This window comes from Harpia harpyja, chromosome 7 (genome assembly GCF_026419915.1).
Source record: "Harpia harpyja isolate bHarHar1 chromosome 7, bHarHar1 primary haplotype, whole genome shotgun sequence".
NCBI lineage: Eukaryota > Metazoa > Chordata > Aves > Accipitriformes > Accipitridae > Harpia > Harpia harpyja.
Window position 1 is genome coordinate 29,943,643 of NC_068946.1, and position 144,179 is coordinate 30,087,821.

A 144,179-nucleotide genomic window follows, 5' to 3' on the forward strand; every position below is an offset into this window, starting at 1 on the left:
GTGGCAAAGTAATAGGTGGAAATAAGCTGTACCATAGTGACTTTTAAAATGTGTCTTAAAACGGTCTTCTCAGCTACATAATTAGCAGCTTGGTACAGGTTTTTATGGAACTATAAAGGAAGGCAGCTTAACAGTTGTGAAATCATGTATCATCTCATGGACTCTCGGCTGGTTTGATTGCAGACAACCAGATTTCCTTACCTGTAACAGCATTTCTCTTCTAGGGAGACAAATGTCACAGGAATAGCCTTGGATATTTTGACATGCGGTTTGAACTGTAATACCAATCTGCAAAAGGCAATATTTTTCATTTACTGATTTATTTCTCAGAGGGACATTGTATATTTGTCTTATTACAGATGCTAAAGATAAAATTACTAAACTGCTCATTTAAAAATGTCCTTTTCACGCAATGCTAAGCCACCATGGCATTATACAACTCGGAACTAAAAAGCCCTTGCTGTTTTCCTTCAGGTTAAGCCCTTACAGGCTCAGGAGCGCCTTACAAACTGGAGTTGATGCCGGAGGCCTAATGTGATTGTCATCAGTGAATCTTACAGCACCTGTGAGTAAAGCTGTCACACCTCCAAAGAGTCAAATCTATCATTTACAGAGCAGGAGTAAAGAAGTGGTCTCCCGCCTCTGCATTTAAGCTTTGAGGGCGAGTGATGACTATGCAGCCTTCTGGGTGCGCTTTCTGCGCTGGCCCGCTTGATACAAAATCTAGTGTTGTACGAGTTCGTATCGGATTCTGAGTCATTGTGTTCCACAATTGTTACAAAGGGTATGTATAATTGTGATACCTCCACCTAGGTTTATGATAATGCTCTGTTTTGCAGCATGAATGTCAACGCGGTTTTTATCTTAAATCTAAGCCCCAGGCACAACCTGTGAAAGACTTGACCTTTTTAGTATGAAAGGGCTCTCCTAACTTCGTGTCACAGTTCTCTAAAGCGAAGTAACAGTCGTATTGTATTACGGTAGTAGAGAAGCAGAAGACATAGGGGACTCCGACAACGACAGTGAATTTCCTCAGCTGGAGCATTCCTTCGTTGCTCTCCTTGGGGAAGCGAGCACCGCTCAGGAGAGCACGCACCGTCAGGAGCCGGGGTGCCTTTTGACCGTCCTCCCTGCTGCCCTGTGAAGCACCGTACCTAACGCGGGGTCCCGCCTTTGTGCCGGTAGCCGGCGCGGGCGGGCCGCCAGCGGTAGTGCCACGGGGCCGTCTGCGCCCCGCCCGGTTTCAGGCGACCCGGGGGCGTCGCGTCGCGTCCCGTCCCGGCCCGCCCCGCCGACGGCAGCGAAGGGCTCCCCCTCAGCGGCGGGACAGACGTTTCCCCCCGGAGGGGCGCCGCCCGGACAGCCCGACCCGCTCCTCCCCCACCGCTGCCGGTGAGGGGGGCGGCCGGGCCCGCGGGCGGCGCCGGGCGAGGACGCGGCTCCCGGCCCGGGACGGGCGCCCTCCCGCCGGCCCCTGGGCGGCCGCGGCCGCGGCCCCGGCCCCGGCCCCGGCCCCGCCCGCGGGGCGGGGCGGGCGCTGCCTTGGCAGCAGCCGGGACGCCGCGAGCGGCCGGCGGTACCGCCGCCATGCTGGGCGCCGCGGCCCCCTTCCTCCGCCCGCAGAGAGGGGCCCGGCCCGAGCCCCCGGCCGGCGGCCGCCCGCCCCCGGGGGAGCAGCGCGGGCGGGCGGTGGCCGCTGGCGCCGCTCGCGCTCGCTCCGCAGCGGCGGCGCCCGGGGAGCGGCGGCGGAGGGTGGCCCCGCTGGCGGCGGCGGCCCCGCCGGCCGAGGCGGGCGAGGAGCCGCTCCTCAGGGGCATCTTCGAGATCAGCAAGAGGAGCTGCGACGTGGTGCTGAGCGCCCGGCGGCTCCGCTGGAGCCCCATCCTGCCCGAGAGCCCCACAGGTGGGACGGGGCGGGGCCGGGCCGGGCCGGGGGCGTCCGCCGCGGGGCCGGGGCCGGGGCCGGGACGCGGGCGCGGGGGCCGGGCTCCGGCCCAGGCCGCCTCCGGGAGCGGGCGGCGGGACCGGCCGGGGCCAGCTGGCCTTCCCGCGGCGCTGCGAGGGAAAGGCCAGCTGAGGCTGGGGCCTCTCCGGGCAGGGCGATGGGGAGTCGCCTTAAAACCGGATTACAGTAAACTGGTTAAAGTCGGTGCTGTCAGGCGTGTCTCCTCCCTTCAAGGTTATGCCGGTGATTAAAAAAAGAAAACCCAACAAATTGGTCATAACGCAACGAGCGTCTCGCGTCTGAACCAGCTCTTCCTCGGGAAGAGACTTTACTTCTTGGCGGGTGACACGAAAAGGATGAAATGTAAGAGGTGGTGTTTTTATGGCTTCTTAGCCCCAGGCAGAACAGTAAGAGGCTTTGATTTTGTTTCTGCTGCGTCAGCTTTTCTCGGCTTACTCTCTTTGACAGGTACATAAACTGGAGCGTGTACAGGTGGGCATGGTTTTGTGAGATGTGCCTGAGTTTTGTGATGAGGCTTCTGTGGCAGGTTGTCTTTGCCCTGGGCTTTTCCGATAAAGCAACATGCTTTATAAAGGATGTTTGTATGCTGTTATAAAGGATTTGATCAAGTGAAACAAACTATACATAAAAGTTTTAGAAGAAAAGGAATGCTCCTGAAACTTATCCAAATAGTCTTTTTTTCTCCGAGAAACTGTGGAAACGTAAACTTACTTTCAAAACTACACACACACTCTTAAAAGTGCTTGTTTACTGCTGTGACCTCCCACTGCTTATGTGAAGGAGAAATCAGTTGCGTTCAGGAATGCAGAGTTTCCACATAGCATGGTTGCCTTCTTGTACGGCACAGTTAGCTTGTCAAGGCCTAAAATACAAGGTTTATTTTAGTGTAACTTTGGACAGAACTTAAAACCTCATATCAGTAAGATCCAACAGCCATAAACTCAGCATACAGAGAAACAAAGTTTCTTCCACATACCAGTTTTTCGATGTTATGATCATCTGTTCCTCTTTAAGGTAGTCTGTATGCTGCAGAGGCTCGAGTGGTGTGGAAGCCTGTGATTCCAGCGCTGCTGCTGCTGCAGAGAAATACTCAGATGCTCACAGCTGAAGCTGTTATGCTTCATTTCATGTAACCATGTTGGGATACCAGAGCTATTGAAATCAAACTAATACGGTGCGATGCACAGCTATTGACTCTTATCCTCTGAATAGTGTAACTATGTTAATGCAGTGTTGTGCTTGGACTTAGATACCTGCTTTTCAGCAGGACCGTTTTCTGATGACGGCCGCACTGATGTGTGTATAGTCCTTCTTCTTGTGGAGCCAGTCCGAGTGCCTTAGTAATGCTGTTACACAATGCTGTAGCCTCTCTTCATTTGCTTTGGGGATTAACTACAGGTCTCTGTGTACGTGATCTGAAGTGTGTTTTAGTAATTAGTTCTGTGTGCAGTGCTCTAATTTGATTGTCACTTTATGTTCTGGCTACTTTAACTTAGCTTGAATTGCCGTATATCAGGAACTAGGGTCTATGATTGTCTTTTACTTGTCACCATTGAAGGATTTTAAGGTACACTCAGGAAGAATGAATTTTGCTGTGTATTGCTCCATGCTTCCAGGGATGGGAATATATTCTGGTTTTTTTTGTTTGGTTTGGTTTTTTTTTTTTTTTTTTCCCTAGGAAAAATCCACCCTCTTAAGTTGCTACTTTGTGTAAGATCTTTTCATCCTTAGATTACTCATGCAGACATTGGGAGCTTTTCTGTCTTAGTTCCTGAGAGGTAACGAAGTACACGGTGCTTAAAGTCAGGCATATTGCAGATGGCAGAACTTCAGGAGTCTTATGGAAAGCAGCACGGACAAGTTGGTGTCAATTATATCAGGATTTGGGCTTTTACTGCACATGTATTAAATATATGCCAGTACTTTGTCTCTGACAATTCAGCTTTGTACTATGTAGCACTGAGCTGCTAAATATTTTTGTTTCTGAGAAGCTCTTAATGTCCTACTTCTTTACTAGCTTCAGTGGAAAAGGAAGTGGTATCTTCCAGTCCTGAAGTCTGTGGTAGGCTATGAGTTTTTACTATAGGATTTCCAAATTCTTATATGTCGATTCCTCTGTTGGTATAGATGCCACCACTATGTCATCTGTGGCTGTTCCAGGCTGTCTTTGAGAATGAAATACTCTTAAAAGGAAAATTGTTAGGTTGTTTGTGAGACCATTCTATCCCTCTGGCCATGTTGTGATGCGAACGCAACTGTCTACCTGAGCAGTGTTCAGAAGAATGCTTGTGACTCCATCTGTTGGGCCAGTGTGGCTCTACGTGTGTCTGCCTGTGATTGCAGACAAGCTGAGCAGGAGCTGAAAATTTCACCATGTAGGGCTTGTTGCCCTTGCAGGGATGAATGCAACAAGTCTTGTCTGTTTTTCCTTCCATCTCAGATAGAGCGGGTCAGGATGGTTTTAACCTCTGCAGTTGCAGAGGTCAAATACAGATATTGGAGCTTGAATGTTTTTTCTCTCCCGCATTTGTGTATCCCAGTAGCAATTGCCCTGGGGTGTTGCAAAAGTGGGACCTGTACTGGTGCTGGGATGAGCTGTCTGTGTTACGGTCTCATTTGGTGTAACAGATGTACAGCAGTGCAGTGCTCGGGTCAAGCTGTCAGCAGGTACAGGAGATGGTCAATGGCTGTCTGGACAAGTCTATTCCACTGAGATTTGGCTTAAGCATACTTTTTCCATCTTTATAATGTAGTTTGCCTTAGGCTCTAAGAGGTCAGGTCAGGTCTTTGCAATTTGCCACTCATGCTAAATGTCTCCTGCTTGGACTTGTATGTAGTAATTCTTCCTATTTTAGGAAAAGACCTTTCTTCTATGGCAGTCACTCCAGTCTGTCAAGTCAGAGAACTAGCAGGTAGTTGATTTCTCCCCTTTTCCCTAACCTCCCATCCCCAATAGTTCCCTAAAAGTATTCCTGTCTTGTTGAAGTCGTCATTTGTCATCTGCATTTCTGCAGTTCCCATCATATGTTCTTAAATGTTGTAGCTCGTGCAGCCTTGTCTCCTTCAGCTTCTAAATAGAACTCAAGGCTCCAGCTTAAAGTTCCCAAGCAGGTAACATCTGCTGTGCCTGGACTTGATCAGGTCACACTCACGTATGCATAGTTCTGCACCATGGCACTGTTTCTGTGGAGCTTTTGGCAGTGTGATTATCAGGCAAACTTCCTTTTTTACTGTCTCTTTAATTTCTGCAGCTTCTGTCTCCTAGAGGTTTTTGGCTACCTGTGCTCGCTGAGGATTTTTGATGGCTTCCTTTGCTGTTCACTCTCCAGACCTTATAGTAAGCTCCCCAGCAACCTCTTCTCCCCTCTCAAATAAGCATGACCCATTATGAATTTTATGTGTTCTGTATTATAACAAAGCTTTGGGCAGAAGTAAGGCCTGGGCAGGCAACTGGATGTGGAGCCTGAGGGAGCGAATGTGTCAAGTGGGAACGTGGGTAGCACGAGGCGTGGCTCAGCTGCCCCCTCCGTAACACTGCAATTACAGCCTGGGTATGCAGCTCGGCTGAGCCTTTTCTTCTCACCAGAGCCAGATACCCTCTGACCCACAGCTGGTTGCTTGCTTTTAACAATGCAGTGGGCATTGCGATGAGAAGTAGAGCTCACAGTAGTTACTAGTTTTTTCTCCAACTTCTTTCTATGTGGCTTTCCTATGCTATAAATATAATCACAGAAACTAAGAAAAAACAAGACTTCTCTCTCTGTATTAATAACCCAGCTTTAAACTGTAGAGCTTCTCATTTTGGATGCTGCTTCAAAATCATAGCAGAAAAAGCTGCCTTAAGTACAGGTTTGAATATTATATGTGATTTTTGGATGTTCCCAGAAGATAATACAAATGACTGAATAGTGGAAAAAAATAATTACTTACATTTAAGAACAAATGCTCAGAATGGAATTTTTTTTTTTTTTTTTTGGTATGGCTAAACTTTAAAAGCTGATGAAATTTAGGGGAATAGCAGCAGTGTATGTGGGAATCATTTGCATATTAGAACAGTTCCAGTACAAATAGTGTCAGTTCAGCTGTCTTACGCTGTTCTTCCAATATGGCTTGTTTTTTCCTGCTGAATGAGAACGTTAATCCTGGTATTTCTTTGAAGCTTTCAGCATCTTTCTAAAGATTGCCACAGAATTTTCTGATTTACAACAATTGCAATTTTTCAGCAGATTTCTGTCAGATAGGAAATGGGACAAGACTGGCACTTGCTCAGTGTTTTACTGGTATGTGAATTCCAGAGGCTTTTGATCATTATGAAAAACTTTTGAAGTGTAGTTTCTCATGTGTGTGGTTTACTTGACGGAAGGGTATATGAAGTTGTTCTCTCAGGCTGACAGCAGGTAGCCTGGACTGAGTATTTGGATAATAATTTAGATAAAACTTGCTTTTTAGATATAAGTAATTGAACATAATATTCTACATTAATTGACCAATAAGAAAGTAAGATCTCTGGAACAATCCAGAGGCTAATGTATTATTGAATATCTATTTTTATAATGAAGTAAAAAAGATCAACATGTTGTTTAAGTATACTATACTTCCAGATAGTATACTATAGTTCTTGTTGATATTCTTCTAAAATGTAGATTTATAAATATTCTATATAAGTGCAGCAATAAGGAAAAAAAATCACTGATGTATTGCAACAGTGAAAGAGTTAGCAATAAAAGACTTAAAATTAATTCCGAGTGCATAGTGGCCTGCTGCCAAGGCTATTTAGGAACAGATGTGGCTGAAATAGATACCAATAGTCTGTTTGGGATCTCTAAAGTAAGACATCTGTCAGTCTATCGGTCAGTCAGGAATAATGGAAATGGGAACTGGCTGTTACAAAATGTGAATTACTGAAGTTCCATGTTGGTCAAATTCAAAGCTTTTCATGCTACTGCTGATGTGTAGAGAACATAATTTGTCTAAGTGGCTTATCTATTGTTCAAATAGGAAAACTATTTTTAAGGAAGAGACATAAAAAAAAATAACATGAAGTATAACTGAGAGTGAGAGGTACGTCTATCGCATTAATATATGGCATTAAGATGTAAATTGGAGGAAGAAAGCATTCAGTTTTAAACAATCCCATGGTGTCTGAACTTGTAAGACACTGAAATCTTTTTCAAGGAAGTCCATAGAATTAGTGTCTTTTAGGTAAATGCTGCATGAAACTGCAAAATAATTTATTAATTTATAACTTTTTGTGAAAAATTGAAAATATTTAATGAAATAAAGTATACTAATTAAAGGTCTCTTAAAATTTATTTATTTGAGGCAACTTCTAGACATAGTGTCTTGATCCTCTGCATGTCTTTTATCCTTTGTCAGCAGATTAGTTCGTGGCTACGTGTCTGTGGAACAATATATGTTGTTTCATGCTTTCTGGTGTTTTTCTTGTTTTTCACATGTTTATGCACCTCTCTGCTTATGTTGAAAGGGATTAACATACACTGGGCATCCAATAGCGGCTTTTGTATATACTTTAATTCTCTACCTCCAAAGAGAAAGATCAGATATTTAAATCTTTGTTCCAGAAAATAAGTTTCTATGCTAGGTCTTGTAAATTGTTTTTGTGTGTGTTTGGGTTCACATACATGTTAAGCTGCACGTGTGTTAGTGAGTTGGATTCTGATGGTACATGAATTTGAAATAGCAGGATTTATTTAGCTTTCACACAGAGCAATAACTCTTCTTCATGGCCTTTTCCTTTTAATGCAAAACTATTTCAATTGGTGATGTTGTGGTTTGTGTTTATCTTAAAGCTGTTGTACGCCATAAACCGGCAAGTTTTAGACTTTCCTAAAGGTGATGGGTTTTGCTTTTGTGGTTGTTTTGTTTGTTGTTTTTTCTTCGTTTCTCCTGTTGCACTATGTAATAATTAGGCCTTGCTGTATACTGTTATTATAGATAAGGTGATGTTCTGCTTTATTCATCTCCTCCGCCTGCCTGGTGAGCGAGGGACAGTGGCTGGCTGGGTACTTGGTGTATCATGCATCATCAGGCAGTTGGCACACCAGGAACAAGCCAGATGTAGCTGGTGCTGGTTTTTGGCTGCTGAGCAGGCCAGTTGAAGAAAGATAAGTTGGAATCAAGGAGGAATTGAGAATACTGTGGTGGGGGTGAGCGGATACATTAAGGGAGTGTAAGGGTTTTGGTGAAGTGCCATAGGGGCGTGAGAGGGATTTGTGGGTGCCGTGGAGAGGAATATTAGTGAACAGAGGGGAAACTGAAGCTGTTGCTGGGCAGACAGGAAGACATGTGGGGCAGTGCTATAGCGCATGAGGTACGCTTGATACAGGGTAGGGAAATCACTGGAAAGTCAGAGGAGACATAATAAGTTGGTGAGGTAAAGAGAGGTAGGATGCAAGTTCATTTAAAAAAAATTAAAGTTATCAAACTTCCATAACTTTCCTGTTCATAGAATAATTGCCAACTCTTTTGACTATGCTTTCTGTGCAAAGGTGTGTAAGAGTAAATGGATGGTCTTGCTTATATAGAATGATGGAAAGAATCCAAAAGTGTATATTAAAAATACAGTTGGTATACTAACCAATCTTTGATGTCCATGCTAGTGCTATTTTCATGTCCATGATAGTGTTGTAGGGCTGAGTCCCTTCCTCAGTGTAAATTAATGTTCTTTTTAAATAATTAAAAACAGTATGCAGTCAAATCCCTTATCTAAGCATAAATCTTGTATCTCAGTTTCTGAATTGTCCTGTTCTTCAGCCTTTGAGAAACACTATTTTTTTCTTTTGTTACCTCTCTTTTATATTCTAGATGCTGCTGTAATCTTTTCTTGGTTGTCATTTTACCATATCATCCCTGAATTTGTATCCTTCTACTACGCACCTTTACGTCTTTTCTGTTGCATCAAATGTTGCCAACTTGTTTGACTTTCGAGTGTTGTTTATTGAAAAACATGTGGTTTCCTTCAGGCAATCTCTTACGTTTAGAAGCAGTGCTCTGTAAATGTTCAAGAAGCTACACACTTCCTGAAATCCTTTCCTAATTTTTTTTTTTTGTAATGTCTACAGGAAACAAATACAAAATCTGATTAATAGCTTGGCCACTTAGTCTGAGACTGCTGCCTACTTTCTTTGTGGCTGTTTCTCTCCTTGGACTGTGCGTAGGATGTGGTTCTGTAGCACCTTGCATGGGATAGTTGTGGGGATCATGGTGCCTAATGGGGTCTTCTGCTGTAGTAAATCCATATAAGCTTGCTTCCATAGTTGTAACTGTTCATGGTAATAAATGGGTTAGAATTCAGAATATGATGTTCTTTTGCATTTTCTTATTTTGTATCTTGGCAAAAGACATGCTCAGATTAAGGCATTTCTATCTTTATTTTACAGTAATAAAATAGAAATAAAAATAAAGCAGGAAAGTCTGTCATCTGCTCTTATTGGAGTCAAAATAAACAAAACTTCGATAAACGATTTTCCTTTCATTGTAGATATCTGTTTTGTTAACTATGTATGTTACAAAAGCAGCAGGTAAATAGTAGATGTTGTTGCAATTATGCAAAACCCAAGCAAATAGGTATTGGATAGAAGGAATCCCTTTTTGTTTGCTGTTTCATTTAGGTATATCCAACTATATTATGCACTACCTTTAGAAGGAAGTTTTTACTTCAATACACGTAGTACTCTAAAAATACATTTATCCTTCTTATACAGTTTATGAAAAAGTCTAAATGGCTGAAAATCTGAGAACATAAACCTGAAGAATTGAGTAGTCTTTGTGTACCTTAACATTAGTGGGTCGTGGAACTAATGTTTTCCTTTCAAGGAAATCAGTGGTCCTGGTTTTTATGACTTACGCTGTAACAGCATGCACAGACAAAAAAACATAATGTGTTGAGTATCTGATACATGTATTACCATATTGCCATAAGGAACTGCTATTATGTTAGACACCAACTGATTTCGTGATAGTGTTGGATTTCGCTCACATATGCTTATGTTTTTGTACAGATGATCCTTTAGGAACATCTGCTAGTTTTGTGGTGGTATCTGCTGTTTCCTTTCAAAATTTGACCTTTTTGTCATTTGCTACTGGGACTGCTATAGAATTTCATTATACTAAGATCCTTTTCTAAATTGATTCCTGTCTCATAGACATTAACTGACAATTTTTTGAGTTAATTGTGTTTCGCCATTCTCTGACATACTATGGAGTTGAGTGCAAGTGTAAAGTTAATAAATTAACCTTTTAAAATACAATTTAATAATAATTTTTTTTTTAAACCACTAACTTGAAATAAGTGACCAGAACTTCATCCTTCCAACTGTTTAGGTGGTCTTAAAAATATTTGCGTCTGCAGACTAAGTGTAAGGATGGTATTTCTCAAAATATTTCACTAGGGAAGAAGTTTTGGAACTCCATTCTTGCCATTTAGGAACCTTCCCCCTTTAGTTGAAGTGTAGATAATATCCTTTGGACAGTGATACCAGTTTAGGATCACATCTTTAAGTGTAGTTGAATAAGTGAAAATGCAAGCACAACTGAATTTCAGTTGTGTGTGTGGCACCGCAGCCGGCAGGGAAGTCATGACCCTGTAAATGCAACCAAAAATGGGTTCTTAGTGTGTTGGAAAGTCCTCCTCTTGGGTGAATTACCAATACATATTATAATGTCTCTTTCGCATGTAGATGTTATCTGGGTAACTGGCTTTTATGTAGTTATGATGAAGAGTTGAAGACGTTGGTATTTCCTATTTCTGCACTCTGACTGAACACAGAAATCCTTTTTGTAAGACTTCAGGTTTTACTATCAAACTGTTTTGCTGTGGCCCTCTGCAGGAATAAATGTTGTGTTGATTTTTTGTAATTTGGAAAAGTGGCTAATTGTTTTGTTTCCAACATATGATGTATGCTTGTATAGAGATAGTAGTTACTTTCACGTAATACTGTTCATGGTTTTAAAAGTTAAATGTGTACTTAAGCATGCATCAGACTCAGTATTTTGAAAAATAATTAGGCTTCTGGTATTTCTTTAGCTTCATTTATTGATAGGCACTGACATCTGGTTATACCTTTTTACTACAAACTGTATTAATTCCAAAGGTGATTTTGAAGTTAAAAGTAATTGACTTCATATTCTTCAGTGACAATGCTGCTAAAGGAAAAAACCAGTTTATTAATTTAAAATGCATTTGTGGCTTTCTTGGTTGAACCTAAATTTCTTTATGAATATGTATTTTGTTATTATCAAAGTATGCAGATTAAAAATGCACTATTGAATGAGAACATTCTGCTTCCTGTAAGGTCTCAAGGTAACTGTTTTCCTATTGCATTTCCTCATGGAGTCATAATCCCCCCCCCAACGCAAACTCAGTGGAGCAACAAGAAATGTCGCACAAACCTGGAAGTTTTGTGATACTAGAATTACCAATATTACCAGCTCTTCTTCGGAAAAGAATCAATAAGCTGTGTTTTGCACAACATCCCAATCCCCATTGTTCAGGTACAGTTATCAGAAGTGGCTCGTTTATGGTGTAGAATAGTATAAGCAGAGTTTATCTTTTGGGAATGAGTTTGGTGCTCAGCAATGAGTGCATTTGTTTGAAGCTTTAAGTTGTATTTGCATCTTTATCATGCTCGTAAGTGGGAGTGTTTAAAAATGCTTATGTAGAGATTGAGAGGGTGCTTCTGATTTTATTCCTTCTCCAAATTTTCCTAGTTTGTTTCTTTTTAAGACTGAAGAATATTCTCAGTTTATTCTTTGATAGGTGGGTATTTGATTAAAAGAATTTTTTGTGTGTGTGATTTATATTTGTCATCCTAGCTGAATATTGTAAAATATTTCAGCATAGTGTCTATTGTAAATGCCAAATATTGACTGTTATTTTATGAATGTTAGAGATTAAAGAAAACAAAAACACAGCACAAAACTCACGTCAATCTCTTTATTTATATCTATTAATGACATCATAGCTCTTAGCAACTTTGAGATTGACGCAATAAATATGTAAGCCCTTAAGTTGCAAAACCAAGAGAATGCTTCAAGGCACACTTAATTTGGAGGTTTTGTAATATGATTGTAAGCCAAAGCATGTAGAATGAGTGTAAACCACAATGCTTGATTTTTGTAAAATTGGAGCTCAGAAGCCAGAGTGGATCACAAATTATTCAAAGGATCCCAGGATAACTTGTATAAGCATTAAAAATTGTTTTTCAGGCCTACCATTGGCTTTATTTTACAAGGAATGATTAGTTTTCCTTACTAGTAGTATGGAAGCTGCTGTTTTCTCTCATGGTCTGTCAGTGGTAATAGACACAGATAAATATATATATATTTTTTTTTTTTTAAAAGGAGATAAAAGGTGTTTAAAAAAAAAAATTGTAGGTCTGAGTTTTCATGTTAGCCTTGACATATGGTACCCTTTCTGTCAGAGATTTGATGAACGAAAATTCTACTTCTTATGTTTAAGATCTGGTGCAACTACCTCCCTCCCTGGCTTCTTATTTAATTGTAGATGTAGGAATGCATTAAAACTCTGACAAAAAAACCGTACAGTAACTTGGTTTACCTCACAGTTCTCTAATCTAGCATGTGGCTGTTTCTTGCCTGTGTGTTGCAATTTTAAACAAATGGTCAGTTCATGAACAGAATTCAATGCCGAACTCTGAATTTCCTGGCTTTTGTCTATTTAGGCTATGTAAGATGATAGTTACTTAGATGCTTTTCAGCGTGGAGTAGTTGCCGTAGTTGTCAGTTTATTTGAACTGTGACAATATATCTCTTCTGTCAGTCCATACACTCAAGTGAATATAGGAAAGGATGCTTTCCGAAGCTCAGAAAATGCAAAGCAACAGATGTTATGTACTGCACAATTATACGTATCCTGGAAACACATCTTTACACAGTGCAGACAGTCTTGGAAAAACAAAATTTGGCATACAAATGATCAAGTTAAGGGTAACAACGCTAAATTCTTGTGACTAAATGTAATGCTGTTTTGCAGATACTGTTCTGAGTTTGAGTAATTAAATGCTCATCGTTCTATTAAAATCCCCTATTTGACAGATGCTTAAAAATCATCTTTGTATTTATATTTTTCTTTATTGTTTTAGTACAGTATAGTAGAAATAGAATAAGTATTCTCACTTAAAAATAATGTTGTAGGAAAATGGCTTTTAAAAAAAAGCCTATGTTATTTAACTTAAGTGAAAATTCTTGTAAATAAATTGCTAAAAGGAAATAGGAAAAATTTCAAGACAACTTGCTGGCTTTCTGTGTGAAGACAGCACATCTTTGCCTGGCTGATCTGTTGACTGTTCTGAAGATGGTTCAAAATGAGATTGCTCCTGTCCAAGTCCTCTCCCTGGTACACTGTTTGTTGCAGGGCCTTTTGGAGACTCGCCAAACAGCTCTGTCAAGAAAGGTACTGAAAGATTTCATACTTGGATGGTTTTGGGCTTCCCAAAGGCCTGCTCTGTCACATCTACGTAGTGTAACTGGGGGTGAGGTAATTAGTTAGGGATCAAAATTATCATAGCACCAGTGAATAATACACTGTTAGATGGCTATAGATGGTGGTAACTCATGTTGACGTCAAACTTTGAACAAAGTTTGAATGGTTTCATTTAGTAAATTCTGCAGCTGACACATTCCAGGGTAAACCTAAATATATTGCTATGTTACAATAATAGGGAGAAGATCGTATACAGATGTCTATTTTTAACTTGGTATTATTTTTATTAAAGGAAAATGAATGCTTCGATTATTTCATGTGAAATGTAATGTTTCTTGGTCACTTGACTGCAACACACTCATTAAACAAGGCTGTGACTAAGAATATCCTCCAGATCCTTTTTTGTTCATAGATCTTTTGTGATGGAGGAGTAGTAATAACTATGGTTGCTTTAGAAAACAATGCTTAGCAGAAGAGAGTACCTGTTAAATGTTTGTAGTTTTCTTTTTTTCTTGTTTTTTACTGTAGTACAAACAAAAATGAAATAAGGGGGTTTTATTTTGCACTTACATTTGTTGAGGAGTTAATTATTTAAAATATGATGGAAACAAGCAGGTGGTGTTTTTGAAATTTCGTCCCTAGGTCTCACTTATTTTATGGAAAGCATTTGTGGAAAGTACACACAGAAATTCAGTACTGAACTTAAAATGTAATTTATACATATATGCTTCCTTGTTTTGCTTAAAGCAGCTACTTCTTTACATTTGCAAGTTTAACAGTTTAGCAATATTAGTTTGTATGCAGGAGCAGACCAATAAAATGAACTTCCAGGGAAAAGAAGGCTGTTCTTAAATATGTTTATCTTTGTTTTACGTTTCTAATGTTTGTTTTCTTTATCTAATTCATGGAGTGAAAGCTGGCTGAAAAGTTCATAGTGCCTTTGGTATATTAACAATGTGGTCTGGAAGGAGTATGGGAGAGAAAAAATGGCATGGGGTAAACACAGAAAAGCAGAAATGCTGAATTTGTTTGTTTGGGGACTGTTAAAATAGAAGTGGAAAAGCATTTTGAGATTGTCAGTTATGTCCTACAGCGCAGCTTCAGAGACATGTCCGTATTACGGATTTGACTAGGCAATGGGACAATGAGTCCAAGAGTTGATATAATTATGCATAGTGTAATGTATTGATCTTGTATTTGCATGCCATCAACTTGGGATCCTGATCAGGAGCTGTAGCTAGACCATTCCTAACGTATATGATCATAGGATTATTACGTGGAAAATGTCATCTGTCACTTAAATAGTTGTTGTGATTATTACGTTAAGGATCATTAGAACATAAATAGAGACTAAACCAGATGCTTGTATGATCTATAAACCAATGGTTATTTAACCATATCTTGACTACTGTGTGAAGTTCTGGTGTTCTCAGAAAAGATGATGTGGGAGTGGAGAAGGTTCAGGGGGTGACAATGATTAAAGGTAAGGAATGGCTCATGGATGAGAGTGATGGACTAGGCTGGCACTTTTTGGTCTGAAAGGGAGGCAGCTGAGATGGGGCCTGGAGAAAGTAGATGGCAATGGCTTTCTATCTTTCAACATAAGAAATATGGTGCATCTAATAAGGCTAAGAAGAGCCAGGCTCAAAACAAAAGGAATAATCATGCAGCAAGTAAGAGAACTGCAAAAATTACTTCCAAAGGATATTGTTAATGCTAAAAGATTTTGTGGATTCAGCTGGAGATGGAAGGCCTTGTGTGAGTGCTGTTAAATGTGTAGAAACTGCAGTCAGTTCAGGGTGTCCCAAATGAAAACAGGTGGGGAGTGGAAAAGTATTAGTGGAAAATAGAATAAATGCTTGCTTTATTCCTTCTCTTCTTTTAGCATCTGCTTAGGGCTATGGTTTGACATAAGATACTGGGACAGATGGACTTTTGCTCTGACCTGGTATTGCTGGTCTTATGTACCAGAAACCAGTTAAATTATATTTAAATGGTATTTTATGTAAAAGCACACACATCACTAGTCTCTAACTCCATTTGTATTTGCACTACTAAGCAAGCTTTCTTGGTAGAATTTGAACTTCAGTTTGCCTAGCTTTCCATTTGCAAGGTACTTATTTTTATTGGTGGATATAGTTTAAAGAATGTGTGTTTTTTGTTTCACAAAATATCAAGAGGCTAATTTTATTAAGTGTTGTTAAGAATTACAATACAGTAGCAGACTGTATAGGAAACCTGTATTTCTTAGCCATAAGTGCTTTGAAAATACTGCTCATGCGTATGTTTATAATTACTATAGTCTTGGGTTTTTTTATTTTTATTGCGGAGAAGGGAAGTTAAATTCCAAATACCATAGCTAAACTTGTATACGATACGAGTGTGAAACCATTACAAACCATTCCAGAAGAGTAACTGTTTTCATCAACCTCAAGATTAGGAAAAAGTGCAGCTTCAATATGCTTAGCTGGTATTTTTCCATAAATCTCTTTCAGAAGATTGCTGATGTTCACAGGGTAGAAGATGACCCTCAATGTAAAACATCCGTTCGTTATGTCAACAGCTTTAAGATGTGTGCCAAGGTATCTATAGTAATTAATCCTTGAACACAGGTGATGATAATTTTCTCTCATTGGTTCACTTTAAGGCTAAATGAAAGGTTATTGCCTGATTTGTAATATGTGGCTGGGCATGTGTAGAAACTCAGATTTGTTAAATTTACTTTTAAATGAGCAAGGTAAGTTTAATATTGTGACAGAGGAAAATTTAGGTAGAATAGCAACAATAATGCACATGCTGTGTGAGTGCCTGTTTGAGAGTCTGAAGATGCATCTCTGTTAGTTGCTGTATGGGTGCTTCGAATATGAAGTCCTGCCTGATCCTGCAACCATATGCAGGACCTTTATGCTGTGAGTAAAATTCTTAGGACCTGCAAGTAAAATATTTAATTCAACCTGATAGTGGTAATCCCTGTACACGTACGTCCATTTGGTGTAATGCTAGCATTTAAAAGTTTGGGGGAGTAAAAATTCGTATGTATTATGAGAGGTTTGAATTGTATCTTTGTTATCTGACATGCGTTTCTCCAACAGTGAAAACTCATTTGAAATTGGTTTTTTTTTTCATATGTTGATCAGTAGTCTTTCTGTTTGATTTTAGTACTTCTTTGTACTAGGATTAGGAATAGATATGTAAATGTGGTGTGTAGCTACAGTAACCATACTGGAGTTAAGAGGAGTAGATGGGAGATGTCAAGGAATTTGTTTAAAGTAGATAGAAGACTGCTTGTTTGAGCTTATTGGTGCATGCAAGGATGCAAAGCATACATCATGGAAAATTTGGGGTTGGTTTTTTTTGGTGGTGGCTTTTTGATGAGTGGCTCAGTTTTGAAGCAGTTGATATGCCTGTCAGAAAATAAGTAGGTTTCTGTATGTAACTTAGTATACCAATGTAGTTTGCTGTAAAAGTGAAAATTATTTCTATGCCAATAGTTAATTTTGAATTTCATGGTACTTAATGCTGAAATTTTATTCACAGAGCATTTTATGGATCCTGTATGTTCTTTAAAAGGCATTAACTAATTCTACTTTATGCACTAGTTATTACACAAATCAAAAACAAGATGGAGATTTTCAATTTTTGAGAATCTCATGAAAATTTCAAATAATGTGTTTTAAATGACTCATTAGCATTTGTTCTTGTAATTCCTGAACTGTATAACAACATAAAATATTAAAACAACTCAAAGTACTGGCTTTACCTGATAATTTTTGAGTATATTTTGATTTCCAAAATAGCATTATATATAAGTTTCTTATAGACTAATCAGATATTCCCCAGAATTTTTTTCTGGAAAATATACTGTAGAGCTGTTGATACACTTTATCACTATCTTATGTACATGGTTTGAAATTTAAATTAGAGACATTTATTATTTACAATTTTAGTTTTCTTTCAACGTAAGCGTATTGCCGTGTGTATTCAACAGTTCTGCTGCTAAATGAAGTAAGCATATACTTAGCTTGCTGCGCAGATACATGGGCACAGGTGGACATCTTGGTAGTATGCACCATGCAGTGAAACACATGGCACTACACAACATGGGGCAAAGAGCACACAGTTTGAATTAGAAGTCATTTTATGGATACCTTGTAAATTTGTGCTTGTTCATATACAGGCTGTAATTTCTAAAAAGGGTGTACATGGTTTTGTATTGAACATTTGTGATACATCACTCTAATGTAGTTGTCTTTACTTTGTGGATGGAGGCAGTATTGTATGAGCCTGTTTATGTCAATATTTTAATAATATAACTTTAACTGCTTTTGTCTATATTTATAGTAACATTGGCACCCTGTGTACAGAAGGTACAATCAGTGCTGAAAGGAAACTTGCATCCATCTGGAAGCAATAAACTTTTCTAAAAGACTGCACAGTGTTACTTAATCCTGTGATTTCTTACTGTGAGTGAAATTAAGGTTTGGTTCAGTTGTGTCACATCATATTGGTATCAAATCTTTTGTGAGAGCTTTTTCATAGTGTTAAGCTACAAACAAAATTTTAAAATTGATGAAAGTCTGGGAATGTAATTTCCTCAATCACAGGATTATGCATCACTGCAAATGTAGTCAATTCCATACAATAACAATAATTGTAATACCAGAAAGCTTCTGGAGTATTGCATTTTGTAAGCTTTCTCTTTATATGAAGGGCTAATTTGTATACTGCACAATTGACTAAGTATACCTTAAATTTTGCGTTGTGTTCTAAGTAATTTTTGTAGTATACATATATCATGTAGTATAAAGCATATTTTTAATATGCCGAAATATTTTACAAAGTTAGAAAAATATGAATAGTTCTCCGAAGAGGAACGGGGAAAAAACCCAGGTATATTATAGAGATCATCTAACAAAATTCTGTGGGGTTTTTTTTGTTGCTTTTAAGTCTGTTACAAGTGTGGTGTACATGAACAAAATAGGATTCATTCATCCCTGCAGGCAAAGTGGTATAGCTTACATTCTTCCTATTCCTATGTAGCAACTGAGCTGAAGAGCATTGGGGTGAGGGAGGGGTTTTATACTTGTCAGAGGACTTCGGTGGTGCTGTCATCATCTCTTACCCTTGGGTTAGTGTAGAAGGTGCAGATAGAATGATACAAAGGACGACTGAGTTTATGAAGAAAGCTCCTACAAAACCCAGACCAAAGGTCAATGAGGATAAAGCCAAACATGTAGCTGTTGATCAATGAGAAGTTCATGGATGAGCTTATCTAGCAGCTGATGGCTGTGCTTCAATACCTAAAAGCATGAATTACCAGTAGCTTATGGAAGGAAATTGTCCTGTGTTTAGAATGGGATGCGTCTGTTCTTTCTTCCTGAAGAAAATGCTTGAAAATATTTTCCAGAAAAGACCAAAATTCAGATATTTGAGGCATGTTGAGTTCCCTGAAAGTGAGACACTGATATTTAGCAGTATGGATGGTTTGTAAATCTGTACTTGAGGCTGAAGCAAATCTCCTGCCAGTAAGAGTCCAAGCAGAACTAATTATTAACTTGTAGTTAATCAAACTTGGTGATGTCATGTGGCCATAAGAGGCTATTTGATTCCTCACTTCCCCTTATTTTCTGAAATGACAGAAGTATGTCATAAATTAGTAGGTACAAAACAGTGTGTATGTGTGAGATTTTTTGGAAGGAATATAAAATTAAGCTCATGTTTCCTCTTTCAGGATTCTTTAGTATCTTTCAGGTCTGCTAGCCCATTGTATTAAATCATGTAAGCCATTAGATCCCAGCCTTCTGTTTTATTTCAGAAATCTCTGTCTTTAAATGAATTCTATTATATGATGGTTGTATTGTTGGTCTGTGTAAGACTAGTCATTTAATCTGATGCTTGTGTTCGCAGAGGTTTTACAAAATGATGGAAATCAGTGATGTTTGTTACCCTGTTGTTACCCTGAAGTTTGTTACATAATTCCTTCCCCTTACTACATGAAAAGCCCCAATGTTTCAGGCACTTAATAAAAGGTTTGCTGCTACTTTTCCAATCATATTATGAAATTAGGCAGTATGTGGGCCATGGTCTTAACATAAAATGTAGAGCTTTCTATAGTAAATTTATTTCAGTGACATCTTTCTTGGTGTGGTGTTAATGAGAAAATGTAACCATTAAAAAGCAAAGTCTCTGCTGCATGCATCCTCTCAAATGCTTCAGGCTCAGTCACTCGCTGTCTGCCTTGCTTCCTTTCAGCTAGCATTGTTGTTCTGTATAGCATTATTCCCAGTAGATCTTCTTGTTAGGTGGTTATTTTTGAATTTCATCATCTCCCTCAAATTCTTTCTTGGAGGAGGAAGAGGAAACTCTCCTTAAGGTGAAGCTTCTTGTTTGGAACAGCATTAGGCCTTGTGCTTAGCTTTAATCACACTTTTCCATGGAGGTATTTATTCAAGAATCTATTGGGCTTCTTTTCAAACCAGCAGTTTCCGTATGTTTTTCTGACAAGTTCTGCCATTAGGCTGTAATTAATAAGCAAGGTACTTCACTGCTCTAAAACAGAGATGGGACAAGACACTAATGAAAGCTTGATGGACAGATGTCTAATGAGCCTCATTACAAGAAGAAGGGCCTTGTCCATGGCCTGCTGGGCATCATGGAGACCCAGGATGCTGGGTGCAAGTGTTACTCCAGGGGGAGTCAGCTCCATCAAAGATGACCTCTGAACTGTACTAAACTCTGCCCTTATGGTATGGGATTAACCAAACTGTTCTCATGTTTGCTCTGCCAGTTGCCAGTGTCATTTTTCATTTTGGTTCAGCCAGATCTAGGCAGTTTGGCAGTGGTTGTCAGAAATTTGCCTATTGCCATCTTTTAAAGGTGTAGTGAAACTTAACCAAATTTTAAGTCCTTGAGTGTGGTCCAACTCAGGACTTAAAGGACTACACCAAATGTCTCCTGAAGCTGCTCTTCCTGCAGTTGCCGTGATGATATGATGCTGGGCACAGGGGCATGTATCTGCAACAGCCCTTGGTTTGATGAGAATGTTCAGAAGAATGAGGATTAGTTTTTAAAAGATATGGTGGAAAACAGGGATCGGAATCAGCTGGTCAAGGGGTCTTGGGGGAAAGAGCCATTTGAAACAAGGAGAGAAACGAGAGGGGCGGATGAAAGGTTGGAGGTTGCAGTTTTAGATGTGTTTACCCATGCTGTGAAGGTAGTAAAATTTTTAAGAAATACCCTGAGCAAAGAATGAAAAAACCTTTCACGTGTTATAGAATGTATTGAAACTTGCACAATGCCACTAAAGCCAAGTTTATATTGTTGTACTTATCACATTTTGTCTTTTTAAAGAATTCTTTATAAGAATTACTAAACAGAGAAATAAAATAATGTAATTTCTGTTATCTAATATAAGACTTTATCCCATGATCTGGGATTTGCATTGGAAAATTACTGGTTTGTTTGTTTGGTTTTTTTTTTTGTCTGGGACTGAGTTGAAAAATTGAAGCCTGAAGTACAGATTTGTTCAAGAATATTATTTTTTTAGTATCTCAATTATTCTTCATAATAATCTTATTTTTAGAGATAGCTATCTATGATACTATTTTAAAATAAGATGACTTCTCTAAGCCAGAATTGTGAGTAATGCCTTTTACTGCTGTATTAAAATAGTGTGTAACTTCCTACCCAGTGAAATGAACTTAATGTGCCATTATATGTTTGTAAAGTGGAGTTTTATTCTGAGACTTATAATTTTTTTTAACTGAGAAGATGTAAGTAGAGTTCTAAAAATTAAGAGAAACAATTGTGCATCTTTCCCAGTTGTCGCTGACTCTTGTTGCTTTGTGTTTGTGTGATCTTTTGGGAGTTAGAAATTGGAAGTGAAAATGCACAGCAGATTGGCTCAAACCGTGTTGACTTCCTGCTGATGAAAGGAGACAGTCCCAGTCCTTCCTTCTCCCCTGCTGTGTAGTTTCTTACCACTTTGAAGCAGCTCTAGTTTTGTAGGACTTGTGTTGAACTGATTATATTAAACAACTTGTCAGAAGACTAAGCCAGCAAAACAAAAAAATAAACAAACAAAGTGGATGATCTATGTTACTTTAGGGAGTTGAATTGACTCAGCTAGGTTTTGCCAAGTCCCAGACATAAGGAAAAGGGCAGGGCTATACACAGTCATGGCAGGTGAGTGAGGATAGGTGCCTGTATTGGTAGAGGGATTAGCAGCAATGTATTGCATTGGCTTGGCAAAATACGTTACTTTATCCTCAGATTCTCTGGAGAAGGAGAATGAAAATTGGTTGTTTTCCTGTCAGATGTTTTTAAGCTCAGTTTTCTGCCCTAAAGGAATACAGCTGTTGGTGCAAGTGAATAGCTGCCATTAAAACATGAAGTTAGTAGTTACACCCTGCTCTTACTCTCCAGCTCTGGAGGAACTGAGATACATCTCTTCAGTACTTTGTAGTACTTTCTGAACTCCTTGCTGTTCCCAAGGAGGTCATTGCGCACAGTCTGAGAAACGTTTTTCTAGACTAGGGCCTTGGTTGTGTTATGCTTCTCTTACAACACCACTTAAAAGGACTAGAGTAGTGTAAAGGTAATCTTCAAAGAAAAAACAGCCCCTCCCCAACCTGGCCCTTGCTGTACCTTCTTCTCCTCAGCTTACTGTTTGATACTCTTGGCAAGCAGAAAGTGCAATTCCGCTTGCTCTGCTTGCAGAAGAGAGTAAGAGGCATAGTATCAAATTTTGCCAAAGGTGTCGCATGACCTGTCTTCTTGAAATTAAAAAAAACTTGAAAATTCAGATGTTCTGAAAATAGCTTTTCTGTCTTGTGTTTAGAGTCTTTAAATTAATGTTAAATAGCCTGATGAGCTATACAGTGATTCTCAGCTCTTCTGGCAAGAATGAGCGTAGTTGCTCCTTTATATTTTTCATTGCCAGTCCTTCTTAATCAAAGCTGTAGCTGAAAACTGTAGAGGATTTATGAATCTGTTGCATACTACTTATTGTGCTTTGCAGACTACAGTAAGGGAAAAATGGGCTTAATAGTTAATGAGTTAATAGTTGCTGTTTTATATGCATTAGACTTTATCATATTAATTTTAAATATTCCTAAGCCTAGATTTGTAGACATATTGTCAATACTAATTTCATTTTTTTATTATATTTATTTCCTTTTTGGTTTTATATCAATAAAGTTATATTTTATTGTATATCTTGAATGGTTATTTTGAAAATAGTGTTCATACAGTGTAGGATGATCTGTAAACGTTCTGTGATAACTACTGTCGATCACTCTATTTTCCTTGGTATAGTCTTGATGATTTTTATTTCTAATTATTTCTGTTATGTTACACTGCAGTCAACTATAGCAGTCATCTATTAATGAGGTAAACTTTGAGAGCGTAATGGGACAGAGAACCTAAAATGGGAAAGAGATTTATCTATTAAATGTAGTTAAGTGGGGCTAGGTGTCTTGCCAAAGGTCATAGGAAGAATTTATGACCGAGGGAATATAGCACATTTTCCTTCATGTCCAATTCTCCTACTTGAATTATACAGTCACATTTCATGTGTATTTTCTACCGTTTTCCATGTACTCCAGATATTTGTTATGGAAATTAAGTCCTCAAATACCACTTCTAGATGTTGGGCCTCTATGGTAGGAAAACAGTCTAATAAGTGTTGTGTGTTGAAGTGTTGGTGTTTATATTTTAATAACACACTTCTCTTTACAAACTGTTCTATTTTTCAGTAGTACTGCTTTTATCTTTGTGTATGTTGTCATCAGTTTTGCTGTAAACATGAGATAATCTAGTTGTTTAAAGCCTAGTTTAACACTCTGAACTAATTAAAATTTGGTTTGCTATTTACAATTAAACTGTATATGAGTGTATTAGTCCCTCATCCTTTGATTTAGCTCAGTGTAGTATATTTAGACGTAAGTTTTTATTAAATAAGAGATTAGACTACCATAAATAGGAGAAACGTAGGATAGTCTCATTGCCTGAAGTCAGCAAGAGGATAAATAGGGGCATAAAACTTCCTAGAAATTCATATTTCCAGGCAGGCTTTTTTCATGCTGTATTTGGGGGGGGGGGGAAGTGGACATGTGCAGAAACTGTGAGTACAATTAGCGTCAAGCAGATAAATCCAACTCTAATCCTGTTTACGCTCTACATCAGACAGATGTGCTGAGATTGATTTAGACAAGCCCTTGGCTTATAGTAATTTTTTTTTTAAGTGCCATATATTCTGTTTTTGTTAGATCTTTGTTAAATGCTAAGTGCTGTTAGTTTTACTCTTCCCTAACAACTGTAACCTACTTTATACAGGTTCCCTCTCTGCTCTCACTATGTATGACAGGCCAGCCTGATAGAAGAGATTATCTTTATTCCTTGTAATTAAATTGACTTCCCCCCCCCCCCCCCCCCCCGAAAATACAACAATGGGAAGTGGGTACTGAGTTAAATAAATAGCATGATATCTAATAGATGTATACTTAAATCTCTTGCAAGAACAGATGGTACCCAATATCTTTCTAAGTAATGTGAGAGGACAGTTAATGTCCTGAAACAGCTAGCAATAACCAATATGATACTAACGAACCAATAGGTTTTTTGAAGTTTAAAAAAGTGTCTAATCCAATGTATACTGTATTTTTAAAGTAAACTTGGTTGTTATCACATACTAGAAATATTTTATAAATGTAGCTCATGACTTAAATTTTCTTTATCTGAATTGTTTTATAAAATTTTACTGCATTTGTAATGATCTTATTTTCAGTAAAAATAGAAGATGAAAATTATAGAATATTCCTAGGGACTTTTATGCAGATTTATTTTCAACTTTATTAAAAATTGGCTGTCCTAATCCTACTAGCTTGTTCAATATTTCCTCTGCAATTTAAAACTTGAGGATGATGCTTTTGTACAATTCAGTATTCCTACAGTTTATATGCTTCTCCAAGCCGTATATGGAAATGTATTCCAGTAGAACAACTAGAGTCAAATACTATTTTTGAAAGTGTGGTGCTGCCTAGTAAGAGTGGATTATTTTAATTTTCAAAAGTTTTGATGTGCATCTGAGCAACACATGAATTTGATAAATACAGAGTAAGAGGAAGATATAAAAGCAAATAAAAATCTATCTGGCTGCAATAGTGGCATGAAAAGAAAAGACAAAACAAGCCTTACCTGGCTTATGACTAAATGTTATTCTATGAAAGCTACTGGGGGAATAAAACTTATTTTAACAGGCCTTCATTTCACTTGCTTTGTGCAGGACAAATAAGCTAATGTTTGTAATTTATTTGTGTTGCATATGCATAACATTAGCATAACAGAATTTGTGATATTCTCAGCAAAGCTAATAGTTTAATCCAAAATGTTATTTGTTTAAAAATATTTAAAAAGCAAACCCATTTAGCATATTTGTATTGGTCTGGGGGAATAAATGCTGCAGCTCGGTTATTGCTGCAGAACAGTTGTTACATTTCACATCTCTTTATGTTTAACCATTTTCCTAAAACATTGAGGTTTGTGTGCTGAAATTTTCAGTATGTCTGACAGCGAGACTTTCTGGAAAAAGATAAGCAGACCCTATTAAAAATGCTATTTTTAAAATTAAAGAAAGTCTTAAATAAAGGTATTAAACTATGTAGTTCTAGGTAAGTGATTCAGGATATCACAAGTAAGCGTTTCATTTAAGGCCTACAAAGACTATTTACCCCCATATGTTTTAAAAGAGCAATACAAAGCTTGAAAAAATCAAGATCTCTGATTTGGTAACGTTAATATTAAGGTTGCTTGTACAATGTCCACTCACCCTTTGAATTTATGCAAAATTACAGTTCAAATGGAATCATACAAATTTTTTTTCCCTCCTCAGTCCCCTGGTTTCATTCAATGTATCTTATAGAAGATACTTTTACAGCGATCATTACAGTACTTTGAGCTTTGTTTTGTTTTCATTGTTTGGTGAGTTTCCTCCTGTTTGTGCTGCATACTTCAGAAAATCTGCACTACAGACAATTTCCTGTGTACTATCTCAGTGCACACACAGATTTACTTGTCACAGTATTCCTGCTAAGAATGGAATGATTTTAGACCCATTTTACACCTTAGTAGCTGACATACAGAGAAATTAAGATGGTAAAATGTAACAAGTTGGAAAAATATGTGGGAAGTATAATAACGTCATGGTTCTATCTACAGTAGGTTGTTTGGTATGGAACAGGAAAGAATGGGTTTGTTGAGAATTGTCAGGAGAGGTAATACTGACTTGAGCTTTAGTTGTGTTAGCATTGCTAAGGTGCAATCCTCCAGGATTTCTGGATAGAAGGATGACCACTGCATAGTCTGGTTCAAGAAATGATGTTGAGAAATGCTAGTGTCAAACTGTTACCAGAATTGATGCAGGCTGCTTCTTCCTGCTCTGAAAAAGTACGACTTTCTGACGCCCTCAGCTTCATGTGGTGTAATGAAGTAGGTGATAACTTGGTTTTTGCTGTCTAACCTGGAGTGCTGTCCATCTTTCCCAGGAAGACAGTTAAAATAGACTTTTGCAGCTTCTCCCTGGCACTTCAGTATAGCGTGCAGCAAATATTCATCGAACAGAATCTGTTATGGCTTTTGCTATTGAGAAACCACTTGACTGAGCTGTTGCTAGATTTGGAAAAGGTTTCTTGGTTTCTAGCTTTTCTTGCCTTGGGCTGCAAAGCGACCTTTATTGGTCTAATGTATCGGATCTGCTGTAATTACAAAGAAAGCAGGGAAACTTTTCTTTTCGTGTCCAGAGTATCTGACACCTACAGGAACGGTGACATTTTGCCTTCAGTCTCTGTATTTGACTTTGTTTTTGAGGAGTCAGGTGTTTTACAGCTCAAGAGAGCAGAGGTACCACAGTGGTTCAGTTGATATATCTCCAAAAGGCATTTGGAACTAGTGTCACTGAAGTGATAGTGTCTGCAGCCACAGGGTCCGTGTGTGTAACAGCCCCGAGATAAGAAAACCCTCGCTTAGTGTTCCAGCCTAACACAAATCTTCCCTGGGGTGAGGGTCTTGAACTGTCACAAGAACTTTTGAAACTGTGTTTTTCTTTTACTTGTCTTCTAAAGTAAATTCGTAACTCAAAAATGAAAGACAAGATGGGTGACACGCTTTTGGTTTATTTTTCTATTTTTGCTTAACAATTTTCTGATATGTCTCTAAACACAAAAGGCAGCAGTTGTATCAAATGAAAAAAATACACTGAGCATATGGTCAGCTTGGGTCATAGCACACTTTCTGATCTATGATTTAGGAGAATACAACTGCTATGATTGCTATGATTTAGGAATATACAATGAAGAATTTGCTTTTTGAATGCAAAGTGGTTCACTGTTCTTACAATCTACAATTTTATTCGGTTGTTTGAATATCAGAAAAGGGATTAAATAACCTCTCTGAAATCATGTTATTTGTATAGCTGGAGATGAAGCCATAACTATTTTTTTTAGATATTACTCCTAATCATATTGATATCATATTGGTAACACTTCTTTTTTTTTTTTTTTTTCCCCCCCCCCCCACAGGTGACTCCAGTATGGTTTTACAGGCTCAAGAAGAGATTATTGAAATGAAAGATGTATTTTCAGTAAAACTGAAACGTCGTCGTTTTGTAGGGCAGAAAAAAGGTGGCACTTTGTTGGGTATCACAATTTTTAAATGCTTGCATAAAGAGGAGAATAAACTAACAGACTGTGCTATCCATTTAAATAACTTAAGTGAAGATCATTGTCATTTATGGTTTAGACATCTAAAGGAAATTTTGAATGGTAAGCATTTAATTGGGGTTGATATTATTTCAGACTTGTTTCTATTGGCAATACATAAGGTTGAGTGAAGCTTAGAAAAATATTTTGCCTGTGGAAATTAAGACACACAAATATGAATATTATTGCTGGAAAATGTTTACTACTGAAGTTTTACATGATGAAGTATAAAATTTAGGAAAGTGACAATAATTGAGTAATGCATCTGTAAAAATGAAACAAATTGATGCTATTTTTTGGAAGTGTTTTGGAAGCTACTGAAAATAAGTAGCTTACTGTATTCTGACTGAAGAGTCTTCTGGGAAATCTGTTTCCTAAAGAAATAAAATATTTTGTTGATGTTTTCACTCGGAATTGCAGCACATCTGATGGTACTACAGTTGTTGCAGTACTGGGAACTCTTCAGGGACTTCCTGGTGACTGTTTAGGAGCTCCCACTTGAGACCCACAGATTCTTTAAGAGACTAATGGGAAAGGTTTTCATCTTCTTCATAAATTCACAGGTGGAAGTTTTAAGGTTCTGTAGGGCTCTTATTGTATAATTTGATACAAAATGTATTGACACTAGCTAGTGATGAGAGGCAATTCTTTATTTTAAAAATATCTTTCTGTGTTTGCCTGGGCTAATGCCAGTTTCAGGGTGCTTTGTTTAACCCATAATAGTTGCATTTTTTTCATGGAAGCTGTATCAAATTTAAGAAAGAAGTATTCACCATTTAGGGGAGAAAACTCCCACAACAAATCAAAGCCTTTCACTGTAATTTAATACCATCAATATTGGAAAGACACACAATATAGCACACTTGTGATTTAAAAAACCAAAACAACAAAAAAACCTCCACAGACTAAACTCTCTGATTTAGCTCTGAAATGTGTCTCTGTTTACAGGCTATAGCAAATGAGTTTGTTTATTACAGAAGAAAAACAATCCATCTTGTAATAAACTATTAAAACTCCAGCTGAATTGTTAATACTGAGCCAGATTATAGAATTCAAATCTTGCACATCTGTAGTGTTTGTAACAACACTTTCAATAGCAATTTATAGTGTGCTTCTAGTAAAGTGACTTTGTCAAAAGCAGGTATTAGAGAAAGTAAAATAACGTGAGTTATTAATGGTGCATTCTTACATTGTTTGCTTACGATATGCTTTGGATTTTCCAAAAAAAAAAAAAGTGTATTAGAAAGAGCCTTCCCTTGCCCCTTTTTGAAGGACTTTATCACAAAATATCTAAATCTGCAAAAGTGCCAAGATTCTTGCAGATCTCCAGCTACCCATAAAGGCAAGGACATTTGCATAAGGAGCAAATGTCTGTTTTGTTCCCAGATTACCCTCCATCCATGAGGAGCAGTGATACCATATGTTCACAGAAAAAAAGCTGCAGTATCTCTTGCTCAGGTTGCCTTGACTTCGAGGTGCAGTCTCTGTTTTATAGCTTTGTAATTGGAAGCCACCTGAACCTGAAAAAAAAGCATTCTGTGCAGTGCTGCTGTTTCTAGTTCTTCCTTCAGCTTCAGTCTTTCTCCAAAAGCTCAAACCTTGTGCAGATTTTTCCTGATCTCTAATCAGCACATTTTTCTCCTTTCCTTCTACTTCAGGAATAATCATGACTTGGAGAGATAAAAATAACCAAATACAACCCCCAAAATATCATTTACTAATGTGTATTTGTTTTAAGTTCTGTAATTACAGTAAGAGTAGTTTTCACACTGTTACATTTTGAAGTCTGAGTAGATATTCAAACTGTCTTTCTATCCAGAAAATCACCAAAAAAGCAGCAGTATTTCTGCATTCAGTGTGGCAGAGAAACGTTATGAGTTTTTCAAACAGTGATGGTATAGTAATGGTATAATTCCTAAAAAAGTCTTCTGATTTAAAATGTACCAAACATTGGTAGGAAGTTCCCAGTGGGATTCAAGTCAGTACTAAAAGTATAAAATGCAGATAAGTTCTGTTGAGTTCTCAATAACTGAAATCTCAAAAGGCACATTGATCTATCTCTGCTTGAAACAGTGATGAATTTTCATCGGTTTTGCCGCAGCTTGTTTTCATAACAGCGCTGGTGACATCTTTGTTAATGAACTCAAACTGGCTCCTTTTTGGTTTCCTTATGAACTGCAGGATAAAGTTAAAATTTCATCCTTCCAAAATAGTCAAAATTTAAGTGTACGTGGTTTTTTTTTTTTTTTCCTAATCTGTCTGATCACAAAATAGATTTTCATTAACTGCTGCTTTATTTACTTGAAGGGTTTTTTTACTGCTTCTAGGCTGGAGCAAATTAAAAGCAGGTGGTTTACCAAAGTAGAGTGTATATATGTTTGGGTATGGCTGTCAGTAAACATCTACTTCATTTGTCAGAATGGCTAAATATTACTAAAAGGTGTGTCTCCTTTGAAAATAAATGCAATTTCTATTTGTTTACCTTACTCTGACAAGTTTTTAGATTTTTATGCATATACATTAATTAAGGAACAACAATAGCAAGTTTAGCAGTGACAATATGAGCTAGAGTTTTATCTGGTGATTTGTTCTAATGAAGATTTCATTTCTTTTCTGAAATACCATGTACACAGTTTCCCTTTTGCTGTGTGTTTTGTGTCTGACATGAATGTTTCTTGCATGGATTTTCATGTTCGTTCTTCAATTTAAAATCTAACTAGGCTATAATTTTTTATGAAGCCCATTGTCATGTAAGTGAGCACACAGATATATTGTTCAGAATTTAGTTACAGTGGCTGCTATTATGGCTTTTTGTGTGCGTGTGACAGGGTAACAAAACACATGTACTACCATCTTCCCACTTTTAAATAAGTTCTTATTTTCTGCATAATGCTGCTGTTCAGATGCATGCCAGCTAGATGTGAAGAGCTTGCTCAATGATAGGGTGTTCAGGAAAACTGATCTTCTGTATGTTGCATATTTGTTAAACTGATGTAAAATAACCACTGCCACCTCAAGGCATGCACCTATGGAGCCTTGGTTCTGGGCTCGCTCCTGGAAAGCCCCAAATGGCAGCTTAGACAGATTCTAGTATGCTGTTGATCTCACGTTGTACACCTGACTCTGAGCGATTTCCATTTCTACATTGCATCTTTTTGTAGTGGACTTACGGGCATGTACAGTGGGGACGTACTGTGTCGTGGAATTCACTGTTTAATTTAAAATCCTCTGTGCATGCAAATGCCCAGTGTTTCTTAAATGGTTAAGACAGGCCTAGAAATGAGAGAAAATGCATAATTATCAATGCTTATCTGGCTTTTTTTGATTTTTTTTTTTAAATTTTTTTTAGCAAGATAAGACTTATTTTTGTTAACAGTTGATTTGAAAAAGTTTTGCTTAAAAACTGTAAACTAACAGAAGACAGTAAATATGGTTAAGAATAAATGATAAGTAGCAAAAAATGCATGAAGTGCACTTTATATTTATCTACTATTCTGTAGTATCTCTCACGCTGGGATTTGATATGAATGTCTGAAACTTCATGCATGAAGTTTTAATTAAACTATTAATGTTAAACATTAACTTTGGTTAGTTAATATTAACAGTGGTGTCTCCATAGTTACATTAACAGATCTGTCTCATATTATTAGTTTTTTTCATGTATAATATTCTTACTGTTGTATAAAGTATTTATAAATGTATGCAGTAATGACATGATTCCAGCCTCTTAACTTTTGTAGCATAAACCCATTTTCATAAAGCTAAGAACTGAAAGCAGCACAGATGTATGTCTGAGCATAGCGTCTCTGCTGCCCTATGAGCTTTTGTTTTCAGAATACCCTGATTGACCCACCACCCTTCATGGTTCACTGATTCACTTGATAGATCAAGTTTAAACTAGTGCATATTAGCACATTTGTTAGTACTAGAGGAACAGTTGGCCTTCCTGCTTTAGGCTGCTGGTTCATTTCAAATGGAGCAGCCACAGAAAACAATAACAGAATACCAGTTAGGAGAACACCAAAAGGCTGACAGACTGAAATCGGTTGCAGACTGTAGTAAATGACATGGATTCATTCATACAGATGTTGTTTAAAGGAAATGAAAAGATTATTATTATTTAAAAATACTTTTGAAGAAGTTTCACTATATAATTGTGTGAAAGTTTAATTTTTGACTCTTATTGGATATTCTTTCATTAAACTCAGTTGTTTGGTGTGTTATAACACGTCCAGTGCATGCTGGGAACGATAAATAGCAATTTTTATTGTGATCATCCTTTCATGTCGGTTGGCGGTCATTTGGCACAAACAAAACCACATCAGTAGTGTACCATATCTTTGCTCAAATGCCTTGTTTATGATACTTCTTTCTATAAATATAATAGTTTACCTCGCTAAAAAAGTAAATCGATATTGAAGTAGTCATAAAGAGAATATGCTAACATTTTTATCCTGTGAATTCATTTGGTTGTTGAAAATCTCACTAGGATTTATGTATTAACTCTGATCTACTTTTCAGCAATAGCCTAATATATAGAATCATAAATACAGTTCCTGGCTTAGAATCATTTAATGAACAAATTTTTGGTTAAGAAAAAAAACCAAACCCCAACAAAAATTCAACTGTTTCCTTAAAAATCTAGGCATTTTTTCCCCCACCAATTGAAAAATCTGTATTCTTTTGCCTGATTATGCTTTCTTTTAAAACTTTGTATTGCCACCTGGGACTTAAATTTTTACAGCTAAAACTCAAAGTGAGATAGTGATGTTTGCTTTTTTCCCTTCAGTTTTCTCCTAATGGTGGTTTAGCAGTATTGTAACTCACACTATCTGGGTAACAGAATTTATGACACTTCATCGCCTTTCTCTACTTCTGCAAACTCTGTACTTTGCTATTCTTTTCCTCTGCTTTGTGTATTATAAGTATATTTTTATATATATGTATATTTTTAAGTTTAAAGGTAAGCTTTACTTACAAATCAAAGGCTCTGTAGTCAGCTTTTACAGTTTTGTGCCTCTGGGTGTTGGTGGGGGTTGAGCATTTAGGGCCAGCTGACCACAGGTAGGAGTTCCTCTAGAGAAGATAAGAAACATGACAGCATGTTTATGGATGTGGCTAAATCTTTTCTCTTTTAAATCAGGAGTCCTTACTCTTGTAGTTTTCAATTTAATTTCTATTGACACTTTAGGCGAAATATCAAGTCACAGAAATTATTTTTTTGGTCTTAATATTTTTATGACTTCTAAAAGACTGCAACGTACCAGATAGCAGATTTCCATTAAATGTCTTGAATAATGATTATTAGAATGTCTTGATGATGATGATTTATGTGTTTTAATAGTGCTTGGGAACTTGTGTAGTCTTTCTTGTTCGTGTTATAATTCCTATGATTAGAAATTATGCTACAGTACATACCTGCAGTGCTTGTTTCTGTCTCTAGAGAATCAAGAATAATTTAGTAGATAAAATAGAATGGACTTCTGGAGGTTATCTGTTCCAGCTTCCTGCTCAGAGCAGGTGAGCTTCTAAACAAGATCAGGTTGCTAAAAGCCATGTCCAGGTAAGTTTTGAAAATCTCTAAGGATGACATTCCACAGCCTCTCTGGGCAATGTGGTCCATGGCATAACCACTCTCATCGCAAAGAGTGTTTTTCTTTATTTCAGATTGGAGTATTCCTTGCTGCAAGTTGCATCTGTTGCCTCTTTGTCCTTGCACCTGCAAAAAAATCTGGCTTGGTGGTCTTTGTTACTCCCACAGTAGATACTTAAGGACAGCATTTAGGTAGATTCTCTTCTCAAGGCTATACAAAGCCACCTACCTCTGCCTCTTGTATGTGGCCTGTTCCAGCCCCTTGTTGTAGTCACAGTTCTCTGCTGGACTCATTCCACTTTATCAGTCTTGTGCTAGGGGCCCTAAAAGTGGATGCAGTTTTTGAGATTCAGGCTCAAAAGATGTTGAATACACAGGCGTAGTGATATCCTTTGAACTGCTGGTTGTCCTCTTGTTATTGCAGCCTGGTAAGTACTTGGTCTTCATGGCATCAATGGCCCACTGTTTAGTCATGTTCAACTCCTTGTCCATCAGGAAGGTCAGATGCTCTCTAAAGAGGTGCTGCATAGTTGGTCAATCCCCAGCCTGCACTGTTAGGGTTTTGCTGGACCAGGTGCTGGACTTTGTGTTTGTCTTTGTTGAACAACTTGAGGCTTTTGTCAAACCTTTCTTGTAGCTAATCAAGGTCCTTGTGAATGGCAGCCCTGCCCTCCAGCATATCTGCTGTCCTCAACAAGTTCCCTGTTTTCTTTTTATCTCCTTTTTAAAGGAGATACTTTTAAATATAGGTACTAAGGCTTATTAACGAAGATATTCAGGATTCATCAGGCAGTAAGGATTCATCAGGATTAATTTGCCTTGCAATGACATCAGACTGTAACTGTGTAACATTTTGCCATAACTATAATTAGAAATCTTGTTTTTTATGTATGCTGTCAAGTTATAGCAGCAAACTGATCCAGTAATTTCCTTCAGTATCTTTAAGAAATCTTCTAAGATTTACTAACACAAAATAGATAATATGCTAGTTTTCATTTCCAGATTGTTTGATGTGTTTAAATAAGTGAAAAAAGAATCTATGGGACTTCTATAATTGTTATGTTTTGATCTTAAGGAATACTTTCCCCTTTGATGCTGAAATAGTGTTTAGCTGTAATTTCTCTCAGGAATTGTTCCGGTTCAGTTGTTGAGGTAGAGTAAGTGGGAAGAGCTTCAGGAAGTCCCAGCTTGACACTCTGAAGGTACATGTGGCTGTAAAAATTGAAGTAATACTCTACATGGGGCAGGAAAATGTGCTTGCACTCTTGTTTCCTTTTGGAATTGTGGCCTACTACTAATTTTGTTCTTGAATGTTGAAAGCAGTGTACTTGCCAGATATTCTAGCTTTCATTTGGCTAAGAAAGTGATAGTCTAACCTGATACTAAAAGAAAATTTAGAATTTATAAATGAATTAATTGAATAAAAAATTGTTCAAATAATGTATTTTAAATAACTATCAAAGAAATATCAATATTGCATGCCACCCCATGCTTTTTGTAGCAAACCAACCTCACTGAATCATGGTAGTTGTAAGAATTCTAGAAAAGAGAACTTGAAAAGTAATGTTATTGTTTTAGTATGAATTATTTGCTATTAAACAAAATGCCATATTCCAAATAATAAAATTAATTCATGGGGTAATGTCCAAGACAAGGTACTGTTTGCATAGCAGTATTTCTCAGTGTTGTTTGCTCAGAGTTCACTACTTCAAAGACCTAAATGTAACTTTTAAAAAATAAAATGAACAATAAGTCTCACGTTTCTGAATGATAGTACCAAGTTTTCTTTGTATTTCTTCAGACCTCCTTCAAGATGAGGGAATTTCATTTGCACTGTTTGATTTGCAATCTCAGAAAACAGAAGTCTTGGATTGTAGTATCAGTTTTGTTGTGTGTTATTGTCATATACCTGCTGGGAGTGTTTCATATTAAATTCCAAAAAGGATATGTTTTGATGTTTGGGGTTTTTTGTTGTCACCCGATGTTGTAACTTTGCCACATTCACCCTGCTCCTGTATCAGGGTTTAACTATGTTATGACATATACTTTTTTTTTTTTTTTTTTGGTCCTATAGCATTTTGGTTAGTGTGTGATTCATTTCTACTCTTTATTAGCTGTACATACAAAAGTAATCAGTACTGTAATTTTAAGATAAATAGCACACATCCAAGAAGAAATTGAGACTTTTTTTAGACTATAATTTACTTATCCTGTTAAAGTACTGTAATGGTTCTAATATTAAAAATTAATTTAAGCTGTAAGAATAGCTGGGCTGTGTGTAACCTTAAATGTTTTGTGTTTTCTTTTTAGGCTTTCAAAATAGACCAAAATCCTTAAAAGTGTTTGTTAATCCAAGCAGCCATAAAAGAGAAGCCACTCATGTTTATTATGAACAAGTTGCACCTCTTTTTAAGCTTGCTGACATCAAAACTGATGTCACAGGTAAGTTGCTTCAAAAGCATAGTTTAATCCTTTGTGAAACTAGTATTTTAAGCATGCAAGACAATTTTAATTTACTGCTAATCCTTATTGGCTTTGACTGCAAGTAGAGTATTTGGAACTGTAGTTAATACAATATATTTTTATTTCGTAAAAAATGTTTCAGTAATTCTGTTATTCATTGACTATTTTTCCGCTATAGCTATCAATACTAGTAATATATTTTTTTATTTTTTAAAGCAAGCATTCTATAAAAAGAAACAAGCTTTTAATGTCTGACAGTCTTTTACATACTTGCTAAGAGTTGTTCCTGCATTCTGACAAACACATGTCTTTAAATATTACTTCTCTTCTGAGAACATCTATTGGCCTGACAACATAAGAGGGGCTTATCCAAAGGAAGCATTATTTCTGGATTCTGACTCAGTTTCAGTGATGACCTAGAAGCCTAAGGGATTAAGTTCTGTGATGACAAGGGCAGTTTTCACGAGGCACATGGGCATGAGTTCGTGTCTGGAGAACGTGAAGGTACAACTTTAATGTTGTACTGATGCTGCCTTCTGCTCAACAATGGGTTCCCCATAGCAGGTTAGGATTTAAGGCCCCAATTTCTGCCAGAGTTCTGCTTTATGTCCTGAATTTGCCCTTTGGCTGTTTCATTTGACTGAGTTTTTGTAAGAAATTGAACAGGAAAACAATGAATTTTCTTAAAGCAGTAAAATATTAATGATCTGATCATTACTTCTGCCCCCTTCTGTGAAGAGACCAAAACTTATGCTGCATCAAATTTGGTCCCAAAACAGACCCAAGTTTTCAAAGAAATGATATCAGTATTTCCCATTCCAAATATCTTTTTAGCCATAGTATTACAATTCCCTTTAATACACTGCTAATTTTTGGTTATGCAATTCATATCCAAGTGAGGTGTAAACTTTGGTGCAAGACATTTTAACACCAAAAAGTCTTTTCTTATGTCTGTTGTAATTGGCTTGCAAAATAATCAGTTCCAGCTTAAACAAATTATACGACAGAGGGCTCAGCCTACATACAGTTGTCCCTTAAACTTCTTGTGAAATCATGACTAGTTTAGGTTGCAGGCCAAAAATCATTCTGAGCAAATCTGATTTAGGCATGAGGATAAATGATTTTATATATAAATAAATTTTTATATATAATATATAAAAAATTTATATATGTATATAAAATAAGATTTATCTTGCTGATTTTATTACTTTTGTCTATGTATTTTTTAATTACTTAGCCCACATTTTAAAGTAAAATCAATTGAAGATTAAAGATCATAGAATCATTTAGGTTGGAAAAGACCTTCAAGATCATCGAGTCCAGCCATCATCCATGCCCACTAAACCACGTTACTAAACCATGTCCTGAAGTACCCCGTCTACTCGCTTTCTGAATACCTCCAGGGGTGGTGACTCAACCACTTCCCTGGGCAGCCTATTCCAATGTCTGACAACCCTCTCAGTAAAGAAATTTTTCCTAATATCTAACCTAAACCTCCTCTGCCGCAACTTGAGGCCATTTCCTCTCATCCTATCTCCAGCCACCTGACAGAAGAGACCAACACCCACATCACTACAACCCCCTTTCAGGTAGTTGTAGAGAGCGATAAGGTCTCCCCTCAGCCTCCTTTTCTCCAGACTAAACAGCCCCAGCTCCCTCAGCCACTCCTCATAAGACTTGCGCTCCAGGCCCCTCACCAACTTGGTTGCCCTTCTCTGGACATGCTCCAGCACCTCAATGTCTTTCCTGTAGTGAGGGGCCCAAAACTGAACACAGTACTCGAGGTGCAGCCTCACCAGTGCCGAGTACAGGGGAACAACCACCTCCCTGTTCCTGCTGGCCACACTGTTTCTGATACAGGCTAGGATGCCATATTCATATTCAGCCATCTGTCGACCAGCACCCCCAGGTCCTTTTCCACCGGGCAGCTTTCCAGCCACTCTTCCCCAAGCCTGTAGTGCTGCATGGGGTTGTTGTGACTGAAGTGCAGGACCCGGCACTTGGCCTTGTTGAACTTCATACGAATGGCCTCAGCCCATCGATCCAGCCTGTCCAGATCTCTTTGTAGAGCCTCCCTACCCTCAAGCAGATCGACCCTGCCTCCCAACTTGGTGTCGTCTGCAAACTTGCTGAGGGTGCACTCAATCCCCTCATCCAAATCATTGATAAAGATATTGAACAGAACAGGGCCCAACACCGAGCCCTGGGGAACACCACTTGTGACCCGCCGCCATCTGGATTTCACCCCATTCACCACTACCCTCTGGGCTCAGCCATCCAGCCAGTTTTTCACCCAGTGAAGAGTACACTTGTCCAAGCCATGAGGCGCCAGCTTCTCAAGGAGTATGCCATGAGAGACAGTGTCAAAGGCCTTGCTGAAGTCTAGGAAAATAACATCAACAGCCCTTCCCTCATCCACTAGGCAGGTCACCTGGTCATAGAAGGAGATCAGCTTGGTCAAGCAGGACCTGCCTTTCATAAACCCATGCTGACTGGGCCTGATCCCCTGCTTGTCCCGGACTTGCCACGTGAGTGCTCTCAAGACAAACCGTTCCATAATCTTCCCCGGTACTGAGGTCAGGCTGACAGGCTGGTAGTTCCCCGGATCCTCCCTCCGACCCTTCTTGTAAATGGGAGTCACATTGGCAAGCCTCCAGTCCTCTGGGACCTCCCCTGTTGACCAGGATCGCTGATAGATGATGGAGAGTGGCTTGGCAAGGACCTCTGCCAGTTCCCTCAGTACTCTTGGATGGATCCCATCAGGTCCCGTGGATTTGCAAGTGTCCAGATGGCGTAGTAGGTCACCAACTATTTCCTCCTGGATTAAGGGAGGTATATTCTGCTCTTCATCCTCACCTTCCAGCTCAGGGGGCGGAGTACCCTGAGGATAACTGGTCTCCTTATTAAAGACTGAGGCAAAGGCGGCATTAAGTACCTCGGCCTTTTCCTCATCTCTGGTGGCTACGTTCCCTTCTGCATCCATTAAAAGATAGATATTCTCCTTGGGATTCTTTTTACTGTTTATAAATTTATTTATAAAAACATTTTTTGTTGTCCCTTACAATAGTGGCCAGATTTAGTTCTAGCTGAGCTTTTGCCTTTCTAATTTTCCCTCTGTATGATCTAACAAGATCCCTGTACTCCGCCCAAGTTGCCCGCCCTTTCTTCCAGAGATGATAAACTCTCCTTTTTTTCTTGACTCCTAGCAAAAGCTCCCTGTTCAGCCAGGCCGGTCGTTTTCCTCAGCGGTTTGACTTGCGGCACAAAGTGTGAAAAAGATTTTCCATGTTAGAATTCTGTAGTGATAATTTCTTAACTTCCCTTAATTGATGAGGGTATGTGAGCAGCTTTATGTAAGTGTTGATTCTTACAGACATATTTTTCACCTGCAAGGCATAGACGATAGTGTAAACAGATTAATAATAACGCTGTCTTCTTAGAAATTAAACTTAGCCTTGTTTGGTCACAATTTTTTGTAGAAAGGTTTTTTTGTTGTGCAGACCTTAGTTGCAGATGACTGACTATGTCATATTGTTAAATTAGTTATTACTTTAAGCAACTATTTAAAGAAAATTACCTTTTTAAAATTTTATTCCTTACTACTGGTTAGTGTTTCTTTTATCTTTACTGTGAACAAAATCTTGTTTGTTAGACTCTCTTAAAGGCAGCATTATCATTAACCTGTGTAAGATTACGTTTTTAGCTACGTAATGTCACCTGGAATTCTAAAGCTGAACTAATAAGTCAAATTGGTATCAATAGTTTTTTAGATTAATTACTAGAATTTAATATAAGCTATGAATATAATTTATAGCAGTTTTAAAACCAGTTTTCCTAATTGAATAAAACCAGTTTAAAGTTAATTTTTAAATTATTTTCCTTTTAAATTTTGAAAAGAAAATTTTGGTTTTAGCCAGATGACTGTTTAATGGTTTATCCTTAAAATAAGGTTATTTTGGCAATGTCCAAATGGTATTGTGCTTATTAGCTGCCTAACACTCCTCCTACAGGCAAAATGAGAAAACTACATAACAGTTTTAAATGCTAGTAGAGAACTAAATAATTAAGAACTATGCATTTAAAAAAAAAAAATAAAGGAGGAGTAAGCGTGGGTCGTGAGTGAAACTCCTGTCTACAGGTACCATCTTCTAATAAAACTAAGTGCCTCATTTCATTGAAACAGGGTTTTTCAATTGAACAGGGTTTTTTCTTCCCATAATTGTTTTGGATTTTGTGAAGTTGGAGTGTGCATCTCACTGTTAGTGCTTTTTTGAAACATGGCCTATATTTGCATACATAGTGGTGTACAAAGGTGTATTAAGTAGTAAAAGCTGAAGGCTTTTGTACAATTTTTACACTGAAGATAGTTTACTTTTATAGTTACTATAGTAACTATAGTTAGATAGTTTTACTTTTCACGTAAACATATTTAAAGCTTAAAATTCATTGTCCACAAAAATCTTAAAGCAAATTTGCTTCCAGCGCATACACAATGCAAGACTTGCAGGTTACTAAAAAAAACCCCAAACCCAGCAAACTTTGACGGCGGAGTGCTGAAAGACAGAGCTCTCCTCATCCAATCTTGTATTTTGGTAGCTGGCTGTTGCTTCCTATGTGATCAAGCTTGCCAGATCTTATTCTTCATTGTAACTTCTGCTGGAATAAACTTTTATTTTTTATTTGAAAGTTTGGAGTGGAGGTATTATCTCCTACTTAAGGATATACAGCAGTCAAAAGGCATGTATGTAAATAAGTGAGTTCTGAAATAGCATTTACTTTCTCCTATTATCTTTAAATTTGGTAGGGTTTTCTTTTTTTTTGCCAAATTACTTTGCACACTACAGATGTATTAATTTGAGTGAAATTAACCAAAGGTCTTAAAGAGTGGATTGTGTTTTGTTGGTTTGGGTTACATGGAATAAACAATTCTCTGAAGTGCTTAGTGCAGTAGAAAGTGGGAATTAGCAAATTTAAACTGAAGCAGTACTTTAACTGTAGCTAAGGCTAAGCAATACTTAAAAACTTGTTTATACAGTCTTCTAAGAGTTTGGCAATCTTGAGTGCTACAGCTGGGATATGGCTATTAGGAGAAGAATGGTAGCTCTTCTAAAAATCCAGTTCAACAAAAGCTCGCTCCACATTTGGGATACCTACAAGTACTGGCAAATACTGATAATTGGAACTAGTATTTTAGAAATATATTATTATCTTGCAAAATCTTACACATACTAAATAAAAATAAACACAGGCAACCCCAACAGGCTCCTAGCTTGTCTCGCTTCTCTTCCTAGTTTTGACTCTTCTGCTTCTGTTTATGCACAATTACAAGCTGGATGTTTAGGCAAAAACAACAGTCTTCCCCACACCCCCATTTTTAGGGCAGAATCACAAAGGAAAAGAGAGTGATTGAGAACTGGACAAATAACATTGGTTTAAACTCACTATACAGTAAATAACATTAATTTTTTTTCATCCAATGTCAACACCAGTTAATCTGTTATGATCATTAGCAATTTTAATCCTATTGACATTAGTCTGTGACACGAGTGCCAGTATTTATACGTGTCCTATGGAAGTGTCCCATGTTTTAAAATGTTGGACTAATTATATGTTGCTTTTTCTATATGTAGAGGCTGAACCCTTAGCTTCTTTTTGGCTACATGAGACAGGGCATTACTCCAGAATACTTCATGTGTGACTCTGTTCAAATGAGGTTCACTGTCAGTGCACTTCTTTCAGAATGCTATTACTTGAACCTTAATGTGTACTGGAATTTACAAGTTGGGAACAAAATGTCCTTGAAAAAGGAAAAATTTTTCAATTGTGCATTAGAAATGGTTGAAAAAAGCACTCAATAATATTTTTGCCAAATATGTAATCTGAATCCTCCTCAAAGGTGAAAGAAGCTCTTTTTTCCTCTTACCAAAATTTATTGTGGTTTTTTTTAGTTTTTTGTTTGGTTTTGGGTTTTTTTCCCCTGAATTCGAACACGACCAAATATTCAAACATCTAGCTTTTTTCCAGCTATCAGAGTGACTTTTACATGTCCCTCTGGAGCTTGTCAAGCCTGCGGAAAACTTTCTAGACATGGTCTTTTTTATGTCTGTGTTAGATTTTTTTTTTTTTCTTGATTTTTTTTCTACTTGATTGATTTTTCTTTATGTTCTTATGATGTTTTCCCTGGAAACTTCATTTTTTTCATTGCCTTTTTGTCACAATGTTTCAAAATAGGTGCTGTGTACCTCTGTCATTCTCTCATCAAATTTTAAATTCCTTGAATTATCCCCAGCATTAAGCCTTGCAGTAGTCTTCCTATATAATTTCCAAACTTAAGCTATTAAATGCGAAGAGGATGTAGTCCCCATCAATCTGGTTTACACTAGTCATTTTTATTGCCTTTATTGATTTCTCTGTAGACAGGAGTCCTCTTTATTTTCATGTCCTTTTTCTTTGAGTGAATTAATTTTGTAATAGTAAACATAACTTACATACATTACATTAGGAAACCACTGAGCATGTTTTCTTTTACAAAATAAAATCTTATTTACTGTACCATTTTATTTAGACTGTACTCATAACTTTCTAAATGTCATCATGTTCATTTAAAAAGGCACATAACCTGGTAACCAATTGTATGTTTTCATGGGAAGAGTTTCTTTCACAGTTTAGCAATTGTAAGATATTTGAATGTTTTTGCATTTTTGCATGATGCACAGTTTTATTGGTCACTTTTTTCACAAACTACAGGTAATGATAAAAGGATAGTTCCCATCAGTAAAAGCAAAACAGTACGGTAGCTTAAATATTGTGCTTTGATCTTCCAGAAGAGGTCCTGCATGAAAGTAAATTCTGTAAATTATTCCTGACAGCTATTATAGTGATAGGTTTTTCTGTAGCAAAATGATAATTCTCTGCCTTTGATATAATCAAAATAACTCTAGTTTTTAATTAAGAATTTCCAAAACACCAAGCACTAGAACTTTGCTAATACTGGTTGGGAGGTTTTAAAGTTATATGCTGATATACAACTGTTTAGTGTAAAGTGTAAAAATTTTATCACTTTTATTTTGATTTTGTTTTCTTTCTTAAAAAAAAGTTATATATACACTCACAATATATATACACACATTCTTGTGTATGTATAGATATAATATATAGGGAGTGAGAGGGGTGTTTTCAGTTCTTGTAAGCAGAATTTGAGTTGTCTGTAGAAATACTGTTATAACAGGTACAGATACGGAATGATTGTTTTAGACACCAAGACTAATAATTTTAACAGTGTTTAGAAACACTGGAAAAAAGCCCTGAACTATGCCAGCATCAGGGACAGACAAGCATGAAAGATTAATGTAATTTTGCATATAATGATGCACATTCTTACACAAAAAATCCATCTGCAAGTGTCATGTCAGTCAGCAAAAATCTTTGATGGGTGGCTGCAGCTGGGCTGTCTCTTCTGGCAAAGCTGGCCTAGAAAATGCTAAATGTAGTTATGATGCTTTGTGCCATCTGTAGTATGCCAGTTTATCCTGTCTTCACTGGCATTTACAGTACTATATAGAGTATCAGCAAACACAGAGACATCAATGTAGAGTGACAGATTCATTTCCTCCAGAGGCTATGAACTCTGGTGTATACTTGTGCCACCTTCCTCTGTGTGTTATATTCTGTTGTCACTGGTATTTGGCTTGATTTCATACTTCTGTGTTTAACTCCTCATATTTTTGATTTAGCAATTTGCATATCCTAACACAAAGGCAATTAAATTTGATTGATACTGAAATAATCCAGTCTTAACTGAGGATATGCTTACATTTTCCTGAAGTTTACCAACTGTGTCAATGCTGAAACTTGCATTTTGATGCAACAAACATATTCTCTAATTCTCTGAATTTAAATGCACTAAATAGCCATGCATCTGATGGCAGCTGAGTTTTAATGTGTCTTGCCTTTTAGCTAGTGTAACTGTGAAACATACCTTCTTATACTTTTAATGTATTTAATGATTTTTTTAAAAAAATCTGTAGTGAATTACTCTATGTTCCTTATGTTAGAAGGTCAAAAAGTTAAAAAACCCTTTTAAATTATCTAATCTTCTGATAATTAAATATTGTTATTTTCCACAGTAACTGAGTATGAAGGACATGCGCTCTCAGTACTTAAAGAATGTGAACTCCAGGCATTTGATGGGTAAGTTGGTTAGTGACAATAAATGTTAGTAAACCTCATCACATTAGTTTTTATTTGTATTCCAGCCAAAACTATGCTAGTAGGTATTTCATGAGTTACTCTGTTTCACATATATATATTAAGCCTGAGAAAATCAGTTCTCATTAGATGCTTTGTTTTTTATTATTTACTGACAATAGGTATGTATTTTAGATTCATAAATACTGGTAAAGAAACATAAAGCTTTCTTAAATATGTTTCATGAAAGCTTCAGTCTCTGTATTTGCAAGAATGGCACAAATGCCTTGTATTTCACACTATCCATTCAAATAGTTCTTAAGGGGAGCATTTTATCTAAAAGCAACTTGAATATTTTTTCCATCAAAAAAATTAAATCATTCAAACTTACTTGAAGTCAAGAGTGAAAATGCTTGTTCAATCATTTTTAAAGACCTTGCTATATGGATTAATCCTGCAGTCTCTGGTATTTTTACATTAATCGTTCAATAATAAGATTCAATAATATATAAGAATAGTTTTGCATACTGTGGAAGTCTTGCAGCATTCTTACAACTCTTATTGGAATATGCAGTGAGCCATACAAGAAGGTGTAAATAGTGTTTTATAGTCTAATCAATTTCTATTAGTTCTAGAAACTCGCAGAGTTAGGTGAGAAAATATATCTGAAAATGTATCTATGTATTCCAGATTCTGAGGATAATTTCTTTCCAATTAAGACATGCCTTTTGGGGTGCCAGCTGGGGAACCAGTTTGTCCTGGGAAGCAGATATGAAGACAGAGAAGGGTTGTATCTTCTTGCAGAAATCCCTTCTACTCTGAGTCATATTTGAATTGTATCATCTTGATCGTTGGGTAGAGTCACTGGAGTACTTCCTGTGAGACTTCTCTCCAGTAGCCAGAACTAAGGGCAAACAGGAACAGAAGACACTGGAAGAAAATAACCCTTAAGTCAACATGATGATAGGATTTCTGAAGTGAAGAGATACCTGTCCTTTCCAAGTTAGCTAAGTGTGTGTGTGGGTTTCCTCATGCGGAAATTAAGTAGCTTTTATTATCAGAGGTTATGCGCAAAAATGAAATTTCAAGTGTTTGAAAAATGAATTTTATAACTTCTCAGATAGCCTGGCATCCATCTATGTACTCATTCAGTAAAGCACAATACAGAAAAACATCCTATTAAATAGCTAACTTGGGATGCTTTTTGATATAAAATCATAGGGAATATGGGTTGCAAGGGTAACTCTTTACACTGATGTACCTAGAGATTTCTTAATTGCTATTTTCAAGTAAAATCTACAGAGTGATAGGATGGGATCAGCATTCATATTATGCTATAAGACTGATACTTTGAAAAAGAAAGCTAAAAAACATCACTAGTCTCTCTTGTGTCCATTAGCTTTAGATTTGTTCTTAAGAACAGGAAGAGAAGATTTTAAATTGGGATTTTCTTTTTCAAATTGTTTAAAGGCTTATGGTGTACTTCTGATTACGTTCCTGTGAAGTCCTTTGTGACTTCCTCATTGCTGTCTAGCCTAAGAATTTTTGCCATAGATATAAATATCTTATAGGCCCTCAAAACCGCCTCAGTGTTTCCCAAATAAAATTTTAATGACAATTTTGGTTTATTGGAAATTAAAACAGAAAAAGTATGGGATCTGGTTTGAATTGAAAATTAACTCCACAACAGTGAAATTGTCCTACTGATGAAAAATCACGCTTTTAGCAATTCTAGCAGCCACCTGACATAATCTCTTTTCACTATTTCCATTAAGTCTCTGGAAGTTTTACCTGTTTGTTGAGCAGCATTGCTTGTGACTTGGCAGGCCTCAGTTCTTTCCTGTTTTGCCCTGGCTTTCTGTCTGGTTTTGTTCAAGGCAGATACTATATCTGTCACTTAGTTCCCTGTTTAGAAAATAGAATAGCATTTCTGTACCTCCTTTTAGATGCGGAAGGCACTGTACATGGTGGTGAAAGGTAAGGTAGTTTTTGTGCCATTTCTACACGGCAGAGTTCACGTAGACCTGATCTGCCTTGCCCAAGCTTGGAAGTAACTGGAGGTGAGTTAGGCGTGGACTGAAAGCTATGCCTGTGTGCATTAGTCTGCTGCTCTAACTCAGCTTGTGCTTTTCAAGTGTTGCCTGTTTCAGATTGACTGAAAGCTAATTCAGGTAAAAATGTATAAAGGGCAAAACACAACAGTTTTTTTATTCATTACAGTAGGTAAGCGGTATAGCAACATACAATTTCTGATCTTGAATTTCTCTTAGAGTGAGTTATGATTCCTTATATGTTAAACAGCATGTGAAGTAAATTGAAGCTTGTGATTTGTAGTAGTAAATTGGAAGTTTGTATCTCAGCGCTTTCCGTAAGCCATACTGCTATGTTTTAATTCTTTGTCAAAGCTGTTTGTTTCTTTTCTCTGATTTTGCCAGTTCCCACTCCATTTTGCAAGATCATAGGCATATGTCGTGTATCTCTCATACTCCACCTTCTTTCCTATCCACTTTTTTTCTTTCTTACCGACACTGGAAATTTAGGTACTTTGCCAACTTGGCAGTGTGCTTTTTTACCCTGCCTTGGGGCCAAGTGTTGGTGACAAATAGAGTGAGTGCATTTGTCGTGCTGCTATCTCAGCTGCATTTTCTTGTTTGTACGGTGACAGAAACACACGATATGCATCCATGTATTTCTTCCCTAATAAGGGGCCTAAGCTATTATGGATATTGTTTACAGTAGCCTGGGTTAGTCAGACTTTAGTGAATAGTTGATTAAGAAACTTGTGTCTGATGGTTAGACAGATGTTTATTCCTCTATGAAGCCCTCTTCCAGGTCTTGGGCCAATCTGTTTGCTCAAGACTTTCTACTCCTTTTGCGTAGCAGGTTCTCACTGATTATCTTTGGAATCCCTCATCCCTGATGGTATCTCTATTTCCAGCCAAAAAGGCAACTCTTGATGATTAATGCTAAATTAATAAAAAAGTTAGCAGCCTTTTTATGTTATTCCTTGGACTCTTCATCTATTTTCAATAACAACAAACACAGCCCCCCTAAATCAGAAGAAAATATATCTGTTTTCAAAAGTTTTATAGCCAGAAGACATTCCACATAAGTCCTTCCAGGTGTACAATTTATCAGACTACGAAGATTAACTATTTTTGCTGCTGTGGCAGAAACTTTTAAGCCTAGGAATAAACCAATCTAAACCAAAAATGAGACAAAAGACAGGAGATGACTCCTGGTTACGAGCAGGAAGAAAATGTGCTCCAAACTTCTGCTATATACGCTTTTTTAAAATGTGGGCAGTGTTTAGCTGGATAGAGGAAACATTTGTAAAAATTTAGAAATTAAAAAATAGCTGGGAAATAATAATAGGAACTGAAGAAAAATGTTAAAGGAGCTGACATTTTAATTTAAACATTTAATAGCATGATGAGTATTTTCTTATAAAGAACTTACTAGTTTTATCTAGTTGAATTATTGGACATAGTTTCACAACTGCATTCATATAGATACATGAAAAAAGGATATTTTAAGTAAGTGCCTCCTAATGTAAATCTGACACTTATATTGTAAATGCTTGGAGTGTACTATTACTATTTTTATCATTAAAATGTGTTTACCTTAAAAACATTTAACTTTCAAACATTACTAATTTGGAGAATCACTTTAATAGTTACTTAAATAAACAAAAACAGGAAAAAAAAATGTTTGCTATGACAGAGCTTTTACAGACAAATGCATTCCTCTCTATAGCCACAGCAGGTGGGAGTTTAATTACATGCTCCAAAAGCAGTGATTAACTATCTTCATGCAAAGGATTGCTGGCACTAAGGTTTTATACCTTGCTAAATCCCTCAACTGCCTGCACAGTGTGTGGATTAGCTTTTTCAAGTATTTTTGATTTTATTGTAATATTTTGCAAGTTGTTATTAAAAGGGCAATTAAAAAGCATTGGAATGCTTGTGTGAGTCAGCATTGAAAGATTTAAAGAACTTTTCCACTGAGGCTTTTGAGCATGTGCTTTATTCTTCCATCTGATCAGTTCATGTGCATAACGTGTGATAAGGTAAGAAATACTTTAAGTTGTTAAATATATTTACTCCTACTCAGAAGAAAGCAGAAATAAGGATGCTTATATCTTGTGAGTTAACATTCACTGATCTGACAGTGAAACACTAGCTTGTTCTTAAAGAAAGAACGTGTTTTAGCTATTTGAAATATCATTATGTATATGGTGTGTGATAGCTTCCTTCCACTTGTTTGCTCAGCTACGGAAGAGTTTATTTGAACTGTTTAGCATTTTTGTTTTGTAATAGGGTAGTTTGTGTTGGTGGAGACGGATCTGTCAGTGAAGTTGCTCATGGCCTACTACTTAAAGCCCAGATAGATGCTGGAAAAGACACAGACTATATACCAACACCTGTCAAAGCACCAGTTCCTCTTGGAGTAATACCAGCAGGTGAGACTAAAAGGTACTGTTACATTTTGTAAGTCATCTGTTTTAAGTCCCTCTGGCATGTTTTACAGTTTTGGCTACCAAAGGCAGTTCTTGGTGCTAAAGCTTCAGTTACTTAAGGGAGCTATTGAATAAATGTCCTAAATTAGTGATTGAGATTGATTACAAATTACTAGATTTTAAATCATTATGATAATTTATAGTAATGGCACAGATGAGCCCTTTGCCTAAAGGAAGAAGCTCAGGAAGAAGAAAACTAAAGTAATTTTCAGCTGATCCACGGAAAGATCAAGTTTTGCCCTTATTTGCTGCCAGAAATGATACCAAATGAAAACTTTGTTTTCTAGAATTTCCTTAATATAAGCCATGCTGTTTTGCCTCTCTATCCAGTTTTCTTGGCAGGATTCTCAATTGGATTCATGCTGAGGGTCTCTTTTTAAATGGTGTTCCAGGAATACGTTTTGTGGATTATATAAAAAACCCAAACAAACAACTGTGCACACAAACCTGCTTTCTCTCTATTTTACTTCTACAGACTGGAAAATGTATGCATCTCTCTTGAAAAATACTCTTGCTCCTTTATTAGCTCGTACTTGCATCTTGTGGTGTGGATGTTTTTGGGGTTTTGTTTGTTTGTTTCGGGGGGTGGGGTGGGGTGTCCCTTCTTCACCCAATTTTTGTATTTGCCCTTCTCAGAGTATAACTTGGGCCACGCAGGGAGGCTTAGCTAGAATTAGTACAGGCAGAGTTGATTCTGGACTAGTATATGAATCAGTTCTCTTTAAAAGAGGAGGGGTATTTTTGCGTGGACACTATCCTCTGGTGTGGATGTTGATGGAATTACTTGCTGTAATTTCTCAGATGTTTTTAACTACTGAGGAAAAAAATTCCTGCAGCCAGATGAACAGCAAATCGTTGTTTTCAGTTTTGTACAAAAAACAGGAGCGTTATGCTTCCGAACTGATCAAGCAGGTTTTAAGTACTCTGACTTGCTTTGCACTTCTACAAAGCAGCATTAAGACAGAGCCTAGTTGCTTGTAAAAATGCAAGATTACACTAGCTTTTTTCCAAGTTAAAAAAACCTTGGAAATGTATTGGTAAGAGGTACAGTAATCTCAAAGACATGAAGCAAATGAATTTTAGTACAGCAGTTGTACCATCACTTATCAGTTCAGTTGCTGTGAATATCTTGATGGTGTTGAGACTGAATCTCTCCAGCACTTGACTCCATGCTGTTTGGGCATGCTTAGGTCACTGTGCCTTATCCTTAGTGCTTACTCTCTTCAGGTTGAGACAAATACGTCATGATCAAAAAGGATTTGTAAACCCAAAAGAATGCTGTACAGCTTGTTACACAGAATGCCATAGACTTTGTTAAAAGAGGGTGAGAACAACTTATAGCATGAGAGCGTGGGAAACTCCTTCGTAGGTTCTTAAAAATAATCTATAGGTTATTTTATTTTCATATTATTGATATTCCAAAAAATAGTCAGTTAGGAAACAGATAAGTATGGTACTTGTGTACATGAAGAAGGTGGAACTCAATGGCCAATTAATTCTGCAGCCCCCCCCCCCCCCCGAAATCCATTGTACCAAATTATCAGGATTCTCCAGCTGAGTAAAAATAGAAATTGTATTACGGAATAGCATTGAGTGGCTTAAAATCTGGTTTTAGCCTCTATAATAAGTACTTCAGACAGCATTTTGAAGCTTCAGCCAACTTGATGGGAAGGAGCTGCTTTTGAAACAGTTTACCTCCTGAAGAGAAAGGTCCAGAGGGGAGTCTGTTTTTACTAAAACACTCTACTGAGCTGCCTTATTCTGGTCCAGATCAAATGGATGAGATGTGGGGAAGCCTGCGTTGTACTGCTGGCCATTAGCAAGAGTGTTTGTTGCTATGGGAACTAGTGCTAAGGAACTGTACAGAGGGGGAATGGGAGGAAGGGGAGGGGGGACTGGAAGGACATTAAAAAAGCTATCCAGTTGTTACAGAACGAGAGACAATCTATATCTGATGGCTGTGAACCTTTTGGTCCTAAATGGTTCATTTAAATAAATTCATGATTTCCAATTAATTCAGAAAATAAAATATTACTGAGGGACTGTTAATTTCTGTGATATTTCAGGCAAAGAACCAAAATGTTGGTGCAGTTTTCATCAGAATTTTAGCTATGCTTGACTAGGAAGTCATTACATCACATTTATCTGTTTGGATGGGGGAGACATTAACAGCCTTATGAATATTCATGTTGTCTGGTTAATTAAGTTAATTGTACTGCAGAAGAGCTTGCACTTCCAAGGACAATTTTTTTTCTCTACAATTTCTGTTTGGTACCTTCATCAGTCATGCTTTACATGACCTGCAGATATTTTGTCCTTACTGTGATGGTTTTGCACATTTCATAGGAAGGAGGTTGTAGGAAGTTGTTTGTAATGGCAGGAAAATGGGTTAACATTTTTAACAGAATTATATTTTTTGAATAATAAAATCTTCTTTGTTTCTGTTTACAAAAATGCTGGTGATAGAGATGCTGGAGTTGTATGGATGAAACCTTTTTACAGTGAATTAAGTAGTTGGAGTGAGATCTAAAACTGTGACCGTTAGTAATCTGTGAGGGGTGCAAGCCCATACGTGAGCATCAAAGAAGGCTATTAGTCTCTGAAGTAATACGATAGTGTTCAGTGGAACCATCTTGTTATTGGTAAATAATATTCTGAGCTTTCATAGGGGAGAAAAAGGTTTAGATGACTTGGGAAGATGAATAATGGCATTAAAACCACTATTATTGAATTACCACTTAAATCAGCAAAGCTTGTATTCTAGTATTTTTGTATGATAACTTATTGTTTTGGTTCTGTTTATAAGCTTTTTTTTTGTGTGTGTGGCATCCTGCTTCTATAGGACCTAGGTAATGAGATACATTATTCAGTCATTACTGGCATCAAAATGCTCTTAGGCACGTATTAAGAGATTTTTAGAGAAGGTGATGGTACTTGCTACTGCAAAACTGTGCACATTCTAGATCTTCAACTTGTGGAAGGGTGGGCATGTTACTTACGTTTTTGAACACAGGCAAAACTTGTTTTATTTTCCCGGGAGTCATGAAAGGGTGTGCTTTTGCCTTGTTTACTTCTGCAAATGTTAATGACCTCCACAGATTTAAGAGAAGGATGCAATTACTTGTGCCTATCCTGTTTAGTAAGAATGAGATTTAACTCTCATTAAAGTCAGTATGAAGATTGGTATTGACTTCAGCTGTGGTCATTTGTTATCTTGCTGCCATCTGTATTGATAAATTACTCTTACTTAAATGAGGAATCCCAGTTTTAAGACATACCAAGCCTGATCTTCAGAGGTATATTCCACCTTGTGCTCTTTTATTAGCTTTATGTTCAGTGACAAAGAAAAATATTTTTTCAGAATAATAACTTTCCTGTTGTCAATTTACAGGAAATAAACACAATTTGCATGACCTGTAATGATCTGCTTTTTGTGTGTGTGATTTCCTTTGTTTTGCAGAGGTTCCCATAAAAGTTGATAAGAGGTGGAAAAATTCGATTGAAGGAAATATTTGAGTATTTTTGAGCTACTTCTTTAGCTAGCTTCACTGGCTAAGCAGAATTAGTTGAATCTAGAGATTAAAAGTCATAAGTCATTCAAACATGAAATGGTGTTGGGCATATACTTGTATTATTCTGTAAAGAATTGGTTTTTAGGTCAAACCTAATTTTTTTTGTCCCTGAATTTTCCTTATAGAACTGTATTTTATGTTCACTGAATTGAAAAACTCACTATTTTGCATAGTAAATTGTATCTAGAGCTACATTTTTGCCTTTATTATGTGTATTGTACAGAAAGAAAAGTTCTGATTACTTTTAGTTGAGTTGTTGGATATAAGTTATTGCATATAAATGATTGAAATTGTAATATTCTTAATAAACTGGACTTCCTGTTAGTGTATCTAGAGAGACTTTCTTTGGGGAGAAAAAAGCAAAGACTTGCATTTAGCTTTTGAAGTTGTCAGTTTATTCTTCTTTCGAAGTACTTCGTAATCCAAATTTGATGGGTTTATTTAAACATTACTTTTTTTTAGGAAAAGGAGAAAGAAATTAATAGTATAGTCATCTATAAAATTCTGAGAAATATGTGAATTAAATTAGGGTTTTTTTTTAATTGTTCAAAGAATAAAACTGTGCGTAAACTGATTTCTCCCATGTACCACTGGAGATGTAAGCTTCAAAGAATGTTTTGGGTCTGTTATCTTAATAGATGTACCTCACTTATTTCCTTCACATAGTGGGAACTTTGAGAGCCTTACTCAGAGCTTCTCTCTGATGTTATGAAGGCTTTCCATGAGGTTCTGAGTATTCTGAATTACTTTCAGAGACTTAAGGTGCTCGGAGGATGTAACAGGTGCTCTGTGAGGTACTGAGATACAACTCCCACTTATTTTACAAATTCTTTTTCAGATAAATTATTGAAAAAAATTGAAACATATACTCCTGAATAAGAATGACAAGATGCCTTTAGAGCTTTGTAACTATGTACATCAGTCTTTCCAAATTTAGTATTTTTTTCCTACCACTAATGTGACATCAAAGGTTGCAGAGTTTTGGGGTGAACATTATTTTTCAGTCTGATACATGATGCTTTTAAAGTGCTTATTTAAAAATTGAGTGCCTCTGGTTTGAAATGTAATAGTCTTTCCCTTTCCTCTCTTCTCTCCCTTGCTTTTAAAAGACAAGTTTAAATGCTTCCATAAAACTTAAGGCAAATTTAGCATCCAGAATTATCTATTGCTGCTGTAACATATTAAATAATTCAAGCAACAAGAAAATGATTTGAAAATCTAACTGAATTCATTCCTTTATGGAATGTTAGGTTCTAAATTGTTCTTCTGTAGTTTTTGTTATTTTAGTTAACCTGTTATTGAATTATTCATCCCTTAATCAGTGATATGAAGAAGCTCAATATTCTGACTGCTTTGTGGCAGGCCCTGGTTCTTTATTTTTGCAGAAGTGAATCCTATGGCCCTGCTGCTTGACTGAGAAACACCAGAGATGTGATCAATGAGAAAAATCAACATGAAATTCTGTTAAAACTCTACCCATTTAGGAAAGACACAACCATTTCTTGTTCAGGATTTTTAAAATAAATTGATGTTTAAAATTCAGCTGATACACAGATACACAATGTCCTATCCATTAAAGCAGAAGGGCAAAATTTACATGTATATCCGTGTTTCTTACACAGGTAAAGTGACTTGACATATCAATCACCACCAAACATGGGCCTCCAGAACCATGCTTCTTTCTTTTACAAACTGATAGCTAGTTTTCCCACTCTCTCTTCCAACTCCATGCTCACATTGCTAGTTCATTACTTTTTTTTTTTCTATTTACCAGCTGATTTACTACTCATTCCCTTGTTTCAAAATAAATTAATCTCTCCTATCTAGTGGCTAGTAGTACAACTGGTCTGCCGATGACCAGGCAATGACAAAGACAATTTTAATGCACTGAATACAAGTCAACAATTTGTCAGATGTGCGTCAAATTCTACGTTCTCTTGATGTTTTTCAGTCATTAATGTGTTCTCGTATGTAAAGCTGATGTGTAGTAATTAATTTTATTCACTGTTGCTTCTAAGAATCTGAAATGTAGCCTGCAAGAGGCACAGCAGCTATCTTATACTAAATGTAGTAGAATTTTGTCTGGGAAATGTACAGTTTTACGCTGGCTGGGTATTAAATTATTTTTCCAACTTAAAAATATTCCCCAAATATATCTTCTTAGATAATCTGCCTTCTAGTACAGTTCCTCAGTACAGCACTTAGGTATAGAAGAAGTGATTTTTAGGGAGATGGTTGTGAAAAAAAAAAAAAAGGCTATTTTTGCAAAGCTTTTTTTTCCTCCCCCACCCCCATTGGTTTTTACGGCACTTATGAATGAATTTGCAGAGAGGATTTTATAGACCTCTGGAAGTTTTAATGGTTTTAATTTGTACTGTTCAGCGTTTCTGCTGTTACCAAGACTAAGTAATTTGTGAGGAGGCTTTCTTTTTTTGAAAATGTAGTAAATGTCTCGGTTTCTTCATTCAAAAAATGTTACATATATTTTTTTTCTTGCTATTCTGTATCTCTCATTTTTACAATAGTTTATGTTTGCTTTTGCAGGTACTGCTAATATTTTGGCCCACACTCTCTATGGTATTAAGCATGCAGTGACTGCAACATTGCACATTGTAATGGGTAAATATTTTTACATACATTATCAGATTTTAAATAATGATGCAGCATTTAGAAGTTTGCCATAACCAGTGGTTTAATAAAGGCATACCATTATGCTATATCACTGTAAACTATATTGTAAGACCTTTAAACCCAAATGATTCTATCCTGATTTTTAGTGTACTGGAAAGGTTATGATTCTTTGAGTATAGTTTAGTAGCAAAGGTCGTGGACCTCATCTTATGGTAACTAAAAACTGCCATGGAATAATGTCTGATTTTGGCATTCATGTCCTATTACTGATGTTCTTTTAATGCAAAAAGTAACCTTTTCAAGATTCGATTGTGTGAATAGTGTTACTCCATGTGTGTTATTATGCAATGATTCTGTTGTGGTTTAAGCCCAGCCGGCAACTAAGCACCACACAGCTGCATAATCATGGTTGCATAATCACTTGATTATTTTAATTTAATGTACCTGCTGAAGACAATAGGAAAATATACAATACTTTCAGCTTGAGGAAGTGGTTAGGATTGGACTTCCCTGGAACGTATTGTCATATTTCTGAGAAAGTATCATTCATCTTTTTAGCTCCATGTGCATTTCTTTTAAATATTAACAGTTTCCATAAGAAAGCTTTATTAGTAGAAAAAACTGCATCATTTGTCATTTGGTCTGCAGAATAAATAGGTTTTTGAATGTGAAAATGTAATTACGCTAAAAGGAAAACCTAGATTGCTAGTGCAAACCTTATTGTCGGGTCTTAGGAAATAGCAAATACTTAGCTGAGCAGTGTTAATATTCTTCTCAAAGCAATTTTTCTTTAGGATGCATTTTTGTTTTTTTCAAATAAAAAAAGAGAATAATTGGGAAGGTCCATCTTGAGTATCTATTTTCTAGACCTTGCAGTCAGCAGTGGAGGAGCCTTTGCTCAATTTCTTGGATAGTAATACACAAGCCTTCACAGTAAAATCTAAAACTGTCTTTTTTTAATCAGACACACTCAATCTAATGGAAACCACTCAGGTTTTATTACAGAAAAAAATTATATGCCCCATCTTGAACAGAATTAGACATCTAAATTCTATAACTGTAAACATAAATAAATTTAAAACCTATATTTAAGAGCTCCCATATCTCCTCCAGTACAATGTTCAGTCATTACAAATATTCGGTGAAATGGTTGCAAATATTTATGTAGCAATATTACATTTTCCTTGATACTAATTGTTAAAAATTTGAATAGAATTAAGACTCAGAGCCTTTGCAGCCTGATGAAGTAGCTGAATTTTTGCCATAACTTTTTTAACATTTTGAAGCATCTGAACATTGTTCAGATGAGTACTTTTATAGAGTCTTGATTATATATAGATTGATTCTGGTTTCTATCAGCAAAACTTGACTTCCTAAAGAAAGAAGAGTCTGGAGATTTTCCCGACAGCTAAATTAGGTGAAAAAGAAATGGTAAGTTGTATTCCCTTTGAAATACAGATGTTATTTGTAATTTCTGAACTTTATCTTTGAAATTTTAGGACATATTCAACCAGTAGATGTCTGTACTTTCAGTACTCCAAGCAAGCTTTTGCGATTTGGGTTCTCAGCTATGTTTGGTTTTGGTGCAAGGACACTAGCTTTGGCTGAAAAACACCGTTGGATGCCCTCCAATCAGCGGAAGGATTTTGCTTTTATCAAAACACTGGCAGATCTCAAGTATGCCATGAGCTGTTACATTTTTCTAGTATTTCTCATTTAGACAACAGTAGTTTAGCTATCTTGACTTCTTAAATGCAGACAGATTTAACTCATATGTGATGTATATCCCTCTTACAAGTTAAAGAGGAGATAAATTCTGTATATTCAGCATCTCCTTAAAATCATCTTAACATGGATAAAAGTCTGTCTAGCAGTCAGAATATTGGTTTACATGATAGTAAATATCAATACTTTTCTAGGCCAGAGGAATGTGAATTATCATTTCTACCTCTACATATTCCACAGGAAGACTCTCATGAGAATGACAGGTAAGTAAAGAGTGAAAAAATTCCAAAGCTACAAAAAAATGTGTCTTTGAAGATAAAATTGTACAAATTCTTAATTTTGTTCAAATTTGATCATCAGGCAAAACAATCTTAAAAAAAAAAAAGATTTATTTTGACAGCTGCAAACTTTGACACTTTGTAAAATGTTCCCTATACACTATAGAGGATTTGTTACAAAGCAGTCTTCCACTCAGTATTACTGGTTTGTTCAGTTCCATTAATCCTTTCTTCCATTAAGATCTTACTTTTTTTCTAAAGTAGATGTTGTTTAAATATGCTAAAATGACTTTAAATTATTTTACCTACATGTTTCCACCCATTTAGAAAGAAGAAAGAGAAAATTAAAAAAAAAGGTGGGTTTTTGCTTTTATGATTATTTAAAAGCATACTGTGGCTGGTTAAACTGGAGTAATATAGAATTACTCTGTTATATTTAGGTAGCAAGGATCAATGGCACAAAATTCAGGGTCACTTCCTGAATGTGAGCATTATGGCAATCCCTTGTCTGTGTTCAATGGCACCAAGAGGCTTGGCACCTAATACGAGGTCAGTAGGGGTTTAGAGAATTAGTCATGTCTATAAATTCTGACATCTTACCTTAAGACCTTGGCTTTTCTGAGAATATGAGCCTGTGTTTAGGTAGTCTAGTCCCTCTGGAATGGGGGAGGGAGCATGGACTGCAGCAGACTCTATAATCCCAGGAATTGTAATCAGTTTTTGGATCAGGCAAATAAGGTCAAGCAGTCTAACTAGAATAATGAGTGGATAATTGCTGTGATTAAATTAGTTGGCAAGTCTGACTTAAGTAGTAGTCATCGAGCAGTCATCTGTCATAGGATTTGGCTGTATGTAGAAACTTCATTCTTAGATTTTATTTTTTCAAATATAAAGGTGCTCCTCACCTTCTGCTTTAGAGCCAGCAAAAATGAAGTATGAATCTTTCTCCTGTTATGAAGAATTGAAATTCACACTTGTCTTTTTTTTTTTTTCTTTTTCTTTTTTTCTTGTTCCCCCTGAACTTGGGAAATGCAGCTTCTACATGTAGGGTTTTGGGAAACAAATGAGTATGTAATCTGATTGTTGACATTGACTCATTTTGCCTTTAGCTCATTGTGGAGAGTGTGCTTTGTGGTGATCAAAACAGTTATCAGGTGATAAATATTTGTACTTGATGTATCCAGTTGATGATTAAGCAGAATAGCAAGTACAAACTTTCTAGTTCTACATGAAATACAACACAATCTCTCAAAAAAGAATGCAGAAACTCATATATATATATATATATATATGTGTGTGTGTGTGTGTATTTAAAAAAAAACAACAGTCAGGGAAGTTTATGGGAATGAGTCTGTTTTGTTTCATTTGATTATCATTAGGTGAAAATAGATATGCCTTAGAATTGATCAAGTATTTTTCTTCAAAATTAGTGGCTGATCTGGTAGAATTTGACTTCGTGGAAACAAATGTTTCTGATGGAATTCTTATTGAGAAGTTTTTTCTTTGCTACAGAGGCCCTGCTAAGACTCCTATACCTCAAGATAGTGCCCTGATGCTGCCCCCTCTTAGGGACTTACTCTGTTCAGCACTTAGTGTGTTATATACCAGTCTGTAGAAAAATTCTGACAGGAATTGAAGAAATTATTCTTTTTTAGCTTTGCTTTCTCTTTCCATCTGTTCTGGCGCCTGTTTCTCAGTGACAGGGAATTTTATGACAACTCCGTGCAATTATTGCAGGTTTGAACTAGCCTGTTTCTCCCACAGTGTAGTTGCTCAGTGGATGCCCTTATCCTTTCATATAAGGACATCCCTTTTTTCCCTCTCTTTTTAAAACTATTCTTAGGAGTGCAGTCAGCTAGTAGGGTAGGAAGACTAGACTCTTCAGACAGGTGCTTCATTTCTCATAGCATCTTGACTGTAAGGCTTTTCGATATGGGAAACATAAATGCTGCACTAACTGTTAGACTCAAGACCCATTATGGAAGCATCAGCTAAACTCAGCTACGTTTCTTCACTCTGTCCTATTTTCTGCAAGAGGTTTTTGTCATGTGAAAACATTTGAAGTGGAATGAAAGCTTTGACTGCTACCTGTAACTCTAGTTAATACTAGTCTAAAGTTGTGAAAACATGTCAAGCTAAGTTTAACTGTCTGTGCTGTGTGAGCCATGTGGAACATTTGTTACTCACAGCATAGGTGGTGTGCTTTGCTGCAGATTGGACTTCCAAGAGAATTAATGAAAATTCTTAGTCGTCTCTGAAGAGAAAAGACCATAGTGCCAAATGCATTGCCCAGTAGCCTGCTGTGCCCTTTTATTGCAGCAAATATGATAAGAAGGCAACTTTTTCAATTTCACCATCACTGTTTTCTAAATCAGCAAAGTAATGCTATGCCAGGTGATGACTTTAATGGTTATGTAAAGATTATCTTCCTAGATTGTGCTGTATCGTCCTCAGAACATTCCTGATGCAGTTGTTCAGTAGCCAGAGAACTATCGGGGGGAGAGATCTGTGGTAGGCTGGAAATATTTCTTTTAAACATTCTTAACATATTTTCCAAGCATACATGCTGAATAAATATATGTGTGTATATATATATCTATGTATGCATATATATTCAGGAGATATGAAATACATCTTCTCTATATAGAATACAATCACAGCAGCGATTGTCATGTTCATCAGATACTCTTGTCGAACATTGATTTGTCTCTATAACTTAAATGGGACTTAGGCATGATTGTACTGAGATTCAGGTTGTTAGCTTCTGTGATAAGGTATGGTTGCATTAGGGAATCTATGAATTGATACTAGCTCATTGTCTGACTCAAATTTTCAAAGATGCTAAAATATCAATGGCAACTGCATACCTCAGACCATGGAGTATCTGCGCTGTACGGTCTCTCCTTGATTAATCTCTAGAATATGACTGTTTTATCTTGTACAAAATTTGCTAGTTTTTTAACTTTTATGTGCTTTGTGAAATGTGTAAGTAGAACTGTACTGAGAACTGCTAAGAGAGTTTGAATAGCGACACAGTTGAAGATCAGGATCTTTGTAGGGCAGCATGAGTGTTAATGGAGGAGGTGAATGAACCCATAGATGTGCTTGCATGCATCATGGGAATGGTTTCTTGGTAAAGCTCTGCCTCATCGTATTTAAGGTAATCATTATACTTTGCTGGAGAGAACAGTGAAAAGACAAATTTGTGATCCTCAATGTTTAAAAACCATCTGTTAAGTAGAAAAGCTTTTTTTTTTAAATTATATGTATTATGTTCCATAAATTATGGGTATTGATAAGGGAGTACAATTCTATTATTACAATCTATGTTATAAATGTATTAATGCTAAATAACTTCAGTTACATAGTTTATATTGATCTATGGTGGGGGGGTTGGCAAAGATTTAAAAAAACATTGAGACTATTCTATTAACTTACTCTTGGTAGCTGGTTTGTGGGTTTTTTTAATCTAGACTATTGGAGAGCCTGTTAAACTTCCAAATAAATGCATTTTCTTTTGGGAACTAAATTGGTCTGCTTTTCAGGTTGAATAATGGAAGCATGGCTCTTATTGTTGTACAAAATACTTCTCGAACAGAGTTTATAAAACATCTGAAAAGATATGCCAGCATAAAAAATCAGGTACTGTTAATTTCTTTCTGGTGATTACAAAAAGAACAGTTAATCGTGAAGGTAGACATGCTGCAAGAGTTAATGTTAGCATCCTCATAAGGAGACTTAGCTTCCTGTCAGAATACATTAGCCCCCTTTTTATCTGAATTTTTTTTTTTTTTTAAATCACTAGACTAATACCGATTAGCCTATTTCAGCCCATCTGTTATGGTTTAAATTGTATTTGTGTTGTACCATAGTTTTATGGGTGTAAAGCCCTTTCACCACAATAAAGGAAGTGCATGCTGTGTTTAAATTTTGTGTAGTGCAGAGATCAAGAATGCAGCCTGGGAGGGCATCATGCAACTCTTTGTCAGAAATAGGTAAAGTCCATAATTTCAGCAGATCACTGCATGCTATGCTGGTAGCAGTGGATTGTGACCATTGATTTTTAGCAGGTATGCATTCCATCTAGTTATGAATGTTTGCAGAACTGCATTTCGAAATTGTGGTCATTATTCTGTCTTTGAAGAGAAAAACGAAGCATCCAAATACAGTGCCTTATTGCTGTCCTAAAGACCTGATGCATAGCCTAAGCACACTAGTACTCATTCAAATGTTTCAGAATTACGTGAAATCATTTTTACAAGAAGGTTGAGGTTTGAATTTGTCAACAGTCAGAGAGTTTGGGGGAGAGGTGGATGACAGTTCCATGTGACAGCACTAACAAACAGCTGCATTTAGGAAATAGTTTATGCCTTCCAGTTATGCTTTTAGAGGAAGGCTTTGCTTTTCTGCCTTTGTAGTTAGAAATTAGACAAGGAGATGTGGACCCTCCTTTAAACTTAAGCTGACTATTTACTAGAATTCTAACTAGCCTCGTTCAGGACAGTATTACTGGTAATGATAAACAGAGCACTGGAAAAAATCTGCTTGGACTTTCACATATTCTGAAAGCATGTGCTGTTTTGGCATGTGCAAAATATACCATCTCACCTGTAGATTGAGCAAGTCTGATATGGGAATCCAAATGGAACACTACCGTTTTTTTCTGAGGCACTATTTAGGATTAAAAATAGCATGTTAATCTATAAATGCTAGCTGGAATATATAGTGCCTCATGTGTCAAAGCTTGAGTTAAGTGTTCCCATTTACTTAAGACAAAAAAAAAAAAGCAAGCCTTTTAATTTCAAGTAATCCAGTTTGTTGCTAAGCTACCACCTTTATCTTTCATCTTCATTTAATATATATCTGTGTTTGGTTTAGTTCAATTTTCCCTTTGTTGAGACCTACACAGTTCAAGAAGTGAAAGTACAACCAAGGCTTAAAAGTGGGTTTGATGCCAAAGAAAATACATACCTGGATGCTGCTTCTGCAGAAGGAAATTACCCTTGGAATATAGATGGAGACTTAATGAAAGAAGCATCAGAAGTTCATGTCCGGTAAGGCCAAGTATTACATTTATGGACTGTATATGTGTAACAGATTAGTACTGCAATCTTAAGTGTATTGCATCTCTATGTAACACAGATGACACCAAAATGGGGTGTTGTAAATGCTGTAAGAATAATACTGTTGTGCACTGCACAGACTGGCCCCTTTGCCATTGTTTGGGCCTCTGCCCTGTTGCCTTGTGCCCATCTTTTGAAAGGTTTGTTATGACCCACACGGCCTTTCCTTCCTTCATCAGCTTCCAGCTCCACTTCTTCTTTCCCTTCTGCCCGTTACTTTACTCTTCTGTATCTTAGAGGAGAACAGATGTATATAAAGGTCTGTGACTCCTGGGAGGAGCTCCTTTTGGGATAAGGATTCCTGCTTGGAAAGCAGTGTGTGTAAGGTTAATAAAAACATGTAGTTGTTCAATTGTGGGAACCTTAGTGCTGCTTGAGAATAGTCTCCATGTCTAGGATCTAAGAAAGAGGCTATGAATACATGGGGCAATAGGAGGATTATCAGTGGAATTAAATGGGCGGCAGCTCATTCTTCTGCAGTGCACACAGGATTAGCTGAAGGCACAGAGCTCAGACTAAGTCTGGTATGTAAAATAAAAGGCAGATCATGTTATAGGGTATGTAATATATACTTCTAAAGATGACCTTGTAGGAATTGTCAAAATGTAATTCACCTGATTTTATTCCATATAGCAGTTCATACATATTTGTTCTCCCTCCCCACCCCCAAAAAGTGGCACACCCATTGCAAGAGTTAATGAAATTGATAAAGTTTGACTTCCTCCCTTTGCAGGGTGCATCCTCAACTTATTAATCTCTATGGAGTGAACACTGATGACCTGGAATGTTCCCAAGCAACATGCAATTGCATATAGAAGGGACACATTGCAAGTTCTGTATTAAAGAATCTGTTTCTCACCTCTACGCACAGCCTTCCAAGGTCCCAGTCTTTCACTCACTGAATTCACTTGTTGTAGCAGAAGCTTAACTGGGATGTTTGTAATATTTCTGGTTTTAAATTTTTATCAAGTTGTATATTTTTATCAGGTTGTATTTAACTGTAAAGAAACTGTTAGGCTTAACAGGAAAAAATGAAACCTGATTATACTGATGTCTTAAAAATTTAGAGTTGGAGAAGCATCCATCAGAATAGAAGAAAATATTTTTATTTCTTTAAAATTATTCTAGCTTTCACAATAAATATAGTATGAGTATTTTAAGTCTGCTGCTGCTATCCATGTTGTTAGGTAACTCAGTTCAAATAGAGCTGGTGAGTGGAGGTATGGTACCATCTCATGCTGAAGAATGGTGGCAAAATACAGATTTATTTAATCAAGTACTTCCATTTCTAGTTATCATTTTAATGTTGCCTTAATGTATTTGCTTTCAAATCGTTTTTAGTCAAACAGTAATACAAAAGAATATGCTGATGTCTTATATAGTTTTTCTTTGTTGAAATGTATTTTAAAGCCTACTCTTTGTACAAAATAAATATTTTAAAATATTTTATCTATCCTAGAACCAAAATGATATTCAGCATAGTTCTTGTTGTTGCTGAGAATAAAGTTACGATAAATAAATTAGCGTTGACTTAAATTTTTATAACTCCCTCACAGGGCATAAACATAACTTTTATGAGTGTTCGGGTTTTTTGTAACTTATGAAGTATTTAACACAATTATTTGAGATGACAGCAAATTAAGACTATATTCTTTCTGGGAACTGGCTTTCTCTGAGATGATGAAAAGTAGCAGACCAACAAGTTCGTCCATCTGCAGGACCACAGGGATGATGACTGTTGTCCTGGTCACTTGTCTACGAATCCTTCAGAAGGCAGCTGACAAATAATGGTATGAAAGCTGCATTGTCTCGTGGCTAGAATGAGTTGCTTTAAGTCAATAATGTGAAATCCAGCCCTTTAAGATTTTGTTAAATCAAGGGCCTAAGCCTTTACATGGCATCTATAGCTACTATATTTTGATTTTAAATATTACTTGTGAAAAATTCTTACCTGTGATAAATGCGCAAGACAAAGAAGTACTGCAGCTAAAGTACTGCAGATGATTATTGGTCTCCTAAGCACAAGCTGTTATTATTGGAAATCTCATGCAGTTTCTGTGGACAAACTTGGCCAGTAGTAAAGGCCAAATTCATAGACAATCAAATGCCTACTTCATAGACAATTAATTGTTATAGGAATCTTATAGCTAGTTCTGCTCTTTCTTTGCACTGGAGTTATTGGCTGCAGAGTAGGATCAGAGTCACAGCACCCTTTGGGCTGGACAGGACCCTGGCAGGGCACTAGCCCAACCTCCTGCTCAGATCCTCATCCTGTCCGGCCTTGAAACCTCCAAGGATGGAGACGAGACAACCTCTCTGCACCCCTGTTCTGATGCCTGGCTGTCCTCATGAAGAAAATGTTTTTCTTCATGGCCGGTTGGAACCTCTCATTTCAGATTATACCCATTGTCTGAGTCACAGTGAGTACTCTCCAGTTAAGCTACTATAATTGATACTATATCATCACATCAAATATTTTTAACATGTTAAGACAATTCAAACTAAACTTCCTAAAGTTCTCTAAGAACAAGAGATTCCAGCTACCTTTAGTAGATTTAACAGGTTTTATTACGTAACTGAAAATTAACAAAATAATTGAACTTGCAGAAGAAACAGCATTCATGTGCTTAACTTGTTGGGGTTCTTTTTAATAAAATGAAATTGAGTGATACTTTATAACCTTGCCACCATCAGGACATTGTACATTCATTTTTTGTCAATATCTGATTTATAAAGGGTAATTAAATTTTGCTTCATATCCTAAGAACAGGCAGCCAACTTTTACATGTTAATAATAAAATCTGAATAGGAAGTATACAATTTCCAAGGCAACATTATCACATGTACTGACTTACTTTGAAATAGTTTACATAAGATAAACAAAAAGCTTTAGTTTCACTTCTTTGCATTGTTTGTACTAAAAAGAGTGTTAATGCTTCTTCCAGTATTTGAGGTATATGTTTCACAATATGCTGTAATATCAAACTAATTTTCTGTTCAGAGATATTTTGGTTAAAGTGCAAAAATTCACTAAAGCCATTTGGAAGATAAGCATTTTGTGTATATTTTCATAGACTTGCAAGAAAATATTTCATCCTTCACATACTTTATTTTGATTTTTTTTTTTTTTTAATATATGCACATTCATTTGTCCTTACACTGCAGAAGATTTGAGAGAGAAATTTACTTGAGAGTGATCCATATCTTTGGCATCAAATGAAGCGAAAGGAAATTACAAAATGGTCCCCAATACCTTTAGAATCTGTGGACAACGTGGCTTTTATGGCACCAAACACTCTATTAGCAAAAGTGCTTGTTGAAGGCACTCTGTATTGCTTTTGAGTCTCAGGCTAATTCCCGTATGATGGTGCAGCTTCAAAGTGTATGTACGTATTACATTCATTTCTCCTTGCAGTTCAGAAAGACCTCAAGGGCATGGCAAGAAAGGCCATATTGCATACTGCTGTTGCAATAAATTCAGTTATTGAAGAAATTGTACACTGTCCAGTTGTACTGGAGAGCAAAGTCACATTTTTTTTTTTTCCCCCTGGATTGTACTATTTTGCCAAAGCTAGGTGGCAGTGCAAACTTATCTAGCTGAAGAAACTTCCTGTAGTAGCAGAGCAGTGGTTTGAACCATGTTTCTATTCAGTCATTTGTCTTTCTGCTGAGTGGCTTCTGAGGATGCCTGTTTGGATGGTATTTACCTGACAACTTCACAAGAACCCAAGTTAGCTCTCCAAATGACTCCCTTATTAAGTACTTTCAGGTAGAGGGTGGCACACCTAAAGATAATATTTGGCCCAGTAAGGTTGGCATTTGGAGTCTTTGGGTATGTCTTTCTCTGGTCATCATGTGAAGTTGGTTGGTTTTGGGTTTTTTTTTTCAGGTTGTGGAAGAATGCCAGTACTAAATACTACTATGCTAAGTACTATAGAAAAATCTTAAAATAAATAAAAATAAATACTTGCTTTAAAAAAACCCACATAGAAATACTTCATTGGAAAATTCCACAATATCATGGCAGCAATATCCGAGGAAAGGATGAAACAACTAATTCTCTCATGCTTGCAAATACCATGTTAAAGATGGCTACAAATTATAATCTCCAGTACACTACTCTTTCTACAGCTGAGAGAGGATTCTGTGCTGCAGCTCCAGGCTAGCCCACAGAATTCCCTGCTCTGAATCCACCTTTGACCTTCCTGGTTCTGGCTTGCCTGGGTGTCTAAGTCTCTGCAGTGTTGTGGCTGTGCCTGTGAAGCCAAAGCTTACAAGGTTACCTTCAGAAGCCCAAGAGAGTTTCTGATAGCTGTTTTCTACATCTGTGCGCTGTACTTACGGTCCTTCTATTGGTTTAAGCTAATTTACCCTTGTAAAACTGCCAAAGCAAGATGAGGGAGGATTTCTTCTTAAATGTTTAATCAAAAGATTATTGAAACTTGAAAATGAATAGAATAACTCATGCTAATGTGTTTGAGATCTTATTTTCCAGGATTGGCCAAACATTATTACTTTCTAGAAATTCTTCGTTCTGGTAAGTAATTCTTCTTCTCTTTATCTTTAGTGTTCTTCTGTCTGAAACCAGATATATATATATGGCATTTCAAATACTACTGTGAGACTTCAAAGCAAACTGTTTTACCATTTTCAAATTAGAAAAACAACAGTACTTTTAAGGTATAGTCCTCCATGCAGTTCAAGGAAGTAACGTGTATTTTGTAGGAGCAAGTGAGCTCAAGACCAGTTTTCTTGTTACTGATGCTTCTCCTGTGAATTAACCTGAATCTTAAATTCTTCATTTTAAAATCAAACATTTATTTGCCATCTTAGTCATCTTTGTTCCCACTTGTAAAACTCCAGCTGTCTCTTCTGTTCTTGTCTTGAGGGACTGGTTTGTATTGCCTTTTGAAAAAGCCAATCTGAAATACATAATTTTGGAATCTGTTGTCAGCAAATCTTTGTTATTAAATCTAAACCATAAAAGATGAGCTAAAATAAAATGCATATATATGGTGTTTATGAACGATGGTACTTGCCATTGCTTTGTCATACCAAGTAATCAGGTGTTACTCATCAATCAAAAAAGTAGGTTTGCTTTTTCTTTTACTCTTTGGAAGGCTAATACTCTCCTGCAAGGAGTAAGGACATGTGGGCTTGTGAACTGTAACAGTCCACAGAATCCAGTATTTCTTAAAAAGTGAAATGGTTATAAAACTTTCCTGTTGAATTTGTTTCATTTCTACACTTCCCTGGGAAAAACAATGGATAGAGAAAGTCTGCATGTACATAAAGAAGTTAACAATCTCTTAATCGCTTGTCAGAGAAGTTGCATCCTTCATAGTTTTCTTTTTTGCTTATGCACAGGGTTTTTTTGCATTTATGTTGCAGTTTAAAATGTTAAACATTTTATTCTGGCATGAAACTATGTTGTAGACTATTAGTCAACATGTGTCAAGTGACATTAAATGTGGGGCACCATCGCACAAAAATGATCCATTTGATATCATTAAATTATACAAACCATTTGCAAACATGAGATGCCATATAAAACATGGGAAGGGGTTTGTGGTGTTGAATAACAGATGTAGAATACGCAGAAGATAAAATGAAGGAAAATGGAGAAGTATTTTGAAAAAAACACAAGTTACAGGAGGAATTATGTTTCTTTAGAAAAGACAGATTGTAATAAAATATTAATTATCCTTAACGTAACTATCTGCATTAACAGATCCAAAGATCTACCAACAGTGTGAATTCCTGACTTGAGAACGACTGAGAAATACTGAAAACCTACCTTCCATAGTACAAATGAAAGAAGCAAAAACAAGGAAACACCAACGATTAAGCCTATTCCAATAATTAGCACAGTAACACGGTATTTTGGCTTCTGGTGGTGCACTCCTTCCAAATAGACCTGGAAAGCAGAAAATAAGTTTAGTGCTAACTGATTAATTTTTTTTCCCTAAATGACACTAAAACAAACTAGGAAAATTAAATACGTTCTTAAGTAATAAACACTGTATTCATTGCCTGTCTGTAGATAAGTATAGAATTCCACAATTTTAATTGCTCTTGGTTTTTTTTCTAATTAATGAATACATGATAAACTCCTTAAAGAGAATTCTTACATATGCAACTTGCTTGTCCTTGTGTAGTTCAATAACTTTTGGATTTTTTTCTGGTGAGGCTGTTGCTCTTACTTCAAACTTCAATGCTGATGCATCATCCTGATGAAAAAAAAATCCTATCTTTTAAAAAATAACTTCAACACATTAATTCCCACCCAGCAAAAATGGTAACACAGCTGCTCACAGAAACAGAATCTCACACAAACACACAATGGTGCCTTTTTCTGATCACAAAACAAATTAGTACCAGGCGCTGGAATGAAGCCCAGTTGGATTTTACTTAAGTCCACATGCATGCTGCTTTTCTTAGAAAAGTACAATTATGAGTTGAAATGAAATCCCAATCCTACATAACCCAGCCAGAATAGGCAAAGCAATACATACTATAAAATAAAGCGATAAGCTAAAATACATGTTTCAGTGGTTTTCACTTTTTGTGTATCACCTTGAGACTTAGCACTGAAAACATAAAATAGGTTAACACCAAAAAGATTTGGATTTAATCATACTATTTGCAAAAATAATTAATACCTAGGATTTATATGCAAAGAATACTGCAAATATGCCTTGAAATATTTCCCCTCAAGTATGAAAAATTCATGTGTTACCATTTCTAAAAGTGAAGGAGTAGCCTCCAGATGCAACTGAACAGTTGCTTCTTTTCCACTTTCCATGTTTCCAAGCTTGCAATATATTTGTAAGCAAAGGCTGTCATTTTTCATGCAGTACTGTAGAAGGGAGGGAAATATTAAAACTTAAGTTTAGCAATTTTATCATCTTAGTATTTAAGACAAAGATCCATGTTTGTTCTTGAAATGTCAGGGTGTAACTCTAGGTTGTCATCCATCACTGTCAGTCCATAGGTGCTTAAGGAACAGCACAAGGGACCAACCTAATTGTTATAGAACACAACAGGTAATTTTTCTTAAAAATTCAAATTTTTTTTAGACTGAAAAATAACAATTGTCATAATTTGGTTATATGGGGTTTTTTATACTGTTATTTCAAATTAGCTTTTATCAAGAATGATAGATGACAATGACTATATGATATCCAGTATAAACAGTGTAACTGATTGATCCTTGTACTTGTACACTGGCAGCTAGTACCATTTCACTCAGCTTTGGAGAAGACAAAAAAGTAAGCCTGTACATGATTATATTCTGTCCAAGATTGCAATGTCCAAGTTCTGATTTGATATTTTAGTGCAGGCTGTCTCTCAGTCTTTGGTTGGTGTTCCTTGTAACATGCTTATCTGAAGTCCCAAATTAACATTTTTAAAAATGTCCATCTTCTTTTAAGATGAAAGCATTAAACAAAATTGTACCTTATCAAACACAAGTTGCAGGACATAGATTTCTATGAGAACAAACCCTCAAAAATGTAACGCTAGAATAGCAATTCTGGTTTGGTCTACATAGTCAAGTATCTGATCTCCAGCAGGGTCCATAAGCAGGTACAGAGGGACGAGCTTGAACAGGCCAGACATGTATTGTATTCTTCCAGCCTCCCAAATATTTTTAATGAGAACGGCCCGAGCCAAAAATTATTTCTATATATTTTGTAATTCTTAATGACTTTCAGTCCCATTAACTTGTATAGTCTCCCTTGGAATTCACTTATTTTTGGCATTCATAACACCCTTCAGTAAAAAGTTCCACCATGAGTACTACTTCTGTTTTTTTTTTAACCTGGCTCCTATTAGTTAGGTTTGATGGCACTTTTTTGATGTGGAAAAGGCAATGAATATTTCAGCTGCATACTTCATGTAATTAAAATTAAGCCTGTTTTTCCCACATGCATCACTTTTAATTTGTTACTGAATTTCATCTGCCATTCTGTTTGCCCACTCATTCAGTTACATAACCCTTTGGCAGTTCTTTGTAGGTGACTGTCATCCACACTGACTTCAGTGACGTGTCATTAATCAACTTTCTCATCTCAGTTCTCACTTCTTTCACTAAAGTCACTTATGACTACGCTGAACTTATCACAGGTCCTACCACAAATCTTTGGAAGACTGCTCTGGTGACCACATTATATAAGATACACCATTGTCTTAAGGCTCATTCATACAGTCATTTATTTTGCACTGATGCGAAAAGACAGACCTTACCATTTGTCTCTTAGCAGGCTTTGAAAAGAAAGTGACAACATCCTTTAATATGTTTTCATTTTTTTCTGCTGGACTACAGTTTCTGGGATATTTGTTATAGAAGCACTGTCCAACTGTTGTCTGGAAATAAAAATAACATCATCACTGTTAGAATTTAAACATCAGATAATAATCAGAATACAGATTTCTGAAAGGCAAGAAGCTCAAAAGGAATGTAGATTTTACTTTCAGAATTCTAAAACACGGGGCTGAAGAACTTTCTTGTTCACTCTGCTTCACCATAGCTAACAAATTCAACGCATACTTAGTACCTAGTTCTGCTATGCTCTGCTTCTCTTTTTTGTAGAATTCATATAGTTAATAAAACTATATTAAGTAACCTATGCTTACCTTGATATCCAATGTGTTGAATAATTTGAAGTCATTGGGTGGAAAAGCATTAGGTATCATTATCTCTAAGTTTGTATTTGGAGCCATGTTTGGTCCTGCACTGATAACCTTGTGGGGAAGAATGTTATACATTTAAAGCTTTATTTCATGGTAGCTATTCAAGTAACAAAAATACATATATAAATACATAAAACTTCACAGAATGGGGTAGCACCTGCATTGTCACGCTGTCATGAAAGTGCATTCTGCTAGGACTTGTAACATTTTGCTTAATTCATTCTGTAGGATTACTGAACCCTTCACTTCTCTGAAGCCAATGAGTAAGTAGTGCTAATCAGCAATGACTACCCTGAGGTCATACAGACTGCCTTCTGGGAGAACATGTAAAAGGAACTAGGAGAGATTAATGTCTAACTCCTGCTTTTAATCCATTGGAGACAAATCTGATACCTATAGATCCTCTTATAAGGAGCTCCTAGTTCCTTTTGCTTACCGTAAGATAATTCCTTTTAAAGTGTTAATGGAAGAAGTGGCAAGTCAGAACTGCTCTACCACTTTCAGTCCTGCTTGTGCTAAGTATTTTTTCTCTGACCGTTCAGTGGAAGACTGTCCAGGCCGAAGAAAGTGTTCAAAGAGGGATTAACAGCTACTTCCCATCACCAATGCACTAAAGTTGCTCACCGTGCCCTTGTACTCTTAAAAGAGTTCCCTCAGTGACTGTGCAGACTGTCATTAGATACACTGGAAATCTAAGCATTAACCTTCAAAACAGGGACAATAGGGTTTACAAAAGAAAAACTCTTACATGGAAAGTGAAGTTGATATTCTCCTTCATACATGTAACTGGTGAATCTTTCTCATTTGTTCCATAAACAAACGAAGCTGGTGATACAAATCTGCAATGGTTTAAAAGTTGTTAATTAATAGAATTGCTATATATTGTTAGCATAACTTTCTGCTCCATGCTGTTTCCAGTAAGATCGGTTCTAAGAAAATACCTGAGTTTGCATTTAAATAAATCTAGGAATACTGAGAAGTCCTCTACCTTTGTACTCTTCCCTTTTAAAAAGGCAGATGAATCAGAAGAAGTCATAAATCCTCACCCAAAACTGTGCTCCATGAATGCCCCACAACGAACCCAGAATGTGGTCCGTGTCAAGCAAGGAATATGAGGATTTGCTGTGCTCTTATTAAATACCTCTTTCTATTAAAAATATTCCACTTCTTAAAAAATATTTGTTAAGAGAGAAGTTCAAAGTACCATAGATATCATTGGTCTCATCTCACAGTAGTGGAAACAAAATCTTAGAAGTGTATGGGTATGGGTCAGACCCCAGGATAGCTGTGCCATCTCATTCCCAGGATTTTTCAGCTACATCAATGCTTCTGCTTAAAAGTTTTGGGAATTTAGAATAGTAACAAGACAACAGTTCTATGGATGTGCAGGTATAGCAATAGATGACTTACCCATGAGCATTTAACTCGATCTCATATTTTAGAGGTACAGCTAAAGTTAGCGTGTTATCCAGCAACATGTTCCCATCTTCATTTTTACTATAAAAACGCAATGAGAGAAAAAATGAGTATTGAATGCATTATCCTATGCTACGCATCATTTCTATAAACAAATATTAAACAGACCTTTCTGCTTATTAAAACAAAAATTTTTTTGGTAACATGTCAGGCAGTAAAAAAAAAACAAAACCAGAACATTTTATACAGGCGGAAACCTGCTCATTATTTAAATATCTATTATCTGGGTTTTTTTGTAATTTCCCTTTCTCTACAGATTTACAACCCATGTGCTTTCTTGCAGTTGTGCTTTGCTAAGTCTTTCCAGTGTTCCCTATTCTATTTTCCAAAGGCAGTAATATCTTTCACTGAGCAATTTTTATTAGACTTTACCAGGTAGCATTAATGATGATGTTGAGGTCATCTTCTGCTCTGGTAAATGAGCTTGCATCCAAGAGGAAACTAAAATCCAGCTGTAGAACAAACAAAATTTCCTTTATATCAAATGATAGTGTGTCTTAACACAGTTTAAATAAAAATATTTTATTAAACTCATTTAGAATTTTCTGCTCTAAAAAAATTCAGAACTGAGAAAATACTTGCTTTTTGTGTCTTACACTCCCTTTCTATCAGCCTAACACATTTGTTCATAGCCTTAGTCAGCTCACTTGTCCAGGAAGCCAAGCACCACCAGCTGATGCATAATACAAACAATGTTGTCCCTTAATGGATTATTCCAGAGAGTGTTTAAGCATCTAACATTAAAAGTAGCAGAGAGATTCAGATACCAACATGATAAAAGATGTTAGTTGGGAATAAAGGAGAGATTCTGAAAAACAAGTCTTTCTTCCCCCTGAAAATCCTCATAATATATTTAGGGTGTTTTTAAAGCCAGGAACTTCATACATAGCTTACCTTTGATTTTTGATCCACATATAAATAACCAACGCTGCACTCAAGTTTCATGGCATGAATTTCTTTATCTAATACTTCACAATATATCTGTTTTTCTTCCTAAAATAAAGGACAAATTATTGATCATTAACATAAAACTGCTTTTTTCAGACATTTAAAATTACATGCACACACTGAAATTGAGTGGTTTATATTTCCCTGAACTAGGTGTTTGTTATTTCACTGATGCAAATATACAGAACATTCCTATTATTCATGACTACTTTAACATATCCTTATATTGATTACTGTAACCTGTTACTTCATCTTCTGCTTGCTAATAGTGAAGCTAAGGTGTATGCATCAGACCCAGCCCCACTCAAGTTTAAAGCCAACCTCTGAAAGGTGTCAGGAGGATTCTACCAGAGAGCAGTTATTTTAAAAAGGCAGAAAGAGACAACAACTAGACTTGTGACTTCCTCATCAGACCATGTATCTGTGAAAAAGAGCAGATTCAATGAGATCTTTATGATCACTGAAAACATGATCATCAGACAAAAAGTAGCAGTAACACCCTGAAATACTTTTTTTTGTTGTTGTTGTTACCATCACATCCTGTTGTTGAAATGATTTAAGTCACCTGTATTGATTAAATTGCACGTAGTTGAGGTAGCTAGAAGTCTGAGAACTTAAAAACTGGAGTTTTGTCAGCTTTTTTGGGGGGGGGCTGTATGTTGTCAGTATCTAAAGAAACTCAACAATCCATTAACATAATTTGAAAAATGTCTGGTTGAAAAAGAAAAATATCAAAGGATTACTGTTTGACAGATTTTTTTTTTTGTTCTTACCAATTCTAAAACTCGGACGAAATAAAGACCTCTAGGGATTTGAATGTGGAGGACAGTTTCATATGCATCATCTCCAACATTAAGCAGAGAAATGTTCAACAATAAAGTCTTCATACTTCCAACAGCGAGATATGTTTTCTTATCGTGAGGCCTATAAAAATAATTATCATAATAATAAGTGCAAAGTAATTCCATATACAGCTTGTATGCAAAAATTTTCCTCCACTGCTCTTTTAGTTAATTTCATGCAGTTCTGACAAAGCTCAGCTGGAGATCATTAGGAAAGTTTTTACTCAGTTCTGTAACTGAAGGTACTACACCAGTTATATGATGGTCCACTCCAGTATTGTACTTTTTAAGGCCTGAGGTTATTAATGCGAGAGCAAGAAAACTGTTATCAGACCAGTCATGCTTCTGGCTTTTACAAGGTAGGTCCTTTCCTTTACAGATGAGAATAGCAATGTGCTACTCCTACAGTATTTTCAGACACTATTTCAAAATTCACTCTTTGTACTCAAAGTATAGGACTGAGTTAATATGAAACAGGTCACAAAGAGGGCAAGTGAACATGCCTATCTTATGATCTATGTAATGTTCTATAATCATGTGACAAGTACAGGCACCCTATGGGGGGGCTAAAAGTAAACTTCAGCTTGACATTAAAGTTTAATTAAGACTTGTAGAAAGGCTGCCTAGAAACAGACATTTATCAGATATTCTGGCTTGAAACCAAAGCATTAGTCACCGAACACCTTTGGGAAAGAAGCTGGCACTTAGAAAAGCAACAGAAGGTAAAAGCACTGCAAAAGCAGATAGGTTCCAAGACAAAAGCGAATTAAAGAAAAACACAATGTTAACATTTCAGCAGCTTGATTAAGTTTACATTAAATTTTAAAGTTGTTTTACTAGTTATATGCTTACCTTTCAGTCCTCTTACATGCATTACAGCCAAGCTCATTAACAAGATGCTGTCACAAAGATGCCTCCCAGCTTAACACACAAGTACACAAAAGCACCAGGTGCACATCTGGGACTACAACAAAGCTGAACTAGAGCTTTTCCCTGGTAATCATATTTCATTCTTCATTAAAAAATGCACAATGTGGACTAGAAATTTACAGAGCAGGCCAAAATCTAAGCAATTTAAACAAAACATGATAGTGTATGCATGAAGACTCATAACTCAGTAAGTAAAGCATTACATTGACACCCCTATTTGATTTCATTCTTTTAAGACTAAAAGTGTTTGCTTTGCTGTTCAAGGATAATGAATGCATTCTGTCTAGACAAAATAAATTAACACTTCACAGCTAACTAGTTTTTAATCGAGATTCTAGGGGCACAATGTAATTTAAGGTGATACTTCACACTTTATCAAGATATTTAGCCTATTTATTTACACTGAAAATCTGCTACTGGTACCTAATGCCAAGCAGGTATGTTGTAATCTGTTTTCCTTTCTTAGAGCTTTGAAGTACTTACAAAACTGCATTGCTAATGTCACAAATGGAAATGCTGCACAATCTTTCCTTCTGAAAAGTTTATGATCGTTCAAATAAAATAACCTTCAAGCCTAAGAAAATGAAAGGGCTTAAGACTCATGCTACAGGCCACCTGTTAAAGTAGGCAGAAAGATAATAATCTTATTCTGAAATCTGTGAAGATGAAAAAGCTTGTGCTCAGGATCACACAGGTGTGATTAATCAGCATTATATGACTGTCATGATCTTTCGGTGTCATTTTAGGTTGTTCAACCTAGTATCTCCATTGAAGTAGGATCAACTTTAAAAGTGATAAATTACACAAGAAAATTCAGGTCACACACAAAATACCTAGCTAGCTGAGATTCACAACAAGTACAATTTCTCTTTTTGCGCACCAGGAACCCGTGTTTCTTGCTTTGAAGTATAATATTCAATAAAGAACAAGGGGTTGATGATAAAATATAACTTAAAATCAAATCATTAAAATCCATTCTGAATAGAAATGATGCTACATGGCTTAAAACTTTCCAAAGATGATGCTAAATAGAAGTATATCTCACAAAGTATTGCTTGGTGTAATACAGATTCCGCAAGACAATAATAATTGTATTTAAATAGTTTGAAAGTGTGTTAATTATCTTGCATAACAGGATACCTGATTGGAAGGAATGGGAAAAACTGAAACATACTAAAGGGTATATAAAAAAAATTAGGGAAGTAAATGAAAAAAAAAATTAAAAAAATCACAAAACAAAATTAATTTTGGAAAAAGCAAGCTAATTCATGTAGGGAAAAAAGTCTAAAACTCACATAATATTCAACCATCTGGTGTCTCAATCAGCAGTAAAAAACTGAAGATGTAATATTCTTAAGTAAATGAGGAAAAAGAGCTACTTCACTATTTTATAATTGAAATAATAAATATAACAATGTCTTAGTACAAAACTGAAGTATCTTCTTTGTACAGTGCAAGTACAGTATCTTCATAAGAGCAGCAGAAATAATTGATAGTTTGTCAATTTAACAGTAGTTATGTCTACATATTGAGTACGTATTGTGCACTGTATCTTAGCCTAGTTATATATGAAGTGTAGTATACAAGTTTACCTTTTTGTGAAGAAGATGTATTTTATGAGCTGTAAAGTCTTCTAATTATGCAAGAACAATTCTTCAATTATAGATATCCCTGTTACATTTCCTGGAAAATTTATGATTTAAAAATATTCTTCAACTAAACACAGCTTTACTACTCATATTTTCTCAGGGAGTCCATAGTCTACTTTTGCAAATTAATGTTCTTTACATACAAAAGATTAAGGAATAATTTCGATAAAAACTTATTAAAGCAAATAAGAAAACTGAAAGCCACATTATACTTACTTTGGAAAAGCAACTTTTCCAGAAACGCTCAAGTCAGCAGAACAATTTTCTTGGGAGCAAAATCTTGCAAAAACAAACTATAAAAGACAAATAAAATAAAAGCACTTTAGTGTATTATGCATCTTATAGTGAGTAAAAGTATTTCCAAAGAAAGAAACTTATCACCTTGTTACCAAGTATCTGCAACCGGCTAAGAGCTCTTGCTCCCAAAAGCAAGTCAATCAGGCTATGATTTGCCTTTTTCCAAACACATTCTGCATGTCCAGAATAGTAACAGAGAGGCTTTCCAGACTCAGCCTCTTGCAGTTAAACCAGTGGGTGTACGTTCAGCTGATTTTTTTAAAAGTAGTACATAAAAAGGGCAGAGGGTTTTAGAGGATCCAGAACTAAGGTCTTGCAGTCTCTCCTATGATACAGCACATTAACTTTCGCAAGAGGGTTTCATCACAAAAACTTTACTTACCATACTGTTAGTAAGGTTTGATGAGACTAGAGACACCATGAGTTGCATGTGTCCATGCCTTGGTTATCAGTATGCTAGAGAGCACATTTATGTCACTATGTTCAACAGCACCCTCTTTCTCTCTAACTCTGTGGTTTCTAAAACAAAATTTTGTTTTAAAGGTGAAAAGAAAAGCATGCCATTTAAAAGGAGCTTTTATATATCTCAGAGTTCTGATAGTCAGCTCTATCTGAATTACATGAAGCTTACTGTTTGTGAAAAGTCATAGTACGTTTACGACCATTTGGTAGTTAAAAATTCAGAGCATCCTGACTTTTGCTTAAGTCAGAGTCTGTTAACTCTTACTAAGTTTTTTTGGGAAAAAAAGTTAATTTCATACTCATTTAAGGATACAGAATACACTCTTTTTTTCCCCACAGACTTTGTGTTTGAGAACCTGCAATACCTTCACAGAACTAATATTTCAGCAACATGGATGAAACACTTCAAGATTAATACCAACACAATACTGTGTATTTAACACAGACTTAATTTTAAAGAACAATTTTATACTGGAAAGTGACTCATCCTGTGTAGTTGAAAAAGAATGAATATTTCAAAGAGGAGTTTCATACCTGTGTGTTCTGAGGTATATATTATATGTTCTTGCAAGTTCTCTGCACGTACCTCTTTTTTTTTAAAATCATAACACAAATTGTATACCAGTTCTGCAAAGATTTTTATTTTTTTTTTAGCGAAAAATTAGGCATTTTTTATAATGCTGTTTTATTAAGATCAAGGCACTATGTGCTGGTCTGAAAAATGCATTCCTTCACATGCTATGGATGTGTGAAGCTTTTTTTAAGTTAAGATTAAAACGTGAATATTTACTTACTGCATTTGAAAAAAGAGAACTCCTACACTAACCTTGCTTTTTATAATATCTTTTTCTTTCCTCTGCTGAAGAACGGGTTGAAGTGGTGAAAATTCTTGAGCATTTCTTTTCTGTAGAATATGATGCCCCAGATGATAACTTGCTTCAACGTGTACAGGAGTCAAGATATCCCTTACATCTTTCTATGAAAATTGGAAACCTAATGAGTTAATCATATAAGACAAGACATGTATGCTTATGTTTTAAAGATTATAAGGTTCCCTAGAATTAATTTAAAGAGGAACACTTATTTTTTACATGTAAAATAATTTAATATACCATAGGGCTCATATACTTTTCCAGACATCTTTGTCACTGAAAGAGGTAATCAGAAATGCAGAAAAGCATAATACATTCAATGACAGCATCAGGCATTTCAGCATGGAAGATTCTTTTATTAAAAGAAGTCTTATTGAATAGTGAACCTATTTCTGTCAATAATACTACCTTACACACCTATGAAATGCTGTACTGCCCAAATAGAAAAATAGGCAAAAGTTGGCTAAAATGGAGAAAGTTAAGCGGTGGGATAATGCCAGACAAAACCTATGGATATTTCTGTATGAAATCAAACGGAGCTCTCCCACAGTACCACTAAATCGGGTCATGACTGCATTTTATTTTTCTGCCTCTTTATTTCCTGTTCTGTAAGAAAAAGATTAAACTCCTCAATAAACGACCATTTTCCACATGAAACCTTGACTGTGTAGAAATGTTGCAGATCAGAGCCCAAACTACCTACTTGTGAAAACCAAACAGCTTGAAGCACCGAGTACTAACAATAGCAAACCTGATTAAATTATTCCCTAAGTGTAGGAGATAGACAGACGCTGATTGTCCCTCCACATGGCCACTACTTTAATTCTTATCTGCAAGCTTCCTTTGGCCAAATCACATATTATCTAATCCATAATAATTTTCCACAAGGTCTTCTCTGCATCTGCTTTATATTACTTCCATTATACTAATTAGCTATTAATTAGTCTTTACTCAAAATACATAAAAACATACATCGTCTCTTGCAAGGACTGTACTTGACAGACATTCACACTTACTTAACTTTAGGAGCTTCATACAAGTACAGAAACCTCAGTGGGTGGAAGGAGATGCTTGTAATGTTATTAATTAAGAATTTAAAAGAAAATTGAATTATGTGGAGGAAAAAGTACTAATGATAGACTATAGGAAGTGATAAGCCAAATCATATCCTTCCTCCTACACAAATACCCGCTGATGCTGGTTCAGCAACCTGTACAAGGTCAGCTGTCAGTCAGATCTCTCTTAGCTTACAAAACTCTTATAAGTAAGTGGCAATTTGCCACTGCTCCTGTAAGTAACATTCACTTAGGTGCAACTATGAGTTGAGATGCATCTGGGCAATTTTCCAGTAGATAACATAAGCTTTCCTTTCTGCCCCAAAGGTTTATCACGAAGATTTGGCTTCTAATGGTGTCATAAACAAAAAATAAGTAAAAGGAAGGAAGAAGAAAATAACATGGAAGACTTTTTCCCTGCAGGGTTTTTTGTAGCTGTAGAAAATTAAGTAAGTCTATTTCCCAGCCTCGGTGCAGGATCAGCTGCACCAGTCATCCTAATAGATGTTTGTTTCAAAAGGTCACACAATTGCTACCTTGAGGATTTTAAAGAAAAGGCTAGGCAAACTATTCCATTATTTTATTACCCTTGTTTCCCCTTACATCTAAATACTTCCTGTCCTTAGTATTTCTTTAAAGAATTCTTTTCCCCCTTAGATAAGGTTTTACAGGAGATAAGTCTATTTTTCCGAGTTTAATAAAACATAGTTCCTCTACATCCGCTAGTTTTTATTGTTTGATTGTGATTTAGGACTTCAAGTTCTTCCCATTTATTCTCCAAAATTTTTGTTGGAATAGGCAAGCTTCTGTTTGATATACTGAATCACCCTTATTCTTCCTTGTCCAGTGAATGGCCTTAAAAATATTACATCCTTGTCCTGATTGCAGTTGTTTTTACTTTGAAGACAGGTCCCTCATTCATCCTCCAGAGGGATACATCAAGGATGAATACAAGAGTTTATTTGCTCCAGGGCAACAGTGACTTTGAGACTCCTATTGCCGTTAGGGTCTTGCTGACTAGATTCTTACTAACTTATTTCCAAGTCAGTACCATCCTCTGTTTCAAAGGATGGTTGCTGTTGGTTCAAACTCTACTTCTGGAGAAACCAACAGCCAACTTCCTCCTGCTGAGTAGCTGGTACCATCTCTATTATTGGTGTTGGCACAGGCCTCCCTGGCTAGCTGACACCCTGTAGGTCTCCAGCAGCCTCCTGCCGAACGCCCACTTGCCCTGGCAGCACTTCTACCTCTGCAGCTTCTCCTCTGAAGCACTTCTACCAGCAGATTCCTTCTACAACATAGTTGTCTCTACACCTTCACAGACGGAGAACTGTAACCGTGTTCACTACTAATCTGGTCCAGGATTCAGGTTTCTATGTCCAGGAGAAAGACGGATTTGTGCAGGCTTCAGTTTTGCGAGTAGAGAGATCACTTTTTCAGCGCAATGCACATTCTTCATATTGTTCCATTCTAAATTAATTCATAAAACTCTCATGAGTGTTCTTTCCTACCCAATTTCCACCTCTTGATTCTCTGAGTATTTCCCTTGGTGAGTGCTGCATCCCTTTGCAGGAAAAAAAAATCAAACAATTCCAAGCAAGTGTTCTTCTTCACGCCCTGCTAGCCTTTGGCTCCTTGCAACAAATTCACAAAACAGACCACACGAGACTCTCTTCTAGCAATCATCTTCATTTCACTTCCTATGGATCAGGAATGGGTTCTTACCAGGTGAGTCCACCTCATCTACTCACAGTAAAAAGGGGAGCAAGACCATACATGTGTTCTTTGAAATAGTTACAAATGACAAAACATAATAAACATTTTCTCTGTGTAATTACAAGTTTAAAGATTTTGCATTAAGAAGTACATAGGAAAGTTCCATCAGAAATGTTGAGCAGAAAATGTATGTTATCCTTATCTTCTTGGTTGCTCCAAACCAGCCTCAATCTATGATCTGTCATCCATAAAAAAGGGTGAAAAAACGCCAAGAATGCTCATGTCCTACTTCATCACCACGATCATTATTATGCACATTCTCACCGACATAAGAGACGGCAGACCCACTGACTTCCCCACAGAAAGCTGAGAAAGCATCAAAATTAAAATATATTAACTGTGGAAGTTATGAACACAAATATTTTACTTCCAAAATGATGTGATGCAATCGTAAGCAAAATAGGTTCTTTTGCAGCAGGTGTGCTTTTCAAAGGAGAACAAAGGATTTACAGGGCAATACGTATTGAAAATTACATTACCCTCATAAATGCTGGATGATCTTTGCAGGCAATATTCTTGCTGTAAATCTTCACATTTCCTGAGATTTTATCAGATGTTCCATTGGAGGAAAAATAAAATCTTGCTTGTGTATCCACTTTTCTATTCACGTCAAGACTCAGATTATAAAGCAGTACTACCAGATAAAACCCAGGGAAAATAAGTTATAAAAACTTTAAGTGTTAAAATTTTCATGAATTTATGATAGAAATTACATCTTCTGACTCACTTCCTTAAGTATGTTTCATAATATCCATTTTGAAATGCTATGCTTAAAAATTCTCTGACATAAATCCATACCTAATGAAAGCTTCTAGCCCTCTGAAAATTGATTGCATTATGACTAATCCCCGATACATGCTTTTACATCAGGGATAGTTTTGTGAAGTTATATTTATAGTTTTCTACCAGAATCTATTTAAAGAAAACCTGCTTCAGTTACTTACAGGGCTGACATTAAATTTCAACAAACAGATAAGTCAACAGACACTGACAAATATTATTTAACTTCACAGTTTTTTCTATTTACGTTAGCATGAATTGCTATAAGAAATTGCAAGTAAGTTTCAGAGCATTAGTGATCTATTACTTCTCAATCTCTGCCAAAAGTTGAATTAGGATATCTAGAATTTCCTCTAGTCTTTCTATTTAAGTCAAAAAGTCTTATGTCCAAATCCAGCAAGGGGAATCCAGTCTGACTGCTCGTCTTTCACAACAAATATGAATTTCAAAAGATCTGAACTCGAAACTTTACAGTTCATCATTGCATGTGTTCTCTGTAATGTGTTCCTAAAGGATATTGTATATTCTCATACAGAAGATGTAAGCAATTTAATTTTATATACCATGTATTTGCAGGGCTGTTTGCAGTTTACAAATAGCACGTGACAAGCAGGTTAAAAGCACCCAGGCAATACAGTCAAATTTTAGACAGTAAATTATTTAAAATAAATTCACCATGAATATTCCCTCCAACAGATATTGCTTCAAGCAATACCAGGTTTCGCCAAAAGCAAAATATGTATTATATAAAATATAATACAAGATATATTTTTCAGTAATTTTGATGGGACTCCCTCTCTTTGACATAATGTTCCAGAGTGGTATGCTCAGGTGCTTGAGCTGCTTTATGAAGGGAATGCCTTTTCTCTATTGCTAAGTGGAAGACTGCATCCTATAGCAGTCCTGTATGTTTTGGTCCATGTCTGGGAGGACTGCTTTTAGAGCACATCTGCATATCACGCTGAATAATCCATTTGATTCTACATTAAGAAAAGACATTCACCCACCATTAATTCCCCACCTAATTACAAAGCAACAGCCCAGACATTTGCATGTAGAAGGTTCACACAAACTTGACAGACACTCCTGTTGGGCCCTGTGCAAAACAGAATATGGTCCCTGGGCAAGAAAGCATTCACAGAATAAGTGCGCTCTATTTTTTTTGTGAACCCTAATGGCATACTATCTCATTTAAAAACCTATCAAAATGACAGATCTAGTTATTATGATGCTATGAAGGGGACCATCTGAAATGGCATCATTACAATGTAGTTCAAAAGTACGAGTGTGAATTTAATGACACCACTGTTAGGTAAGTTAATTCAGGTACCAGAAATAGCATATCTATGATGGTACTGTTTTAGTACTGCTGCAAAACCCATGTGAAAATACTACTAAATGGTTGTGCACAGCCCCAGCTGAACTGCTTTATCATCACAACCCAGCTAGCTAGCTAAAAATTAGCCTTTGTTTGTCTAAATCAGTTGCCATCAAAACTTTAGGTTACATCGTTGATGCAATAGACAACTTGGAGTTCTACCTTCATCCTCACACTATCTTACCTTTTTAACATCACTAACTCTTCTAGGTCGTGTAACTCCAGTAGTCCTAGTAGGGATGTGCTGTTATTCTAAATTGAATAAAAGTGTAATGGCCTGATGTTATAGGGTAATTAGGAGCTAAAAAAGGTATCCATGTTTTTAATTTTTCATTTTATACTGAACTCAGATTAATGGTCCACTAAATACCAATAGCATTATTCTGTAAATAAGTGCATTTTTCCAAGTAGCTTACCAATATAACCAGGTACCTCTCGTCCTGTATAGGCAAAGCATATCTTCAAATTCATACAGATGGCAGGCTGGTCATTTTCCATGCAGTTTAAATTAGTTCGATTTATTGAATTAGGATGTTTTAAAGAAGCTTCAACAATTATCACTGGTTTTGTTCTAAGAATAGAAAAGAGTTAATGTTCACAAAACACTTCAGAAATAGCTTAAAGAATCTCTGCAGAATCTATTTTTATATTTTGTAATTATCAATTTTTTAAGCTATCTGCATTTTTCAGAATCCAAATGGTTGTATGCACATTATTTGTTGCCTCAAGAAGTTTCAGAATGATATTTTCTTTTCAAGGTGTTTACCTAAATGTTTCAATTGTAGAGCATTCTAGAGCCTAATGACTGAAGCTCAAGACACAAAGAAGAATACCACGAGGTGAAAATATACTACTGTGTTTTATTAAACTGCATTAAAAAGTACAGTTAAATTGTATGGTCTTTAAAAGCACTGAAATGTAGCAATCTCACCTCAGCACCACAGCAGAATCGGAGAGAAATGCACCAACTGCTACATCTGTCCAAAAAAACCAGATCAATAAACATAATTTGTCAACAGTAATTACTTCTCAGGTACAAGCATTTTGTAGCATATTCACCTTCTGGTCAACATTAAAACACCATTTGCCCTTTACTTATTAGAACGCATATGCTAATATTCAAAGGCGGTGTTCTCCGTCTAGAAGATGATTCCTCAAATTCTTGTCCCCTGTCCTTTAATGCTGTGTGCTAATTTGCTGGGCTTGTAGATACTGGTAATGTGATGATTTGATTTCTGTTCCATGTTTAAGTGGCTGATATTGAAGGACAATTCAGCTAAATAGCAGGTACTTGCCTTCTTTTTAATCCAAATATTCCATATTGCTATACACACACATATACATGAACAATTCAGTTTATATATATATATATAACTATATATATTTTGTAAGTATGAAATTATACATAGAGATAGATAGAAAAAAAATATTTAATTTATTCCCAACTAACTGAAAAGTATTCATGCAATAAGGAAAGAAATACACACAGTGTATATACCTCTCATATGAGGTAGCAAAAGTACATCTGTTAGATGAGTCTAAATGATATAAGGGTCTGAGGATGTGACTCCCAAATCAGTAAACAACAGGTGACCTGACAGCAGACTACTTGTGCACTGCCTTTTAGCCCAGCATTACAAATTAACCTGGATAACTTTTCTGTTGACATAGGCAGAGCATACAACACACAGTTCTCGATAACTTTATGCTTTTACACCCGCAGGGGCAGGACAGACAATACCTGACCTGACCTAATGCTTATCTGCAGAATGTCAAAATATTTTGACAATACATATAAAGCAACGAGAATATACTTGGAACCAGCTAAGTTGTTTTACACCAAATTAGCACTTCTGTGTCATGTCCACAAGACCTCAACAGTCTCATTCCAATGCCGTGAGCCCCGAGTCAGGTTGATGTATTGTTCATACAGACTGAGAGTCAAGGAGCTCAATGACTCCTGGCAAAATCCAGACTACATGAAGACCAGTAAGATTTTTAGGTTAGCACACTAGTCAGGACAACGAATGTGCTACCAGCGCCCAAACTAGCTCATTGTGACATTAGCAGATGAGATGGCTGCCGTAAAAATAAAAATTACATTCTTCCTCTTCTGCACTAGGATCTTACTATTAAATTGCTCTCAGTCCTTGAATAATAGTTAGATGACCATGAAAACTGCCTGCTTGGCCTCAGCTTTACCTCTTTTTTTTTCTTCTTCCCAAAATGCAAGATGTGACATCATTTTAATAACAGATTTTGCTTCTGTTAAAGTAGAAAGTAGCATGGTAGAGTTGTCCCCTATGAATCTCTACTCTTTTAAAAATGAAAAATAAACAAAGTTTTTTAACTCACCTTGATAACCATTGTTATCTGTATCGATGCCACTTGCTATGGACTGTCCAAACATGCTTAAAGAATTACTGACTTCATGTCCTTGTATTCTCTGAGGAGAAAAAAAAAACAAGAAGAGAAAATTATTCTTGGAAAGCTAATCTTTGAAATTTCCAATGAAAAATGTTAGCACAACCATCCTGAGGCTGAAGGCAGTGACACACTTACCTGTGAAAGTATACCTCCAAAGGTAATATTGCTCAGTTACTGCGAATGTTGTATCCCATAAACCCCGAGGCCTCCAAAACAATTTATTTTTCTGTTACAGATTACATTATGGCTGGAAATCACAGACTATGTAAAACATTTCTGAAGTCTTTTAAAGTACCTCAGATGATCTGAGTGTTAAATGAAGGAAAAACCCTCTCAAATTTAAACTTAAGGTTTTTCTGGATTGATTATTTTTCATTGAAAAAGCTTACCTGTGAAAATGATGGCGTTATGCCATCTTCCCTGCCATTGTATATATAAATAACCCCTTTTAGATTATCTTCTTGTGGAGCCCCAATTGCTACATCTGTGGACAAACAATTTAACAATAATCAGTTGACTAGGAAACATGAACAGGAAAGAGTTAAACAAATCCAAATCATGATGCATGCAATGCCAGACCAAATTTATTTGACTGAATTCAAAAGGAGTGCTGAAGATAGATATAAAGCAAATGGAAACAATACAGACCAGCTCAGCAATCTGACTCTGCCTTAAGTACTATGTTTCTGGAAAACAAGGGACAACTACAGCCATTTTGTTCAAGACAAAGTCTGTTCCTACCAATACTGAATTTGACTCGTAAGAGTTTAAGAGGTTATCATGGAGAATAGCCAAAATTATCATGGTCTTCAAAAAAAAAAAAAAAAGGCAGCCTTGTATTCATGGAACTATAATTTTCCTCCACTCTGCTATTCCCACATGGATTAAATCACTGAAACGCAAGAGGTACTCTTACTACGCTGCCTGAAATGAACCATTTATTTTTCTATGAAATGTACTTAACAGCTGATAACAGGCTTGACCAGGAGTTTAACACGGAAATGAAGGTAGCTGGTTTGTACAAAGTGGTATATTTTATGCCTAGATGATTTAATCCCAGAGGGGTGTGGCAACACATAAGAAACAAACCAGCCAACCCACCCCCAACAGCCCTTACCAAAAAGCCCCATGGTTCAAATAGCCAGAGGTTGTTAATCAAAAAGGGGAGGGAGGGAAGAAGGGGAAGATGAATTACATCATCTTGAAAGTCACTAATAGTAACTGTGAACTTTCATTCACAAATAAGCAAAACTGAACTATCTGCAAATCAGAAATACTGTATGCTGCAACAAACCAATATCACGATTAAAACAAAGCTCTGACGATTTGGTTTTACTGAACAGTTCTCTGACTGAATCCATACTTTGGTGACTAAAACACACAAGATATGTTACATATCTCTACTGGTGAGATGAAAATAGGACAGCCAAGTTGTGCTAATTAAAATTACACATATGTTCTTGAGGAGGTCAGATTCTACACCAACATGCACACCATTATCTTCACAGGGCTGATACTGATGGTTTAGATCATTGAAGAAGTTGGCTCTGCTGTGCTTTTTATTACCTACTACAGACAAATGGTTTCTAACACCCAATTTCTCTTTACATTTTGCTTCCAGCTGTTTTTCTTACAAAATTTTTTTCCTACTGCCACTCTCAATATTGCCTCCACTTTTTCTTTTCAATGTTTTTGCTCCCTTCAAAAGCTAATCCACTTGTTTGCTCCACCTCCCTGTGCAGTTTTAGGATGCCCATTTTACGTTGTATTCTGTGTCATACATCTACTTTGCTATGCTGCTATTAATTAGATTTTACTTTTCTGTTCTCCAGCCCTACATTTGGATACGGTTTTCCTTTGCAGTTTGCAAACGTTTTGGGGCAAAACCTGAAACTTGTGTATAAAATTGTGAAGGTAATGCAAAACAGGAAAAACAAAATTTAACAAGAGTTTGAGGAACAGGTACCAAAGGGGGGGGGGGGGGGCGGGGAGACTACTTTCAGGAAAAGGAGACAAGATAAGAAGAAAATGACTGTTCCAAGCTTTGCAGGTTATGGAACAGGACCAAGAACATAAGACAAAGGGAAGAGTGAAAGGAGAACCCTGGATCGTAACTGCAAATAACAAGGGTAATTCAGAAGTGTGAAGAAAGATGTGGACTCGGTAAAGATACAGCCCAGAAAAAGCTAACAGTTTTTGCATAAAGGATATTAGCTCCCTGAATAAGTCCAAGTTTTGATTGATGATGAAAAAACTGAAACCTTTTATGAATTCTTGAACAGTAGAAAGCACCTGTTGTTTTTTTTATCCTGTCCCTACACGGCCTATTGTGCCTGTCCTTCTGCTGGAGGGGAGCACGTGCCAGTTTTTCAGACAGGAATACTGGCTATTCCTGTTTGTTTGAAACCATGACAAAATGAATGAAGCCACTGGGCCAGGTGCCCTCTGCTTGTCTTCAGTCTAGCTGAAGGCCTCCCAGTCAGCTGTGTTTTTGCAGGCTACCTAAACAGCTAGTGAATGCCCTTGGAAGGAAAGAAGCTGAGAGCAGTAGACTATGAGGCTTTCTATAGCAAATACATTTTAGGCAGCCTGACTGGAAGCAGAAGGGAAGTAGGCGGCCATGAGAGTCATTCTAGATGTTATAACACATCTTACATCCTTTCATCTGTTTTCTATAACTAAAATACCTTTTATCTATAACTTTCACATGGCATTCTCTTTTCAATGTCTATTACTTCTATGCTTGTTACAGAAGTTAGATGCAAGTCTGGAGACTGAACGGCTCTGCCCTCTGAGCAGGTTCTACCTGAACATCAATGGAAACTTCAGCACATATCTCATCATATTTGGAGAGGGTGTTTCAGCCTGGGTGGTGGGGAAGGAAGGGAGGATATTCTCAGTTTCTGTTTAGGCATCTAGCTTTATGTGCCTGAAATTGATCTTCCTTTACAGACAACAGGAAGAAAAAGCTCCCTCAGAGCCCCATTAACATTTTGAATTCACTACTGGGGCATAGTCATCGAAGTCCTTCCCTGTGTTCACTGTCCACTGGGAGCCCGTGCTAGGCAATTCATGAGTCACCTGAGGGCCTGACTAGGAAGTAGTCCTACAATAGTCTCCCAACTTGCACATTGTTTTCGATATCCCCATGTGTTTAGTACTTCCTATTGGTGACAAAGAAGCAGATCTTGACTCAATGCATAATTTTTATTTATGAAGTTACAAAATCACCAGATTGTTCCCCAACTGTTGCCTCAGATGTCTAAAACAGGATTAGGGATTCCACTTGAGGTCCAGCACCCAGAGTTACAGACTATGCTATCACCTTATGCTCGTGCTCTTTATTAAAAGTGACAGAACCTAATCTCTTGGTACTACACATCAATGACAGTGAGACAGCTATATTTCAAATCAGTGGCCTAGAAAAGAAAGGTCAAGTCACCAACTAAAAGTCTTCTCAGACTTCCATAATCCTCCTGTTTATCGTGACAGTCCACTGCTCAGACAGAATTAATCCCAAGGGGTTTTCTTTATATACTTACCTTCAAAACCATCATTATCTATGTCTCCTAGATTGGCTATGGACTCTCCAAACCTGGCTGCATATGAGTCACTCCCGCTGAGCTCCATGTTCAGTTCTACCATCCTTGCCTCCTGAAGGAAAACAGAGTCAATGGCACATTAACAGAGCATCTTCCAGGTGACCTGGAATATTACTCAAAATGTTAAAACTGCCTTGGATGCCAATACATAATCCTACTGAAGTCCTTGGCGTGGAAGTGAGCATTATCAAAGATATTTAACAGTATTTAGTGTAAGAATAATAAAGAACAGGAAAGTTGTTCTTTAAGAAAGAGAACAGCAATGTGTTCCCATAGCAAATACCTGTAAACAACATGTCCTGGCAGCAAGTTTATCTCAGAATACAGGGGCTTACTGCTCTGAGAAAACAGTGTTTGCTAAAAAAGTAGTAAATGGTAGCTGCTTCAGAGCTATTGCGTGTGCCTTACTTAGTTGTAGGTATCCTGGAGTGACTTAGTTCTCTGTGAGGAAAACATGTTAAGAAAATGTTAATTGCAAGCATAAGAGAGTAAATATGTATTAGTGTGGACAGGAAGTAAGGGAAATAAGATATGAAGATAAAATTTACAAAGCCAGATGAATTCAAAAGCACACAAAAAATAGTGATTATACTTTCACTTCCGATCCTTAAAAAGAATAAAAGGAAGCTAATTCTAATCCATGATCTGTCCAGTTACTTTATTTGCCAAACTGAGAACTACCAGTCTCTTTCCTGACCAATGCCACTAACTGCATGCAAATTTTTCATTCCTTGTTTGTTTCTGAAGTGCTAAATAAGTTGCTCTTCACATGCCAATTCAGTGGTAAGCATGGTAATGGAGAAGAGCTTGCAGAGAGGCTGTAGTGGCATGCCATCACCACCCAAAGTTACTGTGAAACAAAACTAGTCTGTCCTCAGTTCTAACACTAGCATAAGTAACAATGCGTTACAGCTTATACAGCTAGCCTTTGCAGGTGTGCTACACAACCCTGCTGGGATTGTCGTTGCAGTTCTAGAGTTGTTTTTCCTATATCCTGAAATATTGTATGATAAGAGAGAGGAAATATCTTCTTCTTAGCTTGTTATACTAGAATGACTGTGTTACCATGTGTTTTTAAGAGAAAATACTTACAGAACCTGAATTGATATAGACATAAACTCTTCCTTCTTCTCTGATGGTACTTTGCATTGGAGCACCAACTAGCAAGTCTGAGAGGCCATCTGAATTCAGGTCCACAGCACAGACCGCAGCTCCAAAGTAAGAACCAAGCTGTGTGCAAACAAGAAATCCCATTATTTGTGAATTTTGATGGAAGATGTGCTAGAAGTTCTAAGGTGCAGTAAAGTAGTATGAAAGATTTACCTTTTTACCCCTTAGTTCAAATAGAATATTTAGTTGCTTCTCAATGCTAAAAATGTATGCCTGAAACAAAATGAAAATATGAGTTCAGCAAACAGTAATCTGAAACACTTCCCTGTGCTTTCTCTACAGCATGTGCTAGAGAATCAGCAAAGCAACACACAATATCACAAGGTACAGCTATTTACTATTTCCTATCTGTACCTTTCTTTATGTTATCTAGACTATCTTCCCTCATTCCTTCTTTGACTTTTCTCCCTGTGAGAAATCATATCTATCTGATACTTGTCTTTAATGTGTCAATCAAATTTCCAATCAAAATTGGAAAATCATTGTGTAGGTATATTCTTCAAACCAATAGTATAGACAATCTCTTACTTTACCAGTCTGCTCCTGTTGGGGAGCCCCTCCAATTACTTCTATACTGGCTGATGTCAAAAAATGTCCGGCTCCAACAGAGTATCCTGTAAATTAGAAATACACTATTCAATACTGGAAATGCTATATAAAGAAAAAAAAAAAAAAAGGGAGCATGATGTATAAAAGCTGTCCACACCACAAATTACTGAGTCTGACATTCAGACCTCATGCAAGTTAGCAATGAAAACAGAAGAGAAAGTTTGTGAAAATAAGCAATACAAACAGTAAGTTCCAGCAAGCAGAAACAAGTGTCAGAAACACTCCTTTCTTCCCAGGATCTCAATTATCCGCCATACTTTACAAACTAATAAAATAAATTGCAAACACCTTCTGTTAATACATATTCTGCAATTATTCAGTGACTCCATATTGTAATACAAATAAAAATGATCGAAAGTCCATACAGTGCAATGTGGAAACACTTGATACAGTTGTTACTCTTTGACTACTGTTGTAACTGGACTGCAGAAAAATGAAATGTGCTACTTATATGCATATGCACATATATACACACACGCACACACAGAGCACTGTGGACATACACATAGGAAAATGTCAGGAACAAATTGGAGCAAAAGTTTGATTCTGTAATAAGAAAACATTGCATCCACTTTTGTAAATGAATCTATGTAACAAAGTATTGCTATATGTGGAGACAGCTCTTAACAAACAGGACTGTATCTTAGTGCAGGCGTCCAGCCACAGAATTGCAAACTGAAGGCTAACGCCTTAACCTGTAGCTGTACAAGTCATCCTTGCTCTTTCCAGAATACATTATGGCTAAGTTGAAACAGGGAAGACAGGTAACATATTCTGCTACTCTTGCATTTACTGAATGACTGTTGATTTTTACAGCATGCAGAGAAAATGGAAGAATTTTGCATCAGATGAGAACAAGCCTTAAATCTTTCATCTGTGAAGATAACTGTGTAGAATTCAAGCTCTCATTAAGCCAGCTTTTTCTTTTCATATTTTAAGCTAAAAGAGGTGAACAAGGAAATTTACCATTTAAAGGTCAACACCTAGTTTTTACTTATTCAACAAAAAATTAAGCTTAAGTGGATGAACCTTAATTTACCTCCTCTGACCTTTATTTTTCTAGTTATTTTGGTTTTGCTGAAGTATAAACATAGGTAATTCTAATGAACTTTTTTTAAAAAACAAAACAAAACCCCAACAAAAAACCGAAAAGCCAAGAACACCCAAAAAAAGTACAGTAATCAGATAGTGCTCATTTTTATTGTGGTGTTAAACTGTTTTAGCGGGGGGGGGGGGGGGGGGATCACAATTGACCCTTTAAATTTAAAGGCATAGTCAAATGAAATTTTATTTCCAACCCCAGAATTGCCTCCTCTTTACCATTACTACAGTTTTTCAATTTTCTGAAATGACATTTGCCATTCTCAGATTCCTAAAAGAAACTATTACCTCGTGATTTCTTTAAGGCAGTTTTTTAAGTGCCTAAGGTTACTCTTTCATCAGGCCCAGCTGATTTGAAAGACTGACTTATCTAATTCCTTTTAAAAAAGTCAGTTGTTAATTTCCAAGATACTCTGAAGTAGCCAAGGAAATACTACCAAAAGTTATGTACTACCAGCTTTTCTTTCTAACTTCCTTCTTTCTTTAAATTGTCTGGTACTTAAACAGCTTTGTTTCTTCCAACTTACAGAAAATGTTACGATACTTATGCACACTCTTCCTGCAATCTCCAATTTGTTAATTATTACTCTCTGACAGTTTAATGAAAAATGTAAATAAAAAAGCCAACTTCTCGGTCCCTGCCAGAAGGATAGTGTAAAAGGATAATTATGTCTAGTCATGTGCTTGAATTACACTCTGGTCACAACATACTTCCACCACTTGGTAAGGATATTTTTCTTTATTATTTAAGGGAGAAACAAATTCAGACTTAAAAAAAGAAAAAATCTTTGGTAACAGAATTAACCCTAAATAGATTTTGGCCTTAAACAATTCCAAAGATGGGACGGAACAGAAGCTGAGGGAGGGGAAGGAAAGCACCTTTACACTTTCAACCACATTATGTATTATTATGAGGGAACGAAGTGGAGGTCTAAGCAGCATGGAACAATGCAAAATTTAAGATTTATCATAGCTGCTACTGTAGAGATGCACAGATGAGCTAATGGTCCCTTTCTTCACTTTCCTGTAGAAAGGGCAAGTTTAGAGGACGCACGGCTCTGCCAAGCCAGCGTGCTGGCTATTACAGTTTCACCAGGTCACTGGAGAAATATTTGTGAAGCAAACTCCAGCTGATCTCAGGTCCTGGATGGCCAAGGGAACTAGGACAGACCACACACGTGCAGGAGGGCCTTCCCTGCACCCTCCCCAGCACAGTCCTTATGCAAGCTTTTACCCGTTTGCCTGTATCTGGCTTTTGGCTATCAATGATTTGACTCATTCACTACAGAAATTCTCACACTTGTACGTGTATGAGCAGAAATCTGGAATGAGCTTTTTTCCCCCCAGACAGGTGCAATATTTTTTCTGCTGATTGTTACTGGAAAGTTAGAGCAAGCATTCTCTGAAGTTTTTCATTTGTCCTATGAAAGGTTAGAAACATTACTGGTTAACCATAGTGATCTGGGTATCTGATCACCTGTTACCATCCAGCATCTCGTTTGCTTGACTTTCCCATAGAGCCCAACTGCAGTCTTTGCAAGGCTGAATTCTGAAGTGTTAGCCACTTTGTATTTCATAATAGTTATTTCATAATGTATGCCTGCTTCCTATTGTCAGAAGAATGAAATCAGAAACAGGAAATGCTTATCCACGTGAACCGGATCTATGCATGGGAAAATGCAAAAGAACCCCAACAATCACAGGCAAAAATATTCTTGCTCAGGAGTTCAGGAAGGACAGATGAGCTTAGTGAGTATAGTGAGAAAACTGAAGCGCTGATGGTTCTTGGCATAAACCCCTACAAATTCTAAAACTAAATTCAACTAATTACTTGGATATAGGTACATGAGTAGGAGCTTCATGGCTTGCTTTGCAGACATTCGTAGATAAGGTTTGCCTTCCCATGTATCCAGACCAAGATATGGATGGTTGGGAAGGGGGGGGGAAATCACGATTGGAGGCAAGTCTGTCTCTTAAGGTCGTAGCATACTTCCCCTTATGACAATGCAATTAAGACCTGTTTCCTTGCAGCTTTCACTGTAACAAACTTTTCATATTTCTGTTATATGTGAAATCATTATGTCTTTTGCCATGAAGGCCCTTGGCAGCATTTCAGACTTAACAGTGAAGTGCAAACCATTGCTAATCGTTACCTTCCACCATTGCATATCTTTACCTTCTAAATCAAGAAATTATAGAAAATGAGTGGAGAGATGGTAAAAACAGAAATCAAATGTTTGAGAAGTTTCCATGTAAAAAGTACGGAGAGGAAAGGAAGCCTTATAATTAAATAATATTTAATGAAATAGGAACACATCTTTAGAACTGTCACAGCATTAATAAAGCAAGCACTGATAAACACTGTGCACACACTTCAAGATCAGCTATTTAGCTAATTCTTTGGCTTATATTTTTGCAAAGTATTAAATATTTTTAAGTACCTAGATAACTGCCAAATTTCACTTGGTTATTTGAATCTGTATAAGCATGGATTGTATTTGCAGTTGTATTGTATACAAAAACAGAACCAGTCCAATAAAATGATCCAGGGGCTCCCATTATAATTAAGTCCTAAAAGAAAAATAAAACAAAGCCATGTTATTCATATTTAACTATTCATGAAAATAAGCAAAACAAGTCAAATGCTTTTCTTTAGATCTCCTGCGAATTCAGTGAAATACTACCGGAGATGCATCTGGCTCACTACTGGGGGATTACCACCAGATCACAGACAACATTTTTCAGACATTCTAAAAATACAGTTATTAAAAACTTTGAGCTTTGAACAACTTAAAAGAGAGCAACAAACAGGATGTTCTCTTCTCAACAGAGTTTTTTAGAAATCATAATCTTAGGGTGAAATGGAGATGAAATAATACAGAATATTACTCTGTAAAGCAAGAAGGTAAGCATTATTACCGTTAATGTTACATCAAACAGATTACTTTAAAAAGAATATTAAAACTTCATACTCTTACATTCATGCTCTTCTTCCAGATGAAAACTATCTTTGGGTTTAGTAAGGTGTAAAAGTATTAGTTGGGAATTATCATGCAAGTCGTATCAAGATTCAATTAAAAAGAAATGAGAAAAGTCTGATTTTTCCCTCCCACAATAAAAGACAGTTTTAATGTTTGCATTTACATATACACTTTTATGCATGTGTACATATAAGTAAGTATATATATAGAGAGAAGTTTGGGATCTTTAATACACACCTCAATGTAAAAACTAGACATTCCAGCCTGGCATGACCCATGGTTTTCTCCAAACTTTCGCACATGATCTGGGAATGGGCAAGAAACATTAAAAAGGATGAAAACCACGTAGTTTCAGGATTTGTTATGAGGTCTTCAACAGAAGTTGAGACAAGTTAAAAAAACCCAAACCAAAACAACGTTGGTTTTCAGTTCTGTAATAAAACTAAAAACTCTGGTTTCCACTATATAGCCTTTAGCTTCAATATAGTATTGTAACAAACCCAAAGCACTACATATCACTTGATCACAGCTGCCTTTGAAATATTGTGACTTGAAAGGCTATACTTTTTAAATTGTTCCATGAATGAAATAGCACAAATAGTTTGAGCAGCACAGCTAGATAAGCTTAACTCTTCTCTTCCACTCTATAATTCAGGTGTAATCTGATTGATAGGAGTTGCCCTCATGCTCCACTAGTGCTCTAAAGGGCTTGCGTTATGGCTACTTTAGACATACTGGTATCAATCATCCTTAGCGGTTGTCTTTACATCCAACTCCCCCAGCTCTGTTTTCCTGCTTTTCTTTGCTAACTGCCTCCCTTCTGCTTACCTATATAGCATGGGCATAGTCTTCTGCTCAGTTCAGTTTGAAAATCAGAAGAGACGGCAAAACAAATACCGAATGGGAGTTTGTGTTCATTTTTTATGTAAAAGATATTTTTCCATCTATGTCCACAAGGGTTCCCTTCATCTCATCCATAGATTTGTTCACTTTAAAAGTCACCGAAGATAAAAACATGATTTCACCAATGTTCATAACAGTCTCCGAAGCCAGCAGCGGGACATTTGATGACATTACTCTACTGGTCTGCACAGAAAGGCCAGGTTGTCAGCTCTTCCTTGCATTGGCAAGGGGCAGGGTCACGAGATCTTTCTCCTGGATGGGAGGTAGGTATGAAAGGGAAGGTAGGGATGGACTCCTTTGATAGCTTCAGGTCTTGAGTCTTATTCTGCTCCTGAAGTCCTCTGAGGAAGGACCACTGAAGGCCTCGTGCCACAGCAGTGGCCTTCGCAGGAGGCAAGTTAGGAGCATGGACACACACTGTGTTGAGGAACCACAGCAGCTTTCTATCAAAGGCTAAGGACCGGAGAGCAACAATCACTTGCAGGTATTACTGCTGCTCTGCTGTGGGACACTCTCCTGAGCAGAGCAAGCAAATGACAGAGTAAGGAAGGAAGGATGTCCTCTACTGGCCTGTTTTTGAGAGGCACACACCCTTCAGTGATCCAGTCCAAGGAGCAAGCATTCTGACACCCTATTTACACTATTTTTTTTGCCTGTTGAAAGCAGCTTTTCTTTGAAGTGACAAACATCTTGCTAACAAATTTACATCATAAGTTGGGCTCATATCATCAGCACTCAATCTTCAAACCTTTGGCTGCAGAAAGCCTGCTCAGAGCAACACAGGCTCTTCACAAACTCTGCACCATGCAATTATGTATGTTACTCATCCCTAGAAAGGCCCCAAGCATTCTGCTTACCTATATAGCATGGGCATATTCTTCTGCTCAGTTCAGTTCGAAAATCAGAAGAGATGGCAAAACAAATACCATATGGGAGTTTGTGTTCATTTTTTATGTAAAAGATATTTTTCCACCTATGTCCACAAGCCTATGGATAAAAAACAAACATGATATTTGACACAGAAGCGTAAGAAAGGTGAAGGCAGTCTGACAAACAGACAGGCAGCTCTAGCAGTTAATACATACAATGATAGATCCATTTTCTTTTGGCTGCCTCGACAAGCTGACACCCAGCCACTGATTATCACGCTCTTCCAAACAAGTCTTCCCACAGCGTTCTCCATTGGGGTTTCCTAGGACACAAAGACCAATGCTTTGAACAGGGGGACAAGCTGAAGGGTTACATGGTGGGTAACAGGAGCGCCCAAGAACTCTATGGGGAGACTGCAGTAAATCAGGTTTGGTGGATCTAAGCTCTGTCTTACACAGGCCATGGACACTTTTCGCTTTCTTCTTGAACAAAGGTACAATTGCATGTAGCCAAAGCGAGCATACTGGTTCTGAACATGATAGGTTGGCAGTGAGGATTGGCTTCTCCATCGTTATTGAAATTAAGATAGAAAGTGACATTATACTCAATCTGATGAAGGCCTGGCTTTGCAAGTGTTCTTCAGCCTCAAAGTTCATAAGAAACACAAGTAATACCCGTGAGTGCTACCTAAACTCTAACCTAAAGCAAGCATCTCTCCAACCACATATCTGTTTGTAGCAGACCTTAAAATTATCTCTATTGCAAATGGCTATCAAATAAAGGGTGAATAACTGCAGTCTCTACTGGGGATGTCAGATCATTATGTATGCATGTCCTGTGTACTCCTTACACTGTTGCAATTATTTAGCAGTAGCCCCAAAAAGGCTACAGTGTTGCCAAGTCAGCAAATATTTGCTTCCTTCAAGAAAGCAGTAGTGGTACCCATGGTAAGGAGAAGCTACACATCTGAAAGTATTCTCAGTCATATAAAGCAAGCTTTTCATTTGTAAAACATTCATATGAATAATCATTAACAAATTATTGAACCACTATTTTCTATGCATCAGCATGACACAGTTTATGAAAAAAACTTCTTATACAATAAGGAAACATGTCACGTCATTTGAACAAGCTCTTTTGCATAATTTTTAAGACTTCCCCAGATTCAATGCAGTTACTGGTGAACCCAAAACTTTTGAGGTTTAAGGGGTTTAGTTACCCAGAAGAGGGCGCCAATACAGATCACAGAGTACCGGGGACATTGACGGGGGGGGGGGGGGGGGGGGGGGGGGGGAAATCAACTCACCCCCAAACTGTGCTGGCACCAGAGCTGAAATTTATTACTGTCCAATGCATTAGAGAGTTTAAATAAATACACTCCTAATTTAGTGGACTTGTTACATTCCTTTTACAGAACATACAACTGCACAATATTGATTAGGTATGGAAACAGAATAAATGGATGCACCTAGTCTGGTACCTAGCCAGGAGAAAGATGAATAACTGTGGGCTTTGCTATGTACATTCTCACAGCCAACACTGACTTAAACGATTTTATACCTAGAGTGTCATGGACTTTTTGAAGAGAAAATACCAGATTAAAGGAATCAAAATAATTCTTTTTCACGTGGTAAGAAAATGTCAGGAGAAACATTAGTAGGAATAAAACCCAACAACCATCCTTATTTCAGAGCTTGATCCCTACTGTTTTGTGACAGGCCTAGCAATTGACATTTGTCTGAAGAAAATGCTGGAACCTTGATTTCTTCTACTTCTGTACTACCTCTCCACTTCTTTTTCCAAACTTCACACTTTCTCCCTGCTCCGATGGAGACACCAGGGTGCTGCAGTCCAGAACCCCTCACCGTACTGCAGAGAGGACGATGCACCCTGCGCACCACAACTATACTCTACCTTCTTCCAAAAATAACACCCTTCACAGGGTCAAGAGGCATCTGGCCCTCCTTCATCCCTTCTTTACTACTTCCTCCCCCATGTGCCTTTCCCTAAGACATCAAGGAAATAGCATGCAAAATCCAAGTAAACAGGAACTGACCTCAGCACTCACAATAACAACACATTCAATTGTCTTTGGGCCAAGACATTTTATGTTACTGTAATTTAATAATTCCTGTAGGTCACCTGAGGAACGGTAATTAACAAATGTGGGCTCTTACTCCAAGACAAGCACGAAGTAAAATGCATTACTTCAAAAATCTACTAAAAAGAAGTTGATTTTTCTGCACGTTGTCAGTTACTGAGGTTTAAGAGATAAGCTTCTGAATTCTCCTACTTGGCTAGTGTCAGCAACATGAACTTCCACGTACTGAATACATACCATTTTCAGACACAAGTTTGGAATTTAGTTTTGGAATTTAATTGTAGAGTTATGTTATGTAGAACTCCTCACTTCCCAAGGGAGACATTTCCATGCTTTGCATGAATTATAGAACACGCTAATCTGATTGAAATCTCCTCAGAAAACAAAATTCCATTACACTCCCATGTGTAAGAATTAATCCTCCTTTAAATCACAAAAGGCACTTCTGATAACTCCCTTCTAGCAATGTTTTCCATCCTTTTATGACAATGACTTACCTGGGACTTGCTTTATAGCATACGTGGATTTGCAGGATATGGAAGACGACCGGTGTCATAAATTTAGATCTCAAGAGGCTTTCTGAGACTTTCTATCAATAAGTCAAACAAGACAAGATAATGATGACATGAGATGTAAGAGGAAGTTTCACTCATCTCAGCACTTCATTCCTGTGCCTACTTCAGAGGTCCATGATAAGAAAAAGCACCACCATTCTTTCATGCTCATTGGATTGTATTCCCCTTTTCCTTGGCTCCACCATATGTTCTTGATTCAGGCTCACTTTGGCCCTCTGGTGACCTGCTGTCTTAAGTCTCCTCTCTTTCTCTGACTGGCAAGTATTCAACCACCTTGAAGATGATAGGCCTTTGTGGGCAAGAGAAGTGCGAGCTTGACATCCCAGACACCATGATGACCCCCTGCTCAGGCAATGACATTATAAAAGCTTTATCAAATGAGAAGAGAAAATGCTATATTCTGCACAAGCAACAGAGCAGCACTGCATAAACTCACAAGGACACGGCAGCTTGGTTGCCTCAGGGAAAAGGAGCAAGCGCTGTCATAAAGTCACTGAGAGATAAGTAATTGCCCAGCCTGTGTACATTACACAGCTGGAAGATACACTTCTGCTATAATCCCCGCTGCACGCATCCACAGAAACATCACAGTCACATACAAATAAGGTCACAACTTATAAAGCCACTTCTAGCTTTGGCCTCAAGGACTCTAACACAGATGTTTGCAATGTCATCTGAGAAACCAGTTTTATGTAACTTGCTCCAGTGCTTTCCATGCCCAACAGCTTCGCATGATCCTTTTTATCCAACCAGAACGCCTCTGGTCCTATTGCTAATTGATTAAAACTATGAAGTCTACTGCAAAGACAACAAGCCTTTGATATCCTGCTCCTAGATGTCAGGGCCTCATCAGACTCTTCTTTCATTCATCCACAGTAATCTTTTCTCTTTTCACAGATTTGATAGGTCTTATCCCTCTTACATCCCTCAAACCACTTCTACCCAAAACATTTTAGTTAAGTGCCAGCTGTTTCTGTAACTCTGTAACAGACCTAGGTCCAGAAGGTCCTGCTTTCCTTGGAATAGTACAGGTATTTCAAAGGAGATCACTGGCAGGGTATGAGCAATGCAAGTGAGATCAAAAAGCCAAACTATCAAAAGGCAAAACTTACTGAAATTGAAGTTGAACAAACGCAGGTCAGCCTTTTGGGGAAAACCATTAACTGTTCACTTTTCCATTGTAAGGATTCAGCTGGGGGAGCTAGAGGGCAACTTGTTCATAGGTTAATTGTAGCAGGGACTTAAAGGAATGGTGGAAGACTGAAACTGCAGGCAGAGCTTTCTGGCCTTATGTTAAACAACGTGCACTGAATTTACTGTGTACATTTGTAGTTAAAACTTTGTTTTTCTTAGACTGGAAGGCAAATTTTATTAATTATTTTTAGCCAATGAATCACTCTGTTTCAAATCTGAGAGCAATTTTGTTAAAGAATTTCTGTAACGCTTTACTAGTCCAAAATGTCAAAATATCTAAAGAACTTTGTGCAAGTTCCTCTGCAATAATCTACAACTATCACAAACTGATGTGGGCAAGGTTTTGAAATTCAAAAGACTAGAAAACTGGTAGAAGATGGACACTTAAGTGCTCCAAATGATGAACTTGAAGCACTGTATTTTATATTTGTGCCTAGAGCTTGATTACAAGCCTCTGCATCTAACTTAAGTCATTGTTTAAAAATACTCCAAATACAAATAAATCAGCAGTCTAGAATACTTGACACCATTGACAGAAGTAATAGAACTAGAAAAGAAACTCTAAGAACATTACTCCTCTATTCAGCAATCAGAGAGAGATTTAAAAGTGCCAGTGAGGGCCTGGGAAGACAAAGATTTGCTAGTGTATCTCATGGCACCTCTTGGCTCTTAAACCAGCCCAGGTCCCTGCAACACCTTGAACAACATCAGAGTTCTCTAAAGTATGCCTGGATAAGTTATTTCCAGGTGCTAGGATGACTGCAGCACAGGACTATTTCCAGCAACCCTTCCTCTACTGAGGAAGCAAATAGGAACGTGTGACATAAAAAATACAACAGCAGTTTTGTGTGATCAGAGGCTTCCTAGTTGTGCATGAATCCTTCGTTAATTAGCTATGCCAGTTTCAAGGCTACATTAGTGAAAAATAGCAACAAAGTGTTTTAACATATTTATGTCTCTAAGTAATTCACATCCATTTATTACAGAGGCCCAGCATTTGGAAAAACCCACTTCTATTGCCTGTTGTCACCTCTACATTTCTACGACTCAGAAACATTACCTCAAAGATTCTTTTACTGAAAGAAACATGAATTCAAGTATTTAAGAGAAAGATAGAAATAGCCATTTCTCAATTTGCCTGTCCCAGCAATGTAATATATCCCTGCATGTTTTTCAAAGGAAATTACCCCATTCTACGAGATCAGAACCCAAACTTGTCACTGGCAAGAATCCAAGCAGAAGAACGAGGAGGTCACTGACTGAAAGACATAGCGTTGATAAAACCATTATGTCCAAAAGTTGCTGACAGCCTGAACGAGTTAGACAAGAGATAATTAAGTTCAGCTTTGCAATTGCAAGTTCCCTTGTGCATTTCTGTGACCGCTCGGCAGGACAGCAGAGGCTTAACAAGCCTCAAATACCATCCTACTTCATTTACATCCCATGCACCACAGCGCCTTTGGCTTCTTCATTGACCTCATTGACCTGTTTTACAATGCAGCACTTCTTTTCAGTATCTATTTAACTTCAGAAATACTGTAGACATACCTTAGTGATGTAAAGACGTCATCTAGCACTAAGGGAAACAAACATTTTGCAAAAATCTCCTGTGGTATCACTGTTTTTAAAAGTGCAGGACAAGACAGTGAACACCGTTGCCTAACCTGTGGCCTCTAAACCCAGGCATAGAAGGTGTGTCAAATTAAGCCTTTGGAACCACATAAACATTTTCATTCACCTGTTGCATAATTTAATTTAGAATCCCCTAAGCTACTAACGAAAAGCCCATCAAGTTACTTCATTAGAGCTTTTGTCTCTTCACTGGCTAAATGAGTAAGTCTAGAAGTACTGCAGGTATTGTAGTTTTCAAAGAACCTGAAACTTTCTACCCTTCCCCTCCTTTCCTTCCTCCACGCAGTGAAGGACTATTTTTACCTCCAAACCAGGAGTAGGGGTTTATTGCCTCTTAGCATATGCTATTTCAGCACTTTAGTTGACTACTTTGACTTTTGCAAGCCTCTCCTTACAAACAAGCAGTTGGAGAAAAAAGCTTTTTGTTATGTACCATTTTTCAATAGATCTAGTATCGGAATGAAATTACTCAAAAAAAAAAAAAAAAAGAACTACTTCAGCTGGAATAAGTTTAACGGCAGTTCCTTCTATGAGCAACTGCTTGTCTTTTCCTTACGTGGCTACAAATAAAGCACCACTGAAGTACCTTTTTAGTACTTAGGTTTTTGTAGCTTAGTTGCAAAAAATAACTCTTATTTCTATCTGTACAAACAAAATGGATAGAACCCGTCAGTTCTAGGCGTTATGCATAGATGTGTAGAGAAATAACCGTTTTAACATTTTTGTCACAGAATGCTGCGTTCTGCCCTGAAAGCCCATCAGTTCATGGTGCGCTATCGCTTTCATTGGTTTCAAACATTTTGAAAACCCTTTCCCGCGCTTATCCTTAGTGGGCGGCAAGCTTATAGTTTTAACGGATCGGATGGTCTCGGTCACAGCAGAAGAGAAAGTTCAGGAAGCTTCCTATGCATAGCGTAGGGATAGAATGAATGGTACTGTATGCAAGGGGGACAAGAACAGAGCCCAAAGCAATTTGCGCTTATGCACGGTAACCTATTGCAAAGTGTTCTCCTTTTCAACAAGCATCAAATACTTGGAAGTTGGATAAGTGCATTGTTACATCTCCCAAGCATGGGGACTGGGGAGGTAGGGAGGCATCAGGTTAAATGTAGGACCTGGAAAAACCAATTCAGTCAAAAATAGCTTTGCTCCCCTGAAACTCAATTTTTCAACAAATCTGCAAGCAAGGAGAACCCAGCTGCAAGATGACTGTGGTTCGGAGTTACTTTGGGGTGGTTTCTACAAAGGGAAGGCTTTGCAGAAGAAAAGACGATGTAGGCACATGCTTCCACCCCCCACCTCCGAGCTGATTACGTTTGCCCTCTGCTCTGAAAGCTGGAGTAGCTTTCTGCCGAAAAGTACGAGAGACAGACCGAAACTCTCACGAGGCTTTTGAACCGGGTGCTGAAAAGTGCGAAAGAAAACTGCGGGAACGGGAGCTGTCACACGCAACTTCTCTACATCAGGCTTTGGTGCACTTCGTTCTGTCTACGGGGAAAAAAGTGCCACCGTTGCTGCTCTTCGTCAATAGCGCTGATCTCGCCCTGTGGCCAAGGGCAGGCGGCAGTTCAGTCTAGAAAGGACGCAGGAGAAAACGCCCGCAGCCCGTTGCCTTGCGGGCAGCGGCAGGGGAGCCGCCGTGCGCGCAGGGCGAGCGGGCAGGCGGGCTCCCACCGTCCCGTCCCGTCCTGTCCCGTGCCGTGCCGCCCCTGCCTCCTGCCGCGCCGCGCCGCCCGGGCCCCGCCGCCGCCGCCCAGCGCGGCCCCTCCGCGGCCCAGCGCCGGGGTCTCCCCGCCCGCGCCCCGCCGCCAACTCACCCAGCTGGAGCTGCTCGCACCGCCCGCGGGGGTTCCTCCCGATCCGGCACCGGAAAATGGCCCCGGGGTTGGCCACCGAGCTGTTGGCGGGCCAGCTGGCCCGCGGGGCGCCCGCCACGAGCCTGCGGGGCAGAGACGGGCAGCGTGAGGGGCCGCGGCCGGCGGAGCCGGGAGAAGGCGCGACGGGCGGACCGGGCCCCCGCGGGGGGACGACTCACCATCGCTCCTCGCCGTGGCGGTGCAGGAGAACCGAGTACCCGAAGAGGGTCCCGTTGCCCCCCCGGAAGAGCAGCGGGTGCTGGGCGTCCAGGTTGTAGGCCCGCGCCGTCGGCAGGCACTGCCACAGCAGGAGCAGCGGGGCGGCCCAGCCCGCAGCCCCCCTCGCCCTCCCGCAGCTCCGCATGGCTCCGGCCGGCCGGCCGCAGGCAGACGGGCGCGCGGCGCCGGCTTCCCGCCTCGCTCCGCGCCCCCGCCCTGCGCCGCCCCGCCCCGGGACGGGGGCAGCCCGCGCCCTGCGCTGCCTCTGCCACCGGCGGGCTGGGCCCGGGCCGGGCCGGGCGGCCCCCGCGCTGGCCGGCGTGGGGGCGTCCCCTTCGGACGGCGGAGGAGTCGCTCGGCCGCGCCGCTTCCTCTCGCGCAGCGGCAGCCCCTCTCCCTTCCCAGGCGGCGAGGGTCGGGTTTCTCCCCGCCCCGTCCGCGCCTGCGGGGGTGCTGCGGAAGGGGGCACGGCCCCCGGGACTCCGTATCCCCGGGCAGGGCACGGCCCTGTGGGACGCCGCCATCCCGACCCCCGCCCCCGGCGGGACAGCGAGGGGGTTGGGTCGGGTCGGGTCGGGTCCCCTCTCCTCACCTCAGCCGCGGTACACCTGCCCGGAGGGCGGCGCGGGAGAGCTGCCTGTGTGCAGGGCCGGCGGGCGGCCCGGAGGAGGTGGCGAGCGTTTTGGCGGTAGAGGACGAAGGGAGAGCCAGCAGGCTTTTCCCAAGAACTCCCCGCCGACTTTCCCGCCCCAGCTGCCCCTTTAGTTCGGTTTCCTGCTCCCGGAGCCCGTCTCCCCTGAGCACCAGCCGGGGAGCTCCAGCCAAGCGCAGACCCATCTTCTGGGGGCGTGGGGGGGAACTGTGTGGTGAGGCTGGCGTTTTCCTTTCAGATTTCGAAAAACAATCCCACTACCCCTGTTCTGTAAGCCTTCCCGCACCGTCATTGCACTGAGGGGGTCTTCCTTGCCCATCCTCCCCACCCCCCCGGTGTGGGGGTATTTGAGTCCTGAAACCAGTGCCCTAGCAGCAGAGGACAGTCCTGAGCCCAACCTACCCATGCTGCTGACTACTTCTTTCCGCATGGGATGAAATCAGAACAACCGTCCCATCACTTTTTTTACAGTTTAGAGTAACTTTTTCACATTCCTGTTCAGTTCTTCAGTTGCTGACAAAGTTACCAGCCATTCCTCCAGACAGCATGGGAACAAAGAAAAACCTGAGTATCATGCAAGAGATCTGGTATTTAGCAGGCCTTGGAAAAGGCTCCCTTGATCTTAGTGAGGAGCTTTACTGTGTGTGTTTTCAGAAGTCAGTCACTGTCTCTTGATTTAGCTCTTACTGAATCGTGTGCCTACTGAAATCAAGGCTGTTACTTCTACCTACAAACCTTGCCTCACTGAAGTCACTTGAATGCCAGGGCTTCCCTGCTGCTCTAATAATCCATGTATGCGGATAACCTATGTATAATGGTATTTTGAGCCAGAGGAACAAGAACATAAGCACTTCTTCAAAATGAAAAGTTTAGTGACAAAGATTACTTACCGTATCTGGAAGACAAATCCAGTACCATTTCAACTATTGAATATTATACACATCAGAAATAACTGTGAGATGGTAGAGTACCATCCCCTAATAAAAATTCAGAACACAGCATTTTACGCTTCTTGGAATAAAAATCCCTTTCATTTCCATTCAGTTGGTGGAAATGTGGGAAGCTTAACACTTCTGCAAAATGCTGAGCAACTACCAGAGCAGGATGCTGAGGCAACACAGAAGTGATACATCTTGTCATCCTAAGCGCATGCAGATGTGTTGCTCCTGGGATGAGATCAGCACGTTGCAAGATCTGACATTTGTCAGTCAGTCAGCAGTGTATCTTTTTTTAAGTCCTCATCTCTAGAACCATCAGAGGGCTTCCCTGGATCACACTGATGTGGAGCAGTGACTATTTCGTGTAAAGGAGTTAAACAGCTCCTCAGCTGCTATTCATCTTTCTTCCAACTTCTGACATCAAAGGAGTTACAACAATCAACAGCAGCTGTGAATCTGCATTTCTACCAGTCAAGAAGTTTTCACCATCATTCTGAAAGCAGCAAACCAAGCATGACTCAAAACTGAAATGCTAAATTGTGGTTTAGTTGGTGGGAATCATAACATTGTATCACCACTGCCCTAACCATTTTGCCAGTTTTGGGGGACTTTCAGGCTTTTCTCCAAGAGATCATTACAATTCCTGTGTTCATTTCTTATTCACAAAAACGGACACAAAGCTCCATCCCTTGAATGACGGAGAAGGGAGCAGTTTCCCAGACTCCTTTTCCCTTACAAGTTTATGTCCTAAACATCTCTGTTCTTTCTGCTCTCCCTCAAGACCTATTGTAAGTCTTACCATTTTGCAAATGGGTGATGCAGGAACCATGTGACTGTGTCTGAGCAATCTCTTGGCAGCTGTATTTCTAACAGAACCCCACCCTAACCCTCAGAGACAAGTTGCAGTCTCCTGAGACCAATATTGTGGGGGTGAGTTTGGGGAAGGAGAGATACTGCTGAAGGTTTTAGGGACTTTACAGACCCTCCAGTCTAGTGGCCCCCGGACTGCTAAAGAGGGCATTGAGCTTGTGGCGGGGATCCTAGCTGACAGGAAAAGGTAGATTGTAAAGCTGTGGGATTCAGTTATGGGCACATAAATAGCTGCTTATGTGATGCAGATGAGAACTGTACTGTACCTCACCTGTCAGGAGGAAACGTGTCTGTTGTCTCCTAGACTGCCCTAGAGTAGATGTGATCATGATCCACCAGGCATCAATAAGTGGAACATTAATCCACTGGAGTGTGAGAAATCCATATTTTGAGAAATATTTGAGGTTTTTAGTACCAATCAGGTGCACGACCAGGCAGAGAGCAAAATCAACACAAAACTGACAAAATGTTGTAATTGAGAGAGAACTTGAGTTTTATTAGGGATTAGGAGAACTTGCAGAAAAGGTGGAACCAGCACTGGAAGCCAAGAACCTGTATTTATAAAGAAAATATGTATTTTTATAGATTTTGTTATCCTGAAATAATACAAAGAAATTCTTCCCAAAACATCTTGCCACTATGCCATCTGGACAGCACATCTCCCATAGTCCTCTGTGAGTTAGCAACACTAGAAGCAAAATATCACAGTGACTTGCTCTTCTGCTTGACATTGGTTCACCATCTAAGGCAATTTCAGAGGAGCTATTGGGATGGTTTGTTAAGTGAGAAAGTATATTAGTCCACAGTTTGGCAAACATTTTTTATAGCAGATGCGTGCACTTCATCTGACTGTCCTCATCTCTTGCTGCTCATTCTTGAGTCATACTGCTGCCTCTGTTACACAGATACTGTTCTGTGTCTGAGCAGTGAACCAGATCAGAGAAGTGATCTGGGTTAAAAATAACCCAGCAAAACCCCCAAACCTGGATCAGATTTGCAGTGCATATGTTGTGTGGCTGGCCAGTTGTATTGGTTGTATTCGTAAGGTGGTTTAAGCTGCTGCTGCAGCTTTAGGAGCGTTCTCAGGCAACAGCCTTAACTTTCGAGAAAAAGTGGCAAGAGTGTGCAAAGTTAAAGCCTACACATCTACCTCAAAATGGAAGCAGAAATCCATTTCCCCAGCCTTGATCTCCTGCTGGAGTTCAGGGATCTTGGTCCAAATGCTCTGCTGCCTATGTGTGAGGGGTCCAGCTTAAAAAGAGCTATATTAGAGTAAACCGGATTTACTGGTGCCATAAATGACAACACACAACATCATGTGAACAAGGTGACCGTACAGTTCTATGTAGGATCATATATGGTCCTTCAAGATTTAATATTTCAAATGCAATTATGAGGCAGTAACTACTGCTGAGATTTTCATGTGTTAGTTTTTGCATTTGGAAGGGGTATGAAAGGAAGTCACTGGAAAGAAAAAAACTTGCCTTCCCCATAGCTGTTCAATTTGCGAAAAGCAATGGTTTGAGTCTTTAATCACTCTGTCAACATTGCTTACCTGTAATACATCCCACTGCTGGTGAGAAGAAAGGAAAGAAAATCACTGCAGGAAGAACATACTCGTTCTGAATGACTGTTGTTAGCATTCTTCTGCGTAACCAGTACTACTCCCTTTTTGATTCCCTAACTTGGAAGGCATTTGTATTAAATTAAGCCCTCTGTATGGGCTGACTTTGGGTAACTGATCACAAGTGCTTTCACTGTGTTGCAAATACAAGGGAAAGCACACGTTCCTAAAAATCTTTGTGCATATGCCTGCTTTCAGCTGTGTCTGTCCTTGGTCTCCTTTGTGTCATGGAAGCCTACCACTGCTTATTGAAGAGCATCTCCAAATCTACTCTCAATTAGAAATAAAAACAATCGGAGGCTGATTTCCCATTCCTGATTAGAAAGAGTTGAAAGTTTCATTTTGAAATTAAGTACTTAAATATTGGTATTTCAAATTGAAATTTTCTAAACCTTTGTAATTCACTGAAACATGGAAAATCTAGGGTTTTGGTCAGACAAGAACTATGTCTTGATTTTCTGTAAGCTTCCCCCCCCCCCCCCAACAATGGCAGTGGGCCAAAAAGTCTGTTATTCATATGCTGTCATCTGAGAAATTATAGAAGGCAAATATACTGTTACACTTACCCCTAAGATTCTCTTCAAGAAACTTCATCTTCCCTCTGCTGTAAGATATATGTGAGCTTGCACGAAGAGGATATATTGTCCACTGACAAGTATAATTAAGCACAGATGTCTGAGGCACCAAAAAGCAGTTAATATTAGTAAGAGTCTTAATTTTTATCATTTGCTTACGTTCTCTTTGGAGATCAGAATTTCAGTTAGAATCAGTTAGAGGAAGAAGCTTTTCATTTAATCAGCAAATAATGTCTTCACACTCATGTGATGTCTTTTTAGGAAATACTGTAAAGAATTTTTTTCTTCCCTTGAACACTTGTGTGGGTGAAGTAAAGACAGGCTTTCCAAAAGAGCTTTCCAATATTTAAGCTTATAATGGTGTCATACAGACAATGACTATGGCAACGTGACTACGAGAAGCAAACAATAGATCATTACAGTTAACAACAGCTTAACTAATGACTACATTCTGATTTACAGATAGGTAGGACTGGAAATTAATCATTATATATGTATGTGCAATTAATGCATTGCATATTCTTTTTCTTTCTTAGAATTTTGTCTCAGATTTTTGAGTTGCAAGGTCAGATCCAACCATAAATAGTTAGTTTTGAGTGGAGCTGGGCAGTAACCTCTTTTCCCATCCCAAAGGAGTTGCTGAGCTTTTGAAACTTTCCCATCTCAAATTGAAACAAAGAGTGTTTTCATGTGCCATCTCTGTGTCTTCTATTGCAAAAGTCTGGATCAGCACAGTTGGAGGATTTTTCATTATTTTCAGCTTTTAAAACAAATATTTTTTGTTTGATACATTTATTTTGACATGAAAAGCAAATAAGTATGTTCAGAGAATTTCAACATAAAAAATTATTTAGTTTTCATTTTTTTCACAATGAATAATTTCTTTAAATGGACCCTTTCATGCAATTAATTTCCATTTCAACATATTAATATCTCCACAAAAAAATTCCTCACCTTTTCTTGATATTGAGAGTTTCTAGTTTTTTCATATTTCTATTCTTCCATAGGTTCCACATGTCTGCTGAAGAGATTGGGTGCAATGGGGATGGAAGAGAATCCATAAGAACTTTGCCTAGATTTGTTTCTTAGCTGCAAAGCAGCTTTAAGTTAAACATTGGTCTGTTGCTTCTGCTGGGCAAGATAAACCAGAGGACAAGCTAAAAGCACGAGCTTTGGTTATTTAACTACAGTAGTCCAAAGCAGATATTAGTTTTGCTGACAAGAAGCATCAGTTCTGTACTCAGGTATGAATTTATACAGCACTTATCATCACTAGATCAAAATCACTTGGACATATGATAGTTTCAATTTGTATTAGCCTTTGAGAATGTGCATATGTCAATACAATGAAACCATTATGTTACACGGGACTGCCTTAATAGTTGTTATTTTCCAAAGGTGTCCATTCAAGGATACTTGAATGACTGAATATTTTGAGAGGAGTGGGGATGTTCTTTGCTCTCTCTCTTTTCTTTTTATTTTTTTTTCTTTAATAATTTGTAAAAAAAAAAAAAAGCATGGTAAATGATTGGTGAAAGCCGGACAATTAATACTTTAGAATCTGTGGGTCAAATGGTGCTGAGGCTGAAAGCGTTTGGCTCCATAGGAAAAATGAGCACGATGAAAACAGCCCCCAAATTATGAAGATCTTGGTTGTGTGCAGAGCATGTTCTTTCAGCAGTGACAACGGCTGTGTTTCAGATAGAAAACAAACTCATACGACCCCCTTATTTCTTGAAAAAAAACCCCAAACCAAAACAGTTGTTGGAAGAGAACTGTTGAAAGGAAACATCTGGAGGAAATGCCAGTGCAATTTCAATCTTGTCTTCAGGATATCATAACTTACATTTTCCAGGATGTGATACTGTGCTTCATCAGACAACATCGTAATGAGATCATACCTCTGAATATGGACTCCAGGCCACCTTTATGAAGCATGGTAATCATTATGTCTGATTCTGCTTCCTGAGACAGTATATTAGAAATACATCTCATCCATTGGTCATTTCTTTGATGCTAGCATGGAATCCTAGATATGCACAGAAATTATTACTTCACAAACTCCAAATCTATATGAGGATGGAAGCAGGCATCTCTAACCAGGAGCCAGCCCTGAGATATCAGCAGAGTTGCAGAGAAAAGCCTAAGACAAGCAACAGCTAAATCCAGGACAAAATATGATAAGAAGGAATTATGGTAGAAGGCAGTGAAAATTCAGTGATTTTGTATAGCCATACACAATGTGAGACTTCTGGAATTTTTCAGAGGAGATGAAGAAAGGAGATCATTCTAGCTTGTTTTGTACGTTATGTACGTATATTAGTATTGTTCTAGCACTCCTTCCACGGATGCTCTTAGTATGATTACAAAAATCATCCATTCCCCATAATGCGTCTTCATTGATTTATTAACCTCTTTAAAAATTAGGGAAAACAAAAACTTTCTGGCAAGCTGTCAGAGCTCTAGTTGTTAAAATGTTGACTTAAAATGTCCTTGGTACTGGCATTACCTTCATAAGTCGTCATTTACTAGCTGTGTTTCTACAATTTCATAGTAATCGGGTCCAATAAAAGTTTAGACCCTCACATTTTAAATGTAAAGAATTTTTGTTGGCTTGCAGGAACAAGACCAATCTGAGTATCATTGTCATGTCGTCTGCAAGAGTTTTTTTTAAAGTTACAGTCTCATGTTCAAGGAAAATGTAAGAGTATTGAGACTAGGCAGAAAACGAACTATGTAGAGAATATACTACTAACAGTTCATCCACTTACAGGTAAACTTAGTTGTCCCCGTTCCTGGTTTTTGCTGAAGTAGGCCGTGTCTATTTACCTGGGGGGGGGGGGTGTCTGTATAGTGATCTACATAATAGGCACTATAAACAATGTTACATCTTGTTGCTATAAACTTGTAATGAAATGAAACAATGAGCTGCTGTCCTACTTAGAGAAGTTTCTCTGAGTTGTCTTGGCTCTGTTTTAGAGTACTATATGTAGCAGCTTTAATATTTTCTTTTTTAGGTTTTGTTTTTAACATGTCCTAATTCTCAATTTCTTTCTGAAACATTGTAATTGTAGCTGGACATATTTGAAATGTATGTAGCCTTTTGTGCACTTGCAAACTCTACAGACTTAACACCCAATATACATGTATGAGCTATGTACATATGTATTTTAATCTCATATTTCCATGGGTATGTCTTCTGTTGCAAAATGGACCTGGAGCATTCATAGCATAGTCTTATACTCTTTCATTAACTTATTCTAAAAATTTGCACACCCTACATACATAGGCATCAGGTCTGAAAAAAGTTATTCTCCTTTTTCAGTGAGTGCTTATCATACCTGAGCAGGTGCCCCAAAGTATAGTCTGTACTGAGAAGTGAATACCCTGACTGCATTGCTCCTTCTGTTACCAAAGAGTACTGATATTCAGCTCTTTGTTGCTAAAATACATCACCCCCAAAACAATTGTGTGCTACAGCAGCACGATAAGCAAGATGCTTTAATAAACAAAAGCTTCAGCAAAAGGGCCTTCCTATAAAAGCAATATTATATTATAATTCTAAGACATCAGTGGTTTCCTAAGGAAGTGGTAAGATAAACCATGTTTTTTCTTTTTAATGAGACAGTACTTCCAAAAGTCAGGGAAAGACAATATGTCTGTCTTCCACGTAGTTGTGGTTTGCCTCCAACTAAGCATGCTAATGTTTTTTGTTGTGGGGGAGAACCATAAAGACATGCATCAGTTATTTTATGCCAAATGCATAAACGTTTATATAGAAGCAGAATGAACAGTGAAACTGATTATTTAATAACTCTGATAGCACAAATGATTCAAAAAATCCCTCATGTCTTGGAGGACCATGCAAGCATGCGTTCAGCTGTAGGACAGCCCTGAATTTTAGTGAACGTAAAGTTGAGCTCATGCATGAATATCCTGATTAGAGACTCAGTGACTGAACTTGTACCAGCTCCTAGCTTTCGTTTTGAAGCTGGTTCCCCCAGCTGTATTTGTTTTCCCCAGCTCCGGCACCAGAAGGCTCAAGGGGTATAGCCAGGTCCTGCACGTGTTCCCCACATTCAGCTCCCCCATCTCTTCTCCAGGTTGAAGAAGCTTGGCCTAATTCATAACTCCTTGCATGGAAGCCATTATGCCTTTAATGAGTCCTTACTGAAAGGTTGTTTTGGGTGTCCATGGCAAGGTGCTGGCAGCAGGGCGGCTGCGGGGTGGCCTCTGTGGGAGGAGGCCAGGGGCTGTCCCATGCTGGACACAGCTGGTTCCAGCCAGCTCCTCAATGGACTCCCTGCAGACTGGGCCATCAGCAAAGCTGGTGGCGCCTCTGAAAATATCTAACAAAGGGCAAAACACAGGCAGTGAGGTGTGAAGGAGAAAAGAATGAGAAACAGCCCTGCGAACACCAGGGTTAGGGAAGGAGGAGAGAGAGGAGGCACCCCAGGTGACAGAGCAGAGAGTCCCCTGCAGCCCGTGGAGAGGAAAACGCCATAACAGATATCCAGACTGCCGCTCATGGAGGACCCCACCCTGCAGCCAGTGAGGCATGTTTTCCTGACAGGAACTGTGGCCATGGAGAGCCCATGCTGCAGCAGGTTACCCTGACAGGAATTCTGGCCCTGCAGAGCCCACACTGTAACAGATTTTTCCTGACAGGAGCTGTGGCCTATGGAGATCCCATGCTGGAGCAGGTTCTCCTTACAGGAACTGTGGCCACGCTGGAGCTCGTTCTCCTGACAGAAATAGTGGCCCATGGAGAGCCCATGCTGTAGCAGAGTTTTCCTGACAGGAACTGCAGCCATGGAGAGCCCACGCTGTAGCAGTTTTCCTGACAGGAACTGCGGCCATGGAGATCCCATGCTGGATCATGTTCTCCTGACAGGAACTGTGGCCATGGGGAGCCCATGCGGTAGCAGAGTTTTCCTGACAGGAACTTTGGCCCTGGACAGCCCACGCTGGAGCAGGTTCTCCTGACAGGAACTGCAGCCATGGAGTGCCCACGCTGTAGCAGATTTTTACTGACAGGAACTGTGGCCCTGCACAGCCCACGCTGGAGGTGATTCTTCCTGACAAGAACTGTGGCCTGTGGAGAGCTCATGCTGGAGCTGGTTCTCCTGATAACAGCTGTGGCCCTGGAGAGCCCACATGGGAACAGATTTTTCTGAGAGGGACTGTGGCCCTGGCCAGCCCATGCTGGAGCTAGTTCCCCTGACGGGAGCTGTGGCCCTGGCGAACCCACACTATAGCAACTGATCCTGACAGGAATTGCACCCATGCTGTAGCATGTTCTCCTGACAAGAACTGTGGCCCGTGGAGAGGAACTGGAGTCAGGGAAAAATGTGAGAAGGAAGGAGAAGCAGAGAGGGACTCATGTACTCACAATAACCCCACATTCCCCAGGGCGTGGTTGGGGTATATAGAGGACCTGGGAATTAAGGAGTCAAGTTGAGTTGGGAAAAAAAGTTGTGGTGGTAGGGAAGGTGGTGTTTTAATTTGTTTGTTTCTCACTCTCCAGATCTATTTTAACTGGCATGAAATTATTTTTCTCCATGTCAATTCTTCTTTTCCTGATGTCAGTAACTTATAAATGACCTCCCTGTCTTTATCTTGACCCACAAGCTTTTTCATCATACTTTCTCCCCTTGTCCTGTTTGAGGAGGGGGAGTGAGAAAGCAGCTGGGTGAGTGTCTGGCAGCCTGACAAGGTCAAGCTACCACAAAGTTCCAGACCTTTTCCAATTCCACAATACTGCTTTCAGTGTAAAGGGACTAGGGCTGTAAAATTTGAGGTATAATCAATATTCAGGGCAATAATCAAGATATAAGTGAATGGATTTATATATTATCATGAAAATGTTCTCTATTTAACTCTCTTTCTTTACTAAAACTTGATTTCGCTTTTTTTTTTACTTTTTTGATACAGCTTACCATGACAGTCATGATGAAAGAAGGCTTAATCAAGTACATGCAGAAGACTCAAGCTAGTTCTTCATAACAAAGCGGTAAGAAACCACATGTTATTTGATTTTTCCAGGCTTTAAAGTGATGTGGAATTTCTCATATGATATATAAGCAAAGGATCCAGCTCTTAGTTACCAAACATCTCCCTGGGGTTTACAGCTATTACAAGCTCAGTATTATACCTTGCGATCCTGCCTCTGATAACCCTTCCCTACCATGTCTTCCCCTTGAGAATCCTCCCTGGGCTGTACAGAGGGTTGAAGAGTTCAAAAAGGGCTGAGGATCTTGTACTAAATATGTGAATTTGTATCAGTTTTAGATAAGGTGAATGAAGAATCTACAGCATAGTATTTATTACATAATGATTAGAGATATGAAAATGCATCATAAGTTTTAGAACAAAGGCTTTTCTTATTTTAGGCAGAGTACAGTTATCTTTTTGTGGTCTGTCATAGCTTTAGAGCAAGTGAAAAGATGTACTAATGAAAAAACCACACCTATATTTAAGCATCATTATAAGCCATATGTAATAACACTTCCAATTTTATATAAAAAATGATATGGGTATTAACCTACCATGCAAGAAGAGAACAAAAATAACTGAGCCATCTTCTTTCTTGTGACATACCTGAACCACAGTTTTATCTTCATTCTTACTGCCAAGATTATTTCATGTACACAAACTGTTCATAAATGAAGTAATGTCTACTATTTTGAAATTAAAAATCCCAAACTTAGACTTGTGTCATCTCCTTTTTCAGAAGCTTTGAATATTCACATTGTGTTGGCTGCTTGTTCATCTTTCATGGTTTAGATCTTGAAAATGTCATTAGATGCAGTTTATGAAGACTGTGAAATCAAATAGCTCTAGTTTTATGTATTTCCAGGGGGTCTGGTGTTTGAAATTAAGGAAGCCACGTGTGTCAGTCCAGTAGTACAATTCTGCTCCAAAAAAAGATATTAGGGTCCAGTGTTCATGGTCATTCAGTTCGATTTACCCATAAAATGCTAAATATTTTTTAAAGAAATCTCTGTGACACTTTTCCATAGAAAGGGAGATCCAGTGCTTCTGAAATCATTAGGAAGCTGCAATGACCGTTGGACTTCAAGCTTATGGTAGATGAATAGAAAAGAATAGAACAATCCCAGAAGTTAATGGTAGTAGAGGGCTGCTTTCCACAAGGGAAAAGAATTGCAGCTTTTCAAATGTCTCCGTGTTTAAAGGAACAAGCTGACTGATGGAAACCTCAGTGCAAATGTTAGTGTTCCCTGAAGCTTGTTTTATTGGTGTGCTCTTCTAGAAACTGCTTTCTAAAATGAACTTTTTTTTTTTTCTATTAATCATTGTTTATGCCTGCTAACTCTTAAGTATAAGCAATAGGTAATTATTCACAAGGAATGTTGCTTTTCCTTCATTTTCATATTTATACAAAAGATAAAGCAAAAAGAAGTATTGGCATTAAAATTTCACAGAAAAAAAGAAGTCATCTGGAAACAAAAACATGTCGCTTACAATCATTAATTGTTTGGGGTCTGTTACTGCAATGAGTCCTTTATGTGCAGAAGATAGATATAGAATGTAGATATAGATGTAGCTATAGATACAGATGTATATGCACACATACACCCACGATAGTGAAAATACTATCCTTTGAAAGGGCTTAAACTGGTGCCTATGCATCTTTTAAAATCTACAACATGGCAAACTGTGTATTTCAAGAGCTATAGTCACTGAGAAGAGAGAATGCAGCAAGCACTGTGCTACTTACGAGTAGAGAAAGGCCTGTTTAAGTCTGGGGTGATATCTGAAGGACAGATTCAAAAGCGCAACGGAAGTGTCATGCATAGTTCCGGTATTTGGATCAAAATTGCAGCTCTGGATCTAATCAGTTGAGCACAGAGTCTGACTTCAATAGATGCATTTGTAGGAGTAAGTAACTGTTCGCCATCTTAGGCTGTAACAGCCATCAGAGCTTATAATGAGCTGTGACCTATAGAGAAATACACCACAGTAAATCATGCAGATCATATATTAAAAACTTTAAGATGCAGCAATACAGTTTGTTAGGCAGACTGCAGACTTGTATTCCATGTCTCAAAGATAAATAGTATATGCCTGAGGGATGGGGGAGGGGGATGAGAGGTCAGTGGAGTTAGACTGATTTACACTAGCTAAGAGAATCTGGTACGGTGAATTATTTTCAATCATTCCTTAAGCAGTAGATACATATTTTTATCTTTCTAAAATCTTTCCCCCTCACTTGCTTCTGTTCAGCAGTGGTTGCTGACATTAAATATTTGAAAGCAATTTTGCCACAAGTAGGGCCAGTTTCAGTGACAGCTGAAGTTTTCCCATAAACTTGTGTGGATTATGCAATTTAAATGGACAGAATTCAATCTTAGCTGCCTGTCATGTTGATCATAATCACAGTTACTTTTTAGAGAGTATTTTTGTGGTCTTTCCACATACGATCTCTGCAACTCAGAGTGTTTGCATACCACGCAGCATCTGGCTTAGTTTTTACAGGATCTTAACAGATGCAGTCAGGAACAATGTACAACTCCCTGAAGTCTAAAAATAATTGTATTTCAGTAATCTCTTATGCTATAATCACTATCCGATACAAATATAATAATCATATAGCGTTGGAAATTACTCTGAAAAATCAGAGGAAATGCCCACATGTAGCCACTGAATCTTTCATTTAACAGAGAAGAAATATTAGAGATAGAGAATACTTAAAGAAATATATTGAAATCTTTATGTCAGAATAGTTTTAACTTAAATGATGTTGGAAAGATTTTGAATATCAAATCAACCCTCCATATAAAAGATGTAAATGACATATTCTTTTAAATGAGTACTAGGATTTGGCCTGCATTATTTCATGCTAAGGAACTTACAAAATTGCTTCTTTTTTCTTCATATCAAGAAGGAAGAAAACTGTGTTTCTTTTACATCTACAGTATAGATACACCATTGTAACATACTGGAAGGAACTCTAACTTCATCAAGCCACATGTTGGGCTCACACTTTTAGATCTTTCACAAAAGTATCATTGACTGAAGTGAATGTTTGGCCTGAACAGATGAAAGTCAGAGAGAGCAGGACAAAATACCTGATGAAACAGACTGCTTACAGTAACTTTAAAATAAATATTATGTCCCACAACTGTAAGGAACTCCAAGTACAAGTCATGTGTAACCCTTTCAGATCCATGCAGGAGATCCAAAGTTAAATCCCATCCTCAAGGTGATTGCTGAAAAGAAGAAATAATTAGGTGCTGAAAAAACTTCAGCCATTCATCAGTAAAACCATGTTTTGGGGTATTATTTTGCTGTAGAGAGAATCGTAAAGCTAACATTTGACTAGGTTTTTCCTTTCTTCTGTCCTGAAGTTTTGACTGGCAGGAAGAGAGGAGTATGGCTGTTGTCTAGGATTCCCAGGGCTCCAGCAGGATGCTGGGCTACAGCCATTGGAACTGGTAACCACTAATATAGTAACCATTACTGGGCTACACCCATTGGATCAGTAACCACTACATATAGGTTTTTTATGCAGGGCATGTGTAGTGAGATGGAAAATGAGCAAAATTAAGAACAGCATTGGGTTTGACTCTTCAAGTTAATACAAAGACCAGTGGCTTCAGGCCAAGCATGAAACAGGTGTCTGAAATAGTGTGCTATTGAGAAAGGATATAGTAATTCCTGCAACACATATAAGCAATCAAAGTGAGACCAGGCTCTGTGGACAGTGTATATGAACAGCATCAAGCACGTCTCCCCTATTACTTGAGACTTGGAAGGGAGGAGACTTGGAGGAAAAAAGAAATGAAAATTTTGTTAGGCATCTCACTCAAACTAGAATGAGCTTTGAAATCTGAGGTCTCTATATATTACCACCAAAGATGTCTCTAGTTAGTCAGATTTCCCCTGCAAAACATTAAAAAAAAAAAATCCTGGAATTAGATCTCTGTCTAATCACTTAGACATTCTAAATGTAAATGATTTTCAGGTATGCTCAATTGTATGAAACAGAGATCATCTAATTAACATCTAAATAACAGGTGACTTGAGTGATCTATCACATATAATTATGTGCAAATAATAGCCTTACATTTCAGATAATCCACAGGCAGTAATTTGTTTGGACAAGTGTCAGTGAACAGTGATGACTAACAAGCAAATTCTGCAAGATCATGATTGGTTTGTGGTTCAGTTCTAACAGGGAAAATGACATGTAGTAAACAGAGTGTTAACTTTGAATGGTTCATCCAGTTCTACTTAAAGGCTTCTTGGTGAAAAGATGACAAGGTTTCTATTTTCATTTTCAGCAATTCATTTATGTATTGCAAATAACTCAAAGATAGCAAGTCAGGAATGTGCTCCCTTACAACATGAGCAATTCTAGCTGTGTGTACAATAAGACATTCTTTGGCGACAACATTAATCCAAAAAAGCCAGATGTATAACATTTTTATGTTTGCTTTTCTTGTCAGTTTCACATGGTTCCAGTTTTCATCTCCTAAAGGTTTTTGGTTTCATGAGCAAGGTACACTGGAGAACACTCCAAATTATCTGACATCCTTTAAGTAGAAAATTGAGAAATTTAGTATGAAAGTCCTGAATCTGAGAGGTGTACAGTAGCATAAATTATTTCTTAACATTGTTTAATTATTCTGGGTACTGAATACAACATTCAGCCAATAGTTAGTAATGTTTGTCTTTTTTCCATATTACACAAGTCTGCCCTTTCATCTTTTGAATATCACACAGCTCTTCTTCAGCCATCCTTGACTTGAAGTTTGGTTGCATAACAAACCCTTGCTTAATCCTTTTTATCATCTTGCATTAGAGAAATAGCAGACGGTAGGGTTATTTATCTGCTCCTTTTGTGGACCCTGTTCCTGGATGACCTGCCAAGGTTAAGCATGCTCTGATATTTGTGCAGAATCAGGTTTTCTTCACAGAGGCACAGCTTTCAACTCTAGAAGTATCAACTACACCCCCATAGAAATGGGATTTCTCCTATCCTCCAGTGAAGGAGAGGTGTTGTATATCTCAGTTATCAGGATAGAATATGGTGGGGTTTTTACTGATTTTTATACCCTAGTGCAACTCTAGTACTAATTTCACCCAGATACAAATTTTAAGCTGGATGAATTTAGAAAATTCCTCTGAAAGAGAAAGCATCACTTCTGCTAGTAAGTGTTTTTTTTGTTGAGTTATGCATCTATACTAAAACAGTTCTCAGTTTTGTGATCTTCTTTCAATGCAGATTAGGAAGTTCTTGATCTGAAAGTACAGCATAAAATAGAAAACAAAGCAGGTTTCCTCTTTATTATATTCTATGATGCGTATTTTTCACTTCACTGCAAATTTATGTTTTTCCCTACTAACTGAAGTATATTGTAATTACACTCATGCTCATACCATGTAGCATAATACAGCAACATCAGGAAGGTAAGGCATTTTAGATATTTTTTTATCAACAACAACAATAAATTACTTAGGCATATGGGAAATATGAAAGGACTTAGTATCTTAGCTCTGTATCTTAGCTTAGTATCTTAGCTTCTGAGCCATCAAACTGCTTCTGCAGTTTGGTGGCTCAGAAGGGAAGATGAACTTGTATCTTCTGTTCAGTATGTTACAATACTTTTCTCATCTATTATTATGCAGAGCATATTTAAAGCAACAGAACCAAAGCTAAGCACTTACTGAATTAAGTTTGATTTGTAAACTTCAGCAAAACCAGCGCTTCTTTTGGTCTTCCTGAAAATGTTTAAAGCAAGAGTAATTTTTCTGTGGGGCTTGTGGAAAGATAAAGCTTGCTCACTGTTAGGATTTTAGATTCTGGAGCTAATTTCTGCTTAACTAGACTTTTTGTAAAATGAATTTGCCAATTAAACTATCTCAGAGGGGAATGAGAGGACAAATGCATTCTCAGCAGATGAAATGAACTATTTCTATTTGGATAGATTTATCTGGCCTCCTCAAAAGGTGTGGTTTGACTTCCTCAAGCTCCTCATGCTCAAAATAAGCATAGATACTAGCTAGCTTTTGTTTCCAGTGATGTGCTAGAATAAAGGCTCCTGTCTTGCAAACACCTTCTTTCAAGGTGAGAGGACACTGAACAATATAAAAGGCACTAAGGAAGGTGCAGGCAAATCAGCAGTTCAGCCTGTACAAAGCAGGGGAAATTGTGAAGCACCTGAACTTAAAACTCCCATTTGAGTATAGCAATATTTATGCAACGGGAACTGGTGTTTTCAAACAGTGGAACATAATTGTCTATCTATCTCCTTTAGAAAGTTTTAATTAAAAAAATAAAAAGAGAATTCTATTTGCAGCGTTGGTGACATTTTCTAAGGGAAAGGCGTAGAAGGGGTGGAATGTCCTTTTTCAGATTAGTTTTACCAATGCTTCTCCTTTCTTATTAGCAATTCTTTGTTTCTACTGTCTTCTGACTTACTTGCCTTAAGTCTGACTTACTTACTATACCCTGAGAAAATCTAAACTGTGCCACCCTGTAGTGTGCATAGCTGAGTACTTCTTGAAAAGATCCAGGGAAAAGATGTCATTCCACTTTTCCACAAGGCCTGTGGGATTTGGAGGACTGAGCTTGCTAGCATTTTTATTCCTATACACTGTGGGAGTGGGATAAAATTTCCAACTCATAAGAACAATTACTTTCTAGTTAAATATTTAAAGTGAAATTTTCTAACTTGTTTTTGATCACATCTTTAGCTCCTGTGAGCTTTATAGAGATATAGCCTAGTATCCCTTGAGTGCTTTTGAAAATCTCGTGGTTAATTTAATATACTCTTTTCTATGTCTCTAGCGTAATATACTTGCTAACAAAACTTTTTTATAGCATGCAAACATACAATTTTTGGAAGTTTTACCAAACATATCTGAAGGATTATTCTCTTTTCACAGAGAAAGAAAAGAAAATGTAACCAATACTCTATTTACTGGTCTTGGATAAGAACATAAAAATACTGAAAATATTTCTTAATCAGTACCAAATTTATTTCCTGCTGACTATGGGGAAAAGAAGGCTTAAAATCCTTTACATAGTACTGACCAGAGAAAGTGCATATAAACGAGAGTTATATATGAAGTCAGTGAAGAATAAAGAGACTATTGTATGTAAGTGGTAAAGTGGACTGATTTCTGAAGGACAGAATAAAAAATGGGTGGGACAATGGGGTAGAGGAAGAAGTTCAGGATCCGTGGTATATGATATTTTTTCTGGTGTGTTCAGAGGTTGTGTCAGAATTGTTGTTAGATATGATTATGGTCGCTATCAACAGAAATTAGGATGAAGTTACATGGTCTGAAAAAACAGGAATGATTTTCTAACCCAAAGGTCTGGGCATGTCACGTACACCTGAGTTAGAAACGGAGCTAGGTGGAATTAGTCCAAGGTAAAGGCTTCAGTACCAGCACCCCCCTAAAATGTATGGAGATATCAGCTTGCATGAGTATATGGGATAAATCTAAAACTATGCAAGCTGTTTTGTTTTTGAACTAGAATAAAAGAAGGCAGCTTATTTATGCAAGAGATGTTCCCAGTTACCTGCACTGGTCCATTTCCTCTCTGAAGGCAAAACATGATATAAGCAATAATTTGAGGTATGTATGTGCATTATTATATCTAGCTGAGGTTATCTACATGATAACCTTCTACCCTACATGAAAAATGTCCAGATGACATCTGCTGTAAATATGACTCTAGTACTGAATAGGAATCAGATACAGAAAAAAAAGGACAGAAAATGTTGAGGCTGATCCAGTATTTCCTCAGTTATCTGTAGTAATTTTTTCTTCCCGTAAGTACAATACAGTAGCATTAGGTGGAAAAAGGAATGAAGGACACACAGGAAGGTATTTCATCTGCAAATAAATTATTATCTAGGAGGCAATATCTGGCTTACTTACAGAAGAAACCTCTAATAAAATGTTTAATTCCTTGCTTGCTATAACAACTGTTTTATTATGTTAATTAACAGTTTTGTAACAATGAAACATTAGTGAGAACAAACAGCATGAACATTTTTGTAAAGTTACTTTGTTAAATATTTATAGAAATATATAAACTGAATAGCTACTGTATTAAATTAAATTGCGACCATTTGTGATAAAAAGAACATATATTATGTAATAATGTGATTTTAAATTGTTTAAACAATGGTGGTAAATGTTGGGGGCGAGACCCTGGAGTTTTCCCATTGAATTCAAAAGAGACTGGGCTACTGCTGAAAAACCTTAATTTACCTAACTGGTATCCATGACATACATGTGGAAAAGAATGTAATATGAGACTACCACTGCTGTGAGAGCAATTTTACTGTGATATAAGGGAGAACTTAATAAAAAAATTGATTCAGAAGTCACATGGAAAAGCTAGAAAGAAAAAGTCTCTCAGTCACAAGCAGAAGTTACTAGATCTGGCCAGAAAATTTCCATCAGAATCCTTTTCTGCTGAGAAGTGCAGTTTTAGTTTGGTCAAACAGACTGAAATTTTTAGTGTTCATGATTATTTTCACTGGGGAAATAAAAAAGAAGGATGTGATTCCTTGGATTTGTGAATCCTTGCCTGGTCACCCAGTGGAGCCACTGTAGAGCCAGGGCTGCCCCAAAAACAGGGACCTCGGCCCTGAGGGAGGCTCATCCCCCTGTGTCCTGGGGACTTTGGTCACTGCAGATCTTCTGCCTTTCTGAGTGGGAGGGCTGGAGGCCTGCAGAGCTGGGTGACCTGCTGAGACAGTCAAAGGCCCACTCGATGGGCCCACCTCGTCCTTAGGCCCTTGCTCCACGGATTCCCACCTGTCCCTTTTAATGACCATGCCAGGGGGTCAAATGGTTTAATAAGGCCATTGGTGTTTTTTCCTGACCATCCAACTTAGAAATCAATAAATCACGGAAAAGTAGTTCAGGGGCACACCTCCTCATTGATCCAACCCTATGCAGAAGGCTGAGCCAGAGGTGGGAGTACTATGCCTGTAAGTCTGGGTGGACACAGACATGTGCGTGCTGGACAGAGCATCATGCTCCCTCGAGTTGTGGGGCAAGGCCTTGGCTGTAGGGTGTCTGCGTGTGTGTGCGTGTTGTGGAACAGAAATCTTACAATAGAAATCGCCATCTACCTGCTATACCCATTCTGCTTAGTAGACAAATTGGAGATTTTGTGCCACTGAGTGATGCCGTTCGGTTCCTGCTGCTGCTGCTCTCTTAATGCTCCATGACAGACTGCAATAAGCTGATACTCCTAAACTGGGCTGAATGGACCTTCAAATATCTCATTTTCCTGTTCAAAGTTTCAAATAATTCAACTACAAAATATATTTATTCAGTATTAGCAAGAATATCTGTTGCTGCTTAATTTAAAAAGAGGATTAAACAATAGATCAGTATTAAAATATTAAAAAAAAATGTAAAGCCCAGGCAACCTAGGAAAGAAGGGACTCCTAACATTATGATTGCTTATGTTCTGAGCCAGAATTTTGCAACTCTGCTACCAGTTTCTAATCTTTGGGGTTTTTTTCTATAATATATGAGCAGAAACAGATGTTTTCCACTACCAACATCTGATCTGTGTGTGAAGAATTAAGGGCATTATATACTGTCAAAGCAATGAGTGATACTTAACCATGCAGACTCCTGTTAACCCCAGACAGAACTACAGTGGTGAGCATCTGCATATTGTCCTCAAACCTTAGAGTAACTTATAGAGACAGTCAAGTCTCTATAAATTATATATATGTATTTAAAGAAACAGCTTGGTTAATTTAAATAATTCCAAACAAGGGCAAAGTTTAGTTTCCAGCAGTGTTAGAGCCATGGAATAGTTTTGGTTTACGTGATTCAACAATTTCAGGTATCAATCATACATTTTAAAGAATAGTTTGAATCCTTTTCTGAAGTATCCTAGCACATTCAGCTCCTTTTGGTTCTGCAGGCCAGCCCCAGGGTGGGCTTAAATGGCCACTTCTGCTTAAGAGGATCACTGCCTGATACACTATTTTTATTGTTCCTACTCTGTTTCCCTTCTCGACCTGGACCCAAGAAACTGGGAAGTCAAGAAGTCAGCATTTCTCTTCAAGTTTCCTCAACACCCAGGCTGGAATGCTCAAGGAAAAAAGGCATTTAGCAATGATAGCTATGTTATTGCTGTCTCAGTACTGATCTTCTTAGCCATCAAGTTAGAATAAATTGTGTTATGGACAGAGCCTGTGTAAATCAGCCTCAGAGTCATGACAGAGCAGAGCCATCCTACAGCTCTTATCCCTCCACAAGGATGTTTTATGTAAGGTTCCCCTGGATCTAGCGTATTTAATAAATATCAAATCTGATGCTGTTACAATCAAAAAGTGACGATGGCTTGTTTTATATTGCCTTTGTGAAAGCTCATTCTTGCACATCCAAGTATTTGCTCCAAGATCCCTGTAGTTCATATAGTCAAGATAGGTACTAACAAGAGGAATTTCCCAAGAGCAACCAAGTTGCTTGAATTGAAAAGAGTGCTGGAAATGACTTTTCTAAACCAGCATTTTCCAAAGTCATCACCATAAATCTTTCAACTACATTCTACACTTGTATTTTATGACAGAGTATTCCCCTTGTTATACCCGATCGGAAAGACTGTAATCTGTGCCTTCCCTGCATTAACCAAAGAGGCATACTGAAGGATGTTAATTTAGAAAAGATGAACATGATGTAACATTCCATAGTAATTTGCAGTTTGAGTAGTACTCATGTAACAAAACAATAATAAAGGGCCAGATGCATCAATGAGGCCACTCTTTTTAGCAGATGCAACACTGTAAATAAGGGATTTGTTATCAAAAGCTGCATGTCAGTCAATGGGCTACGTTAATTTGTAGTATGTATTTACTAAAAAAAAAAAAGTTCTACTGCAAATGCTATAGCCTGCTGTTTTAGGAGAAACTTAACTGTTTTATTTGCGGGAAGAACAGAAATCACAAAACCTGAAACCCCTGTAACTTTCAGGAAAATGTGTGGCCAGGAAAGAAGAAAGATCCTGTGAAAGTGTTTCCAAAGTCGCCTGGATTGTGCTCTGAGGTGACGCCCTGAGCAGTCACATCAGAGGCCCAAATGGTGCACTGTTAGCTCCAGCCATGTAATCTGAGGTGTGCCTAAGCTAGAAATGTTGGATCTATGCTTGCAAAGTTGGACAGGTTTTGTTCATGTCTTCAATAGTCTTGTGATCTGCTGGAACTCTTTTAACTTAAAAAAACCAGGCTGCATTCTGCTGTTTGGAATAATAGGAGAAGAAGAATGTGACAAGCAGAACAACTATAAATAAAAAAAGACAAGGATGAAGAAATACATTATTGTGTCCCTTGCTTTTCCTAAGGTGAAATTAAACATACTGGAAGTTGAAGTAGGACTTTGTTATGTGCCCTGTGATGAAGTTCAGAGGCACTGATCTCTCAAGAATGTGAGACTCTTGTGCCTAAGGGTGATCCTGGACTCCCTACCTACCCTCACCACTCACTAGGTGCAAGCTGGGCTGGGTATATCATCTCTGAAGAAGGAGAAGAGAAGCTATGAACCAGATAATGTAAATGTATTTGATCCTTGGTTTGCTATAAAGAAAACATTGCTACTTGCTTTGTCAGGACTTCTGGCAAAGCCACCAGCTAGGCACCACTCTCCGAAGAGATTTGGACAAATTCCTGTCACTGGAGCATATTATTTAAGAAAAGCAATATGGAGTTCAGCAATATGGAGAACAGGGAATGAAGTGATTTTATTTCATAAAGCTCTTGTCTATTATCTCCTAGATGATGCCACTGATGACAAGAGGCAGATTTAACCACTCTTAGCTGATCCATAAGGGCATGCGGTGGCTACTTCTTCTCCTTGTCTCCCTAGGGCTGGCCCCCCATGCCTTCTGGGGCTACTGCTCTGCTTCTTCAATATGTCACAGAAGGGACATTAGGCTAATGACTTTCATTGTTTTTCCTGGAAGAGAAGCAAGTTACATGATGAGGGTAAACTTTCCCTCATCAAGGGAAAATGGTGTGAAATCTCCTTCAGGATAAAGCGTTGATCATTATTCTTCGTCTTTTGGAGTTATTTTGATGCTTTTTGTGCAGCAGAGGACAGGCAAGGCTCTAACAGTCAATTGGTTATAAATTCCTTTTCATTGAGTAAATGTGTGTTTTCCTAGATGCTAAAAAAATTCATGACATCACCTCTTAATCATAGTTAATCTCTCACCCTATTATAGTTCAGCTGTGCTTGGACATTAGAGAAAAATCTGTGAGACATATTTTACCATTTTTTTTGGTGCCAAAATTCTTTTCCACAGTTCATTTCCTTATGAAGTTAACTTCAGTAATTTTGAATTAATTTAGAAGGAATGGCTTCTCTCAGTCATCTACCCACCCATGGATGCATATAAAACCCAGAAAAGCTTAGTATATGATGTACTAGAGGATTGTGAACAGCAGGCTACATTCCTCCTTGTGATGCAAGGGAACAATATTTGGGGGTCTGTACTAACAGGGTTATTAGTAATTACCTTCCCAAGATTCCAATTTGTGTGTGCAAATATGGTTTACAGACTATCAGCAACTCTTTTTCACTCTTTCCCAAGTTAGTTTTAGTGATAACCCCACTTATGATTATTAATTATCTCAATCACAAATATGTATAAGTGAGATTGTCATGGTCAACTCCGTTTCCGTGAGACAGTTTCAAATACAGTCTAATACATGGCAATGGCTATCACTACACCATCTCTATTCCCAACTCCACACTCCTTTAAATATACTGTTTCAGCCAGCTCTCTGACACTTCACATGTGCTGTAACCCTAGTATGGGTTCTTAGATGTACCATAAGATTAACTCTAAACTCAAGAGAAACCAAGCCTAAACCCATGAACTGGCCTGTAGTTAAGCAGAGCTGCACATAAATCCCTAAGCAACATGATAAGTTAGAGATGTCTCGTTTATCCATTTCATGCTTTCTTTAACATTTAATGCTCCAATTAATTTTTCTCCATATTAATCCACATGTCTTTTTTGATTCCCTTGGATTATGTTTTCTGGATTTATCCTTTCTTGAATGTTTTTTTTTAATCCCTGAAGAGTAAGATTCTCCTTAGTTCCACAAAATTAACTGTCATAGTTATTTTGTCCCCACAAAGCTAGAGGAAAAAATAAATTTTTGCCATTAGACACCTGGAATGCTTGGAGCATTATTTTTCTACCATATATTTCTTTATTTGCTATGTAGGGAATTATAAAAACAAATTTCAGCTTGTATTAAAATTTGTTGAACACCTTTAGCAGTGCACAGGACATTATGACTAGCATATGCCATCCTGTAATACTTCTTTTTGTACTCTGCCCATGGAAAAATTTGCATACTGTAAACATTCATTTATTAAATGTTAGTGAATGTTAGATATGTGATGACATATTTCTTGCTAGCTCAGGGCCAAAGGCTAGTCCTATTTGCTTATCTAATGCACTCCTAAGCTGTGATCCATTTAAGCCAAATTGATATTATTTTAAGATGTTTTGCCATGTTTATTAAATTTTTGTTTTAAAATAAAGGACACAAAGAAACCTCCCAACTTTTGGAAACATGCAAGTGTTGACGCGACAGAATTCATGGTCTTTGAAAAATTTTTCAGTAGGTCATATATGTACGTTTCAAGCAATTACAGGAACATTCACCATGAATTCAAAAGTTGTTAACTTTTTAATTCAGTATTAATGATGCAAGGATCAGTCTTGTCATAAGTTTTGCATTGCATATACAATGGACAGCAAAGGCTTGAAGACATAAAAAGAATATGAAAGGGTTTACTTCTTAAATGTAGTAGTGACTTTCTTAGCTTCATGTCCTTTTTTTGATATTTTTGTATTACCAAAAGCAACTTGAGCAAATTCTAGAGCAAAGTCAATCAGTCTTACTTAATGCTACATCTAACATGTACAATAATATAAGTGTAATCAAAAGATACTAGTGTCCCTGACATTTTTCAGCTTTAGCAAACTGATTTTTAAAAATACATTTTTTTGTTTAAAAATGAGATCACAAACTCATGTCATAAGTTTCCAATCAGCAGTTAGATCTTACAAAGAGTTTCATGATAAAATGAAGAAGGCAAGAATCAAGTGGCATGAACTTGTATAGGCTGCAGTTATTGAGGCAATGATTTGCAGGAGAATAAAATGTACTGCATAGGAAACATCCTTGCTGATCAGATAGAAAGCCTTTCCCTATTACTCTAGTGTGTAATAACCAAAACCCCCACACATTTAACAAAACAAAGGTGAGCAGAAGGAAAATGTGTCCTAGGAGAGAACGAGCAAGCCCAGACCCAGAGGCTATTCCAGATCTGTTAGCACAACTGCCTTTAGACCTCACCGCACAGCCAGATGTTGCTGCTAGAGCCTTCCCAAGCTTGGCATCTGGGTCCTGGCACGCCCCAGGAACGGCCCAGGGTGCTACCCCCCTCATCGGGGTAGGTGCACAAACAGAAAGGCCGGGTGAGTCGCTTCTTGTCTCAGCTGAAAAGATCTAATTTGCTTTAGACTGCAGATCCTGTAGACTGCAAATGTGAAATATTTGAGTAAAAGCACCACAGAGTAAATATTTCTCACTAAATGTAAAATTGTATACATCTATTAAATATGATTTCCATTTCTTCTATTGATAGAAGCTCTTTTTTCCAGGACTTCAGGCTCTGTGTAGTGGTACTTTTTCTCAATTTCTAGTAATTTGTAGTAGCATTTATGAGGTTTAAAAATTGTGTAAGTTTTATCTTATAAGGTTCCTGTAGCCTTTGCACTTGAGATATCCATCACTGGATGCCATATTCTGTCCTAGACAGATAAGATTTCACCCACACAATAGGGAAACTGAGCAGTAACTGTAACCCAGATCTTCAGCTGGCACAAACTGCAGTATGCTTAATCAACTTCAGTGTGAAGCTATGCCAGTTTATACCAGCTGGGCATCTAGCCCTTTGTCTGCTCCCACATAAAAACTGTGTTTATCTGCTTTTATTGAAGCTTTACATTTTCCATGTGAGCATAAGTAACATTTTCATTTTAGAGCCCAAACTGACTTTTTATTTAATTTCCCATTTCTGCTCCATCTCCATCCATCTTGAGAATTAAATGCACACAGGGGAGGGTAAGTAAACTGCTTAGGAACATCTGGGATGCATAGAGTCTCCGTTTCAGTCTCCAGAGAGAGCAACGCATTTGCATGGTACCTCTGATGAACATATAGCTATTACCGGAAGCAGTGGCTACTTAATGCGATATCCAAATCTTGCTGTGCTCCCTTCCCTTTAACTCCAGTCCACCTTCAGTAGCTACTCTCTGAGACCAAATAGGTTCAGTCATGGACAGATGCTATATAAGGGGCAATGGGCTTGATCTCTGTGGCAAACTTCTGAAATGGCTTTATGTCTGCAAGTTTCTGTGTCTCCCTACTTCAGTCTGGATGAGATTGCCACAAACTCGAGTCTGCGTGTGCAAACCTGAATACATGAGCAATCATGTATCCACCAGTGCTATTGATTTCAACTTCAGTGTCTAAGTGCTCACCACATGAGTAAGGCTTGAACATAATAGCCTTCTGATAGTGTTCCAAGTTTAGGGGGATATATGAAGGTTAATTGAAGCTACAGACTTGGCAACTTGCCTCAAATGGCTGTGTGCCATGGTGTTTGGGGATTTTAGCTGTTATATGTGTAAGTAATTGCTCTTTACCAAATGCTTTAGGGAGAAAAAAATCACCAAATCTAACAATTTAACATATAAAATCCTCCATGCAAACAGCTAAAGCACAACCAAACCTTCAATATATGTAAGGTATGCCTTGGCCCTGGTACTGATATCTAGCACCAGATATCACATTCCTGCTTCTGAAAGCACTTATCAGCAAATCATTAATGTAGTAGATTTAATGTTGCTATACAACAACAATATTTCTGAGAAGAGTCAGGCCTATTTTGCATACCTGGAGACCTGATATACAAAAAGGCAGCAGGCAGGCTGAGCCTTTTTAAGACAATACTTTTCCCACCCGTCTGTCCTTCCCTGGTGGTGGGGGTGACCAGACCCACACCCCATCAGCAGAACAAAATGTGTGCTTGTGCACCAACCATTCTAGGAGAGGGTTTGACATCCTAAGATTCATTCAGCAGATCAGATACACTGAGTTAAGCAGGAGTGAGTCAAGCTAATATGGTGAATCGTGAACTGTGAAGTGAAGGAGCTGGGAAATGTTCACTTCTCCCACCCCTGCTATGCAGGCCATAACCTCCAGCAAAGGAGTGAGGTGGACAGCCAGAGCAATAATGTTTAAGTGACTGATGCTAAATCCAACAGAGTACAACTGTCAGGACCCTTAATGAATACTGCCAAAGAGGATAAGTTTGTGTTCATGTGATAGGCTTTAGACCAAAGTAGCTAAGGCAGTAGGTCTTTTCTGCTGTCTGGTACCAGCCAGTGTCTTGGAGCAGAGGGGCAGAATGGATTTCTTGGCTAGATTATTGAAAAACCTTCAGTCAAAATCTGATATCTGATAATGTATAACAAGAATATATTGAATAAACATATTCATGTTAGTGATGGAGATAAAAAGGGGACTGCTGTTGGAGATAAAAAGGGGAGTTCTTTGAGTCGACACTCAAAGTATTCCCAGGATCTAGGAATATCCTTTGGACTCTGGCATCAGGACAATGCTATAAAATCAACTGCTGTCTCTTTCTGAGGATGGCAGCATTAGCTCAGCTGTGCCAGTCTGACTGCAGCAGTCAGCAGAAGCTGTGTATGCAGCCACATAACTACAACAGAGTCTGATCATCATCCTGATGAAATTACACTGATCTAATTTGCACGCCGTGAAGACATTTGGCACTGGCTGGATCTGAGCTGTGACATCTTCATTGGAACTAAAAGTACACTAAGAAGTGACATTACATTTCATACTCTTTTGTGCCAGACTGTGGCATTTCTTCCTCTTTAAAGGCATTATTTCAAGAACATTTAATTTGGCTTTGATATGTCTGCCATTTTGCTATGCAGGAATGTACTGAGCCAGAAAAGCTCAGCTGTAATAAAGTTTGGCACCATCAGCCCACCATATACCTGCACCATCCTGTGCAATTTAATTGGCATTCAGTGAGTTGATAAATGGATTGGCTTAATGAGACAATATACGTGACATATGCAGGACTCTCCTGAGGAATAAGATTCATTTTTGCACTTCACACATCAACATGCTACAGATACCAACACAGTCACCTCCAGCAGCTGTGCTATAACCAATGACATGCCTTCCACTGTGTTGACCAATAACTCCACTATCTCTCAAACTAGCTTTGCATCATTTTCCATATGAGCATTTTCCTTTCTTCATTTTTTCATTATATTTCCAATAGTAAAAATAAAGCAAGATACTGTAACTGCATTTGAAAGTTTCTGTAAAGTATAATACCCATTTTTTTTGCTGGTATAAATCAACAGCTTATCTTCATAGCTTCCTGAGGATTTGCCTCCCTATTTAGAAAAAAATTCTAATTATAGTTTGAATATAGTATAATTAACAACTAAAAATATTCAATAAAATACATATAAAAGCAAAGATCTATGTTATGAAGTTTTAAGTGGCTATGAGTCACCATGACCTATTCTCCTCAAAGGTTCATTTGCATGAATGAATTAGGTTTATGTTAGAGCCATCTCTGGATTGAGTGTGAGGATGAGGATCTCTGCAAAGTTGTACAGTAGCTGGCAGAGAGGAGCATTTCAGTGCTATTACCATACAAATAATTACTGATTACAGTAAAAGTTTATTCAGCCCTTTTTTAAACAAACCCAATTTTGCCTTAGTCAGGAATGAACAAAAGAGGATTAGTAACACCAAGGATCTGGTCCAGTGTTTAAAAAAAATAGTAGTTTAATGGTAGATCTTTGAATTCTGTCTCTCAGATGTAACTGCGAATGTAATCAATGTCCTTTGATGTTTTTCAGAGGCCTGCTTGTTGGGGTTATAGATCATTTAAGAGTTGGGATTTAACAGCAATCCAGAGCGCTAATCTCTCTTGTATGGACAAGAGAGATATGCATCCAGCTTTCTGGTATTTTACAAAGGCTTGGAAAACAGTTCAGAGACAGAAAACATCAACCCACTTACACAACAAACACACTGACTTAGTTTATTAGCTGACATTAAAAGTGTACGTATCTATCTATCTCTCTCTCCCTTATTTTAGAAAAAAAAGGTCAATATGACCAAGTCCTCAGTCATCATTACCATCAGGATAATAAAGAAAAAAGCAAATAGTTTTATTGGTCATTCTGCTCTGGTGCAATTCTGAAGGCCAGATACAGATGTTTTAAGTGAACCAGCTGTTTATCAAGATATAGAAAGTCATCACTACCAAAGAGCTGGAAAAATTTGTCAAAATGATGTGGGCAATTTTCTTCACCCATGAGGAAAACTGAGAACTAGAGCACTGTTTGCTTGTCTTGCCCCTGAGAAACTGTGCAAGGATTTTCAAAGGAACCCAAGGGAATGAGGAGCCAAAATCCCACTGAACCTACATGCAGATTAATATGTTAAATTCCTTGTATCTGTTGGAAACAAAAGCTAGTCCACATACCCAAGAGTGTACAGACTCACACCACAGGAATGGCCGCTGCTTCAACCTGGAAAAGAAAATTCGGCAGAGGCAAAGAGGTAAGCGAGGCTGCAGCTGGCTGCTGCTGAGCTGTGCTCTGGGCCATCACAGTACCTGCCGCTGGCTTCTTATCCATGAGGTGGAAGAAGCCCACGTGTCACTGCCTCAGATTTTAACTGGGTGCCAGTTTGATGCTTGCAATTCTGCTCTAAGGAAAGCCTCATACATGCAAATAAGCCCAAGGAAACTAAAAAATGAAACGGTGTGTGACAGTTTCTAATTACTGCATAAAAACAACATATGGAAACTTCATTGTCCATTTCATCCCTCAACATGTACTATCAAGTTAGATTTCTTTTGCTCAATCATTCTCTCTAGAGCATTTGGAGCTGTTTCACTTGTATTATATGAAGAAAAACAGCACTTGATATGAGCAGTGTGATGCTTTTACTTTCTCTGTCCAAGCTCATTAATCTCATGGAGGGTTTAAAAAAACCCAATCCTACTGGTTTGGCACAAATTGTAGTTTTCCAGAAAAGGAACCAGTTCAAAGTCCTTTTTCAGAAATATTCCACCCATTGTCATGAATCATGTTTGAAAGAGTGTAAACATTGAGAAACAGGAGAATAACTTAATATTTAAATGTAGCTATGGTAAATGCTAAGAAGTAGAGAACGTCATTTACTGATATGTGTTGATGGGGTGAATTATTGTAGAAGATCAGTGAAGGAATCTTAAATGTGACTTCTTGCTATGTACCATTAAATAGGAGGATGTATTCTTCTAAGCTTTTAAGTGTTTCCAGCAAGATTTCAAATTTAAATATTTTTAATGGAGGCATAAGAGGAAATTTAAAGGATATGGTTGGGTCAAAGAAATGAAGCATACATCAAAGTCCCATTTTCTGGGAGCAAAAGTCTTGCAGCCTTCCCTATCAAGCCCTGTGGCCACAGAAGCAGAGTCAGTTAATGAATCAGAAAAAAGCTGGTTACCAGATGTCCTTACTTATTAACACACACATTGCATTCTGTAACGGCATTCACTAAACAATCTGTGTGGAGCAGACTCTGCTCTGTTTAAAGTCCCTTTTTTAAAAAAACCCACCTTCTAACTTTTCTTCCTCTGTGATTGATTTCAGGATAGCTGTTGTTTAAGATGCTGTCAGGCATTTTGTCTAATTGAAATTTCTCCACCATTCTGAAGGTTCCTAAGGTACCCAGCAAAACAAAACTGTTTTTAGCATTTATTCTTTTACTCCTCCTTCTAAAATGATAATGAAATAAGATAAAATAAATAAAAAATATTAACTTTAAAGCAAAGCAGGAGAGAAACCAATTCTCTTTGATTGGTTTCCACTGCTGCTAATTTTAATGCCACCCATTGTTCAGCTCTGCAGTCTAATTTTATGTTAATATCCTGCAAGTTGTCAAATCTTGGCAAAACCTATGCATAAATTACACAGAAAGTAGCTCACAGGAGGGGGAAAGTAATGACTGTCATGGTTAGCCAAACCCATTAATAGTCTGACAAGCAATAACCCAAGAGCTCTGGTCAACTGCTGCAGACATCTGTGAAACTTTTGCAATTAATTTTTTTTTGGAGGAGGTATCAGCTGTGAAATAGCACATAAGTGACTGATTATTATCAGCTCTGCTGGTGAGGGCAGAACTGATCAACTCCAAGCATTCATCCTTCTACTACAGACTGATTGTTTTATGATATAAAATTTTTATTTTTCTTTATTTTCTAAGGCGCTCAAATCTCCAGAAAGGGAAAAGGAGAGTCAGTTTTGGATGAGTAGTGCTTTACTTATACAAACTCTTTCACATCAGCAGTTTTCAAAGAACTTTACAGAAGTCATTAGCATTATCTCTGTCTATAAAGTGGAGAAACTGAGGCAGACACTATGCCTGTGTGTTCATGCGCATGACAGAACATGAGAGAGGCTGAGTAATGGATAGAGGCACTTCCCTGAAGTCAGATATTAAGCCAGAGATATCTCTGTTATGCCAAGCAGTGCTCTGCAAGTCTGTACAGTCACCTATTTAAAAGCTGGAAGGATCACACTGTGCTAAGAACAATGTAGCTATTTGATCAATTTTCTCATGTCTCCAAAATCACCCTTCCCCTCAATTCTCTTTTATAGGCTGAGGGGATAGCTGAGATCTGTTCCATGATTCCTCATGAATCCAAAATTCTCAGTGGCACTAAGTCTTTGGGAAAAACGCTTTATAATTGGGTTGACCTGGTAGACGTCTGCTGCACCAGAGTGCAGGCCTGTTAAAATTGAAAATGCATATATTTTAGTTGCTTAATTAGTACCTAACATGACTGACATTCTCACAAGTAGCCCCTGGATCTGTAAAGAAGAGTGAATTTGCCTTGTTGCATTATCGTGCCTGTTTTTTTCCTCCTTTTGTACACAATCTAAAATCCTAATAAGTATTTGTCACTGGTAAACTCTATTTTTATGTTTAGCAGATACCATTACCAGAAGCTTTGACTGAATTAAATGCTATGTTCTTCCTTAAAAGCTTTTTCTTATGCAAGCAAATTCTGTTTTCCTATAAGTAGATGGTCTGAAATATTGTCTCTGAATTTCTTATTGTCACTACAGTATGAAATAATCCAGTAGATGCCAAAACCAAAACCAAACCTCTAAAAATCCTCAGGCATCGTGATTTATATGGAATATTATACCCCTAAAGAAAATAATTGCTCTCACCAGTATTAATGAACAGATAATTAACATGATAAAATACAATGGGGCATATAAAAGTGCAGCAATATCTTATTTTTGACTACTATATAGACCTTATGTGCTGCTATAACACAGCCATTACATTCCAGATCTTTCATTTCCATACTTTGCTTTTTTCATTCTCCATCTTGAACAGTGCTAATGCTTAGTGGACAACACAGAATAAGCAGGCATTTTAGGATGTATTCTGAGAAAAAGAAATGTTATTCAAAGAACTGGATTTTTAAAACCAAACTTATCTTGGAAAACACAAGAGAAAGGGACATGCTAAATGTAGCACATAAACTGATGCCCACAGTCTGGAAAACAAGTTTGCTACTGCCTTGGGACACATAATTTTTAGAAATAATGGACCATTTGGCAGTTCTGCACATGTCACCAAGCATGCTTGGAAACACCATGGGCTTTGCTTTATTAATATACATGGTTTGAAATAAATTCCCTCTGAAATGCTAGAGGAATCCTCAAATCAACTAATTCATGTGACCTTTCTTTCTTTAAGACAGCCTTTATACTTATACTGTATTGTACTCTCAAAAAAGATATATATTAACCAGTCTACTGTTTTTCGTCTGCAAACTATGGCAGAAATCAGTTCTGTGGGATAGATTGCAGTGTATAGATGGGAAACTAGGAATGGGCATTTACTTGTGGTGCTGCCTCATTCCAATTAGAAGATAAAAGGAAAACAGATCCTTGATCGTGGTTCTGGGTCTTCACCAAACAACTTCAGACTGAGTTTAGCAGACCTTCCCACCTCAGTGAATCTGTTTCTAACAGGACAGCACGCACTGCCTATTTGAAAAGGTTCCTTGAAAAGAATCTGAACCACAGCAGTGGCAGCGGAGAGTTCAGAGGCTTTCCACAGTGCCTCAGTCAGTGCAGTCCTAGGAGTCCTAAAGGTGAACACAATCAGTACAGGCAAAACAAGTACTTAGGAGCCAGAAAACTCTGCTTTCCAATTCCAGCCATATCCATGGTGCAGTAAAGTGGGTGAGAGGGCGTACCCCTTCTCACGCATAATTTCTAGGGGCTTTAGCCCTGCGGAGTCCTGTCATTCCATGAGTACAATCACTGCCATTGTGCTCGACCCTGTGCGGAGACTGAATGCCTGAAGAAGATGCCCTTCTGCCCTTGCGTATCTCTGCAAAGACACAAACACAATTTAGCTTTTAGTTCCCTGACTGAGCTGATCCTTGTTATTCAAAAGCATCTTTTCTTTTGGGCATAGGTTATTTGGAGGAGAAGGATTCAAACAGCCCCCTTTTTTGCCCTTCGGCACAGAAACTTCAGTAGAATGTTTGGCTTGGACAAAGGCCTGCTCAGAATTAGTGTAGCTACAATTTTTGTTATGAAATTTACTAATAAGTTAAACCCATGCATTTATTCTTTGTCAGTTTATTGATACGTTACTGCAAAGTAGGAAAATGGGGCAGTGAGATAAAAATAAACCAGTACAGACAAGGTCAGAAAGAACATTAGGTTTTCCTAGCATTGAGAAGATGAGGGAAGGAGATATTCCATTAAAAAAAATCTGGTTGTTAAAATTAGATAATTGTTGTTTTCCCCCTTTCCCCTTTCTTTTCACCTTTCTTCCCTTCCATGAAGAGAAAGTCAAGATTTTTATTTTCTTTTTTGATCCATTCTGATTATTTCTATACCAGTAAATTAAACTTACTTGTGACTGTTCTCTGGCATGTGGTGCAGACTGGCCTACATCCACGCTATGAAACTGTCTCACTGTCCAAAGGGTGTTTGTGTTCATGCTACCCATAGGGAAAGGTCCTTGTGAATTGTTTGGAACTGCTGTTGTGGTTTAAGCCCAGCCAGCAACTAAGCACCACACAGCCGCTTGCTCACTCCCCCCCCACAGTGGGATGGGGAGAAGAATCAAAAAAAAGAAGTAAAGCTCATGGGTTGAGATAAGAACAGTTTAATAACTAAAGTAAAATAAAATAAAATAATAACAATAATAAAACCCAAATGTAATAATAGTAATTATAATGAAAAGGAACATAAAAAAAGAGAGAGAAATAAAACCCAAGAAAATCCAAGTGATGTACAATACAATTGCTTACCACCCACTGACCGATGCCCGAGCAGCGATCTGCCCCTCCCAGCCAACTCCCCCCAGTTTATATACTGAGCATGATGTTCCATGGTATGGAATATCCCTGTGGCTAGTTTGGGTCAGCTGTCCTGGCCATGCTCCCTCCCAGCTTCTTGCACACCTGCTTGCTGGCAGAGCATGGGGAACTGAAAAATCCTTAACTTAGGATAAGCGCTACTTAGCAACAACTAAACCATCAGTGTGTTATCAACATTATTCTCACACTAAATCCAAAACACACTGCACCAGCTACTAAGAAGAAAATTAACTCTATCCCAACCAAAACCAGGACAACTGCTCTAGCTGGAAAAAGCCAGGAGTGTGCCAGGGACTCTTAACGATTTAACAGCGTAGACAATCAAATTCCAGTGCCTGGAAGCTCTTCCCTGGCACTCTTAAATCTACTCGTCTAGACACAGCTACTGTGGTCAAAATCTGCTTCCCTTATTCATGTAAATAGCTCCAGTGAAGTCAGCTGTGAGATTGGCTGTAAAACAAGAATTCTGTTTTGCAAATGGTTTCAAGCATTTGGCCTTCGTTCTACATTGGGAAAAAAGAAAACAACCCACAACCTTGAGCTTTCAAATTTTAAAAATTAAACAACGTAAATGAGAACTATCCAAATAGCCAAGTGGCCAATATGTTCATCTAGAATGTAGGGGCTCGTGTTGAAATCTCTATCTTCTCTAAGTGAGAAAGGCCTGTCGTATTCCTGATGAGTTTGGGAATCCAATATATCAGGAATTCTGGCTCTCCAGATTGTTTTCTTTCTTACATTAGCAAGAAAACGTACCCTGAAGCTGAGGAAATTCCAATACTGAAATATTTTTACTATGGAAAAAGTGTTTTGTTAAAGATACCCAGGTAATTTACAGGATTTCATTCCAGAAATTAAAAAAAAACCCCACAAAACAACCCCAACTCCCAAGCAACTCAGCCTACACTACAGTAGTGGTTAAGACATTTGCCAAAGTAACATCTGATCTCAGAGCTCACAGGAGTTCACATAGGTCAGGAATTTTCTCAGACAACAAGTTTTTCTTTTGTAAGTAAACTAACTTGAACATGAATTTGTCAAAGTCAAAATGTGCAAAAATATACCAACTTTGACAGTACTATTTAAAAAAAAATACTGTGAAGCATTTCATGTTCTTTTAGAATATAAAATGTTGAGCCCTTGTTTTGAAAGTTTTTTATTTGACTTTCATCTTGTAGAAGAAAATTAGAAGAGAATTATTTGGTTAATTCACATGAGAAATATAAACTGAACACAACATTTTGGGTTTTGAAGCATTTCTGAATATTTTGTTTTGATTCTTGCTTGAAGAATCAGTATTTTTAGTTTATACCTTTTACACCCAAATGAAAGATACAATCTATCCCAGCTTTAATAAAGCCCTTTTTACTGGTAATACAGAGTTTGGGTATAAAGCTAATTTTCTGGAAAAATCATGACTGAAAGAAAGTTTGTAGCAATTCTCACAAAAATATTTTGAATTGAATTCAACTCTTGCTAGGCATGTATTTTCATTATGGTTTTCCATGTGTAATGATAGATTCATACTTATTTACTTCAGTTGTTTGCTATAATGTCTCTCCCTATGAAGAATAAAGAAATATGCCATAACTGTAATATTTTGAAAAAAAGACTTAATATTTAATTGAAGAAATACCTTTAAATAGAATGTTATTCACTTAAAATTAGTTTAAACAGCACAGCCTGGACACAACTGACCATATATTAACGTTAATTTGAGCCACTTTCACACAGAGGCTCTTGGGCTGATGCAGACTCATACAAAAGCCTCATAGGTACAAACCCCATACAATTCATCAACAGTCACATGTTAAACTCATATTTTGTTTGATCAACCACATCAGCCTTATGTGTTTGGATCTCTTTGGATCTTACAGTATTAACTGTAAGCTAATGCATGTCCCTGTGCACCTTGCATCAAGCTGTTGCTGATCATACTGCTAAAGCAGTCAGAATATGACCTATACTACCCTAATGGTATTGATGTACATGCCATGGCTGGATTCAGCAAATACTTGCTGGGAGGCTGTGTCACAGAGCTCAGCGCATGATCGGTCACTCTCCATAGGGACGGAAACCCCCACCCCAGGCTAACTGTAGGCAGTTTGTCTACTAAATTCACTAAATAGTCAAGGGACTTACAGCATGTGATGGAGAAAAAATAAGATTAATCCCTTGAGCTGAGAGGACAGAAAAGGGACCGCTGTGTTTCAAGCTATTCTCTTGTCTGATTCAGAGAGAAGAAGGAAAGGGAACCTTGACTGTTAGCAGGGTTGTGTGATATTCATCCCCTGGGCAAAGAGCTGACTGATGGGCACCCACAAATCCCCAGTAATACATAGGTCAGCTGATTCTCTACAGCCTTCCTAGGACTCAGGCATTTTATTGACACCTGTCTCCAAAGCAAGAGGATGATGGTTGGATGTGAAAGACTTTGAGAGCAACAACTGAGCAAGGGCTACCCACAACAACTCCTGGCATTGAAGAGTGCGTCATGATGTTGCTGTGGCCACATAGAGGGGAGCATCCTCTTTGGAGGCAGACAGGGACAGAGCCAAAAACGAGTCTAAAATGAGAAATGTCAAGGGCTTTTTCTGCTTCAGCTCCTTTTCTTATTTTTTATGTATGTGATTTTAAACTCACATCCTTGCTCTGTAATGTGATCCTCCTGTATTTCACATCATTCTAGGTAAAGGTATGAATGATTCAGAGAAAAATACCCACTGAACCCCCAAATGATTGTCACTGGCAACACGGTAGACTAAGACAATGCATGAGTTCAGATTTTTTTGTAACTCTAATGATCTCAGTTAACAAAATACATTGAGCAAACTGGTAATCTATTTAAATTCTAGTACAGGACTTTCAGAATAAAAATGCAGGTTGGATTGAAAAAATGTCAATCATATTTGGAGAAGGCTTAAAGGCTTATGTTTTCTTTATTATTTTGTATGAAAATACTTAGAAATCCAAATACTACTGTGAAATGGAAATACTTTGGAAGGAAGTATCCATTATTAAAAACATAGTAGAAAAGCTGAAATATCAAGGTTACATTGTATACAGCCCAGTTATAATGAATGTACAGTGTCTTAACATGACAGCATCCTAACCTTTGATTTTCTTATTTCACAAATGAAGATGTATTATAACATCTGGAACTGGTATTTTGATTGATTCATAGTCACCATCTGCAAGAATAATTATATACAACTATAATAAGGATAAGAACTCTTTTTACTTTTTCAAAATACAGCTATCCACCTCCTCTTTTCAGGTATATTTTAATATCTAAAATATCTGAGATCAGTTACTCTCAAGTACTCAGCTTCTGCTGTCTACTCAGCTGACTGCAAAGACTCAGCAGTCTACTGCAATTCAGTAATGTTTGACTGAATTTACACCCTGATAATTGAATTAGATTGTCTTACTACACAGTTATATACTTTTTCCTCAAACTTATGAATGGTAAGCAAATCAAACTAAGGTGTCTTTCAGGCTTTATTGCTAAACATGAGCTGTCTTGCTTGCTCTTCATGTCTCATTCTAATTCTCATTTATTTCATATGTATCTTTCTTAATTCTTATTTATTTTGTTAGATCAGGATGAATAATTTTATCCTCAAGTTCACTAAAGGCATATTTAAATTTGGTGTTTGTTTTTGGTTCAACAGTAGGTTTTGGAATGTCTCAGAAGGTTGGCGTCCCTACAAACTTGTTGATCAATCATTTTCAGACTGATATATTTTTAATTAGTAAAATTGAAAAGGACCATTATTTGAGATGTATTTTATGATATATGTGTTTCCAAGTTAAATGTTCTGATTTGGGGATGTGGATCTCAAGAACTTCAATCTGAAGTTAATCTTTGTAAATCAGGCTAGAGTGGATTAAAATGCAAGAAAGGAAAAACCTTACTACAGGTTAATGAAATGGACTGGATCTAATCCAAAAGAAACTAAGTGATTATAAATTGAAGATTACTAGAGAATAAGTCCTCTGTAATCCTTCTTTAGTTGTCATTGGATGTGTGACTTTCTAAAGGCAGGTCTATTAGAGTTTAATTCATTCAGTGATTTTTTTATTTTCTAGAGCATTGGACTGTCTTATATAACTAGTTCACTGCAGTCTTTATAGGATTTAAAAAATCCTTTTCCACTTTGTGTATAACTCATAGAGAAATCTGTACCTTGATTATTATTAACAAGAGGGTTGAATATTTTTTTGTTTATTTTTAAAAACAAAGATATTCCTTTTCCAGCATCTCTCCCTGCATTTCTTTTCCTAAGCAAGTTAAAAGAATAAGTTATTAGAATTAAATATTTTGCATGTCTAGCTTTGATTTTCAATAACCATTCCAAAAAACCCCCACCAGGTTGGGTGGGTTGGATGGGATGCTGTCGGTTGTGTTTGCTGTCAGGATACACTGCTGGCCCATGCTCAGCTTGCTGTCCCCCCAGGTCCCAGGGCCTTTTCCACAGACTTGCTCTCCAGCCTGCTGAATGGCGGTAAATCTGGTCCTTCACTCATACAGATTTCAGAGAAAATAAATCATTGATTTATTAATGGTATTCTCATTTAATTTTCTTGGATGAAGAGGAGCTTTTAATAATGCAAGAAAAACTGGCATTCATTAAAGAAGAGGATAAGAAAGAGTAATAGAAGTGTTTGTAAAACACCAGTGCAGCAGGGCCAGATCTCATTCTTAACAGATCAGTACAATTCCACTGATTGCATTGAAGCTAAAGCCAGAGTGATTAACAGCCAAAAACTCTCTTTCAAAAAAAGTTCATATAAATTACTGTAAATTGTTGCACTAACAGAAAAGTCAGCAACACAATTATTAGACAAAAATGTTTACTTTTCATAATAATGCACATAGAAACAATGGTGAATTTAGAAAATTACAACTGAGAAGAAATTTTAATGTTAGAATTCTTCTCATTGTAGGTCAGATGTAGAATCATAACAAAGCACACGATTCAGATTAAGATCTTGATTCTATTCTTATTTCTTTAACAGTCTGTAACATTCCAGGCAAGATCCTTAACTATTTTATTCTCTAGTTTCTCCAACTAATAATTAAGATTACAGTGCTTCATTAGTTTTGGAAGCTGCTTTGTGATTAATCAGTATATATGTGTACATATAAAGTGTCTCCTATTCATCTCTATTACTTTTCATTTCTGTTGCAATATATGGTATTTTTGCCAAAGAGGTGGTTTTCTTATGAAAGTTAGATTTTCAGTCCACATAGGGCATTGCCTATGTTCTGGACAGGATATATTTTAACATAGCATTGTTGGCAGTACGCATTAGTAGTAATACAATTTGACCTGCACCAGCATATGTTAGCGTAAACATTTGTTTTCTCAACCATTTGGAGCATTTGCAGAATATATTCTTCTGGATGTCCAGAAACTTTCTGCCCTGTGCTCCAGAAATTCAATAGCTTTTTCACAGATGCAAGGAGGAAGAAAGAAGGCACTGATGTAAACTTAAGTTATATTGCTTCTTTCTTTTGTCTGAGTGAAGATTTTATAAACAAGGAATGCAGAATGTAAACTTATTTTCTAATAAAAAGTAATCCTGAGTCCACTAATATCCATGACACTCTGAAGACGAAACATTTCCTTGCTCAATTCAGTGAAGTTCCTAAACCCGATGGCTCTTTCCAGAATGCTTAATGCAGACCAATCTTCCACAGTAATCAAACAGACTTTGTATCATCAGAGGAAATATTTCTTCCTGGTGTTAAGGTGGTGCTGGGACTAGTCTGAAGGGCAAGCAGTAGGAATTTAATCTCACCAGTGTTCTCTACATGGACTCTCTCTGTGCAAAGACGTAACTAACTTCCTGTACATCAGTAAGCTCGGCAACACAATACAGCAACAACACATTAAGCAATTTAAATCTCCAGGGCAACAGTCATGGTGATGGATGACTCATACACAACTAGTTAGCCCCTGAGTAATCAAGTGAAATAAACTTTAAAATGACAGTGGCTACAGTCTCCATTAGAAGCTCTCACACCTCCAATTGACTTAATGACACCAAAGTTTGAGGACTTCATGATTTCTTGAATGTAATCTGTATCACACCAGAGTTTCGGTGTGTCACTTCTGATCACTGTCGCCGGTAAATTCCATTAGTTAGTCATGGCCAGAAGCCTCACCCCACCATGCTAAATGTCTCAAGAAGCATGTTCTGCAGCAACGCCAGCTTTGTGGTGTTTTACAGATCATTCTCCCTTAATAGCAGTACTGCCGTGG

At 37.7% G+C, this 144,179-nt stretch overlaps 2 protein-coding genes across 3 annotated transcripts; one reads left to right on the top strand and one right to left on the bottom strand.

The window, feature by feature from the left end:
* Window positions 1-1,539: 1,539 nt before the first annotated feature.
* CERKL (ceramide kinase like) lies at window positions 1,540-62,719 on the top strand. Of its 2 annotated transcripts, XM_052791438.1 has the most exons (13): window positions 1,540-1,903; window positions 27,005-27,247; window positions 35,088-35,219; window positions 43,367-43,430; window positions 47,747-47,889; window positions 54,063-54,137; window positions 55,649-55,826; window positions 56,069-56,137; window positions 56,480-56,508; window positions 56,593-56,701; window positions 59,698-59,794; window positions 61,031-61,206; window positions 62,009-62,719. In XM_052791438.1, the coding sequence occupies exons 1-13, from the start codon at window positions 1,588-1,590 to the stop codon at window positions 62,088-62,090; spliced, it is 1,713 nt and encodes a 570-aa protein (XP_052647398.1). In that variant the 5' UTR covers window positions 1,540-1,587; the 3' UTR covers window positions 62,091-62,719. The 2 variants fall into 2 exon arrangements, with proteins under 2 accessions (XP_052647398.1, XP_052647399.1); XM_052791439.1 differs by lacking the exon at window positions 27,005-27,247.
* Window positions 62,720-63,929: 1,210 nt separating this feature from the next.
* On the bottom strand, window positions 63,930-104,198 carry ITGA4 (integrin subunit alpha 4). Its single transcript, XM_052791437.1, is given in 29 exon segments — window positions 63,930-66,197; window positions 67,073-67,192; window positions 67,407-67,505; window positions 68,015-68,134; window positions 69,523-69,642; window positions 69,913-70,020; window positions 70,718-70,808; window positions 71,380-71,466; window positions 71,818-71,897; window positions 72,340-72,438; window positions 73,167-73,317; window positions 76,031-76,107; window positions 77,400-77,549; window positions 80,756-80,910; window positions 82,851-83,005; window positions 83,366-83,411; window positions 84,790-84,880; window positions 85,251-85,345; window positions 88,404-88,515; window positions 89,556-89,693; window positions 89,787-89,846; window positions 90,162-90,247; window positions 93,785-93,914; window positions 94,562-94,629; window positions 96,085-96,214; window positions 96,313-96,419; window positions 103,417-103,538; window positions 103,635-103,834; window positions 103,836-104,198. Coding segments are annotated over 29 exon segments (3,453 nt in total). The 3' UTR covers window positions 63,930-66,104.
* Window positions 104,199-144,179: the final 39,981 nt, after the last annotated feature.

What these genes read in the sequence shown, in the direction of transcription:
- CERKL (XM_052791438.1), top strand. Translation starts at nt 1,588, where the DNA reads ATGCTGGGCGCCGCGGCCCCCTTCCTCCGCCCGCAGAGAGGGGCCCGG. An exon ending in GAACTCCAGGCATTTGATGG is followed by an intron (nt 43,431 to 47,746) that starts GTAAGTTGGTTA and finishes GTTTTGTAATAG; the next exon opens with GGTAGTTTGTGTTGGTGGAG. An exon ending in AACATTGCACATTGTAATGG is followed by an intron (nt 54,138 to 55,648) that starts GTAAATATTTTT and finishes TTGAAATTTTAG; the next exon opens with GACATATTCAACCAGTAGAT.